The sequence below is a fragment of the Amblyomma maculatum genome, chromosome 11 (genome assembly GCF_055883805.1).
Source record: "Amblyomma maculatum isolate TAMU_Amacu chromosome 11, ASM5588380v1, whole genome shotgun sequence".
NCBI classification, from domain to species: domain Eukaryota; kingdom Metazoa; phylum Arthropoda; class Arachnida; order Ixodida; family Ixodidae; genus Amblyomma; species Amblyomma maculatum.
In genome coordinates, this window is record NC_139354.1 from 29,081,509 (window position 1) to 29,218,477 (window position 136,969).

General features: G+C 45.2%; 2 protein-coding genes across 6 annotated transcripts; both read right to left on the bottom strand.

Moving 5' to 3' along the window:
- Positions 1–55,488: 55,488 nt before the first annotated feature.
- LOC146173274 (uncharacterized) lies at positions 55,489–88,504 on the bottom strand. Of its 2 annotated transcripts, none has more exons than XM_084584786.1 (3): positions 87,703–87,900; positions 80,991–81,062; positions 55,489–59,510 (listed from the first exon to the last, which is right to left on the bottom strand). In XM_084584786.1, exon 3 carries the CDS (start codon positions 57,954–57,956, stop codon positions 56,547–56,549), a length of 1,410 nt encoding a protein of 469 aa, XP_084440912.1. In that variant the 5' UTR covers positions 57,957–59,510; positions 80,991–81,062; positions 87,703–87,900; the 3' UTR covers positions 55,489–56,546. The 2 variants fall into 2 exon arrangements, with proteins under 2 accessions (XP_084440912.1, XP_084440913.1); XM_084584787.1 differs by having other exon boundaries at positions 57,770–59,510; positions 87,757–88,504.
- Positions 88,505–92,723: 4,219 nt separating this feature from the next.
- LOC146173275 (uncharacterized) lies at positions 92,724–120,897 on the bottom strand. 4 transcript variants are annotated; one of them, XM_084583885.1, is made up of 6 exons: positions 120,785–120,888; positions 120,654–120,669; positions 113,919–114,003; positions 107,472–107,554; positions 105,690–105,821; positions 92,724–96,996 (listed from the first exon to the last, which is right to left on the bottom strand). In XM_084583885.1, exon 6 carries the CDS (start codon positions 96,925–96,927, stop codon positions 93,313–93,315), a length of 3,615 nt encoding a protein of 1,204 aa, XP_084440011.1. In that variant the 5' UTR covers positions 96,928–96,996; positions 105,690–105,821; positions 107,472–107,554; positions 113,919–114,003; positions 120,654–120,669; positions 120,785–120,888; the 3' UTR covers positions 92,724–93,312. The 4 variants fall into 4 exon arrangements, with proteins under 4 accessions (XP_084440011.1, XP_084440010.1, XP_084440013.1 ...); XM_084583884.1 differs by lacking the exon at positions 120,654–120,669 and having other exon boundaries at positions 120,785–120,897; XM_084583887.1 differs by lacking the exon at positions 120,654–120,669 and having other exon boundaries at positions 113,919–114,020; positions 120,785–120,880.
- Between the last annotated feature and the right edge of the window lie 16,072 nt (positions 120,898–136,969).

Sequence of the window (136,969 nt, forward strand, 5' to 3'; positions counted from 1 at the left end):
CACTGAAGTTCATCTAACAGTGCAGGAGAATCCCTAACCTTCTCAAAGGCCTCTGCTGCGCTCTTCACATGGGTGCCTGTGACGAAGTGAGTGGCACGTTTTGTCAAGGCTCGATTCCTATTCACGATATCTTGGATGTCCCGGCGTTCTCTCTTACAAGGCCCACACGTGTAAAAAGTTACGCGCTGCAATGTGTAATTCTCCAGGAGCTGTGGCTTTGATAGGTCTGCGATGAAGCGTTCAAAAATTTCACAATTGTAAAGTCCTAAGCCAAACTTACGCAGGGTTCGGCTTTGGTGTACAAGGCTTACCACTGGTTCAGTGTCACTTGTGCCCCAGTCCTCCCCTTGAAACAAGATGGTTAAATTCTTGATGTTTGCATTTTGGAGCACTGCACCACATATATCGCCTCCACACACATTCCAGACCTCATCATAGCGGCCGTATAATATCAATGTCAGGCCTTCGATGCACGTCGCCTCCCTGATCAGCTCAACAAGCGGTGTTGCGGCCGGATCCGTATCACCGGCAGAGCACACAATAGAGATCACTCGGAGCGTGACGTGCGCCTGCTTAAGAGAGCTGAGAAAATTATGTACGATGTTTTGACGCTGGCGAAAGGGCACGGGGAACCGGAGGTTGCTCAGTGGGTGCGTGTCGGGGTCTGGGTAGTACACCGTGCATTTTTTGACAGTGACTCTGTCTTGTATGCCATATTCAGCCAAGAAGCTGTATACCTCTAATGCATTGGCAAAGAGGTCTGTAAGGGTGACCTTTAGAAACTTCTTTAAGCTGACCGCTCTGCAAAATTCCTTGCACTCTGAGAGACTAAACCCATACATTGAGAATGTCAGTTCTGCGATTGAGGTATCATTCCCTAGCAGAGCGGATATCCAGGGCTCAACGTGGCTGGTGTTTTCATCGGTTTCATCGCTATGGCTTATTCCACACCTTTTGCAATGCAAAGCGTAAACGTCGACTTTGCTGCATGTCAAGCTGAAGTTTCTGAGCGTATTGTTGGTGCACAGAAGCAATTTTATTGCTTCAGCATGCTCCAATCTGAGCGACAGAACATCTAGCTCAAGTTTTGTGAGTATCTTGTTCGTCATCAGGGAGTTGCACACTGTCCGAATGTCGATTTCTGGATCAACGCCGGTGGCTGTTATCTTCAGCGAACTCAGCGACAGATTGTTTTTCAAATATACCCCAAGGGCGATATGAGGTTTGTACGGGCCATAGGGTGGCCAGTTCTGGTTTGTATTCTCGGGGCTGCCGCCATTTAATACCTTCGTTGAGATCGATAAGTTTTTGATGCTTCTGTTTTGGAATAGCCCTGCGACGAAGATCTTGGCAGCCGCGTGTGTGACGTCCAGATCATAATCAGCAGCTGCAAGGTTGGTTAAAGAGGCACTTTTCACAAGCAGAGGAGCGAGGTCGTCGAGAAAAGGCCCGTTTATGCGCTGTTTCAGCTCCAGATATTCCAGATTCACCAGGGAAACTACAGCCAAGGCCAGAGCTCGAGGAGCGGCCTTGTTCCATGACCAAAACTGCAGAAAGAGCTTTTTAAGCCCCAGGTTATTGCGAACTGCCAGGCACACCATTTCTTCATCGCCGTTGAGCATTTCGGTGTTGATGGTAGCTCCCACAACACACCGGTGCTTGGTGAGCAAATGGTACAGGAGAATTGCGGCCCTGTCCCCTGCATACGTGTAAGGCGCTATTACCTTTTTAGGGCTACCTGACGGAAGTAGCATGAGCTGTGAGTTGCCGTCTTCCTGGAGTTCAAGCCTGACATCCCAAAAAAAGTGGTTCCATGCTTTCAGGTTATCTGCTATGTGGCACAAATGACCATCCCGGTATGTACATGGCCGGAAATTGTCGACACCTGAACCATTGTATCGAGAAAATATTTTGGCCAACTTTTTTAGTACCAGAGCCTCTCTTGCATCTGCCTGATCATCGGGCAACTGTGCGGCTTGGGGAAAATCTTCATTAGGCACATGAGCATCCTCGAGCGCCTGTTGAATTTCAGACGCCCGTAGATTTTCGGCCGTCTGCGGGAGGCTAAGCATCTTTGGGCGGCCGAGCACCTTTTTTCGGCCTAGTACCTTTGTTCGGCCTTGCACCTTTGTTCGGCCGAGCACATTTCGGCGGATGAGCACCTTTGGGCGGCTGACCATCTTTGGGCGACCGACCATCTTTGGGCGACCGAGCATCTTTGGGCGACCGAGCATCTTCGGCAGGCTATGCTCCTCGCACATCCGAGCATCCACGGGAGACTGAGCACACTGGAGAGTCTGAGCATACTGTGCATCCTCGGGCGCCTGATCCTTTTGCGGTGCATGGTCGTCTTGGGGCGCATGGTTAACTTCTGGCGCCTGATCGACTTCGGGCGCGTGAGCTAAGCCGGTGTCCCCTGCGTGCCTCGCGCTTGTGCATCGTGGTTGAACAGGCATGTCGATAGCTTCACCACTGCAAGGAAACAAACACGTGACGGATGTGAGGCCATTGCTGCAATTAACATTTCTTACAAACATTTATCACATGCGCACTTGACAGCGATGCATCCGCATTGCGTTTTTAGAAGACCCCAAAGTACCGCCCGCATCCCCCTCAAAGGGGTGGGCTGTTTATGGTCCACTTTAAAGAACCCCATGTGATAAATATTTCCTGAGCCCTCCACTAGGGCGTCCCTCACACCCTGATTTGCTTTGACATATTAAACCATACGAATTAAACCGAATCAACTTTTGAAATATAAACTGTCTATTGCACCTTATTCTGGGCGCGTCAAGCTACAAATCACTAAATGAGATATCCTAGTTTATTCGCAAATAGATTTGTGGTGTTACAACCGGCTCAGCCGCTGACAACGTATCCCCGGTGTCTACGATATGTTGAGCAGAAGCGTCAGCTGCGGTTAAGCAAGGCAGTGGTAGTTGTAAGTTGCACCACAATGTGACAGACTATACCACGTTAGCCGCTAACGAAATAAAAACCCAAGATAACAGACGAACTTTTCAAAATTCTGCGAATTCCTGTGCCTATCAAAAAGTTACGGTGGCGCCATCTCATGGTGTCAGTTAGAAAATGGCTCGCCTGCGTCTAGCCGCTCGCGCCACTAGAGAGCATTCTAGTACACTATATGCGGATCCTCGTTCCCGTGCATGCGCTTCCTTTTAAAGAGAGCAGCACTAAGCCGTGGTATCACGTCTACAAGGCGAAGCTTAAGCCTCCTCTCAATTTTACAGAAATAATTTATGCTATACAATCAAGGAAGCATAGGTTTAAATATTTTATGTTAGTTCAGATTTTAAATTGGAGTTTGATTGGCATAACGCATCTGCTTTTTTCTTGTTACACTTTTAAACAAGTAAAGAAAGGCGTTTGTACGCTTCTACAGTTTTCGAGCCTTTCGTTGGAGAGTTTCTTGATGAGATCAACTTTGACCCGTCGGAGAATCTTCCTCTCCGCTATCAGCAGCGACAAATTGCTTAGACGGCTGTCAGCTATATATGAGCGGACATAACCTCTAACTAATAAATTATTGCGTTTGTCACGGTTTTCACTGCATACGCTCAGATTAATAAAACACACAATTGAACTCAACAGCAGTAACGAGAGAGGTCATTTGGTTTGCCAGGTGGTTCGAGCTGACTCCCAACTGAAAGCCAGCTAGAAACCGTCGATTCCACTTGACCTTAACTGGGACCTGCTAGCTTCAAGCTGGTAGGCATGTGTAACAAGTTAATGAAAGCAGAGTACCAGTTTGGATCAGTCGAAACACGATAGAACCAGCTAAATCCATTAGGACTTTTTTTTTTCTCGTTTGGAGGAGTATCAAGTTTTGTATACGTTATTAGCGAGATATACGACAAACAACTTTTGAAGCATTGGACGTCGCAATTCATAAGCGCTAATTTTATTCATGGGAATTATTGGACAAAACAAGAAATCCGACATTTTCTTTAAGCACTATGGTGAGTACCCTGAGTGCGGATGGCCCGGCTCATTTGAACCCTTTGAACCCAGGATAATCCGGCTCTGCCCTCACGCCTTCAACAGATCACCGTCGCCGAGGACGTGAAATTCTTCACACTGGCCGCCTCAAAACCTACCACGGCCCTACCATCTGGCTTCCGCTTAATTCCAGGATGGCGTCTTCCACGCGGCGGTGCTGTAATTACAGAAATACTTGACCTCTGAAAAAGCAGCAAAAGCCAAATGGAGACGTGCCGAAGAAGACAAAGTTGCAACGACTACAAAGCCGACGAAGCTCGAGCTCTCTCTGAAGAACGCCGGCCTTTGTTACAGCAACGATAAGATAAAGGTATTGCCGTACAAAATACCTAATCCGCCTCATTACATTACCAATAGTATATTAGAATATCTTGAGGTTTGCCTGCAAGAAATCAATGCAATATAAAGACGCGGGACATAGATGACACCTACTGGCAGCCAGTAAAAAGATTCAGCGAGTTTACAAGGCGATCCGTGAATTACGACCCCAAATTCTACACTCAATAAAATATACAAAGTGCAAAAAAAGCAAAGTTCGCTGGCTAGCGAGCGATATAACCGCCTTAACCATTGGAAGTCGAAGCGTCGAAGCCTCCGAGTCCGAACTATGACCATTACATGGGTGCAGAAGAAATAGAAGCTGAGCTCTAAAACAAGGCTCCAAATCTGAGCAGAAACTCGGCAACACCGTGGAATCCACAGAAAGTGCGAAACTCCGGCAAGCAACACAGAGGAATCTTACACCGATAGCATCCGATGTCGGCGCTCGCCACTTTTGGAGGAGGCCGAGGCCAGTGCCCTACCCCCTCCACCGACAGCGGAAGGTAGCGAGCTTGTTGAACAGCTACAGTCTCAAGAGAACTTGGCGACAGCAGCCGAAGTAGCCCCCTCCCCACCAACCACGGATAACCCAAGGGCAGACCAGGGCACTAAGGAAATCAATATTGCCACATTCAGAGCTCTAAACCTCGTGGCATCCAAAAGAAAACAATGTCTTTCTGACTTCCTAAGAGAAAACAAAATTGGCATTGCATTCTTAAAGGAAACCAAAGTTGCGTTCAATGAGAATGCCAGGAATTTTGATGGTAGTTTTGGAAACGATTTATGCTGTTTTCGTGCACTCACGACAATTCGAGCATGTGGTGGTACCGAGATCCTAATTCAGAAACGACATTCAATCACTACTTTTGACTGTGAGCGGGCAGACTGGGCGCTTCTGTATGTGGACGCCCACGTAGGGAGGGAGCTTGCGCGTTTCATCTGCATTGTTAGGAGCGGGCTTCTAGCCGCGGTTTACACGGCTCCAGCAGCGGCTGACGTCTGGAATCGAGTGGGTGTGAGCGAGCGGCCTTTACATGCCCTGGTGCTGCTCCGCATCACAATTGTGCATTGAGAAGAAGCCTAACAACAGGCTTTTCTGGATACGGATACCAGCGCGCTACAGCTATTGGTCCTCTTGGTCCGAAGCGAAACACTGCGTGCGGATTAGGCAGTTCAATGCCAAACGCTTTCTGGCCCATAAAAGAAGGTGCTTGGCCAGTGGTGCAGAGAGACTGCCGTGAGAGTTCATCGTGTGTTGCGCAACTCGGCCGGAAGGGACGTGTCAGATTCTCCCTGACCGGCATAACAAAAAATAACATGAAACCATAACATGCCATGACTGCTGGAACAGCAACCTACGATGAACGTGCAAGAACCACAAGCTGTACAGCGCATGTTACAGTAATTTAGATTTGTTGAAGAGAAGCGAGGGGATGAAATACAAGGTTATAAAGACGCCAAACCCTACAAACCACACCAAACTAATTTTAAATATATTGTTTATTACATCTTATTACTGATGTGCCAAGATACTAAACCTCGATGTTTCAGCTCTTTCGGAGCTATCGCAGTTTATTCGTGAATAGCATGCTGTTGGGGAAAGGAGGCAAATTCGATGACGACAAAACAATTCACTCGTACAACCCGCTGTGTGCTGCAAGTTAGGCGAACTGCGGTTAAGCAAACGGGAGTTGACGTTGGATATAAGCTCCACCGCATAGGCAGAACCTATCTGACGGACCAAAACAAGGTAGGCGAGCTTACCGCGCATTTCGACCGTCAGCGCTTTGAACTGGGAACAAAGCGGCGGCTGTTTACGGGACGAACGCACCAGCGTCCGAATACAAAAAGATGGACGAGCCGGCCCGCTCCAACAACGTGCACGTTGTCAAAAACACGCCTCGAGAGCAGTATATTAAACAGGCAGCGTATACTGTGGTATCCGACGGGGGACGATCTTTGAGCAGCAGCTAGAATACTCCCGTACGGCGCTACGTCAAGACTCGCAGTACTGCAGTCCCGTCCCGGCTAGCTTCGTTTGCGCTCATCGTGAGGCCCAGATGTGGCTCCAGCCGCATCGCGAAATTAGGAGACGCGTTCATAAGCCTCACAGCATCTGATGTCCCGTGCTTTCTTCAACGGCGCCGCCCGCGACCGCGCCGGTCGATGGCGTGCATCTCTCCCTTCTAGTCACTATACCTAGATTACATTCACACCGAAGTCACAGGAGCCGGCACATTGAAAGAGATCAGCGAAGCGTTATCGCAAATGGTGTACTGATTAAATATAACTTGGGCGACGGGCTTGTAGTAACGCACAAACACTTTATAAACGGGAGCCACACCGGCGGAAGCTTTGCGATTTTGGGTACAGAAACTCGCCCTATGGATCAGCAATCCTCAAGAAGCATTGGTTTGGAATGGTTTATGGGGTTTAACGTCTGAATGTGACTCAGGCTGTGAGATACGCTAATGTGGAGGGATCTGGAAATTTCGACCACCTGGGGTTCTCACATTCAAATCGCTAGTATACACGGGCGCCTTGCTTTTCGTCTCCATACAAAAGCTACAGCCGCGGCAGCGATGAGATCAAGAAGCAATCAGTTTGTTTTAAATTCAGTTTCTAAGGCATATTGAAGCCTTCTGCGCATTCCTAACAGGGGCAGTGAGTAAATTTTGCTTTAGGGAAATGCTCGAATGTTTGAGAAAGATCTTCCCAGTCCAGACTGTTACATTAAATATACATAATACGTTTAGATCAATGTACTTCACTGGTAGCCCATTAAAATCTGTTTTCGTCTAAGTGCTGCTGCTGCCTTCCCAGCAATCTCGTTTCTGACAAGTGGAGTAAAATGGCTTCATATGTGTTTATGTATATATCGGTGTTTTTTTCGGGAATTAATACATATCCTTGAGTCACTGCTCAATGATTAGAGTTATAAAGAACTCTTCAACCTCTCAAAATTCATCATCATCATCACCAATTATTGAACCCTTAAAGACCCTTTACCGGGTACCAAAAACATTCGTAGCTTGCACTTCAACGTTGCTGAAAATTAATCATCGCTGATAGTCCTAATTTCTTTCACACGGTGAAACTTATCGGCCATTGTAAAAAATCATTACACTGCTAATTTACCATTTGTTTATCACCATCACACAAGTGAGAAATTTCTTATACTTTCTTTAGAGTTATTCATTTAGAGTTATTCTCTTACATTGACCGCGAGAAGCATATACCTTGTCGTGAGCTTGGCGGACTCTACCCACTCAGCTCTCTACATGTGAACAGTTAGCTTTCTTGGGCGGCGAGATTTCCCCAGTTTTGGAGAATACTTCTGTCTAGCACTCTCACCAGAATAAATCTGCACTCAATCTCCGGCAACCCGCCCATCAGTACACTGTAGGTTCTACATTTAACCAGCTTAATCCTCGAGTCAAGTACGGTATAGTTAACCAGGCTATGTTTCGACTCATTTCTGCAGTCAGCACCAACCTTATATCTGCGTGGGCTTAACACTAAAACTGCCTGTCAGATACTCGTGTAAGATACGCACACACTGTTAAAACAGCGATAAGAAAAAGAAAGCTCTCATTAGGCAAGATACATTGCATGGACTAATGGCCTTATCATCGCTCTCTGTTGAACTTTATTAGAAGAGCTAACCTTATCTCTCATTTAATACCCCCTTTAATTTTTTACATATTCCACTATGCCCTGAGGCAAAAACTAACGTTAATAAAAAAAAAAGCCCATACATGCGGTACAGCGCAAAATGCGTGCAAAACGACGCCAGTAAATCTGAATGACCGGTGGTTGCGTGCTTTGTTTTCATAAAATCCGCACTTCATTCCAGCAGCATTGGTCATATCCTTTTTTTTTTCTGCAGTATTTGGCCACACTAAGCAGAAAATCGCTGATGCATTGCAGAAGCCACGTTTTCTTCTCGAAATCCCGCCGTAATCTTGGAATCAGGCCCCTGCCGCGTGCGTTTCTGCGAGCGCCGCCTGCTGCCGATCCACGATATGGAAGAGACGGTGGCGCCACCTCTAGGTCGACATCGCGGCGAATAGGCAGTGAAACACGCAACTATCGCTTCTATGCTTGGCAGTAACTGCAAATTTACCGGCACTAAATTCGTCATGACGAGTTTTGAGGTCACATGCTTTTCATTCCCACAAATGCAGCATAAACGCATCATAAATGCATCACGGTTACAATAACAAAAACGTAACACCACCGTTGTTTACCGCGCCACTCAAACGACTCAATAACAAAAAAAAAACGCCTTTTCATTCAGCTTAACGCGAGATCTACCTAAAGTTGGCGCCACCGTCACTCTCATATTGTGGATCAGCAGCCGACGGCACTCACAGAAATGCACGCATCGTAGATTTGCTTTACGCGGGTTTGTTGCTATGAAAACGTGTTTTCTGCATTGCAATAGCGATGACTGTTAGAGTGTTCCAATATTTCATAACAAATTCGTTGATATCGCCAATGCGGCAAAAGAGGCGCGGATTTTAGGAAAACAAGGCACGAACCACCCGTATTTTGGATTTAACGGCATCGCTTTGCACGATTTTGGCGCTGTACCGCGATCACGGGCGTGATACGTTTGGGCCTGAAGCGTGCCACTCGCCTAACGGCAGCTTTGTTTTTGCGTGTCTTTATAACGTTCGAGCATTTCTCTAAAGCAAACTGTGCTTGCTACCACTGTTACAGATACGCCGATCGCCTTCAACAGCAAAAAGAAAAAAAAGGAAAGAAATGCCCATGGTCCGAGGTTTAACGTACCAAAGAGATATCGGCTATGACAGACGATGTAGTGGTGGGCTACGATGTCGTTGACCACGTGGGATTCTTTAACGTGCAGTCAAATCCCACAGCAGAGCAGCGCCTTTCGAAACGGCCGTGACTGCACCACCCTCCTCGAAATCAGCAGTCGAGCTCCCTACCACTGAGACACCACGACGGAATTTTAACAGCAATAAAGAAGAATGTACCCAGACAACTCTATTGTACACGCATACAGAAAGCGCAGAGTGGCCTGTTCAAACTGCATTCTGCTATACAGCAATCTGCAGAAGCATATGTCAGTAGCTGCTATATTCCAAACTGAAACGGGACTAAACGATTTCTGAACGTTTCCATTAAGTTGTATTGACGGAATTTACTGGTTTTGCTTTGACACGGCGCCTAACGACAGCACCAATTCATTTGAGATGCCACCTGTCAAAGCATTTTAAGCGCCGAATACCGCGACTGATGATGTCCTCATCTGGCATGACATACTCGATATGGACAAGTATATTTTCCTTTTAATGGAGCGTGGGATGGGTAGCCTTTTGATATATCTTTTGCAAGATGCATATAGCTAAATGAAAAAAAAACCGCTCTTGTACACGCCGCACGCGCGTACGTAAATCACTGCGGGCTAGCACGCGACCCGACCACGCATCCACACCCAGTAGGGTTCGCCGCTGCGCCGCAAGGTGGCGACTCTTCTCGTTCTAGAGTCCAATAAATCCCTACCCGCACGGCAGAAATATTACGCAGTCTTGAAAGAATACGACAACTCAACTGCTCAATCTGAAGATTTTTTATACCACTTTACCTTCTATGCTGCAAAATAACCAGAATGGCTTTAAGAATACATTAACACAAATCAAATAAATCAGATTTCGCTTTTAACAACCTGAAACTTTCTATACCGGAGAACGAGGTCGCAGACGTTCGAAACAAAACATTTAGTTCAGTTTTCACTAAAAAACCGCTTACACTTTTCCTGATAAACCATACTGTATGCATCCACTCATGCAAGCTGTCCCATTTCATCCCATAGTCATCGTTAAAGTCATCCAATCATTGAAGAACTCGTTAACCACTGGTATAGACGGTGTTAACGCCAAAGTTTAGAAAAATACTAAACATGCGTATAGCCTGTTTTTGTCACTAATTATTCAGGATTCACTCAACACCGCTTCAATCCCACCTGAGTGATAGCTGGGCAAGGTCGTCCCAGTCTTCAAAAAAGGAAGCCGTTCATCACCGAGTAATTACCGTCCAATTTCAATAACAAGCATCTCTCGAAGCGTCCGTAAATTTCTTATATCCAAATCAACATGGTTTCCACAAAAATCATTCTTGTGACACTCAGCTTGCTCTTTTCCTGCACTACCTACATTTAAACCTAGATAGCAACATCTCGACTGACGCAGTATTTTTTTTTATTTTGAAAAAGCATTTGATAAATAAAATCAATCAAATGAAATGAAATTTATTTTACAAGTGGGGGTCACCCGGGCTAAAAGCTGTACAAACAGCTTGACAAAGGCCCAGGAAACGTGGACAGAACGTAGCAGGAGCAAACAGCAAATCTAGAAGTTCTTTAGCAATACATTTACCATGACATCAGAAAATGTTATACAATGCATACGTCACTGCAGCACGATATGAAAACAAAACAAAAAAAGCTGATCAATAATAAAATCAATGGAAAAAGCTCAACAAGGCAGAAAGTTCGTAAAGGTGAGTATATATTTAAAGTAAGAACACATGTATGGATAGATTCAGCGGTGGCAGCGGTGGCGTAGCGGTAGAACATCCGCCTCGCATGCAAGAGGACCGGGGTTGAAGTCCCGGTGCCGCGCAATTCTCCACCGGATGAAAAAAAAAAATCCCCGTGTCGATGGAATTGCATAAACAGGTTTGGGGTGCGACCTGATGCCGGTGAACACCTCCGGCAACGCACTCCCTCACCAGAACAGGAGTTGGCCACCCTGGTGCAGTAATTGGCCACAACCTCCTATGATAAGCTCCATAAAACCCCGGCCCTCAGTCACCAGCGGCTGCGGAACAACTAACCACGGCGGCGGCCAGACCTGTGACGCAGCAGGGGGTGCTAAGAAAGCCTGGCTCCGCTGGACAGGCCGCCATTGGAAACTGACCTTGGCAACGTTTAATGCTAGAACCCTAGCTAGTGAAGCTAGTTTAGCAGTGCTGTTAGAGGAACTAGAGGGCATGAAATGGGATGTCATAGGGCTTATAGTGAGGTTAGGAGGCCGAATGAGGCATATACTGTACTGAAGGATGGGCATGTACGGTGTTTACGAGGTTTACCAGAGAGGCGACAACTAGGAGTAGGTTTCCTTGTCAATAAGTATATAGCAGGTAATATAGACGAATTCTATAGTATTAATGAGAGGGTTGCAGACATCGTAATTAGGCTTAATAAGCGGTATAAACTGAAGGTTGTACAGGCCTATGCACCTACATGTAGTGATGATGACCAGGCTGTTGAAAGCTTCTATGAAGATGTAGAATCGGCAATGCGGAAAGTAAAGACGCAGTATACTGTACTAATGGGCGATTTCAATGCCAAGGTAGGGAAAAAACAGGCAGGAGACAAGGCAGTAGGTGACTATGGCATTGGTTCTAGGAATAGCAGGGGGGAGTTACTAGTTGAGTTTGCAGAGCGCAATAACTTACGAATCATGAATACCTTCTTCAGCAAACGGAAGAACCGGAAATGGACATGGAAAAGTCCTAACGGAGAGACTAAAAATGAAATCGACTTCATAATGTGTCCAACCCCCGCCATTGTGCAGGATGTAGTGGTAATCGGAAAGGTGCGATGCAGTGACCACAGGATGGTGAGGTCCCGAATTAGTCTAAATCTGAAGAAGGAACGCAACAGATTAGTAAGAAAGTAACCCATCAACGAATTAGCGGTGAGAGGGAGGGCAGAAGAGTTCAGGATCTCGCTACGGAATAGGTATTCAGCTCTAACTGAGGATGGCGACATTACCCTAAAGGCAAGGAACAATAATTTCAGAGATATCATTACTGAGTGCGCGGTAGAAGTAGGCGGTAGGATAGTTAGAGAGGATACCGGTAAGCTGTCTAAGGAGACGAAAGATTTGATTAAGAAACGCCAGAGTATGAAAGCTTCCAATCCAACAGACGTACAGATCGAATTGGCCGAGATATCAAAGCTAATCAATAAGCGCAAGGTGGCCGATATAAGGAAGTATAACATGGCGAAAATAGAGCATGCTGTAAAGAACGGGGGAAGCCTTAAAGCGGTAAAGAAGAAATTGGGCATAGGCAAAAACCAGATGTATGCGATAAGAGACAAAGCAGGAAACGTCATCACTAATATGGACAAGATGGTCAAAATAGCCGAAGAGTTCTATACTACAGTAGCCACAGTATCTCTACAGTAGCCAAAGTAGTCAGGACCGTAATGAGATTGGCGGTAGGGAAAAACAGTCAGACGTTCCACCAGTGACGAAGGACGAAGTCAAGAAAGCACTAGAAACTATGAAAAGGGGGAAATCAGCTGGAGAGGATCAGATAACTACAGATTTGCTGAAGGACGGGGGGGATATCGTGCTAGAAAAACTGGCCACCCTGTATACGCAGTGCCTGGTGTCATCGACGGTACCGGAACCATGGAAGAATGCAAACATCCTCATTCATAAGAAAGGGGACTCTAAGGACTTTAAAAATTACAGACCAATCAGCTTACTGTCTGTTACGTGTAAGGTATTTACTAAGGTAATCGCTAATAGAATCAGGACAACCTTAGACTGCAATCAAGCAAAGGATCAAGCAGGGTTTCGGAAACGGTACTCTACTATCGATCATATCCATACCATCAATCAGGTGATAGAAAAATGCTCGGAATATAACCAGCCCTTATACATATAGCATTCATTGATTAAGAAAAAGCATTTGACTCAGTGGAAACCTCGGCGGTGATGCAGGCATTGCGAAATCAGGGGGTAGACGAGCCGTACGTGAAAGTGCTGGAAGATATATATATATATATATATATTTAGTGGCTGCACAGCAACCATAGTTATGCATAAAGAAAGTAACAAAATTCCCATAAAGAAAGGTGTTAGACAAGGAGACACAATCTCTCCAGTACTATTCACAGCTTGTTTAGAGGAAGTATATATATGCATAACTATGGTTGCTGTGCAGCCACTAAATATATATATATATATATATTTAGTGGCTGCACAGCAACCATAGTTATGCATAAAGAAAGTAACAAAATTCCCATAAAGAAAGGTGTTAGACAAGGAGACACAATCTCTCCAGTACTATTCACAGCTTGTTTAGAGGAAGTATTCAGAGACTTGGAATGGGAGCAGTTAGGGATAAGGGTAGATGGAGAATACCTCAGTAATCTGCGATTTGCTGATGACATTGCCTTGCTAAGCAACTCGGGGGATGAACTGCAAATAATGATTGATGACCTAGACAGAAAAAGTAGAAAGGTAGGCTTGAAAATCAATATGCAGAAGACTAAGGTAATGTTCAACAGCCTCGGGAAGGAACAGCAGTTTACATTAGGTAGCGAAATACTGGAAGTAGTAGGCGAATATGTCTACTTAGGACAGGTAGTAACGGCAGATCCGGACCATGAAAAGGAAATAAGAAGAATAAGATTGGAATGGAGCGCATTTGGCAAGCACTCGCAGATTATGACTAGCAGCTTACCGGTATCGCTCAAGAGGAAAGTATACAACAGTTGCATCTTGCCTGTACTCACCTATGGGGCTGAAACGTGGAGGCTAACCAAGAGAGTTCTACTTAAGTTGAGGACAACCCAGAGGGCTATGGAACGAAAAATGGTAGGGGTAACATTAAGAGATAGAAAGCGTGCAGTGTGGGTCAGAGAAATAACTCAAGTTACCGACATTCTAGTGGAAATTAAGAAGAAGAAATGAACATGGGCAGGATATGTAGTGCGAAGAGAGGATAACCGATGGTCGCTGAGGATAACAAACTGAATTCCAAGGGAAGGAAAGCGTAGCCGGGGACGGCAGAAAGTTAGGTGGGGGATGAGATTAAGAAGTTCGCAGGGGTCAAGTGGATGCAGCTAGCACAGAACCGGGTTAAGTGGAGAAATATGGGAGAGGCCTTCGCCCTGCAGTGGCTCTAATCAGGCTGATGATGATGATGGATAGATTATATTTCCACGTAGTGGTGACAAGACCGTTGACACCAAAAGAAGACACAGGCTTGATGGTACTGAAATTAACTCTTTATTGGGCTGACCTGCGCCCACAAAAGAACTAAGCAACTCGGCGGCGGCGATAGCAACAAACGTGCTCGTCGAACAAAGAATGTCCGTCGCACTCGTCAACGCTCAATTGAAAGGCTCCTCAGAACAATCCAGATAACGTCGCAAACTGCTAGTAGCACAACCTGGAACATTGTAGAAACATACGCGAGTGATCGGAATGTGCGAGACATCTCGGCGCATCGTCCGCGACAAAAAAAAAAGAAAAATGATAACGCGTCGTATCGCGACAACGAGCACGAAAAAACACGGGATACAGAATTGATAAGTGCGCCAGTGTAACAGTGATAAGGCCGCATGCCAGCGGCTGTCGAACAGGAACAAATAAAGGTTTAAACAGTTCGCGGCAATATTTGCACGAAGTAGGTTCTCAACTGCTTAGGATTAAAACCAACAGTGTCTTTATATTTTTTGAGAAGAACTGGAAGATTATGAGCCAAGGATTGTAATTTGAAGTCTGTTCTAAAATGTGGTAGAGACCACGTGTCAGTACATGTAGTGGTTACTATTGCATTATGGTGTTCAAGAGATGCAAGTTTTACCAAGGAATTACCCATACCGTTTGAACCAAAATAAGTTAATTGTAACAAACGATATTCATAAATAATATCCACATGGATCATATTAAGTGATGTTATTATGGGTTGAATATTTGACGTTAGTTCTAAGTTTAGGATGAGATGAAGAATTTTTCTTTGCAAGACAAGAAGCTTGTTCATATTTGTTTTAGTTGTTGTTGCCCATACTAGAGTACGGTAGTTAACGTGAGAAAGGAAGACAGCATAGTAAATTTGCAGTTTATCACTTATGGGGAGCAATGTGCGACAGCGTGAGATTACACCAGTAACAGTAGAGAGCTTTCTAGAAATATGGTTTATATAAGCGTCCCATTGAAAATGCGAAGAAAATTATGCACCTAGAACCTTATGCTCATGAACTATCTCTATGTGCTGGTCTTGGAAAATGAGTGTATCTAGGGGAGGAACTTGTTCATTATAAGCTCGAAATATAATGGCTATGGATTGAAATGGGTTGACCTTGATTTTATTTGCTTTGGTCCAGGCTGAGAGTATAGTGAGGACATTATTAGATCCTAATACTAGTTGCCTGATATTATGCGCAGAAATAAGTAGGCTACTATAATCAGCATAGATGAAAAATCGAACTGATGTGTCAATGTTGACAATATCATTTACATACTATTGATAAGAGAGATGACCTTTTGTTACTGATGCGTACATGCTGGTGCCTATTTTTCAGTTAAGATTGCAGTAGAGCCAAAGCTGTTTCATGAATTCCATAAGATAAAAGTTTATTAATGAGATTACTGTGATTGATGGAGTTGAACACTTTGCTGAAATCAATAAATATTCCGGCTGTCAGCAAATTATTATCAATATTTTTCAAAATTATTTCCTTCAGGCTAAGCAAAGCAGCCTCAGTCGAGCGACCCTTCCTAAAACCACACTGTGAGTCTGTTAAAATTCTTTTCTTGTGAAAAAAGTTTGCATTTACGAGACAAAAATTAGCTATACTAATTCTTTGATAACACTCGGAGTGCAGAAATTGGTCTGTAATTGGATACAAGATTGTGATTACCTCCTTTATATAATACAGACACCCTTGCACATTTCATAGCAGTGGGAAATATACTTGACTCAAGTACCAGATTGAAAATATGAGCTAAAGGAGATGTTAGCAATTCTAATGCGTATTTAAAATATCGTCAGCAGCTAATGACCTACTGGTATTCAGACCCATGATGTGTTGTATATTTCGTTTTCATTACTAGGAAAAAGAAATAGGCTTTCAACACTGTTATAAGCTAGGGCAACTGTGTCGGATGGAGTACTAATTGGTGTTGCAGTGTTTGCGAAGTAGCGATTAGAATGTTCTGTCAAGTCATGATCTTTCAGATCACATAATATGCATTCTTTGCCCACTTCAGCTGCGCGTTTACTTGATTTCTTTTTTTTTTTTTACTCCTTTAGCGCAGCTTCGAAGCGCGATTGGAGAAATGAATGAAGAGGCGGTTTTTATTTCTGACCAATTTTAAATGTACCGGTTAACCCATGGTTTTCTTGGTTTATTTAACGGTTTTACTGATAGTAACGGAAAATGTCTTGCATATGTTTTCACAAAAAGTTTAATAAATCCGCTGTACGCCTCATTCACATCTGTTTTGATGAAGACCGTAGACCAATCACATCTTGCTTGAACGATTCCAGACTATCCTCGGTGGTGGACTGAACTATTAGCCACTGTTTGCGTTCCCTTGTTCCTTTGGAATTAGTCTGATAGGTCATAAATGCAGGGCAATGGTCACTTTTGTCAGATGTTAGAGTACCAGAGCTGTAAACTACAGTATCATATATATATATTTTTTTACCCCGCCGGGGTGGCGCAGTGGTTACGGCGCTCGACTACTGTTCCCAAGGACGCGGGATCGAATCCCGGCCTCCGCGGCAGCTTTTCGATGGAGGCGAAAAGCAAGGAGCCCATGTGCTGTGCGATGTCGTGCACGTTAAAGAACTCCAGGTGGTCGAAATTTTCGGAGTCCTCCACTACGGCGTCTCTCGTAGCCTGAGTTGCTTTGGGACGTTAAACCCCACAAACCAAACCAGTATTATATTTGTCAAAATGAAGTCGAGCAACGAGACAGTGAATCGTGTAGATGTGGTTAATAAGTTCGGAAAACAAGAATAATGCAACCATTGTTAAAGTTTCCAGTAGCTTTGGTATCATCAAGCAAATTTATGTTAAAATAGCCACTGCAGACAAGGCGGAAGTTGTTGTTGCACACGCGTTCGAGCAAGAGCCCAAAAAACTGCATGAAAGAGTTCATGTTACCTCCTGGTGGACGATATACATCTGAAATGGTTTTATTTTTGCTCTGTGAGGTTATTATATAGTAGTCGGACGTTACTTTATTAAATTCAGGTACAATTTCACAGCTCTTATGCACTGTAATATAAACCGAGACACCTAGAAAGAAATTATTATAATCTTTTCATTTTAACCGTTTGCATCCAACATAGTACCATGTTTGTGATAACATCACAATGCTGAATTTAAAACTGAAATAATCGAGAAATGAAGTAAGAATGTCCTCATTGCCAGTCACCCACCGTGCATTGATATGCAAAACTGATTCAAAAGAGGCTTCTGGAGTTTCAACATTTTTAGGAAAAATGCATGCTTGATATTGATAGCAGAATTCATGATATTATTGTCAATTATGCATTTATCAGCACAATGGGCCTTACTCCTGTTGAAAAAATTTCTCTTCTAGACTACTTTCGTTGGTATCAACACGGCTGAGCTGCCATCTGCTTGCTTTACATAGATTTTGCCATTGTATATGACAAGACAGATTTCCATTTATGCTCGTGTTTCTTTTTGGCAGGCATCGCAAGCAATTCCTTGAGTGCTGGACAGAGGTGCTCATTTGTGTAAACAGGTGCTGTATCATCAAGGCCGAGGTCATCATTTGTCACGCGTGCTTTCTTTGCTTTCCTTAAAACAGCCTCCCGTTTCGTGTTCGTCTTAAACTGCACGACAATGCTTTTTTTCTTATCAGTCTTATCGAAAACCTCTAAAGACGTTTTCGGTCGTTGTCTCTCGATCACTGACTAATTTTCAGTCAGTTGTTCAGTAGCTTAATTTTAGGGTCCTTGAGTACTCCAGGAACACAATAGCGCTTTTCAGTTAGAAGATAATGACGCACTTATTTATATATTTAATACTTTAGCTCCTGAGCATCAAAAATGCCGCAAAACTGCCTCCGCTGTCACCTTCCGCTATCTTTCGCCAGAGTGGGGACGATGGATAGTTCTTCAGAGTGAGAGTCCAGATACACTTTCCTTTCTTCCATGACTGTACCTTCCTTCTGGCAGTTTTCGTTTCATTGTAGGCAGCTTCGATAGCTTATTTTGAAACGAATTCAAGCGCACAAGAACACGCACACAAGAGAGGAAACGCACAGGCCAGGCGTTAACTTCATCTGACTTATTCGCAGGTAAGAAAGCAAAATATATACATAAAAGGAGACATGCGGAGACATGCAAATAAGCTATGCACGATCTAGACCAAACAGAAGTTTTGTTAAAGCTTCGATATAGGTATGAAGGCAGGTTAGGGAAAACTTTAGGCAGCCTTCAACGAAGCGCCATTTACCCCTCTCAATTCTTTACCATTGATAACATGACAGTATCTCTTCAGCATCATCTTCATGAAAATGAAGGGTCAAAAACACGTGGTTTGACAGAAAGCTTTCTGTCAACATGAGGAATCGCGCGATCGCATGCTGCACGGAGGCCCATGTAATGCGGAGCCGAGAACAAGTGCCACGCCGATTTGTTGCTTCTGTAAAGACTCGCACCGCCCGGCACGCAGCTCGTCGGCATGACCATGATAAACTCTGTATGCAAGCATAGGCAGCACAAACAACGATCAATACAGCAACCGCGTCACGAGCGCACTGTACTCTATGCTGCGCGCACTGTACGAGTCCAGCGTCCAGCCAGGGGGTAATGGCAGTAATGGTCCAGCCACCGATCGGACCGGCTGGATCCTAGTTTGACGGCAGCGCAACTCAAAGCAGCCAGTGACGGCGACGCCGCGAAACAACTCTCAGTTTGGCAACTGACCCTATTTCTATTAACGTTGCGCCGCAGTGCATGGAGCATCGTTCTTGCTACTATCCAGTCGTCAAATGTTCGCCAGTTGAAGTCTTATCCGCTGTAAAGAACCACACGTGTGTGGCCTCTCGAGAAAAGTCAAATATTTGATACAACATGCATGTTACGACCGGTGGTAATAGCATCGCCATAAATCAACAACTCCGGGAAGCAAGCTAAACAAGGCACTTAAAAAACGTTGCTGGACCACTTTAAGCGCGAGCTGTAGAGGTTACTACAATAGCCTACAAAATGCGCCTACTGATAAATGCTGATTATGTGACCAAGCTTGCAGACAGCTTTATGCGGCTCTGTACTAAAGGCTGGAATAGATGACACATTCCCAGAAATGGACATTTTTCAAGTAGCACTGCCGCGCATTTTCGCCAGGAGTCACGCGATAATAGCATAATAGGGCCGAGACATCGCGGCACGTGGTTTTCCAGGAAACGACTCCCCTCGCTTCATCCACACAACGAACCGCAGCACAAAAATAACGTGCAGTACTACCATCATCTAGGCCCTTGACTTGAACGCATTATATTGTCCCCCTCCCACAGCTTGCCTCAAGAGAGAAGACAAGGCCAAGTTCGCCAGCTTCCTGTTGTCATTGTCCAACAGAAGGGGAGGGGGAGGGGGTAGTGTGTCAAGGTATGTTCACAGATGACTCACAGGACTCTGTAGATGCTAAGCAAGACCATCCTTGAACTCAACTACTGTTTGGAAAATAAGCCCCCCCCCCCCCCCCCCCCCCCCCCTGCTAAGAAGGAATTTCTACACGAATTCTTGGTAGCCCATCTAGACAATCCTACTTCTCCTGGCAGCCCAACTGAAGAAGGATCCATTCATCTACCCCTCACTCACTCAACAAAAGACAGGGACCCAGTGAATCACCCCTCGCAAGTTAGGATTAGGCAATGGGGGTACTATGGCTGTCAACCCATACCAGCAAACTGAACCTGCATCCTTAGAAATAAAGAGGAGAAGAGGAGGAGAGACACATAATGCGCCAGACCACTGGTCATATTGTTAGCTAGGAACCGGTGTGCATGCAGAGAATGCTAGGCTGAAAGAAGGAAGGGTATGACTAGGTTCGGAGCGTCCGCCTAGAGGCTCTGGCAATATCCAATGGATTTTTTTTCAGTAGCGCACACCTTTTGCGGCCGCCAGGCGAAGTATGATTGGGGGGACGAGTTACCGAGAATTTGTGCAGAAATTCATTCCCAGTACCAGGGTGGGGTTATTTATCATACAGAACCTGAGTGCAGGGCTGGTCTTCCTAGTCTCTGCAGAGATGCTGGAGTCATCTGTGAACATACCTTGACGCACTGTTAAACCATGACAATGACAACAGGAAGCTGGCGAACCTGACCCTTTCTTCCCCATTGAGGCAACTGGGGGAGGTGGGGACAATATATAATGCGTCCATTCCAAAGGCTTACAAGATGCTAGCACTGCACGTAATTATTGTGCGGCAGTCGGTCTCGTTGTTGAAGCGATGGGTATCGTTTCCTGGAACAGCACGAGCAAAGAAGTCCTCCTCCTATTTCCGCATGGCATCCGGGCGAAAATGGCGGCCCAGGAGGCTTCGCGTATGCGCAGTGGCGCTACTAGAAAAAGATCCATTGTCGACAACAATAGATTGAGAATACCGGGACGCACTATTGCAGATGTATGCTTGGTGACTGGAATGCAGTGGCAGGAAGGACGCAACGCATGCATAAACGTCCTGCAAAACGTCTAACAGGAGGAGCAGGACCGTTTGTTTTCGGCGACGTGCATTCGAATCCCGGTTTCTCTCTTTCACGGTCACACAAAAGGGAAAACGAACTGGCAAATGCACCTGAAACGTTTAACACAACGAGGTATCTCAAGAACACATGCTTGTTCTATGCGACGAAAGAACGAATGAACTGAATAAGTACACTTCAACCGCCGGGAACAAGCCTATGCGCCGCCACGAACAAGCATGAAAATGTTCAATAATCAAACCTATCGTCAAAGAAAATGTCGCCAAGGCAGAAAAACGTGAAAAACGAAGCAGCAAGTAAGGTTATGGGCTTTAGAGCATATCCCGCTTTACATAGAAAAGCGTTAGACTTAGACCATGTTTTCAACGCACAGCATTTTGCGCTGGTATCCCGCGTTTACGTTCTACCACGAAAGCCCAATGGATTTTCATAGAACCACGAAGAAACCAGGATATCCCCTATTTTTATAGGACACACACATCCGTTGTCCTTGAGATACCTATCATGGCTACCACAAACAAATCTCTCAAAAAGTCGGCGAAACAAAGATTCTAATAGGAAATTTTTCTCACCATAGGCGTCTGGCAGGCGGGGTGTAAACTCGCAGTGCAACACCAAACACAAAAGTAGTCTTAGGTGACTTTGGCGAAAATTGTCGTGCTGCGTCGATGCGCCGATGTGTCGATGCGATAACTTTTAGATCACTGCAGGCGACAACGATCTCTGACGGTCTGACCCACTGCTGGAAATAAACTGCCCAAACTACCAGCCGAAGATATGTAGGGACCTCTTAAGGACACACCAGGGCCGAGGGGGAGAACCCTCGAGGGAGAGAGAAGTGCGGAGAGTGCAACAACCAGCAGTGCCACCTAGGTGACTTTAAACGTCCACATGCCAGCCAGCCTATCATACAAGGCTTGTGGAATCTCTTTCCAAGAAGAAAAAGGGAGAGGGACAGAAATGCACAAAAGACCCTCTCTTACTTCCAAAGCTGTCAGCACATGAAAGGAACTGCTTTGTGCACATTCGGAGAAGGCAGCTAGCCAGAATTACTAGATTGGGTGCCTTCTGTTCCCATTCCCGTGAAAAAAATATATATATTTTTGGCCCAGAATTAGCCTAGGGGGGATACTAGTGTTAAGAATGTATTGATATTAGAACTGCCTTGACATCCTGTCATGACCTGCACAATGATCGCCATTTCCTGCCTCTCAAGTTGAAACTACAAAAGGGTACTCTACTGTGAACTTTTCAAACTTTTTTTCATTGCCTTTATGAGAATGGGTGGGTTAAACGCGGGAGTTGTCACCTGGCGTACAGAGTACAGCTTACAGGAGAAAGTGGGGGCGACAGCTGGGTACCCATTGTTAAAATACATTTTCATCACTCTCTCCCCATGCCTTTTTTTTTTTTTTTTTGCGCGCGTGCTTACCGGGGAAGAGGTTTCAGAGGTATTGTGCGCACACTGAGCTCACTCCCCGTTGTTCTTGATTGCACATCCTTATTTCACTGATTTGCGCGAAATTAGCACACTGCGCTGGCTATCCTCCCGCTCACCTTTACGCGTGCGGCTCAGCACGTACACATTGAATAACTCGAACTTGTTCATACTACGCAAGGTAAAACGGCGCAAAGACGAGGACTCAGCAGGTGCCTTTACAGGGCAAAAGTTTATTCCGCTATTCTGCTTGCTCGAGATGGAAACTTGGCAGCGAAAAGAAAAAAAAAAAATAAATATATATATATATATATATATATATATATATATATATATATATATATATATATATATATATATATATGTACAGAAGCGATGAATGCGTTAATTAGCATTATGCTTCTTATACTCTATTCATATTTCCTTGTAGGCTTTCATGCATACCATTTCTCATTATTGTTTATTTGCTCAAATTTGCTAAAAAGGCACCGAGGAATTTGATTTTCTCTTCGCTGAGTCGCTGTTATTTTCATACGTTCTTTCTATGGCATCCACCGCATGGCCCAACGTTACTAGTGGTTCTAGTAACGTTGGCATGGTCTGCCGCTCCTTGAGTGAGCGTGTACGAAGTACCACGCGCGGAGAACAGTGTCAGAAATCGAGCAGCGATCGCAGCTCGAGGAGGTGGCACACCTACGCGCTTAAAAAGGTTCGAAAACAAATATCGTGTGTTGAGAGGGTAAGGAGGACCAAATTGGCAATACGTAGCCGTGACGCAGATTACACCTCAACCTTGTTGCCACGTGATCGTCCCCAGTTGACGTGAAATAATTGAGCTCCGACGTAATGATGATGATGACAATGCTAGGGTCATACCCTTTGAAACGAGTCAGCACCAGAACTGGTGGGCAGGACGGAGCAACGCAGCCTAGGCAGAGTGTATTTAGCTTAGGAGTACACTTTAGCCTAGGAGAAAATTCTTGGTGGCGTTGGACAGAGTTATTCAGAAGGCAATAGAAATACATTGAGAAACATGGGAACTAGTCGTAAAGAGAACATGTGTTTGCATTTTTCTTTTTGTGCAAATCTTTTAACGTTTACTTTTGCCTATTCTTGAGCCACAGGGCAATTTTACATTTCGGCTACTTTTTGAACCTGTTATGTATAGAGTACCCGAACCGATCAAATAACCCTGCTTCCTGTTTCATTACACAGATGTTAGCAAGAGACCTGGCTGCGAGGCCGTCGCATACATAAAAGCGATTTTGGTACAAGGACTCCGCTCGCGCTGAGCGCGTTACCCGGACGGGAGAGGAACGTAAAAAGCGATCAACTAAAACTCTGTAATAAAGCAAGTCGTGTTAAGTCTCCCCCTCCCCGCTTACCTCCTTATTAGACTATGCAATTACCTTCACCGTAAAAAATCATGCCTTCATTGAGTGTATGTTGCCTTTAGGTTGCGCTCAGAGATACGTCTCAGCAACAATCGCCGTTTAGCTCCCTGAGAGGCAAGGAGTGAGGGGAAAGAAGTAATCCAGAAAACTCATTTATTAGTAGTGCATTTCAGTTTGTGTACTGTGCTGTATCCTCACATTCTATGAAGGTGATAGATGTAATCACATTTTTGAGGATGCTTCACCGTACACGTTAGAAGCACTGAGGCGAAGCACGCAATGCGGGTGAAACTGAGCGTGACTTCGCAGAAGCAGAGAGTGGATGCGCGCGAGGGACATATGCGTTTGTGTTAGAACAGCGCGACGACATCGCAAAACGAAAATAAAATCTTATTAAAAAAATTTGGCGGGCATACTATCCCAAAGCAGGAGAGGTCGATACAGAAAGTCTATTAGGACAAAAAGAATGTATCATATGATACTATAGATTTGCAAAAAAAAAAAAAAAATAAAAAGAAAGAACTGCTTATGAAAATGCAACGAGGAGTTTGTCAATAGGGAAGTCTGGATGGTCAAGTTGGAAAAGTATCACTGAAGACAGGCTAGTCTGACTCCCCCCCCCCCCCCCCCCCCCCCCCCCTGCTACGCGCCTGCATCGACAGTGTGCGCATTGTCCCTACCTGCCCTTGCACAAGCGTGAAGATGAGGTCAGGTTAGCCAACGCCCTTTTGCATGAGTTAAGTAGATCAAGTGTAGGCAAAAGGTCTATCAGGGTGTGTCCACTGATGACTCGAACTTCTCAGCATGGCTAGACGAACCACGCAAGTTCTGCAAAGCTGTCGGCAATGCACTCTTTACTGTGTATTTCGTTATTTATTTTCAGTGCTGCTTCATAAATTTTCTTACAAAAATATTATTCTTTATGTTGCTTATCGAAATCTATTACCATGGGAGGTCCCACCTGCGGTCTTGTACCATGGGACCTCTCGCTGTATATTCTTGTAAGTTGTTTTTTGATTCAAAAATAAACTTTCAACTTCAACTTCAACATAACTACTGGTTTGAAATGAACCAACTCCTCTACTGTAAAAAGTGAGAGAGGGAAACAAAAGAACAGAAAGTCAGGGAGGATAAGACTATGGTATTGGATGCCCAGGGCGCTACTCTGCATTTGAGGAGGGGAGAAAAAGGAAAGAAGGATTTCTACAAAAAAATATGAACCATCTCGTCTAACCTGGTGACAGCAAGCGAGTGGCGCTACCGAAAAAATGCCAGTTGCAAAACTTGAACGAATGGCTCACTTTGAGGATTATACGGCATGCACACCCAGTGCAATTAGCGAAGCATGATTCGTTCATTGGCAGCGTCTTTCTGAACCGCAATTCTGAGGCCCACGAAAGAGAAAAAATTAAATGGAAGTGCAGACACTGCATAACATAGCTTGTTTAGTTTCCAAGAAGAAACCGGAAACGTTTCAGCGCAATTGATTAAGTTTAGAAGTGGTCGATCAATCCGCCAGGATGGGAATGCCGAGCTTCCAGAAGCCTTGGTGTGGCAAAACGGAATTTCGAACAGGTCCCGACCGACAAAAAGGCGAGGCTGCTGGTAGGAAATGCGACGAATTTTGTTGCCATTATCTCATTGACAATGATTGGCGCGCGACACCCCCCGGAAATCATAAGGCCACCTAATCACCCATCTATCTTGTTAAGCCATTTATTCCCCCAAAACTGGGGTATATTGGGTAACACTTTTCAGCACCGCTATAGTTAAAGCTGAGCTACTTTGGTCATCTGATGAGAAGAGAGAAGTCGCTGGAGAAAGATTTGATGTTGGGAAAGGTTGAGGGTCACCGGAGAAAGGGTAGGCAGCGAACGCGGTGGTTAGATGGCATCCTCGAGGCGCTGCAGATGGTTATGTGATGTTAAGAAGATAGTGAGAGACCTGAAAGCGCGGCGTGATATGGTCCATAGGGCCACGAAGTGTCGGCCACGACTGAACGACTGAACTGAACTGATAGATTTGATATTTGAAGGTAGGCTGCAGCATAAATGCAATACCCCGTGTTCTCCACCGCATAGGCAGCGCTTCGTGCCTCTCTTTGCTGCTGAATACCTAATATCTGGAAGGTTAATCAGCATGGCGTGGCATGCTGCCAGCTTCTAACTTCCGGTAGTTAACGAAAGCGCGTATTCGTCGTTGTAAGAAAAACCTTACTGAATGCGCTTTCTGGTAATCTCGAATATCATAACAACAGAGTTAAGATACCAGAATCCTCGATGCCTAATCTTAAACAGACTCAGTTATTTCTGTGAGTCACCGCGCATAATGAGTTATCTCGAGAACTCGATGCCTGATATTAACCAGACTCTGTTATTTCTGTGAGTCACCGGGCATAATGAGTCATCTCGAGAACTCGATGCCTGATCTTAACCAGACTCTGTTATTTCTGTGAGTCACCGGGCATAATGAGTCATCTCGAGAACTCGATGCCTGATCTTAACCGGACTCTGTTATTTCTGTGAGTCACCGGGCATAATGAGTCATCTCGAGAACTCGATGCCTGATCTTAACCAGACTCTGTTATTTCTGTGAGTCACCGCGCATACTGAGTCAGCTCGAGAACTCGATGCCTGATCTTAACCAGACTCTGTTATGTCTGTGAGTCACCGCGCATACTGAGTCAGCTCGAGGACTCGATGTCTGATCTTAACCATGACTCTCTTATTTCTGTGAATCACCGCGCATAATGAGTCAGCTCGAGGAAACACGACTGGACCCTTTACTAAGACCTATTAAAGCTGACAATCGCTGTCGTTCGTCAGCGGACGTGCAACACGTGGCCCGACACCATCGACTACATCTCGTCTACGGACGATGCAGGCTTCGTAAGCCAAAAGCAGGGGCGAAGGTTTCCCTTTCATGGCAGTCTACTGCGTCGAACACTTTAATTAAAATGTGCGCTCTCTCTAGTAAAATACCCCAGTTATTTCGAGAAATTTCTCTTTCGCTATTCCTCGCCGTTCAGCTTCTACCTGCGAGCTGTTGAGACCCGCTGGCAAGGAGCAACTGGTAACATCGGACTTCCTCTTGAATTAGCCACAACTAGCGTTAGTTACACGACTCTAGCACAACAGATGAGCTCAAATGATCGTCACTGTAGAATACTTCGCAGTTCAATCGCGCCGACTTTTATGGAAACGCATGCATTTCTCTGACAGATTAAAAAAAAAACTGCCGAAAATAACTTTAAAGAGCTATTACGCCCATCATACTGCTGCATGCAGCTAGCCATGTCCGACACAAATAAACAGGCGCTTATTGCTCCTCAAATGCGTTCCTTCAGACAATGGCGCCGACCAACATACATGTCGTCAATGCTATTACGTTTTCATCCTACCCGGATTCCAGAACCATTTCCAGTCTTTCTTTCCGAGTTTTATCTGGCTATAGCGCTTACAATCAAATAAAGAAAGAACGGTAAAAAAAAAATTAAAAAAAAAAACGCCACCCGTTGCCAGCAAGTCTACACTGCAGACCTAACCCAGCATGGTCATTTTGACGTAATAAAACCACGAACCAATTAGTCCGTGCATACATTACTGCAATACAAAGGAAATCTAGCATGGCTTCGGATTGCGAAGACTTCGACGCTTCGGTATTTGGCAGATAGCCACGGGCTTGTTTACGTCCGAACCCCAAGAACTTATATCTTGAGAATAACGCAGACACGGACATATCTGTTTGTCAAGTACAAAGACATCCTTTGTCCCTCACACGCTGGCCGTTACAAGGAATGTACTTAGACGCTTTGCGCAACGAAGACTATTCTGATACAAAATTTGCGTCAACTTACCGTGAAGGCCTGGAGGGCGCGACGGAGTCCGAACTCGCTGGAGTACGGTGGCCCGCTGTTAGCGCGACGACTTCTCGACACTAGATGAGACTTGCCACCGAGCAAACTATTCACGGAGACATTCCAAGACACCTCCGAGGATCAAACCAGGAGAAGAGGGGGGAAATCTTGCAGAAGCGAGAAGCGACTCTCGGAGAAGTAATGCACCAACGTCGTCACTGCTGCCTGCACTTGCACGGCTTTGTCAACTAAGGGCCTGCATTGGCAGACGTCACGCATGTCTTGCATCTCCTCATATCTCGGAAGAAGAAAGAGAGGAAGAAGACAACGGCCACAGTGGCGGCGATATTTTCATCTTAGATGCCGCCACATTTCCATCAAACCCGGGCGAACTCGACACACAGGGACCAATGAGGGTTTGCGATACGACGGCGTGTAGAAGGAGGAGGCGTCAGTTGTAAGCGGTAGCGATAGATAAAAATATACACACTATCTTGTGCGAAAAGATAAGCAAACTGACATCTACAGTGGCCTGTGCTTCATTTCTGCCCATTCGTTGAAGAGGGCATTTTACATGGTGCTTGCTTTTTGTGTTCGCAATCCTCGTTTTTACATGTTCAGTAACATAAATACCCGGTAAATTTATTTATTTATTTCCATACCTTTAAGGCCCACGAGAGCGGAGGGGGTTACATGAGGGAGTGGAAAAATTCGAGGACACTTTGGCGACTAAAGTGATGCAATGCGAAAGCCTGAGTGCTGCGTACTACTACGCGACTGTTGAGCATGTAGCGATGACTGCTGCTACGAGTAGAGCGATCGACTACTCTTTCATATTCGGCGAATGCATTTATTCAGTGAATTCTGCTTAGCAGCGACGAGATCGCGCTTCTTGTATCTATGACGCACACATAATCATGTTTGATTTTACCGGGTGCGCGGCATTAATTAGTAACTATTTAGGTAATTACGCAACTGTCACTAATTAGTAACAATAATTAAACATTAAAATTTATTAGTAAGTATCAATGTTTAATATGTAATTAATTAGTTATACAAGATTAGTTATTAGGAATGCTTTCTAGCCAGTAATTAGCAATTAATGATTTAATAAATAATTAGTCATTATTAGAGATTGATCATTGATTACCATATAACCATATAAAGCACGCATTCGGGCATTCTATGGTGGTGCTCTGTGATTGGCCGAGACGGGATGACGTCATGGAGGTCTCGACCAATCAGATCCGCCGCAAGAGCGTGACACTTTTGCTGACGACAACGATGAGGCAATAAAGGCTTTCGTCTTAAAAAAGTATATTCATTCTCTGGCATCCCCCTAGACGATAAAATCACTATGTGTAAAGCTACTGCAGTGAAAAGGGCAGATTTTCCCAACAGTCAGTGTCTGAAAAGAGTGTTATACAGTATAGTTGAAGAAAAGATCTCGTAAGATTTATCAGCACTATTTTATTTTTATCATAAAATGATGAGCACCACAGGAGCAAAGTCATCGATTTCTTTTGCAACAGAGAGCCATTCGTAAATGCATAAGTAATTATAAAACCGACAGGCCAACACAGTGGAAAAATGCAAATGAATGAAACTAAGTAAACGAGGTATGGAAATGTGCGTTCTAGCATATACTACACCAAAACGGGGCTGAATGTGAAGGCAACTACATATTGGTCATGCTTACTCAGGACTCTGAACAGAGTACGTCACGATTCAACTCCGACAGTAGCTGAGCACATCACCCAGGTGCGCCTTCGAGTACAGGTGTATAGGCAATATTTATGCGCATCACAGGAAAATCAGTACCACAGGTCGGAAGCCGCCAAGTTTTTTCTTGTAAATGAAGCTACGAGGAATTCCCCTGTATGGTCTGAGCAGGCTGCTTTCAGGACATGGTCGACATCATGTATGTTTTAGAGATCGATGATTAAATGATCGATTAAAAACAAATAAATCACCGACTTTTTAAATGTCTCATTGAAAATACTATATTCACGGCTTTCATTTCCACAGCAAACTATTGATCCCCAAAGCAAACCTAAAAAATTGAGAGCACTGTGGAATCTACACTGCAGAAATGCGAAAGCTGGAGTTTTAGTGCTGCATACGGTGCATTACGTTCGCTCTCATCATTATTATCAACTAAATGCACTAAATGCACCGCCATTATCAATGCTACTGTCATACAGCTGTATAACGTCACAACACCTGTGGCGTTCCTGGCGGAGAGAGGGGGAGTTAGGCCGCCGTTCATGCGCACCGCCGTATCTCACGGACGGCGCGAGTTGGTCGCCCAGCTTTGAGGCGTGACGTCACACAGAGATCATGCGAAAGGTCATTTCATGTGCACCGCCGTCGCACCGCAAAGGCTTGAAAGTCAAAGTAGTATTGCTTTCCCAATAAAAAGCTGACTCATTGTTTTATTAACTCAAAAGTCCTCATCCACGAAAAATCTGACTGCAGCTGCAGCGTGCTCACTGCGGTGAATCGATAACATCGTTCAAGCTTAAAAACTTCCGTATTTGACGCAGGCAAGGTTCGGGTAAGTCACTCAGCTGAACCTTCCCGTCTTCCCTGGGGCTGCATTGCAGGCAGTCGCGAATCACGCCTACGAGGCACATGAAAAAGGTGAAGTCTTTCAGTTGGTGCATCAAGTTCGGGATTCGCAGGCCCAGCAAACGTCTATCACTAAAATTGCTGCTTGCCTCTCAGACGACAAACCGTCCCATTCAGCTGATCTGGACACCAGCACATTCCTGCCTTCCGGGAAATGAGGCTGCCCACAATTTCGCCCGAGAACTCTCGAAGGCGCAGGAAGTCACCTGGCGAAAATTACAGACACATTCCTTCCCAAATCCTGTCACCTACGCCCATGCATATCCTGCATTATATATATATACACCCCATATTGTAAATTATGCCAACAGAGGGCCAACCTACACCACATACTGTGGGCCTGTCCACAAGATAGCCTTCCGCGGGATCTGCAGCTCTCCACATGCGAGCAGTGGGAGGCCGCAATGCTCAGCTCTGACCCGCAAATCCAACTCCGGGCCATCGAGCGTGCAACCCAGGTCGCCAGAGCCCAAGGACTCCTGGCCACCTAAAGCGGTAGCCCCTGCTGCCTAACTTCTTCCTCGTCAAATAAATGTTTATCCTCCTCCTTCAGTTGGTGCACGGATTGAGAAATCAATTTATTTGCCTGAGCTTTCTGGAAGCATGACCACCACTGAAGTCTATATCTACCAATGCTGGAGAGTCCCGAACATTATCAAAGGCCTCTGCCGCGGGCTTCACGTGTGTGCCGGTGACGAAGCGAGTAGCGCGCTTTGTTAAGGCTCGGTTTCTGTGCATGATGTCTTGGATATACAGGTGATCATCCATACACTCTCGGCTGCCAAAAAAAAAAGATCAGGCGCTGCAACGTGTAGTTGTCCCGAAGTTCTGGCCTTGACAGCTGCGGGATGAACTGGACGAAAGCTGCACAGTTGGGAGGTTTAAAGCCGAACTCAGTCAGGGTTCTGCTTCGGTGGAGAAGGCTAACAAGTGGTTCAGTGTCAAAAGTCTCAAACCGCCTCGAAAACACGACGGTTAGTCTCTTGATGCTCGGATTTTGGCGCACGGCATCGCATATTGCGGGTCCGCACAAATTCCAGCATAGGTTACAACAGCGGGATTCCACTAACAATACTAGGGATTCAATGCATGTCGTCTCGCGGATGAACTGAACAATGGCAGTGTTAGCAGGGTCCGTTTCACCGGTAACGCACAAAATAAGTTCACTTGGAGCACGATGTGCGTACAGTTGAGACAAGTGGGAACTTTTTCAGCAGTGCTTTGGAGCAGGTGAAAGGGCGCGACGAGCTCGGGGCAAATCTATGGCCGGATGACTGTCTGGGTAGTACACCACACAGCAGCCGTTGACAGTGGCTCTGTCTTGTAGGCCATAGTCAACGAGAATGCTGCAGACGTCTAACGCCTCGTTACCTAGGTGTTCAAGGGCTACCTTTAGCAACTTGTTCGAGTTGATCGCTCGGCAAAATTTCTGGCACTCTGAGATGCTAAAGCCCCACATTGAGACCGTCAGCTCCGTGATTGAGACATCGTTATCTAGGAGAGCGGATATCCAGGGCTTCACGTGGTTGGCGCCATTATTGAAATGCCTAATTTGACACCTTGGGCACATCATTCCTTGAAAGGCTGCGACCCTCCCTTCACTGTCGATGCCGAGGGACATCAAGCTGAAACTTCTGAGTATTGTTGCTGCGCAGAAGACATTTTATTGATTTAGCATACTCCAACTTGAGCGTCATCACTTCTCTACCTAGGCTAGTCAGCGCCTTGTGTGTGGCCAAGGCGTTGCAGATAGTCAAGACATCGATCGATCTCTGGACCCTCTCTGGGTGCCTTTATCGCGATCGATTTCAGGGACGGACTGTGTTTCAAATATGCGACAAGGGCGATATGAGGGTTGCCTCGGCCGTAGGTTTTGTCGCTGCTTAAAATTTTTGTTGATATCGACAAGTCAGTTATGCTCCTGTTCTGAAACAGCGAAACCATGAAGATTTTTGAAGCCGATTGTGTCACTTGGACATCAATAGCTACGGGTTTTTTCAAGGAAGCAGTTTCCACGAGCAGAGGCGCTAGATCGTCGAGAAAGTTCCCGCATACGTCCAGTGTCAGTTCCAGGGATTCCAGGTGCCTCAGGGAAACTACAGTCAAGGCCAGGGCTCGAGGAATGACCTTCGTTGACGTCAACTGCAGAGAGAGTTGCTTCAGACTCAGGCTATCGCGAATTGCAAGACACACGATTTCTTCTTGCCCGCTGAAGATTTCGTCATTGATGGTAGCTCTCACAACACACCAGTGCTTCGTGAGTAAATGGAACAGAAGCATCGAAGCCCGCCGCCTGTCTTTCATGGAGGCCATTTGTTTCCTATTCTCGTTGTCACTCGACGGGTGCAAAGTGAGCTGCGAGGTGTAGTCTTCTTGCAGTTCAAGCCCGATGACCCAGAAAAAGCCATTCCATGCTTTCAATTCAGTTTGCGATGTGGCACAAATGACCCTTCCAGTGCTTGCATTGCCTGAGGTGGTCAACATCTAGTCCAGCGTATTTGGGAAATGCCGCGGAGCTCCTTCGATACCAGAGACTCTACCTCAGATGTCTCATTGTCGGACAACTGCGCGACTTGTAGATAATCTCCGGCAATAGGCAGGGGAGCATCTTCGGGCACCTGTGCATCATCGGGAGCCTGTGCATCTTCGGGAGCCTGCGCCTCTTCAGGAGCCTGCGCCTCTCCAGGAGCCTGCGCCTCTCCAGGAGCCTGTGCTTCTTCGAGTGCCTGATCGACGGCGGGCATGTGATCTTCAGGAACCGGACCCTTTTTGTGCACGTGATCATCTCCTGGAACCTGAACCTCTTCGGACCTCGAAACCTTTTTGGACACTGAAATTGAAACCGGGCCATCTTTAACGATGACGGCGCCCCCTGCGTGCCTTCGCTTGGGCATTGAGATGGCACAGGCACGTCGGTATCTTCACCACTGCGAGAAAACCAAATGACGGTTGTGAGGCCATTGCTGCAATTAAGTCAACACGTTTCCTACCTACATTTATCATTATGCATTCTTGACAGCAAAGCGTCCGCATCGCCATTTAGCAAATCGGAAAGTAACGATTACATATTCACCTCAAAGGGGATTACTTTGCGATGTCATTGCACGATAAAGAATCCCAGGTTGTCGAAAATATCAGAGCCCTTCACTCTGGCGACCCACGCAGCCTGAGTCAATTTATTTATTTATTTATTTCAAAGTGCATTTTATATATACTTCAGGAAGGAGGCCAAAGGGCATAACGCCAGACGTGGGCCTTCCTCCCTGGGGAAATCAAATTGCATATGGCACATGCATACAAAAGAAGCAAATACAATGAGTGTAGCGATCATCATGACACCAGTTACCACAAGCACGAGAAACAAAATCCATTACAAAAATAACAATACCTGAACCTAGACGTTGTGCATAACAAAACAAATCATGACGTCATGACATGCCACGACTGCTGAAACAAGAACCTACGATGAACATACAAGAACGAAAAGGTGTACAGCGCATGTTACAGTAAATTCAGCATTTCACAGCTCGTGATGCTTATTTCTTCAAGAGTACGTGTTTTAACGCGACAACATTAATCTCTTTGCTCTGAAGCAAATGTGGCGTCGGCGCTGTGTCTGAAAAATCGCGGGCATGTCTTGGGCAAGACGCAGCTGCATAGGCAACGTAACCGTGCACTGACTAGTCGTCAGGTTGATGAATGTCATGACTTTCACGAGGAATGTCATCACTGCATGTGCTCATTTTTATGCATCCTGATGCATGAGATCATCAGCGGCAACCGTGATGATTGGATTTCGAAAAACGTTATGTATTGAAATATATTATAGCTGGAATGCCGGACTATAATTGCATGTTTTAGTGTTAACTACCGTCCATTTCAACTTCCGCTCTCAATGCTGCAACGACATAGGCATCATACTCGTATAACAGCGTTTCATCTCTAAAAGCAGGATCCGGTTTTTCAACATTTTCATGTCGATGTCGCATTTCCAGCCTTTACTGTATCATAAGTTTTTTTTTTTTTTTCATCTCTTAATCAAGCACCCTACATGACAGCAGAAGCACGCATATCTTCCGAACAGCCACAGACTGGGACGGCTTTCCCCACGAAATCGCTGCTACTACTTGCACACCTTCGTTTTTTCAATTTGTATCTGGCCATTTTTTTTTCTATAATTGTTTACCACTATACTTACCGTTTGTATAAGAACCCACCCCTTATGTAATTCCCCTACATGGGAATTTCAAGGTAATAAACTGAACGGAACCCGCCCCCCCCCCCCCCCCCACCAGATATAATGCTTATTCCGACCATGGGCCCCGTTTAATCCAAGAAATTCATGGTCTACGTAATGAAGGTTTTTCCTCTTATAATGGGCGTTCACATTGAGTATCAAAAACCGCTTTGGCGCCGTCTTGTGAAAAGAAAAACGCTAAGAGTGCACCACAGGAACATTTGGAGAACTCAATCTGTAATGGTTAAGTCAATACCTTTCCATCACTACTATAACCTAACAACACGTTTTGGTCAATGGTCAGGCGAGGAGCGAAATGCCGAGGAGTGAACAATGAAGAATGATAAAAACTAGTGGACAGAATCTGGCCGAGAATTCGAGGGTAATAGTAGAACAGAAGACGAATTGGAAATGAGCACACGAGGGCTGGGGTGAACCCCAGATGCATTATAATTAGCCTTCATGCGTTCCCTTTGTTGTTAACGTCTTGTCCCCCCCCCCCCCCCCCCCCCCCCCTCTGCGATGTGTATGGAAAACGACGACGCTTTCACGATACGCCGCTTGGGCCTGCTCAATCATCCGCTGCCTGTGTAAATGCGCCGTTCTTTTATTCGTTAGTTACAATTTCTAAACTGTTATCTAGAGCGCATGAGGAGCTTTCTAATTAGAATAATCTGCAGAGCAAAAGCAGTCACAGTTCTCATTTCTGTGTAGGAAACCAGCCAAAAGCAGCGCGAAAGTACTATTGCATCAGGAGCAAACGTTATATTTTTCAATATATTATCAAAAAAAGTTTCCCAAACGACGCTTGTTTCTATTCGCAGTATTGCATCAATGGCATTGAAAGATACCCTCATGCAGCTTCTATTATACTAAGACCATGTTCAGCAGCTTTCAACCGACTGGGAATGGATAAGTGCTTGTCAGTAGACTAGCTATTAATGCAGATAAGTAGTACTTGGTTATCGCTCATAGAAAAAAAAATAAACTTCAATAATGTCAGCTTCATTTAAATAACGTATTCTTAATTGCTTATGCACACTCGACTGAAGCTGAACTTGAAGCACTTATTATAATGCAAGCTTAAATGCGTGCAACTGCATTAATGCTCCTTTTCCGTTTTTCTTGCAGCAGCTTTCTTTTTCGTGCCTTGTAAGCAGAGCTAACAAGGCATGCCTGCATGTCGAGAAACAATGACTTTCCCAAATGGCCTGATCTAGAAGTTCTGGTGGCATAGTATTAGGAACATAAGAAAGTGACGAGTTTCGCTCATTCAGGGGGCCTCATGCGGCCCGCAGACCTGTGTGACGCAGCCCGCCGCCTCCAAATATTTCAGCCTTCGTTCCGAAAGCGTATGCCATCACCATAAATTTACTTTACAGACAGATTCGTCTACGGACTAAAATAAAGATCCGCGTCCCCAGATGGCACGCCTTCTTTGTGAAAGTGAGAAAAAAAATTATTGACTTCTTAGTCAGAGAAATCTGGACAGACGTAACTATTTTACGGAATGGAGGCGCCAGACAATCTGCCGTTTCTTTATTTCATCTTCATGTATAGATATTGTTTTCTTTAAGCGATCAACTCCGGCAATTTGTCGATCGTACTCGATTAATCATTGATTTATATTGCTGAAGGCTTGGTCATCAAAGTATACCATTGCATTTTTTTAAAATACGAAGGCAATAATCTTAAATAAGCAAAAAACTTGAATAGAAATTGAAACTTCCGCACGGGGCCCGAAGAGCATTGCCTTTGGTGACGTCACATGATGACGACACAGACGTGCAGCCGCGCCGCGCGCACCATCTGCCATTCTCCCGAGATGGGCGAATGTCAATCGCTGTCCCGTACGGCCCCACGTAAACATATTGTGATGTCGGTTAGTCGCCCTCGATGTCATCGGATAGGGACAGCTAGGACTATCTTCATTCAAATGCTATCAAAAAAATAAAGCAAAAATTAAAGATCACTGCAGAAAGCACGGCTGCTACTGTTGGTTGCTTCTGGTTGCTTCTAGTAGCTTAATTCACTTCTTGTTTGCCCATTTTAGTCTTTGGTACTTTCAAATTGCGCGCCAATCCCTTCCTATGCCCTTTTTTCGGCTCTACTTCCGGTTGTGTGACGTCACATCCTTCACGTCATATCCGCTACGGCACCCGTTTCTTTCTTTCTGCTTTCACTCCCACCTTCCTCCCTTCCCTTGCGCACGGTTCAGGTGTCCACAGAACAAGTGTTGTTTTTGTGGCTATAGGAAGAAGGAAAAGAAAATGCACGGGCCTGGTACTGGTTCTGTAGCTGTGTGTTGTGTTGTGACTGTTAGGAAGAAGGCGAAAAAAATGCATGGGCCTGCTACTGGCTCTGTAGCTGAGCCACCTCCACTGCCTCGTGCGGACAGGAGAAAGTAGAGAAGAAAGAAAAAGATGAGGGAAAGAAAGACGCGCGCCTGAACGGCCGTCGTCCACCACCTAAGCGGTGGCGGCGTGCAATGACAGCCTACAACAGATAAAAATTCGGTGGCTGGCTCACCCCCGCCGCAAGCGGCCGGCGTTGACCTACCGTACCAGCCCCGTAAGGCCAGGAACAGCCACCCTTAGCCACCTCCACTGCCTCTGATTTATTTATAGGAAGGGAAAGGCATGGTAACTGTCTCACTTGTCTTCTGTGGACACCGCAACCGCGCCGTAAGGGAAGGGAGGAAGATGGAAGTGAAAGTGGAAAGAGAGAAAGAGGAGCCGTAGTGGAGGGCTACGGAGTAATTTCGACCACCTGGGGATCTTTAACGTGCGCTGACATCGCACAGCTATAGTGCTTAGAATATACTGACAGTATATTCTAGGCACTGTAGCACAGCACACGGACGCCTCTTCGTTTCGCCTCCACTGCCTCGTGCGGACAGAAGAGAGAAGGTAGAGAAGAAAGAAAAAGAAGACGGAGAGAAAGACGCGCGCTGCTACAGCCGTCATCCACCACCCAAGCGGTGGCGGGTGCAATGAAGGAATACAACAGATAAAAGTAGGTCAGCGCCGCTTGCCCCTGCCCCGCCGGGGTGGTGCAGTGGTAAGACGCCCGACTACTGTGCCGGAGCTCCCGGGATCGAATCCCGGCCTCGGCGGCTGCGTTTCGATGGAGGCGAAACGAAGTGGCGTCCGTGTGCTGTGCGATGTCAGCGCACGTTAAAGATCCCCAGGTGGTCGAAATTACTCCGGAGCCCTCCACTACGGCCCCCCTTTCTCTCTATCCACTTTCACTCCCACCTTCATCCCTTCCCTTACGGCGCGGTTCAGGTGTCCACAGAGCAAGTGTGACAGATACTGCGCCTTTCCCTTCCTATGAACCAACCAACCAACCGCTTGCCCCAGCCCCATCAGGACTGCAGGATCAGCCACCCTTCACCACCTCCGAACAAGTGTGGCAGATACTGCACCTTTCCTTTGCTGTGAACCAGTTATTCTAATTAATTAGCTAATTAACTTATTGGCGTAATTATTATTTCTGTAGCAACATTACGTCAGCCTCTATCGATTGACACCACTCATTAACCTCTACCACTTCTCAATTACCCGCAACTATTGCGGACACGATTTTGTGGACGCGGTCTGCGGACACGGTCTGCAGACAGAAATCTAAGACCTATTTTTGGAATCGTGAAGAACCCGAAGTCTACCTGCCCCATCGCGCCAGCATCGTCTGCAGGCACTCGCGACCATGGACGAGGCTGAGTGGCAGTGCCGTGCTGCGTCGTCTGCTGCCAATGACAATTAACATCATGGCGAATTACCCAGCATGCATCCCTTCATGCAAGGATCAGACGAAATGAGCGTCTGCAGGTTCTTCGCTCATACCGGACTAGGAAAGCAAACTTCGCACGCAAAAAAAGAAGAGAACGGAAGGTGAGTACCCCAAATCCCTTTGCGATTGGCTGCCTCGCGAGCTGATTCCGGGCGACACGCGAAATTTTCTAAAAACCCAGAACCTGGGCGACAGCGACGCGCGGCAATGCTTTGGCGGCCCTCAGCCCACCGCGCATCGTGCCGCCGCGCGACTCATATGCGGTTAGCGCTTACCAGGGCTGCATCTCCGCCTTCACAAAAGTTGCATGAGTTCGGGATCGAGGTGTCCGGCCCAGCCCGACCAACACGAGAAAAAAATTAAGAGAGACTTAGCGACTCAAAAATGAAAGGCGAAAGCCTGAGGTCTCATCTTGTCTAGCGTTCCTGTCATTTGCAATCCCACACTTGAACGCGCGCCAAGGAACGCCACGTGACAGGAGCGATGGCGTACAATCCAAACGCCCACTTGTCGGAGAAAGTGTGACAAATACTGCGCCAGAAGTCTCATGTTGTCTAGCGTTCCTGCCGTCTGCTACAACTGAACGTGCGCCAAGGAACGCCATGCGACAGCCGCCGCAAAAGCGGGACGCACTTTGTCCACAACAGTATGAGCCCTTAAAGGCTTTCGCCCTAATGTAATTGGTTTACAGGAAAGGAAAGGCGCAGTATCTATCACACTTTCTCCGGGAAGTGTGAGTTTGGACGGTACACCATCGCTCCTGTCGTGTGGCGTTCCTTGGCGCGCGTTCAAGTGTGGTTTTGCAAATGGCAGAGGCGCATCCCGCCTCGGCCAATCAGAACGCCGCAAAAGCGGGGCACACTTTGTCCACGACAGCATGAGCCATTAAAGAATTTCGCCTTAATATTCTTTTGCCTGGGCTCCACCCGAGTGTAGAACAGCGCGAAAAAAAAAAAAAAACGACAGGGACGAAGGAAGACAACAAGACAGCGCTCGTCTTGTTGTCTTCCTTCGTCCCTGTCGTTTTTTTCGCGCTGTTCTACACAATGGAATACCAGCATGCCCAAGCTTCTGTTTTAACGTCGTTCACTCCACCCAAGCACGAGGGATTCCGAGCGGCCGAGCCACGCGACGGTTCTGTGCCGCTCCGTGCGCCTTTTCGAATACCTATCCGAAGTTGGCTTTCAGGGCTACGCTGCCAGGCAGATGTTTACCTTAGAAAATTAGTAACAACTCAACAAAACACTAACGGTTTAATTTGAAATAATTAGCTTCAAAATTATCGGAATCAAGTTGCGGACACTTCAGAATTATTTTTGAAAAGTTAACAAGGTAATGACGATACTAAAAGAAGACAAATATCTCTAGCGCGTGGCTTGCGCAGCCTGCAGAAACAATGAAATGTAAGAGAACGCTCGCAATTTAAAAATTGCTCGATTTAAGAGGCTAGTATTTTGCTCCAATATACACAAAAACTTTATAAAATCGGAATGAAGAAATTTGAAAACTTATATGAAATATGTCGAAGTATTTTCCGTGCGCGGTGCTGCCGAACGCCGAGCCGAACTATAGCGCCTAGCATATATTGGCTAGTGTGCCGACCGAGGCCTCCCGGGTGGCACCATGAGCGATGAATGCCGGCGGCCGCCGCCAGGAGCGCTGCAAACTGGGTGGGTACCAGCCGCGCTGTCTGCTGTCTTCCGCGCTCTCACATCTTCGGCAAGAGGGCTGCTTGCACTGCATTTCAGCTCTCATTAGGTCGCAACAGACCTCAACTATAACTGAAGCCGCTGACTACAAGTTTCAGGGTGTGCGTTTTGTCTTGGACTGGAAGCGGCGCACGTATTTAACGCTTCTTGCTTGCGAAGGCTTCTGCGAAGTTTGAGTATCTTAGTCCCGGACATCCCGTGCTCACAAAGGGAAACCCAGAATTTCTATTCTAACAACAATTAAAGCATAGGCATTTATTGATATAAAATATATTTGTAATCTCTGGAACAAAGTGAAATGCTTCATTTTTATTGACATATGGTTCTTTCTGCGCACTGTACACTTGCTGACAAACACGTACGCGCGGTTTTATCTATATATTGCATATGCGAACAACACAGGAAACAAAGTCACGCAACACTCCTCTTATGTATATGTAATAACAAACACACGCACGTGGCATAATTGCATGAACAGCAGAGCACAAACGAGGAACCTTTACTTACAGCGGCTAAGGTACATCGCACCCTGTGATTGCACACAAAGTTTTGCCGAAGTCACCATCTTTTGAATGAAGAAGCTGACGAAGTTTTTTTTTCTTTCTCAGATACAAATATGCACGAGACGTGGCCGGTTCATCGCGAGGAAGCTTGTTGGTAATGCCGCGCGTACGGTGAAACATGCGCCTAATATATAACCGCATCCATATGACATATGTGTAGCGCAATAGGACAATCGAGGGACACAGCAAAGGTACAAAACACAGGTGCTGTCTGTAGCGCCTGATTGTGTACACTGTTTGTGCTACACACTGTCATGGAGCACCGTTACCGACTCGCCCAAGTTTCCATCCTTGTGAATATAACTGCATGCTCTAAAAATGTTTCTCGCCGACAAAAGCAGTTGCCGTTTATCTTCCGTCATTTCTATCGATGCTTCGTTCTAATTGTACAGAATGCGTACTTACGTAGCATCAGATAGCGCAGTAATACGTACGCTCCTTGTTCTAGCGGTAGCCCCGTTTGCCAAAAAAGCAAGTCTTCTCTGTGCACCACCGCTTTCTCTTTGGCATTTTTCTCTACAGTTTAGTGAGCGACACTGGGGAAACAACAATCGGGAACCGCGCTTCACCACTGGCGACACAGTAAAAAAAAGAAGGGATACAGGCGAGCACACAACGCGCGCACAAAACGCGAAAAAAAAAACCGATGCAATCGTCGCCGAGCAGGTAGAAGTGCGGAACGACTCGCATGAGCAAACACCTACACCGTAAATAAACTGCTGCACCTTCGTGAAAGCAAACGACGCGCAGAAGCAGGTTTAACACGCACGCACAACACCAACAGATTGCCATATTCTGAAGCGAGAAAACTGCGTCGTCTGCTCAGGTGGTACCCTCCCAACAAGCAGCGCTACCTGCCGCTAACGATTGGTTTTCATTGCAAATAGCGCCATCCTCGCCCATAGGGAAGCGCGGGCGCTCGTCACACTAGCCAGTATATTCCATGGCCGGTCTCGAGGGAGAGAGCGCGCGCTCTCCTCAATCGCCGCGGGAACAATGGGAACTTTTCTCCTTGAGTTACGCTCTCCGCCACCGCAAGGGGCGCGACCTGCTCACTGTTCGCTCCGCGTCTGCTTCAGCGGCGGCGGGTGGCTTTTGCCTGGTTTCGCGCTGTCGCTCGGGAGTTTCGTGGTGAGTGCAGCCCCGAAATTAAAGAGCACAGAATGTAGATGCTGCAGCGGCATGTCGTCAACGTACCACACGTGAACGGATATAAAAAACACTGTCGTTCAGCAAACGTTCGACAAGCATGGCATACATTGCGGCACGGTAGCTACTTTTGTCCATTTTAATCCGAATTTTCCCCAAGCCTGTACAAGAATAGGAACAAAAAGAAAACTGAATGAGCAGTGATAACATCGAAGCTTCTTCAAGGCTAACATAACAGCAACTTGTCTGCAACAGCAAAACCGTCTTTCAGCGCTAGATGCGAAACCATTCATGTAGCACCGAAGATGAAAATAATTTCATAAAAATGTAATGTAAATTGCAAAATGCTTGCATGATATAAAGTATTAGTATAACAGTCAAAGTAAACATTGTAGGGTTGGGTTTTAAATGTTATTACAATTCATATACTATGCAATGTGTCACGTGTGGTATTATAAACATTATTTTAATTTTGCAAATAAACATTGTTTTAATGAAATTTTTACATTATATTATGCTTATTATGAAAACAAAAAATGGTTTGATATTCATGACACCACTTGTGCTCGAAGTGGTAAAAAAGGCCAATAAATGATGAAAGTGAAACTTGATGCAGTGACTTACAAATGAGCTCACCTGCTATATCGAAAGTATGCAAGAAACTTCTAAAGCGTTAAAGAAGGACACTCTCACTGAAGACTCATTTAAAGCCTTATATAGCGACCCATTGAGGCTCTCTTCGGGAAAGTAAGGTTAAGGTGCGGAAGGGAATGACATATGCTAGATGCGAGGGCAGTAACAGCTAGCGGCACATGACTACATTGTCAAGACGGACGTTTGATCTGAGAGCAAAATCGAGGCACTGAAGGAAGTGATGGCATCTCCTATCATCCCATTTCCCACTGTCACATATTCCGGTTCACCTTACGTCGCTGGATATATCGTTTACTTAATCAACTTCGGGTGTGACGCTTGCGCTATTCTTGAAACTAGCGAAAGAAGCAGCCCCATGTAGTACGCTCTTCTACGAGGACAATGTTCTCGTGGACTGCATTATTCGAAACCAGAGCTTGTTGCCCTATTGGACAAACTTTTTTTTTTTCGAAAAAGCTGCCGTGCACCTACTACACACAAATGTTCTCGATATACTTAAGATCCTGATTCAGTCAGCATTTCAGCACTCAACACTGAGTTGCCCGAAAGGAATTGACAACAGTTATGTTATTAGGTCCGCTTCTTTGATATTTGAAAAATTTCTCAGAATTCTTCTTCTCAATAATTATACCAGGAAAGCGACAGAGAAGACCAAGAGGCCAACTCCTTATGTGCACAAGCCGTGCAGGAAGATTTTGAGTCTGAATTTTCTAGACGCAGGTCGCACTTTGATGAATATATAGTGCAATGTGTAACTTTGAAGGACAATTTTTTTATTGTTTGCTGCTCTTTTCGATTCTGCTTAACTGTTTATGCCCATTTCCTTGATTAAAAGTAGTCGCGAGACTACATATACATTTTCGGTCTTTCAACCGACTGATATGTTTTGAACGAAGCTAGAACAGCCCACTCCACTAGACAAGTGAAATTTTTACTATATCAGTAAATTTTTGTTATTTGCTCTGAATCTGAGACGCGCCATGAATTTTTACCGGTGCCTCTTCTGATCTAAACGAAAACGGTAGCGGTTGACAGAATCTCCACCCAACAGTTCACCATGCACTCACGTCAGGTCGCACTACACCTACTTAAAGCATTCAAAGGCAGATTGCATAGCCTGGTAAATTTGTTTTTGTACAAAACTTAGGGGTAAAAAATGTTGAAGTGTACCCGAAGCTTCATTCGACCGTGCACGGCCGCACTGACAAAGGAGCGCGCGCGTGAGCGGATTATTGACTGCATTTTATTCCTCGTACACGATAAATGTTCGATGTTGATGACGGACTTTGTATAAACCATAAGGGGCGAAATGTCAGGACCTGCCGGTTGCAACTGACGCGGGCGAAGCTAAAAGCGAGCGCGCGTTTCCCTTGCGCGTGAACGGCTGTAGCGGAGGAGCAGCAGTGGGGCGGTGGCGACCCCACCGAGGCGCGGCGGGCGGTGGAAACAGACCCCATTGGACACGGCCGGTCTCGAGGGAGAGAGCGCGCGCTCTTTCTTACGGCCTTCTCAATCGCCGCGGGAACAATGGGAACTTTGCTCCTTGAGTTACGCTCTCCGCCACCGCAAGGGGCGCGACCTGCTCACTGTTCGCTCCGCGTCTGCTTCAGCGGCGGCGGGTTGCTTTTGCCTGGTTTCGCGCTGTCGCTCGCGAGTTTCGTGGTGAGTGCAGCCCCGAAATTAAAGAGCACAGAAGGTAGATGCTGCAGCGGCATGTCGTCAACGTACCACACGTGAACGGATATAAAAACACTGTCGTTCAGCAAACGTTCGGCAAGCATGGTATCCATTGCGGCACGGTAGCTACGTTTGTCCATTTTAATCCAAATTTTCCCCAAGCCTGTACAAGAATAGGAACAAAAAGAAAACTGATTGAGCAGTGATCACATCGAAGCTTCTTCAAGGCTAACGTAACAGCAACTCGTTTGCAACAGCAAAACCGTCTTTCAGCGCTAGATGCGAAACCATTGATGTAGCAGCGAAGATGAAAATAATTTCACAAAAATGTAATGTAAATTGCAAAATGCTTGCATGATATAAAGTATTAGTATAACAGTCAAAGAAAACGTTGTAGGGTTGAGTTTTAAATGTTATTACAATGCATATATTACGCAATGTGTGGTATTATAAACATTATTTTAATTTTGGAAATAAACAGTTTTAATGAAATTTTTACATGATATTATGCTTATTATGAAAACAAAACATGGTTTGATATTCATGACACCACTAGTGCTCGAGTGGTAAAAAGAGGCCAGTAAATGATGAAGGTGATACTCGATGCAGTGACTTACAAATGAGTTCACCTGCTGTATCGAAAGTATGCAAGAAACTTCTAAAGCGTTAAAGAAGGACACTCTCACTGAAGACTCATTTCAAGCCTTATATAGCGACCCATTGAGGCTGTCTTCGGGAAAGTAAGGTTAATGTGCGGAAGGGAATGACATATGCTAGATGCGAGGGCCGTAACAGCTAGCGGCACATGACTACATTGTCAAGACGGACGTTTCATCTGAGAGCAAAATCAAGGCACTGAAGGAAGTGATGGCATCTCCTACCATCCCATTTCCCACTGTCACATATTCACTGCGCCTTTCTTTTGCTATGAACCCATTCACATTTATATACATTGTTAGTATTTTGGTGGTGGACGTGGTGCGCTTGTCTTGGCCCGGTTTCAAGGTCACTGGGTCGGAGCCAGGTGAAACTTATTCCGGCTCACCTTACGTCGCTGGATATATCGTTTAGTTATTCAACTTCGGGTGTGACGCTTGCGCTATTCTTCTTGAAACTAGTGAAAGAAGCAGCCCCATGTAGTACGCTCTTCTACGAGGACAATGTTCTAGTGGACTGCATTATCCGAAATCAGAGCTTGTTGCCCTATTGGACAAGCTTTTTTTTTTTTTTTGAAAAGCTGCCGTGCACCTACTACACACGAATGTTCTCGAAGTACTGAAGATCTTGATTCAGTCAGCATTTCAGAACTCAACACTGAGTTTCCCGAAAGAAATTGACAACAGCTATGTTATCAGGTCCGCTGTGATATTTGAAAAAATTTCTCAGAATTCTTCTTCTCACTTAATTATACCAAGAAAGTGACAGAGAAGACAGAGAGGCCAACTCCTTATGTGCACAAGCCGTGCAGGAAGATTTTGAGACTGAATTTTCTAGACGCAGGTCGCATTTTGATGTATTTATGAATATATAGTGCAATGTGTAACTTTGAAGGATAATTTTTTTTTATTGTTTGCCGCTCTTTTCGATTCTGCTTAACTGTTTATGCCCATTTCCTTGATTAAAAGTAGTCGCGAGACTACATGTACATCTTCGGTGTTTCAACCGACTGATATGCTTTGAACAAAGCTAGAACAGCCTACTCCACAAGACAAGTGAAATTTTTATTATATACGTAAATTTTTGTTCTTTACTCTGAATCTGAGACGCGCCATGAATTTTTGCCGGTGCCTCTTCTGATCTAAACGAAAACGGTAGCGGTTGACAGAATCTCCACCCTACAGTTCACCATGCACACACGTCAGGTCGCGCTACACCTGCTTAAAACATTCAAAGGCAGATTGCATAGACTGGTAAATTTATTTTTGTACAGAACTTAGGGGTAAAAAATGTTGAAGTGTACCCGAAGCTTCATTCGACCGTGCACGGCCGCACTGACGAAGGAGCGCGCGCGTGAGCGGATTGTTGACTGTGTTTGATTCCTCGTGCACGATGAATGTTCGATGATGATGACGGACTTTGTATAAACCATAAGGGGTGAAATGTCAGGACCTGCCGGTTGCAACTGACGCGGGCGAAGCTAAGAGCGAGCGCGCGTTTCCCTTGCACGTGAACGGCTCTAGCGGAGGAGCAGCAGTGGGGCGGTGGCGACCCCACCGAGGCGCGGCGGGCGGTGGAAACAGACCCCATTGGAGAGGCCGTAAGAGAAGAGAAGCGCTCTCTCCCTCGAGACCGGCCGTGCATTGGAAAGGCCGTAAGAGAAGAGAAGTACTCTCTCCCTCGAGACCGGCCGTGTATATTCTAGGCACTGTGGTCGAACAGCCGTTGGATGGACGAAACGGAGCGCCCTCTTTGAAACAAAGTGGCGACGGTCGCCGATGCCGGCTAAGCGATTGTCGTGGCTTCCCTCGGGCTTCGTAGTAATTGCTTTTTAAGCAGAACTGGAGTCTGACGCCTTCAACCTCACCTAACCTACCCTCTTCCCCTCTAGGCCTCAGGTCATCCTCATAAATAAAGGTTCTTGAATGAATGAATGAATGAATGAATGAATGAATGAATGAATGAATGAATGAATGAATGAATGAATGAATGAATGGTAACGGATCCAAAACCCCTTCCAACCAACACCAAAGGACCAGGAAGAGATCACCGACAACGCCAGATAATTGATACACAAGACCAGCACATCGGTCACCGCCCTATTCGCGATTCCAGCAATCCATGCGGCACCTGGCGGCAAAACCATGCAAACGCACCAAGGAAGTCCAGTTACAGTGGCTACTGTAGTCCAGTAGCAGACGCCCCTTACTCGCGCTATGGAAACCCGCTAGCAAAGCGCTCGTAGCACCGCGAAAAAGGACAAAAACCAACGACAAAACGATTCTGCAGCCGTTCCGCGGCACAGTGGCACATTGTTTCATGTATTTACTTCGTGCTCCTGTGATCGGCACCAGAGAATCGATGCATTTCCAATCTCCGCGGAACGCATTGAAAGTGCCGTCTATATATAGTCTCGTCAGTTTTTGTCGTACGATTTCTGTCGTGGTATCAACTGCCTTCTACTAACCTTCTCAAAGGACGGAACACCTACGGATAAATACGAGTGAACAATACGTACTTCGCAGCTCGGCTTCTGGTCACGTACAAAATTCGATCGGCGCACACGTATAAACAAACCCTAGTTTGTGACAGCTTGATCATAGTGCTTTTTAAGCTAGTTCTGCTAAGAACATCATCAAATGCGCGTAAGGGAGCACTCTACGAGGATCGGCTTAATTATTCGCCGCGTCAGGCAGGCATCTCGAGATCTGCAGGCCACGCAGCGCGCGTGACACTGCCGTCGATCTTGTACCACACGTGTTAAGAAAATTGGGTCCGTTGTATGATCTCGCTCGCCTATGCGGCCGCTCACTTTTCGCGTTGCAGCTTATCACCCTTGAATGAGATCCCAGAATCGGTATAGTTTTGTCGGCGACAGGTCTGACAACCGCGCGGTGATCTGATCAATCCGGCACCCCTTTTTTTTAAGTATATTCTTAAATAAAGCTGCAATTTCCTGGCAACAAAGCTCACTTGCAGGGTGCTCATTGGTGAAGGGCTTGCGTGCGTATCACACCTCGCCAATTATCAGAGCAGCATGCAGTGATCAAAAGTCCTGAAGCGAAAGGATTTTCGTCTCAGCCACAAAATGAACCCGTCACGCCATCATTAAAGGCCGAAGGTATTTAAAATGCCTCGAAATGATTTATTACCACAGCCAGAAACTATCTGATAGCATTTCGCGGCAATTCATTTTTTTAATGACACCGTACGGCTTCATTTTTTGTGGCTCAGGACTTCTGACCACGACTGTACATAACACGTCAAATCCAAAATTAGCTTAATTACTATATTAACCAAAGAATTAAGGGTTCATTGAATTAACTCAAAAGTATACTGAAATCAATGCTTATTTATGCCAGTGCTCGAAATGAAACTCAGATGAGTTCGCACAGTCTTTTGAACTCAAGTTCTTGATGGCCCTACACACGTGCCTTTCATCCGTCTTGTCCCATCCGTTCATCCGTCTTGTACTTTACCTAGGAGGAAAGTACACTTTAGCCTAAGAAGAAAATATTGGTGGCGTTGAACGGAGTTATTCAGAAGGCAATGGAAATACATTGAAAATTCATGGGAACTAGTTGTAAAGAGCACATGTTCGCATTCTTTTTTGTGTGTGTGTGCAAATTTTTTAGCTTTTACTTGGCCTATTTTTCAGCTACACGGCAATTTTACACTTGGACTACACTTTTTCAATCTGTTATGCCTTGAGCACCCGAACCCATCAAATAACCCTGCTTCCAGTTTCATTCCAGAGGTTAGCACGAGACCTCGCTACGCTGGGAAAGTCGTCGTACACATAAAAGCGATTTTGGTACAAATTAAGCGCTCCACTCACGCTGAGCGCTTTACTGTGAGGGGAGCGGAACGTAAAAAACGATAAACTAAAACTCTCTAATAAAACCAGTCGTGTACCAGTACCAGTTTATTGGTGACATGCACCAGAAATATATCACAGAAGGACGTGTTGTGGATATCTACCAAAAGTACAACTTCATGTAAGCGCATATGAATCCTGAAAGAAAATGAAACTGCATCATTATAGTAATATCTGAGCCGAGGTTGAGATGAAGCTGCAGTGCAATTCACATACCTGAACACAATAGAAATTTTAGAGATTGAAGGCTTTGATTTGTTAACGTCGTGATAAAGAAACGCCGTCATGCCGGTGATTGAACACCAATAAACGGAACAGCTCTACAGGAATGAATACTACCCGCAAAACCAACCAATCGCCTAGAACCCTTCGTCCACTTGCTGGACTACTTTCTGCGGTAATATGTCACCTTGGAGAAATGCATCTTTTTACCTGTAGTTGCAGAGAATTATGAACTGTGCACATTGTTTTTTTTTTTTCGTTTTTTTTTTTCACATTCTATGGAGGTGATAGATCCAATCACACATTTTAAGGATGCTTTACCGCAAAAGCATTGAAGTATTGAGGCGAAGAGTGCAGTGTGGTGAAACTGTGCCTGACCAGCTGGAAGCAGAGTGTGGATGCACGCGAGGGACCTATGCGTCTTTGTTAGAACAGGGCAATGACATCGTAAACCAAAAATAAAAGAACAATGGAGCGATAAAGTGTGTCCAATGTTCGCGCCCAATTGCGCGAACATTGAAGTAAAAGCGTGTCCAAAACTACGTGCTTGAGCTTCATTTCAGAAATGTTGAACATTTGATCGTTGTTATACCTCCCATAGCGCATTGTTCGTGGGCACGACGGTTACAAGCCATTCGAGTTCACTGAGGCCTATCTCGGTGATTTCTGGAAGCGCGTGTCGTACATCAATGTGATCCCTCTTCCAAAACAACGAGAGCGAGCCCACCGATACCCAAATTAACGAGCAACGACGCCGTAGACTTACATGGGCATTGACTTGAACCGCGCTTCTAGTTGAAATTATTAAATGTGCCGAATTAACGGTGTTGAAATAAATACATTACTTTGGTCCGAAAACTGTATGATAATTGAATTTGCATCCAACTGGTCGGAATTATTTAGGGCCAAAATGGTTCGAGATTTTTGTTGGATGGTTTCGTTTGCCGGATTTGACGTCTGAAAGTGACTCAGGCTTTCAGCGACGCCGTAGTGAAGGGTTTCGGAAATTTGAACCACCTGGGGTCCTATAACGTGCACTGAGTACACGAATAAAATATATACAAATATGGACCACTACTTCAAACAGTAATGAAATCGATTATCTCCTAATACCTTCAAATCAGAAAGGCTCGTGCCTCCAGCCTTTCGTGGAAGCCGTGGCGATAAGAGCTTTCATGCCAACAGCACGACTGAACTAAACCATCTTGACTGTGGATACAACTGAACATTTGGCAGCGTGCGTCCAATGTGCACAACTGAAATAATACTCGGCTGCATTTTGCTTTACACTTGGGATGGTCAATTGTTTAGGCACAGTTAGCGAAAAAGGTGAGATTGGCACAAAATGGCACCATTGGCGAAGCATTTACACCCCTGCAAGCACGACCAATACATTAGTGCTCACTAAGCCAACAATGCTGTCCGTTCTATAGTCCCCTACAATCCCGCCGGGGTGGCGCAGTGGTTACGGCGCTCGACTACTGTTCCCAAGGACGCGGGATCGAATCCCGGCCTCGGCGGCAGCTTTTCAATGGAGGCAAAAAGCAAGGCGCCCGTGTGCTGTGCGATGTCAGTGCACGTTAAAGAACCCCAGGTGGTCGAAATTTCCGGAGTCCTCCACTACGGCGTCTCTCATAGCCTGAGTTGCTTTGGGACGTTAAACCCCACAAACCAACCAACCAGTCCCCTACAGGTGAAAAGTGGCCCCAAATTATTCCCCCCCCCCCCGTATTTCAGTCCCCTCTTCCCAATTTTCACTACTGCTCAATTACATTACTACCTAATTAGACAGCAGGGCTTCATAACGATGCTGCCTGTATAGTTACGTTCGTATGGAAGGTGCTTACGCCAAGGAAATCCGCTCCACTGCCTGTCTATTCTGGTAGAACAGCCTTCCCGATAGCTCACCCACCCTCCCCCATTACTGCAAGCCACTACTTTGTCATTTTTGTTTCTCTGTTTCTTTTGATTAGCTATTAGCGCTTTAGCTTTGACATCCGAGCAGCATATACAGTCTTCATATCCTTTCTTCGAAATTTTCGTCCGTGCTTGGCAGGCACGTGTACCGTTCTTGCTAAAGGTAACTCAGTAGTGAATCATGCTTCTCAGTCCTATTGTGCCAACAAAAGCTCCCGAGATAAGTACGAAGATTCAGCACTCTTTATACATTTTTTTGCAACAGTATGAGACATGTCAAAAGTGTTCCACTCCCTAGCTATGTTAGAAATCTTGCATCCTGCTTACTTTTTCTCAGAGATGGCACTCGATACTTACGTTGCCACCTATCGCATCTTCAGAGCGCCCAGACGAACATAGAATCATATTACTCACACCATCTCCCTCCGCAGCAGTTTCTTGGGTAAATTTCGCCCAGGCTCCCTGCACTAATCGTGCCACTGCTCCCTTCGGTAGAAGAATCGGTTCTTTCCGTGTTTAGCGCTCTGCAAACGAATTGAAGAAACCTGAAAGTCAGCTGCCCTCCGACCCAAAAGCCGCTCACCATTCATACAAGGTCATTGGTTGAAGGGACTGATTTGAGAGGCATTCGCAGCTTCTCTAATCAATATACGAGTACCAACACCATTCAAGTATACACCAAGGCACAAACAAGGTAATGTCCATCATGTCTTGCATCATGCATGCAGGATGCATAATGCATTCTAATTTTCCTATCGACTCAAACATGCCATATATCACCCACGTTATCACAGGTGTCTCCAACCATAATTATATATTCGAGGAAAATAAGAACACTACTCATTACAAACACACTATTCCTCCGTATAGAGGCATGCCGTTTACGATCTCATCGGCTTCAATAAAACACAACACAACTTAGTGTACTTATCATGTGTCAAGGTAACCTTACCTCGCTAATGACGCGAAACTGCTAGCGATGGAAATTGAATAACAATAAAGAAATAAACGCCCTCGCTATTCCAGTCAGCACTCAATCTGCGTTACCACATCCTTTGCCCCTTGCTCGAAACCTCTCTTCTGGTCCCACGCGCCGGAAATCAGCTCAAGCTAACTGGCATTTGCAGACTGGAGGAACAGGCAGGAAAGTTCTTGGACTCTTGAAGGGTTCTTCAAATGCTTTCCAAGTTTGCTTTTAAATCCAGTTACCTCATCACTTTATTTCAAGTGGAAAACAAATCACCAATTCTTCTTGACTATGTTATAATCTTCAGCCTTACAACGCGCACTGCAAGACTGCAGGCTCTCCAATATCTTAATAATGTTTATAATATATCTGTTTAGAAAATTTAACTCACTTATTGAAACTGCTACCACTGTATCTTTGCAAAATTCCCAATTTCATCGTACTACTGGCCTTTCTGCAGCCCTTTCCTACACGCTTGCGTTTTCTGAGATTCCATTCCTATGCCTTTAACTACCAATCGTTTCCTTGCCTTCCCTCTACATGGATTATGGATTTTTTTATTTCGACTAGAATATCATTACTTTCCTTTTGTTCCCCGAACTATCGTCTTACCCTCTCTTTGCCCTTTTGCCCCACCTTCTCACCCATTTCTGCGCAGCTCGATGTGTTGTCCTCAAGTTCTGTTGAAGTTCCGCCCTTTAAAGGGTCAGCCACCCACACCATTTCGAATTTTCTCCTACAACAGCGAAATAATTTTGGCCGCCTGGGGGCCGTAACGTGCGCTAACATCCTACAAAGTTAAAGGGTCTCTTAAATTTCTCTCAAAGGGCAACTCCTGTGGATTCTTTTCATCAGTCTCAGTTTTTATTTACATTGCATTGCTCGTTGTGTCCAGACGCTAATATAAAAAACGCGTTTTTTAAACTTCCGAGAGATAATTCAGCTAGAATTTCATGGCAGGAAACGATCTTCCAGCTGAAGAAACAGTGACATCACATACAGTATTAAAAAAAAAAAAAATTGCAAGCGGGTTGGGTGATAGAAATAAAGTATGCCAATCATGACGCTGTACTAAAATGTTCGACATAGCCTAATACAGGCATCGTAATTTCATGACAAGGTGGACAGTGGGCAGTAACGCGATTACAATGTTGTGACGTCACAAATGCAGTATTGTTTATAGAAATCGTCACGACCGAAGCCACATAAACAGAACATGTCAAAGTCGTGTTGCGCGTGTATAAATTATCACATGGCGCCAAATTTGGTAGAATGCGTCAGGGCGAAGAGGAAAACCTAGTTTTACCAAAATATTCTAATGTCGAAAAAACCCCGGAATTGGAATTGCCCTTTAAGAGAGGGGTGAAAGCCTACCCTTTCTCTCCTACTATTTGCCTCTTTCTCTAGTTTCCAGTCAGTTGCAGTCAATAAAGTCGTCGTTTGACATATTGGCTGTTTCGTAGCACTTGCTGTGCATCTGAGTCTTTCCTGAACCTGCCGCACTGTGAAGTTTCCAAGGTAGCAGCAGCTATTTGTGCACTAACACACAAAAAAAGCTGCGGCGCAGACGAAATTGCAATGTACTCACGCCTGTCCTAACACACGTTTTTAACCTGTCTTTGCGCACGAAAATGTTTATGTCCTGCTGAAAATTATTCAAGATAGTACCAGTACACAAAAAAGGTGCCAAGAATGATGTCAGCAACTATAGACCTATCTCGCTACTATCATGCCTAACGCAAATTTTTGAACGTGTGTTGCACGTCAATGTTCTCTTTTGTTTAAAAAATAAAATTCCCGCTGAACAGTATGGCTTCCTTCCTGGGCATTGTGTCGAAGCAAACTTTGCTATCTTTTTGAACTCTGTCGCCTCAAGGGTCGCAGGAAGAAGACAGGCGGATGTGATATATTTTGACTTAAGCAAAGCTTTCGACCTTGTCAGTCATGATCTGCTCTAGTGCAAAATGCGACAATGCGGGTTCTCACCTTCTCTGTGTGAATGATTCGCAGGTTACCTTTGTGACCGCATAAATATTGCCAAATACAGCGGATGCTTCTCATCTGCATATCCTGCTAAAACTGGTGTACCGCAAGGGCCTAATCTATAGCTTTTACTTTTCAATCTGTTTATTAATGACATTCTGGACAGCGTCCAATACTGTGACATTCTACAGTTTGCTGATGACCTGAAGATTTTTCGCTTTTTGGACGCAACAATTGACTAACTACTGTAACGAGTAACAGAAAGACGTTAACTCAATATGCGAATGGTGTGCACGAAACCCATTATGCTCAACTGCAACAAAAAAGTAGCTATTTGCTTCACCTGAAGGAAGACGCCAATATCGTATAACTAAAATGTAGATGGCAATCTTGTACGTCGTGTTGTTGTTCGCGATTTGGGTGTATACCTGGATTCCCAGCTGACATTTAATGCCCAGGTTAACAATGTAACATGCTCGGGCTTCTGGTCTTTAGGCATCATTACCCGTGCTACACGGAATTTCAGGTGGAAAGACTGCCTTATGCTTCTGTGAAAATTGCCTGTCTTGTCAAGATTGAATTGTTGCAGTGTAGTCTGGAACTCTGACAATCACGCAGTGTGCCGCACATACTTTGACTACAGTCGCCTGTTGCCGTCTCTAAAGCTTGTCTCACTCTATACATGACGCGAGTTACGTGACGCTATCTTCTTGCAGCAATGTTAGCATGGTGTAACACGCTGACAACCGCGTTACTTTTGAACGTGCCCTGACCAAACGCCCGAAGCATTCAGCCATTTACATAGCCGGTGCAAACAGTATATGCCCGATGATATGCATTCATCACATGTTTAATAAGTCTGCAATGTGTGAACCGCTGTGTACATTTTTATGAAAAAGAGTTCTACACTGTGCAACCTAGCTATTATGCCAGCTTCTTTTAGCCGATTATCAATTCTCTCCTCCCTGAACAGTGAAACAAGCTCATTTACGCATATCCCCATGCACCCTCTATTTTCACATGTGTGCAGAATGTGTAAGCTGATGTACACTTGACTCATTTATGTTTCATGCATATATAATGCACCACTGTTCAGGCACATAGGCTCCATAGGCTCCCTATCAATGTCATTTTAAAATCGAAATGCCGCCATTCAAAGTGAATAAAATTGAGAAGACCCTCAAAATGCAGTTCTTGGCTTTTTATGCAATACACAGCCTCCACTAGTATTTTAAAACTAGATATTCTCTGCCATGGTAGTCAGCATGTGTGACATGTAACCATATGAAAAGGAAATAAGGAATGTATCTTTCTGCTCATGCGCTTTTGATGTCAAGTGCTGTGTTTTCATTTCTTGATCTTTACAAGTCCCAATAGCTGACTGGAGGATAGCAGTAACAATTTCAGAACAAAATAAAAGTAAATACCATGCAATGAATTAGACCAGATGTTTTTACAGTAGAGTACTACACAAGTAGCTAGCAGCCTTCTATGTTTTTTCTCAAGATGAAGCCACACTGTACTTTTTTAGCAGACAACAAATGGTCACAAAAAGAGGATAAGCTGCTGGCTGTATATCAGAAGCAATATAAGCACTTTCCCGGCCAGCATAGCCCATTGGTTTAATACTGGCTTGTGTTGGCAATTCATTGGGGCTATTGTCACGATATGTGAGAGAGGAACGAAAGGCCGCTGCCAATGTCTCCCCGCACTCTCAGTATTACCAGTTCTGGTGGGAAGAGGGACAAACACCTCTACCCGTGTGTTAAATCTAATGCAGGACCAGGTGGCTAACAGGCGATAGGTCCACACCTAATTAGCGGCCGACCGGAGGCATGACACAGGAGTCAGAAATGAAAGGAAAGGATTTAATTTCTAAACAAAAATCAGCACATTTAAAACTGTTAAATCCTAATCCAAAAAAGCAGGTGGCACAGAATAAACAGAACAGAATAACAGCATCCAAATATACAGATGAAACAATATACAACACCGAACAATTTGGAAGGGAAGAATTAAAGAAAGAGTTCCCAAGATGACAGTGTAGCGAGTGCTTAGCTGTTCGGGGTGGTAGGGTCCGATCCGAGGTGAGCGTCATGCTGTCGACGTCGGCTCGCCTGAGACATTCCTCGCTGGGCCGGACACCTTGCGACGAGCAGACGCTCCCTGGCTGACGCACCACACACACGCGCGGTTAGCGAGCACACCACCACCACTTTCAGAGTCTCAATCCCGACTGAAGTCTGGCCAGACGCATTACACCGTACGCCCGTAGCATCCCCCTCCCCCGCCGCCGTCTGCAGACAGCCCGGGGCCCCGGACAGACGAATCAGCGGCTGCGGTAAAACGTAAACTCTCCGGCCGAAACGTCTCGGCCCGAGCCGCCGGCTGCCCTCGCAGACGCTCGCATTCCGGGAAACACCGCTCTCCCGGAGTCGGGAGCCAGACAGTGGGGGTTGGGGGACGGAACTTTCGAGACGGCGTCCCCGGCGCTGGGTTCAACAACCGCGTCTGGCGGTCGCAACACGGGCGAATTCTGCTTCACCACCCCGGCGTTAAGAATGTTATTCACAATAACATTTCACACAAAAAAAAAAACACAGTAGAATTCGCTCACGCTCGCAGAAAGCCACACAAGAATATTGCACTGAAATCATATCACTTATAAAACAAGGCGCAACACATACGCATAGAACAATATAACACTGCACAACGCATTGAATATTGAGAACAAAGAAAAAAACACGGTGACCGGTTACTCTGGAGAAAAACACGGTTACTCTGGAGAAGTGCAGCTCCCAGCCCCTCGTCAGAGGCATCCGTGCGAAGCACGAAAGGTTGATCAAAATCGGCCACCTGAAGTATGGGTGGCTCCGAGAGGAGTCTTTTCAATTCTTTGAAGGCGCGTTCCTTTCGGTCCCTCCACTTTACCCTGTTGGGCGCTAGCTTCTTAGTTAGGTTGGTCAAGAAAGCTGCCACAGTGGCGTAGTTTGGAAGTCGGTAGTTTGAGGGGTCCCAATATATTGACAGCGACCTTGCTGAATGGGGTGTCGACGAGAGGCACTCGTTCCAAGGGACCCTTCCGCAATGTGCCGCGCGGCGTAGTCTTCTGGCATATGTCATACGAGGCCACATATCTGTTCACGTCTTCATGCAATCCTTGCCAGAAGTCCGCTAAAATGCGATCCGTTGTTTTCTTTTTACCTAAGTGCCCTGCCATCAGCCCATAATGTGCAAATTGGAGAACTTTATCCCGGTGTTTCTGGGGCACTACCAGCTGGTTTGTCTTTGTTCCAAGTTCGGGAACATACTGCCTGTATAGCTGGCCGTCACGAAGAAGGAACGTGAATGAACCGCCTCCCTTGCACTTCGTCCTCCTCCCTTGTTTTTGCGCTTCGAAACAAGTGAGGAGGCTGCTGTCTTCCTGCTTGTCCTGCCTCATTTGGTCGGGGCTCACATCAGGTAATTCCGTAGCAGTCCGCAGCTTGCGGAATCCACCTTTGGATTTTCGGGCAGCTTGCTGGCGGGTTGTGACAGCCGCAGTGGGCATGACGCCCTGGTCGGGACCCTTGTCGCGGGGAACTTCGTGCTGATTGGGAGTTTCCCTCGTCTCTAAGTCCTCAGGCTTCCACACAGCATCTGGTGCATTTGGAGGTCGTACCCCTTCAATGTTTCCGAGGACAAGGTCAAATATTGGGCCCTCCATGCAGCCCGCTATAACTTCGCCCCGGTAGTATGGGGTGTCAATTCCAATGCGGGCCTCCGGGAGCAACTTAGCCGAACGGTCTACTAAGCAGACAGCCCGGTAGTCTCCAGTCATCTCCTCGTCTCTTACAAAGCTGCGCTTGACTATTACGATGTTGCAGCCTGTATATCGCAGCACCTTCCCTTTCCTTCCGCCGATGACGCCCTCTAGGACGGGCAAGCTTGCCGTTTCTCCCGACGCAGTAGCATTTACTATCAGAACGCGCTGCCCGTTTTTAAGTTCCAGATAACCATCCTGTATGCAGGCCGACACGTTTCTCGAGATGGACGAGTCACGGTTTCTTTGTAGAGGTGAGTCGCGGTTCGCCCTGCAATGCGCCGCAGTGTGTCCTGGTCTTGAGCATATAAAGCACCTGGAGGACGATGCCGGCGCACGCAGATGTTCGACTACCTTGCCCGCAGTCATACCCTCTCTCTTTGACTCCCTTCGGCCGAAGTTGACGGCCCCTCGTGCCATCACGTACTCGTCGGCTCGCTGCACCAAATCGTTCAGGTCCGTGGACTTGTTCTCTCTTATGAATGTGACCATGGCTGGTGCACAGTTCTCTAACAGCATTCTGCACAGAAGATGTGTCCTGAGACTGCAGGAACACATCTGCTCTGGATAGGTGACATGACCACTGCCCAAAACTATTTCTATAAATACAGAAATACAGCCGTCATATACTAGGGTTTTCGCCGTGCAGGAAAGCACTGTTCATGTAAAGCACGCAATGAGTTCAAGTAGACATATCTTATTGAAATGCATTCTACAGGAACTGCCATTAAAGTTCATTATGTGGCAGTGTATGAATGACACTAAGTACGAGTGTGCGTTTTTGAAAAGCATCTCAAATTTGCCTATGTGACCAGAGCACTGCTTGCTCGAGAGCAGAGTAAACACAGCCCATCTCATCATATCGCAATGATGAAATGATGAAAAAGGTATCTGACATATTACACTGATAAATAAGAAATATGGTGGCCATGAACTTTGAGACCCTGAAATACTAATTGTGGTAATAATATGATGCAAGAAATCCACAGGGGCAGTTGTAGTTTTATGATAATTCAAATGAAATCTAGAAGCTCTGCGTGGAGCTTCCAACTAATTTTTAAAAAGTGCTCCTGGCAAACTGCTCACAACCGGTTAAGGCAAACCTCCCCAAGCACTCCCGTCCCAATGACGTCATCGGTCTTTCTGGGTGCGCCCACTCATTGGACGCTTGCAAGTGGCAACATTCTTAGTCTATGCTGGCATTTAAACACTTCTGGAAACTTCTTGACAACTGTTCATGTAGTAATTCACATAGAATGAGCACAGAAGGTACAAAGGTGCTAATGGAAAAAATGCCTGACAGTTTGACTGCTCACATAACAACGAAGCTGCTGATTGGTCTTACGAGCCACACAACATTTTTTGCCCCTTTAACAACAGCGATGTAATATGACAAATATAATCTCATTTTTACAGGGATTAGAAACTTTTCATGACCTCATTATCACAGCTCGAACCACAAAGCAAACCAGTGTTTATTTAACTCGTTAGCTGCATTTCCCCCTTTTTGAAGTCCAGACATACGTTGTGGCCCACTGATGGGTGCCTGTTGCTTCACTTGGGTGTGGTGTGGCACACTGGTGGGACACACATCCAAGACTGCTTCATCAACCAGCCGAAAGATGGTGATTTCATAGCCTGCGTGGCTTGTCTGAAGCTTGCATTTATCGCAAAAGTTATCACTTGAATAACTTGGCCTCCTGCATTGCTGGTGAAGGATCCACCATCCATTTTAATTTCTTCTGGCATGTCGTCAGTGAGACAGAAGCAAACGGGAAAGCAGCGAGGGACAAAATCACACATATGAGAAGATGACGGGTACCCCATTGATGATAGCTTTCGCCACTCGCCGTGTGCGCTAGCTCACATTTGGCTACGAGATTCATCCTGTGAAGAACCGTGCAAACACACATTAGACAAGAAGAGCAACAAACACAGCGCTGTTCTTCACAAGATGCGAGATTCAGTCTGGTGATGTCTGGTAGCTGTAAGCCAAGTCTTTTCTTCTAGATACCTGAGCACCATGGCTACGAAGTAAATTCCAAGATGTTTGGGCTGCCGCGTGTCCCAGGAAATCCTCTTCCTCCACTCGCTCTATTCGTCAGGTTTGTTCTGCACGATAAAACATTTGACAGTACAAGATTTTTGCAAGTGCATGGAAAAAGGCAAACACAATGATGATGGAACAAGCCTTGATTACAGCAAAAGCCAAGTTACTCAGTTAATTTCTCAGCTCAGCTCTTCCATACATTGTGTGCGTCGATCAAATGTCTGTTGCTGTTCTGCATGTACGTACAGTCGGCACCACCATTGTGTAGAGCGCTCGAGGAAGACTCATCGGGCTAGAAAAGCTGAAAATAAACTCCAGTTCCAGACTTCTGGGCTAGGTGATAGTGTCTACCTTGGTTGTGGCTATCTGTCGCACAACTTTCACTCGAGTGTTGCCGCAAGAACTTACCAGCTCCGGAGATATCTGGCCTTATTTGCAGGGGCGTGTGTCTCCCGAGCGCTCTACAAAAGGGTGACGTCGACTGTACATATAAAGGCCTCACCACAGAAGGGTCAGTGCATAGCTTTAGCACCTGCGACACAACAACCTGATGGCAGCTAACTATGTCGCCAAGTGCATATCAGCCGTGAATGTTCTTCTTGGCCGCAACAACTGCTGCTATGCCTCTCATGCATTGCAGAATAAATTGTATTGCTGAATAATTCTGTGCTGTCATTTAATGAATCAAAATGAAAACAACATATGGATATTTATTGCTGAAGCATACTGTGTCCTCACAGTGCGAAACACACTGATATCTGTTCCAGCACAGCTGAGTCACCTGTGAGTCACGACGCAGCGAACAAGTTTCCGCACGATCCATGCAACTGACAGCCTGAGAGCAAGCTTTTCAGTTGGATTTTGATATCACGCTAAGGTGGCATGGTGCCCCGAATCAGAAAATTGAAAATACATCAACTGCGCACACTCCTGGTTATGGCTTACTTCGTAAAAAGTAGTCTTAAACACACAGATATGTCCACTGATCTCAACCTGCTCGAACTTACTTAGGAACGCAGCAACCAGTACGAAATCAACCAGTATATTCAGTGCTCACTTCTTGGACAAGAAAAAGACAGCTAAAACGAACAAGATTTCATACCTTTTCATAAATAAAAAGATGCCACAACAATTTGAATAGATCACATGTGCTAATTACTCACAATGATGTCAAAATTAATTGCAGACCATTGTAGTAATTTCAAACAACCCTGTTCCCTGAATGGAGAAATTTTTTGACAGCATCCCTGATTTTTCCAGGTAAATAAAATTTCCCTGACAATTCCAAGCTTTCCCAGTTTTACCGTGTTGCTAGACGCCATCATTTCAAGCAGCCATTTTTATGAGGTCTAGTGCTAGAAACTATTAACAGTGAGCGTGATGACAATTACACGCAGGGAGAAATAATGTAGAGAAAAATATTATGTCGCCTGCCAACGAGTAATTTATACTCGTTGGAGTAATTTATACTTTTCATAAGAATTTTAATTAAGAGTAGCATTCATTTTAGTTTCAACACTCAAGGTCATTATGATCCAGAAACGTAAGCCTCGGTAATAAAAGATCTGGTGGACAGTGGTTACTGCTTCCACCAGAAACAACCGACTAGCGGCATCCCTCAGTCAAATGAGGCCCCTCTCTCAATAATGTCGACTGATTTTCATAATGCTGCAGTTAATCCAACATTCACTTGCCACACCAAGCTAGCAGGTCCAAGGGATATACCTGACATCATGAGAACTGGTTGACACCATTGCTTACAGGGGGTCCTTTGAAGGGGGTGGGCAGAAGCCAGGTTTTTCTTGAGTTGCATCCAAGTATATTAACAAATACTAAAAGCACATCATCAGCGATCCAAAGGGGTTGTTGCCTTTTACTGACGGGTACAATTACCAGAGTGCAAAAGTAAAAATGAGGGGGGCTTCCCGGCTGTGGATCCATCAGAAACCAATGACACTAGGAGGAGCAGCTTCTTAATGATCCGGAGAACTTTAAACAGACTATATACAAGAGGTGATACAAGAGTCAAGCTGGATTTGCTTCCCCAAGGGAGTAACACTCAGAGACAAATAGTAACTGGCCGCGGTCGACCGCGCCGACCGCTAAGGCAGAGAAGCAAGGGACTCACGTCCCCCCCGCAGTCGAGCTGGCGCCTCTTCTATCAGCTCCAAAGTTCACTTGCTTAATATTCGAGTCAATTACGATATAATGAACCAGACTGCCTCGATTCATTCTAAAGCACTGCAGGTCAGAGCATGAACCTTGTATCTCGTCGGTGCTTGACACTCAGTTTGCCTGTCTCCGTTTTGACATGCGCACGCTGTTGAAAAGGTGATATGTCATGTTCAGGCCCAAGTATCAGGCCTGTGAGCACTGTACAAAGCAAAAAGCGTGCAAAGCGATGCCAGTAAATCTAAAAGACGGGTGGTTGCATGCCTTGTTTTCCCAAGATCCGCGCATTTTTTTTTTTTTTTTTTGCTGCAATGGCAAAATTCCCAGATTTTTTCTGCAATATTGGAACACTCTAAACAGTCAATCGCTAAAGCATTGCATAAGGCATGTTTTCATCGCCAACAAACCTGCCGTAAACTCAGAAGCAGACATACGCCGCGTGCTGTTGATCCACACTATCGGAGCGACGGTGGCGCCACTTCTAGGTCGATCTCGCGGCAAATAGCAACAGAAGTAACCACGCTAATCCACTGTGAAAGATGTGGCAAACACGTGATCAATGGGACAATGTGATTCCGAGCCAAAGAGAAAAAAACGCAACGTTTTGACTTTGAATGGATTGGGATTTGGCTGATTTGGCTTCCCTGGTACCCATGTTGGCAACATAATATCATAAAACCGTGGAAACCAAAACTGAGTAGTGGCAGATTCAATATGGCTGCATCCCGGCACTGCTTTAGCCGACCAAATCCCAGTATTTGATTATAATGCGGGCGTAGACTTTGAGACCCAAAAATCATGAAAAAAAAATTAGTGTTACATTCAAGTAAATACGGTACTCTATCAGCTAATTCATAACACGATAAACATTGATACTTCAAGATATATCTCAAAATCAGAAACCAGAGTGACATGACATAAAAATATTGTTTCAATACCGATTGTTTTGAATATTCAATTTTTCCGTTAGCAATATGAGAATGGAACAACTCACTGCGAGGCGTTACTACCTCAACCTCTGAAACTTCCTTGCAGTCGTATGAATCAAAGCTACTGGGTTTACAATGAAAAGTATAGCATCATTTTGTACTTATTCAGTTCTTTATCCTTAGTCATGAAAAGCATTGTCTTCAAATGTATCACACATCATGTCTTGTTGTTAAGATTGCTTTTGTAGTTTTTCTTATGCTATTTGTTAACCCATTATATGAACACTATCAACTGAATAACTTATACTGCATCCCTTTGCACTGCTGTATGCTCTGTACTTTTGTTGTAGGTTTTAGATGTTCGTGCCCTTCCTGTAATAATCCTGAATGGGATCGGCAGTATTTCTAAATAAATAATTAAACAACTCGTAGCATTAGAAGTCAGCTAAACAAATCAACTATTCAAGACAGTTAACAAAGGTATCGGAAAACAACTAAACTAGATTTGAAAGAATGACAAGATCAAATATTCAATACACCGGAAAATAATGTCTTCAAGACGTTATAAGATATATTTATAGAGGGGCGTCCAGTAAGCCGTTAACCCTATTGTGCTCTCCCTAAGCAAGAAAACTGAGCCTGTCCGTGCAGGTTGAGATATGTCAGGACATAAAGCACACTAACAGTTCAGCCTGCGTAAAGCACTGGAAGTGACTGGATGGTAAATGCAGTGAAGTTTGGGATAGAAAGAAAGGAAAAAGATTTTCAACTACCTTCAATGAATAAATGTTTTCCATGTGAAAAAAGGACCTTGGAAGAAATCCATGACACGTTGATCGCTTCACATATTCAGGATGCACATTCTCATCATGTAGTAATATTTTGAGGAGGGCATTTAAGCGTGAGAAGGAATTAACTGAAGATGACCTTCATTCAAGACAACGCACTGAAGCATATTCAAAGAAACTGTGCCGTAATGTGGAGGACTTGATTCTGAAAAATCATTGGTGTCATAGCCAAGTAACTAGGCATTTTAGTATCACTCATGATGCGTTGACAGAGTCAAAGGTCAGTTCCTGACGGCTGCCATGTTTGTTGACACCTGAGCAGAAAGCATGTCACCAGTGATATAGCCAAAATAGTTAGACACGATTAGAAAAATATCCAGGAGTCTCCTATTCAGGTGACGAAACATGGCTCCACAACCATGACCAGGAGTCTGAACAAGAGTTTGTGTAATGCAAGCAGTACGGTCAAGAATTAAAAAGTGTTATCCAAATTCGAGCTGGAAATATTACAAGTTTTTAGTACACTGAAGGTGCTGTATTATTGAAATTACCGGCACAGAAGATGACGACCGTAGGTATTAGGTGCTAGTACTCCCAGAATGATGCTACTAGCTTCGATGCCTGGCTAATTTTCTTCTTTGGCCAAGTAAAGTTCTTAGCCAATAGCTAATTGCAGCATGTATGTCAGTGACAGGGAGGTTGCTTAGTTAAAACCAAATTTTGAAAATTGAACTTGATGTGCTTTATTTAAAATCCCTACTTACAAATGAATGCAAACTTTTTAAATAAAAATGACAAGTTGGTCTTCATTTCTCACAGTTAGAAGTTGACTGCATTACTCTGGGACATTTAGGCGTGCGAATAATAAAAGGGTCAGGCAACATTTAAATAAACAGGGCATACAGTGCAACTATAGCAATACATTGATGGCTGGTCTAAAGGCCAGTTCACGTGCAAGCGATTGAGCAAACAGAGTGGCGAGCGAAAGAATGCAAAATTTCCAACCTGTTGAAACTGCGTCGCTCGAGCTGCTCAAGCTGCTCAAGCTGCTCAAGCTGCTCAAGCTGCCATGACATCCCAAAACAGATTTTTGAATCGCTGCGGCAGAAATCGCTAGCGTTTTCGCTAGTATGTGAAACAGGCTTAAATTTTAGGACATGGTTTTTGATCAAGTTCTGATCACAGCAACTCGTGTACTGCGCATCACATTCAGAAGCAAAAAAAGAAAAGTTTACCAAGCAGTAGCTATTGATACAAAGTGGGATGGCACAGGATGACTACCTGGAGGCCACATGACTTGGCCAGACCAGAGTCACACGGAATTTGCAGAAAGCTGTACACGTTACTAAGCCATGTAATCACAGCCATGACCTCAAATTACTTAATCAGTCATTGTTGGGAAGAATTTAAGGTTGAAGGATTAACCTCAATAAATTGTGATTTTCTCAAAGAAAAAAAAAATTTTTTTTTTTCAATGCTCTGATAAAGCCAATTATTTTCTCTTCTGACCTTTCTCTTTCGATAATATCCTGGTGTGCGTGTGCATGCATGCGGGGAGGGGGGGGCATGCTTTTCTTGTTTCTGTTTTGTTTGTACAGTTTTACGAGAATTTTTATATCAGGTCATGCGCCTCTTTTTATGTAGCCCGATGCTACAAAACCAAGATTCCGAAAGGCAAGAGTAACTGTACGGTAGCGAAAATCACATACCAGACAAATATAGATCTTACCTGCCAGATAATAATTACACATTTTTGCTATAGAACAGCGTCAATATCCCTTTCCATACTCAAAGGTTTTGAGGTACAGAAGTATACAGCTTGTTGATTAAAAGATTTAGTGAACTACGGCTACTGCTTCATCAAAGAATTTGGTGCCATCAAAGTAATAAAAGCTAAAAGCATGCCACTGGCAAAATGAAGGGTGCACTGCTTTTTTTAAAGGCCCGCTGTCCACCCTCCGGTCGAAAATATTTTCTTCCGCGGTAACTGTGAGACTTCGCCCCTAGAACGCAAGGCCGCAAAATGTTTTTGAAAAGAGTAACTAATAACGCAGTTACAGCCACCGCAATCACCCGATTCTGTCATGCTTCTCTCCTTCCGTTCCCTCGCAAAGGTTTTTCACTCTCCTGCCCGAGGTCGTCTAGCCTCTGCAAGACAAATTCCCCTTCCTCCTTCGCGTTTGGCGGGAGGTGGGGCGTGGCACTCCGCGGGCGCTGGCAAAAAAAAAAAAAAAAAAAAGACGGCCGAGGCAGCGCGCGCCGCTGGATTCAGTCTGGCCGTGGCGAGGAAAAAGCGCGCAGCGAGCGGTAGACACCCATCCTTCTCCCGTCAGTCAGCGAGATGGACCAATTGACGTCGTTCGCGGTACGTACGTCATTATCATGGCCCGTCGGGCCAGCGCAGGAAGCGGGGAAGCTGGTTTCCCAAAGGAGAGCATGAGAGAGCTTTGAATTGTATTTTCGATGCTTTGCGGCGCGCATGTGACTGTAGGATTTTGCACAGACTATCTCCGGTACCTGATCGAAACACTGGGCGCCTTTGCTTAAAAGGGCCTTCCCTGGACAGTGGCCCTTTAAGGGTGCACTGGAGAGAACCCTTTTTAGTACAGTCACTCGGACCAACAAATATCTTTACTATGCCAGGGTCTTTACTATATCAGCTGGCGATGACATGGCCCTAAAGATGATGTTTGGTAATTAAGTGAGTGCTAACTAAACATATCTGCTTGGTTTATGAAAACAAAAATGGTCTAAAACATCTTCCGTCCCTCACTTATCACCTGTTTGTGCAATTCTCTTTTTTTTCGTCACTTATAAAACTTTCTGTTTACATGTTATGGAAGTACCTATAGTATGAACACACTGTGGCTATGAATACAACCGAGATTGATTTCATGAAAAAACCAAAGCCTTGCACGAACATGACATAGTCTTCCGCTGTTTCATCATTTAAGAGGCAATATATGAGAAATGGTTGCGACAGTCAAGCACAGCAAAGCCGCACACGCCGTGCCTCCACTTCTTTCCATTGCTGCCTTGTGTTTCGCGCTGCAAAGTGCTGCGAATGCTTGGCTGTTTCTTTCCTGCCCGAATTCTCACTGCACTTTTACTCTCTTTTACTTTCCAAACGGACTGCGCCACCTTCTTTCCATGTTCATAGGCAGCTTTGATTTCTTTTTTCCCTACACGCTGCATGCTTTGCCTCACGGCTTTAAGGCCCATGTAAAGTTCGCTTCTCCTCAAGCTACTGAGCCTGGTGGTAAAGCCATTAAAAAAAATAATAACAACAAACAATCGGGGTAATTATTTCGTTTTTTGAGAAGAAAAATTTGCCTCGCAATCCTTGGTAGTCAGCGTGTGGCAATGTCACTTTGTGAGAAGTACTACATCGGCGCGGCCAGACGCACTTTACTATAACCGACTTTTATCCAAAATTCCTTTATATAACGGGGAAAAAATGTAAAGTCATACATGCTAGACGAACTGGAACTTTAATTTCACTTTACTATATCCGAATTCACTATAGCAGGGTTCTACTGTATAATGAAACACGCCAAGCACTCCTGAAGGAAAAGAAAGTTCCTGCTATTTTACTGAGACGTGGTCATGAGGTAGGATACACAGATATAGGAGAGCTTCATACAATGTAGCAGGTTGGTTTGGTTTAAACAGTATTCAAAGCCAAATTAAAATTATAACAGCTCATTTCCAGGCTACAAAAGTTCCCAATCTGTAAAATATAAGGCATGTTCTATTTTTCTATGCTATAACCTTAGGACATGCTTTGATGAGTGGTAGGTAGCATCCAAAGTTAAAGGTTTTTAACTCAGTGGACTATCTATACTAGAAACTGTATAGCATTTTCTTTTTCAATGTCACCTACTACACATAAAATGCCTAATGTGATTCTAAGTGGCATGTGCAGACTATGTACTCAGTACAAATAATCTAGTAAAAAAAAAATTTTTCAGCCAAAATTGAGCTCTACAAAGTATACACTGCTGAGTGTGAACTAAATAACAGATGCTGAAGTATTGTCACGCGCCTTCGTAGAACGTCGATGGACGATCGGTGAAGAAGAAAGAAGAGCAAGGGCAGGGGGACGTTTGTACGCTTTGCCGCAGTCCTGTTTGGACCGATCCCTGTCAATAAACCCCTTGTGCATACAAAGCCCATAACATCTTGGTGAGAGGTGCTTGGGTAGCGACCACGGAGCGTTTCATCTACCGAAGAAGCCGTAGACTTGCTGGCCTACCACCAATGCCATCAAACATGACTGAAGACGGCAGTACCAAGCAGCTAGGATCCTCCACGGCGAACAACTGGCCCCATTATCGAGAGCCGCGTACGTTTTCCGGAAAACCTGAGGAGGACGTTGATGAGTGGCTGAAACACTACGAAAGAGTGAGTAAATACAATCACTGGAACGCCGCTACTAAGCTGGCTAATGTGGTATTCTTCCTTGCCGCCACTGCCTTTGACTGGTTCGATAATCACGAGGATTCATTAGTTACATGGACTATCTTTACAAGCGAAATCAAGAAACATTTTGGGGATGAACCTGCAAAGAAGAAGCGCGCTGAACAAACTTTGTTTCACCGGGCGCAAGTACCTGGAGAAACGTGTACTACACATATCGAAGCCATCTTAAAGCTATGCAAACTCGTCAACCCCACTATGCTTGAAGAAGACAAAGTCGGTCACCTCCTGAAAGGAATAGCAGAAGACGTTTATAATTTTCTTATTAGCAAAGAGAACCTGAGCACCACCGCTGATGTTATAAAGCATTGTAGAACATTTGAGGCTCTCAAGCTGCGACGAATTACACCTAAATTCGGAAGACTGGCCAATGTCACCTCTGTAGCCAGTGTTGAAGCCTGTCCTTCAGTTTCCATGGCTGATATGATATGAGAGATTGTACGCGAGGAATTGTCAAGATCTAGGAACACCATCTGTAGTGAAGAATATGTGCAGCAGAGTTGTGCACTGCAGGCAAATGTTGCCGCCCTGTCCACTCTGTGGGTTCAACCTAGCGGCGCTTCGCATATGGACGATCAGCACAGCTGTACTCAACGTTATGACCACCAGCCGATGGAAAAGAGGCCCGCCTACTCTGAAAACGTGGTTCGTCAGCAGCGAGGGCCTCGCTACAACCAACGTCGCGACTTTGTTGGTGAGGACTCTTATGCTGATCGCTGGCGCCCTCAACCTGTGTGCTACAGGTGTGGCATTGCGGTATCCGCCGCCGTTTTCCAACTGTCCAAGATTACCGACCCCACGCGAACATTCACGGACGACTGCACACCGAACAACAGCGATTCCCGACTATGCCTACTGGGGACTCATACCATTCGACATATTTGCGGAATTCATCTCCTGCATCTGATCGTAGTGTGACGCCGCCACCTCAGCGCCCGCGCAGGTCACCTTCCCCTCGACGTCATTCTTCCCCTCCGCCTCAGGGAAACTAGGAAGCGCGGCCGATGGAGGTGAGGCCGCCGGCGAGTCGATGACGTCCATACCTCTGCCCATGTTTATGTTAAAGAACAAATTGGAAATGTTTGTTGATGGTGTGAAAACAATGGCTCTTGTGGACACTGGTGCTACAGTATCTATTATGAGTTTGAGTTTTAAGAACCGTTTAGGTAGAAAAGTAATGTTCAGTGGTGACCGTGCAGTGTTATTCCGCGGTGTCGGTGGTGAACCTTTAGTTCCTCTTGGTGTGTGTGCTTCGGATGTTGTTATTGGCGGCCTCAAGTATAGAGTAGAATTTGCAGTACTGCCTCGGTCAACGCATGATGTGATTCTTGGGATTGATTTTCTGCAAGAGTTTGGTGCAACTTTAGACTGTGGTACTGGAGAGATTGCTTTGAATCCTTCACTACTTTCGGTTCATGTGGATGACTCGACACCTGAATTTGGAGCATATGCTGTGGAAGAAGACACAATTGTGGCAGCGTTATCTGCAGTATTCGTGCAGGTTTTCTCTATTCGGAACCAGTGCGAATCTTTTGAGGCTATAGTAGAACCTACGAGATTCACTTTAAGAAGAGTATCCTTGTGCCTCGTTGCGTCATTCCCGTGACTAGAGGCCGCACTGAGCTGTGGACAGTGAACCACTCCGAAGAGCCAACTGTGTTGCCTCGGGGCCTGAAACTCGCCTGTTCCGAGGAAGGCATATCCGGTTCCGTCGCAGCGTTAAACAGCTCTGTCACTGAGCAGCAGGTGCAACCAGGCATGGAGACCCAAATTACGGCTATGATTAGTAAGTCTCTTTCTACAACTGAGCGTCATATTCTAGTGGAACTACTACTAAAACACGTGACAGTGTTCGACTTTGCCAAGGATGACGCAATGCCACTGCCTACCAGTCGTATTCATCACACGATCAACACTGGGTCCGCATCTCCAATAAGTCAGAAGCCTTATCGAGTCTCAGCAACTGAACGTAAGGTAATAGATGAGCAAGTTCAAGACATGCTAAAGCGCGGCATTATTCGAGAGTCTTGTAGCCCTTGGGCAGCTCCAGTTATCCTTGTTAAAAAGAAAGATGGCACATGGAGGTTTTGTGTTGACTACCATCGTTTAAATTCAGTCACGAAGAAAGATGTCTACCCGCTTCCACGTATAGATGACGCAATTGACTGTCTGCACTCAGCTTCATACTTTTCTTCTATCGACTTGAGATCCGGTTACTGGCAAATCCCCATGCACATTGCAGGTAAAGAAAAATGGCATTCGTAACACCAAACGGAGTTTATGAATTTAACGTTATGCCTTTTGGATTATGTAATGCACCTGCCACATTCGAGCGGTTCATGGATACAATTCTATGTGGACTAAAGTGGCAAATTTGTTTATGTTATTTGGACGACGTTGTAATTTTTGGCAAAACATTTAGTGAGCACAACAGCCGTCTGGATATCGTACTTAATTGCATGGAACGAGCTGGTCTTGTACTGAATGCAAAGAAATGTCATTTTGGCGATCGTGAAACAATTGTCCTCAGTCACTTAGTTGACAAAGAAGGTGTTCGACCAGATCCCAAGAAAACTGAAGTCGTCAAAAGTTTTACCGTGCCCAAACCAGTAAAAGAGCTGCAGAGCTTTTTGGGGCTATGCTCGTATTTTCGACGCTTTATACCAAGGTTTGCAGACATCGCTTACCCACTTACGAGTCTACTGCATAAAAATGCACCATTCAATTGGACCAGCGAATGTGACTCAGCTTTCTGTCATCTGAAGTTTCTTTTGACCTCGGGCCCAATCCTCCGCCACTTCTGCCCATCAGCTCCAATTGAAGTACACACTGACGCAAGTGGTATCGGTATCGGCGCTGTACTTATACAACGCCATGGACGCGATCAGCACGTGATAGCGTATGCCAGCCGCTCGTTGAGTAAATGTGAAAGAAATTACACGGTTACGGAGCAAGAATGTCTAGCCGTTGTTTTCGCTGTACAGCGCTTTTGTTCCTATCTGTACGGGAATGCTTTCACGATTGTGACCGACCACCATTCCCTTGCTGACTCGTGAGTCTTCGTGACCCCTGTGGGCAGCTCGCTCGATGGGCTTTACGCCTACAAGAGTTTAATTTTACTGTGGTGCATAAAAGCGGCCATAAACACTCAGATGCTGACTGTCTTTCGCATTTGCCGCTTCAAACGACTGATAACGACTCAGACAATTTCGATGAATATTTGGCTCCAATTTCACAAACCTTCCCCGATCTCAGAGTTTTCCGAACCGAGCAACGCAAAGACAAAACAATAACTTCACTGTTTGATTCCGCCAATGATCCGCGAAGAATGCTTTACAAGAAAAATTTCGCCTCTGGGGGAGCACGTATGCTTCTTGTCATTCCGGAAAGCCTACGTGTCACAGTTCTAGAAATGACGCATGATGACGCCACGTCTGGTCACCTGGGAGTGGCCCGAACACTCCACCGCACACAGCAGCGATTTTACTGGCCGAAGATGCGTTCAACGATCAAGCGATATGTAGCTAGCTGTGTGCAATGCCAGCGCTTTAAGCTGTCGACTTCAAGCCCACATGGAAAACTGCAGCCAGTCACACCTCCAACAGCCCTGTTTAAGCAAGTTTGCATTGACCTTCTTGGACCTTTCCGACGGTCCTCTAAAGGAAACCGATGGATTCTTGTGTGCGTTGATTATTTAACCCACTACTGTGAGACAGCCGCGATACCATCCGCTACTGCGTCTGAAGTATCAAATTTCTTACTTCGACTCATCATTCTTCGGCACGGCCCTCCTGCAGTCATCATTAGTGACCGTGGACGCCAATTCACAGCGGACATTGTCGAAGAACTTCTTCGCCTCAGCGCCTGCAGTTTTCGCCACTCCACGCCATATCATACCCAAACGAACGGTGTGGTAGAACGAACTAATAGGACGCTTACCACCATGTTGGCTATGTGCGTCGCTGCAGACCATAAGGACTGGGATGGCATTCTACCGTTCATCACTCATGCATATAACACAGCGCAACATGAGACAACAGGCTACAGTCCCTTCTACCTTCTCTATGCTCGCACGCCTCGCTGTGCCCTCGACACCATTCTGCCATTTTTCATTCATGACGAACCTTCTCTTGCTACCACACTCTGCAGAGCTGAAGAAGCCCGCCAGCTAGCCAGAGTTCGAATTTTATCTTCACAAGAACGTTCTAAGAACCGCTACGACGCCCGACACCAACAAGTTTGTTATGCTCCTGGTGACTATGTGTGGTTGTGGACACCTCTCCGTAAGCGTGGTCTTTGTCAAAAATTACTGTCACAATACACCGGACCGTTTGTTGTGTTAGAACGCATCAGTGACCTGAATTACGTCATAGCACGCATAACGGCGAATGGTCGACGGTCACGGCAGTCTCAGGTGGTGCATGTAGCCTGCCTCAAGCGATTTCATTCCAGAGGATCTCTGTAACTCGCCCGACGGGCTTCATCTGCGAGGAGAGAAATGTCACGCGCCTTCGTAGAACGTCGACGGAAGATGAAAAACGGTCGAGTAGATCGGTGAAGAAGAAAGAAGAGCAAGGGCAGAGGGACGTTTGTACGCTTCGCCGCAGACCTGTTTGGACCGATCCCTGTCAATAAACCCCCCGTGCGTACAAAGCACGTAACAGTATGTTTCATAAGTTGCTCTGGCTACCCAACCATTTCCCCTCACCCTTTGCTTTATCAACTTCCAATGAAGGATTTTTTGGGGTAAAGTGAGCAATAGCAAAATCAAAGAACCTTGTGTTTAAAATGACAATGTGTGTAACAGCTTCAAAGCAGCATGCAGTCACTGTTCTGCAACACGCCATGAGCTCCAGTGATACGAGCAGTACAACAAACATTAAATTTTTAGATGCTGCAAAAAAAAAAAAAAGAAATTGGCTCCACGAAAATGGACGACAAAGGTCCAGATGAACACCGCAAACTTGACCAGTCATATACAATGTTCATCAATAAACAAAAGCACGATTGACTTCATTAGGCAGACTTTGCATTTCATTTCATATATTTTGGTTTAGAACTACAGTAGAAGATCGTTAATTCGAACTTCACGGGACCGGGAAAAAAGTTCGAATTATCCGATGTTCGAATTATCGAATGGCCTCGAAAAAACTGTCAAGAACCATTTGTATTGCAGTAAAGGTACCGTATTTAGTCGCGTAACGAACTCGCTCCATAATGACCCACCCAGCCCCGATTTGTGGCTACGAATCTGAAAAAAATAAATAAATAAAAGCGTCAGTCGTTAGCGCCCTCCGTTTCGTGCCGTCACGGTCCACAACACATTTCTTGGCAGTGAGCTAAGATGCTGCGCAGCGATAAGGGCGTGTTTATCTTTTGACTTTAGTCCAACGGGGGGGGGGGGGGGGGGGGGGGGGAAGCGAACGCCTCGTTTTCAGTACGTTTGCTTTATCATGCTATGAGCGACTGGGGCAAGCGCTATCTACTGCCACTCCAATCATCGGAACGCGCGATAGCAGCAAGCGGCTTTTGACGCGAACGTTGCTAAAAGCCGGCGTCACTAAAAGCCGGCGTCATGATCGCGGCTGACTCTCGTGCTTCCGTTGACAACTGATAGGTGGAAGGATGGATGGCTATCGCAAAAAAAAAAAAAAAGTTTAACCCATAGTGCCCGTCCGAGATCATAGCCTTTCATGAGCGTTGGCTGGGACCGCGCCGACAGTACTTATCCCTATTTCCAAATTAACAGGGTTGGAATTAACGAGTATTTAGTTACGAGCTACGGAGGTTGCGCAGGAGAGAGAGCAGGCAGCCGCCGCCGCGGCCATGCACTGATCTTGCCGCGGCCGCCGTCCCCTCCGTCCAACGCCGCCGGTCGCCGCGCCGGTCATGGCGCCATTTGTGTTTTGCCCACTCTTCCATGGTTTTACCTGGTTCCATCTACTGTCCCCGTTTTGGACGTGCGCAGCCTCTAATTATGCCTTCCAATCGCGGAAATGTTTATTTTTTTTTTTTTTTCGCGTGATGTGCGCCAATCAAGCCGCCTAGATGCGGCGGCGCGTAGTTCGAATTATCCGTAGCGGAACCGACTCGCGTTCGAATTAACGGGCTTTTTATACACAGATCTCTATGGAGTTTGGCAGGACCAAGTAGTGTAGTTCGAATTATCCGAAAATTCGAATTATCGGGGTTCGAATTAACGAGCTTTCACTAATATGTTTCAGGCTGTACCCATATGGCCTGCATATAGCATACTCTTGTAAACACACCTGCCAACTCGCCCAACAACACAATCTGGGTCATGGAAATTTTGGATATTGCAACTATTTCCTTGACCAGGCAGCTTGTATCCAGTTCACTGTACCATATCCAACAAAATTTGGAACAGAAATGCTAAATATGTACCATCATTACACTTCCAACAACAGAATAACATTCATGAGCCAGTTGTTTTTTGTGCAAAGACCATTATGCAGCATAAAATTTTCACTGAGGATGCTGTGGTGCAGAAACCATTAAAACATCTTAACTTAGTGCTGTTAAGCCAACAATGTCCTGCTTAGTGTATGTATGCAATGTTTGTTTACTTTGTGAGCTTGTATATTTGAGCTATTTCCACCTGCTACGATATGATAGCAAGGTAGCAGCATGTATAAAAACATTTTAAAAATTAAAAAGATAATCACAAGAGTTTCTCAAGGTAGCCAAAACAAGACTCCAGGAATAGATCTCACGCCATCTCAAATGCTTGCTCCCTTTGCCCATGTATCGATCCTGCTTTCTTTTTCACTATAACCACCACCTATGCCAACAATCTAAACAAGAAATGAGCACAGCTGTACAAACCTCACAATATCCAACCACTACCCAGTAGTCCTATCTTTCTTTTAAAAACTGCTGGCCTACAATTTATATTCTCTCTGATATAATTTAAGTCCGCCTTCCACAAAAAATAATAAGGAACTGAGTACATGTCAGATATTACCTCTAAATGTATACCAATCTACTATTAGCACGCAACCTATCACTAAGAGAAAACACACATTTTGTGAAACTAGACTCCTCACGAATAGCCGTTCCCTCAAGACAGAGCAAAGATGAAGTTGTCACTAAGCATCTTAGGATTTAGACGTCAAAAAAGAACTTTAATGCCAATTCTCTTAGTTAAAGGTAACTTGATTGCTATTTGTACAGTTAATTTTTTTTGTCTTCCTTGTTTTATTTTCACCTTAATTTTAGTTGTTTCTTTATCCTCCCGGAAGTAATGTAAAAGACCCTGTTTCCCTTGCCATAGCATTAGCCTGTAGCATGGCTATAAAAAAATGCAATTTTAAAAATTAACCTGGTGATTGGCTCAACACAGTTGGGCTCCATGGCAATAACGTTAATATTCAGAAATAAATGTGCCTGGTACACAGTGCGGTATCTGAAAAGTTTTGCAGTGTTTGCACACCCAATAACGTCATGGTGTGCAATATTCTTTGTACAGTAGAAGCCAAAAGTTGTTGCAATGAATTAAGTAGCCATTTATTTATACTGTTAAGCGGGGATCCAGGCACTGGTAGCGAGCACTGGTGGCGAGCAGGACCGAAGCGGGGGTGGCCTAGCTTGCAGTCAGCTGGTACGCAAAATCACTTCCTCTTCCTCTTTCTCGGCGATATGCCCACCTAATCTGAACTTCTTTACAATCAGGCCCCCGCAGAAAAGAGGAGCCATCCTGGCGACTCAAGGAGACGAAAGGAATGCGGGATCGTAGTAAGGCTTCAAACGGTCGACGTGAACAATCTCCCGCCCACGGCGGCGAAGGTCGGAGGATGCGGCTAGCGGTTCAACTAGGTAATTGACGGGAGAAGTCTGTTGGAGCACTAGATAGGGTCCGTGGTATTTGGAAATAAACTTGCTGGTTAGACCGGGTGGTGTCGATGGGACCCAGAGCCACACGTGAGCACCGGGAGAAAATTGGTGGACAGAGTGGCTGCTGTCGCTGTGCGCTTGTTTCTGGGCTTGCTCATCCGAAGTGAGTGAGCGAGCCAGTTTGCGACATTCTTCAGCGTGCCTGGCAGCTGCTGAAAGCGATGTATACTCTGAGATATCAGGACGGTAGGGAAGGATGGTGTCGAGTGGAGACGAAGGTTCACGCCCGTACAGCAGAAAAAATGGCGAGAAACCGGTAGTTGCTTGAACGGTGGTGTTGTAGGCGTAGGTTATAAATGGGAGAATCTTGTCCCAATCGGAGTGATCGGAGGCGATGTACTTGGACATCATGTCACCTAGTGTGCGATTGAAGCGCTCTGTCAGTCCGTTGGTTTGAGGGTGGTACGCGCTGGCTGTCCGATGGATGGTTTGACATTCGCGTAGGAGCGCTTTGACAACCTCGGATAGGAAAGATTTGCCTCGATCACTTAGAAGTTCACGGGGGGCCCCGTGCCACAGAATGAAATTATGAAGAAGAAAGGACGCGATAGTGGGTCCGATGGCATCCTGAAGTGCTGCTGTCTCCGCGTAGCGAGTGAGGTGATCGACGGCCACAATTATCCAACGATTTCCTGCAGGTGTGTACGGCAGAGGTCCATACAAATCGATGCCAACACGATCGAATGGTCGATATGGGCACGGAAGGTGCTGTAGTGGAGCCGGCTGATGGGGAGGAGGCGGCTTGCGACGTTGGCAATCGATGCACGAACGCACATACTTACTGACGAAGGTATACATACCGCGCCAGTAAAAGCGCTGTCGCAACCGTTCGTAAGTCTTAAATACACCCACATGGCCACACTGCGGATCGTTATGGTAAGATGCGCAGATATCACTTCGGAGGTGGCGAGGTACAACAAGCAGCCACTTACGGCCATCTGGCATATAGTTGCGTCAATAGAGAAGACGGTCACGAAGGGCGAAATGCTGCGCTTGACGACGAAGGGCGCGAAGAGCCGGTGAAAGTGACGAGTTCATTAGAAGATCGATTAGTGATGTAAGCCACGGATCCTTGCGCTGTTCTGATGGCATGTCGTCGATGGACAAGGAAGACAAGGCGGAGCTGGAGGAAGGGACAACGGAGCGTCAGGCGACACTGGCGAGCGAGATAAAGCGTCTGCGTCGGAATGCTTATGCCCTGTACGATAGATGACTCGGATATCATACTAAGCGACCAGCGGGCGAGACGGCCGGTGGGGTCTTTTAGTGAAGACAACCAAAATAAAGCGTGGTGGTCCGTAACAACATCAAATGCGCGCCCATACAAGTATTACCGAAATTTCTGAAGCGCCCAAACAATTGCCAAGCATTCCTTTTCTGCCACCGAGTAGTTGGTCTCGGCCTTGGTTAGCATTCGACTTGCGTACGCCACAACGTATTCATCAACACCAGGTTTTAGTTGGGCAAGAACAGCGCTGAGGCCGGCGTCGCTGGCACCGGTGTGCACTTCGGTAGGAGCAGCCGGATCAAAATGGCGCAGTACGGGGGGTGAGGTAAGTATCGTGCGCAATTTCGTAAAAGCAGTATCGCAAGCCGGCAACCAGGCAGAAAGATCTTTGTGGGAGCTGAGAAGTCGCGTCAGAGGAGCAATGATGGTCGCAAAGTTCCGAACGAAACGCCTAAAATAGGAGCATAAGCCTATGAAGCTGCGCAGTTGCTTGATAGATGTTGGCTTCGGGAACTCAGAGACAGCGCGGAGTTTAGATGGATCAGGAAGGATGCCATCCTTGGACACTGAATGCCCTAAAATAGTAAGTTGGCGAGCGGCGAAATGGCACTTTTTCAGATTGAGCTGCAGACCAGCATCGCTAAGACATTGCAAGACAGTTTCAAGGCGAGTTAGGTGGGTCGCAAAGTCGGGTGAAAATACGACGATGTCATCCAAGTAGCAGAGACCTGTGTGCCACTTCAAACTGCGGAGAATATTGTCCATCATGCGTTCAAAGGTGGCGGGAGCATTACACAGGCCGAACGGCATGACGTTGAACTCATAGAGCCTGTCGGGAGTGACAAAAGCTGTCTTGGGGCGATCGTCTTCAGCCATTGGAACTTGCCAGTAGCCAGATCGTAAATCGATTGAAGAGAAAAATTCCGCTCCATGCAAAGTGTCCAGCGCGTCAGCGGATAGACGTCCTTTCGTGTGATCGCATTAAGTCGGCGGTAGTACACACAGAATCAAATAGACCCGTCTTTCTCCTTGACTAAAACGACCGGGGACGCCCAAGGGCTACTGGAAGGCTTAATAACACCTCTACGGAGCATCTCATCGACATGTTCATCAATAATGCGTCGCTCTGAGGCTGGTACACGATAAGGAAGTTGGCGTAACGGGGCGTGCGTACCAGTATAGATGTGGTGGGCAACAGTTGATGTCCGACCCAAGGATGGCTGCTGGATGTCGAAGGAAGTTCGCAATCGGTTCAGCAAGTCGAAGAGCTTGGCGCGTTGATCTGGAGTGAGAGCACTGTCGATGGCTTTGTCAAAGGCAGCAAAAGGCGATGGAGGAGACGAGGAACGAGGTGGGCTAAGGGCACTTATGCTGTCGGAGATTGTGTCGGCACAGGCGGAGAGAAGCGGCGGGACGGTAACAAAATTTTCTGATCGAACAGGGTCGGCATGCCCAATGCACTCGTCACATTGCAACGTGAGTGGGTAGAACGAATCATCAGTAATGGCTAGTTCAATGCGGCCGCTTCGTACACTAAGGACGGCGAAGGGGAGGGGAAGACAGCGTCGTGAGACAAAAAGGGAAGATGGGGTGAAGAGCACTGTACAGTCATGAAGAGAGGCACAGTTTATAGGCACAATAGCGGCAGATAAAGCCGGGATATCAGTAGCATCCGCAATGTGGCATTTGGCTTCCCCAAGAACGTTAACGGTGGTCGGTGCGGTGAACAGCGGAGAAAGCTCTACTTCGGCACGAGCGCAATAAATTACGGCGCGATTGCGACACAAGAAGTCCCACCCTAAAATAATGTCATGAGAGCAGTCACAAAGAACGATAAAACTGATGACGTAGAGAACGTCCTGAATGGTGACTCGAGCTGTGCAGGTACCGAGCGGTTTGATGTGCTCAGCAGTGGCGGTGCGCAAAGAAACCCCAGAATACGGCAGAACAACTTTTCGTAACAAGTGGCACAGTCTAACGTCAATAACCGACACAGCAGCACCAGTATCTACAAGCGCAAGAGTACAAAGATTTTCAATGGTAACTTCTATTAAATTGTTCAGTGGCGAAGCAGGACTTTCACTGTTCGACGAAAGCGCAGTTCTTGCCTGCAGAACTGCGTCTAGTGGTTTTCCTGCTTTGGCGAGGTAGAACGGCGGCGCATCGGCGATGGAGAGCGACGGCGCGGAGAGGTTGAGCGGTTGTCATGTGAGAAGTGGTCAAAGTGGGACGAGGGCTGAGGGGGCGCACGGAGAGGGGACGGCGGCTGCGCGTAGTTGACCGGACTCTGACCGAAAGCGTACGGTGCCGAGCGACGGCGGCACAGGCGTGCAACATGGCCAGGGAGGCCACATGAAAAGCAAATCGGCCGATTGTCAGCTGTGCACCAAGGGCGTAGAATAGGTGGCGCACGACGCCGAGTGAAAAATGCCCGCTGAGGCGAACCGTACGATGGAAAAGGCGCAGGAGGGGGTGGTCTTGCGGCAACCTCAGCATAAGACAGTGGACTGGGTCCGGGCGTCGGGACAGCATCCGCATGAATGAGCGGGGCTGTGAGTGGAGCGGCATGAAGAGGTGGTTGTAGTGGGAGCGGAAGTGCTTCGGCAACTTGTTCCTGAATAACCTGGCGTATGTTCGAAGCGAGGTGTGAGCTGGATTGCGGAACGTTTGAAATTAATGATAACTGCCAGGCAACTTCTTCCCGTACGAAGTCTTTGATTTCCTGGATAAGTGCAGAGCTGACAGTGCCATCAGACATAGCCGCGATCGTGCCTTCAGGTTGTCGAGGGATGATGCGTTGGCGACGAAGTTCGTCGTAGCTTTGACACACCGTGACAACATCACTTACAGTGTGGGGCTCTTTGGCCATGAGGATGTTGAATACGCCTTCATGGATGCCCATCATGATGTGGCGAATCTTCTGAGCTTCAGTCATCGATGCACTTACATGATGGCACAAATCTAAAACGTCTTCGATGTAGCTTGTGAAGGTTTCGCCTGTCTGCCGCACCCGCTCGCGCAAACGGTGTTCGGCACGAAGCTTGCGGACCGCAGGGCTGCCGAAGACATCCAGAAAGCGAGATCTGAAGTTGGAATGTCAGCCTCGTGATTTGTGAACCACAACTTTGCGACTTGCGTGAGGTAGAATATCACGTTGTTAAGCTTCAAGATGTCATCCCACTTATTGTGGGTGCTTACGCGTTCATACGACGAAAGCCAGTCCTCGACGTCCGGGTCGTCGGTACCGGTGAAAACCGGCGGGTCCCGCTGGCGAAGCACCCCGGAGCATGGAATAGAAGGGGCCAAGGTAGCGGGGCCGGTGGTGTTAGTGCTGGAGTCTGTCATTGAGGTAGGAATTCGGCGGCTGCGGAGCTCCAGGGCGAGGAAATGGAAGAGAAATCCCGCGACCTCCACCAAGTGTTAAGCGGGGATCCAGGCACTGGTAGCAGCGGGCACTGGTAGCGAGCAGGACCGGAGCGGGGGTGGCCTAGCTTGCAGTCAGCTGGTACGCAAAATCTCTTCCTCTTCCTCATTCTCGGCGATATGCCCACCTAATCTGAACTTCTTCTTTACAATACAATGCAGTGGAACATTTAAAGTTATATGACATAATCAGAGGGTCCACAATTTCTTATAAAACAAAAAAGATAAAACAGTGAGGCATCTTGGAAAGCTTGGTTATGTGCCAGCTGGTATAGCATAGTGAAAACGACGCATTGGTAAATCACTGCAAGTTGAAGGCTGAGCAAAACAATGAAAAATAGCACGCATGACCAAACGAGAACTGCAGAGATAAACATAGGAAAAAATCCATCAGGTGAACAATAAATGTGTACAGGTTTCCATTATCGTGTGGTAATATGCGGACCAAACCTGGATGCTGCATGTGCACAGAAACACATGCCTGGACACTGTGGCATCAAGATATTTGGGTCCGTGCTGTGTTGGAGAGTAAATGTGAACCCAGGTTCAAGAGCACGTGAATTGTTGATCACTTGTGAGGTCACAGAGTGGGAAATAACACAAACATACCACGTGGCATTGGGTAGGGAAGCAGCCAGACGCTTGTATCAGGGTAGGCATGAGTCCATTGTGGCATCGTTCCTGATTGAAGGGAAATAAATAGAATGAACAAAAATTATAAGGGACACTTAAGCTCCGCCTGGGTATGACACGATAGCGCAGCCTACCAGCCCACATATAAAGGCGCACTTTAACCAAGCCATATGAACATGGTTGCATGGCCCAGGGGTAACGCGAATACAAGGGCTTTGGCAGGCTGATTCCGATACCACCCTCCCACTTGAAAGGAGACGACAGAGTTAGCAACTCCTGCCAAATGTAACATCAGGCAACTCTACGTCTAGTTAGTGCTTAGCCATGTCAGCCTGCAAGCGTTATGTTCATGATTTTTTCCTCACAATGCTATAGCTAGCGGATGGCCGCCAATGCCGTATTTTAGGTGAACAGGGCATATAACACTATGCCATTAGAATTCACACAATCACTAGCCAGTGAGAGGTCCTAATCAGAATATCCTGCTGAAATTGAACTGAAAGTGTTGGGGTCCCCATCCCTACCAAGGCAAATGTGCAGGTGTGTCAAATACTTTCCTTAGTGATAGAATACTATACTGAAATATGGGAAAAATGCTGACTTAATATAACACCCGCTTCTGTGCACATAGCCAACTTGTAAACACTGCCTTGCTATTGCCGAATATCTGTTCTCACACGTGTTTTGTTCTAACATTTATTTTCTTGACCTGGATACAGAACGTTCATGCAACTACGCCATTTTTAAAACATTTAAAGTCATGGAGATTATGGAGATCATGTTAGCCGCGTCTTTTCTTCGTGAATGTTTCTGTCCTTGTAGTTATTTGCCGGAATGCTCTTTTTCCTGAGCCACATCAAAAATCTACCAACCACTTTTTTATATAGAAGCCTTACTATTCGCATTCTTGAATTTTGCCAGGGTGACTCTGAAGCCTCTTCCAAACAACCAAATCTCACTATCAACCGCTTTTTAACACAGAAGCATTACTATTCGCATTCCTGAATTTTGCCGGGGTGACTCTGAAGCCTCCTCCAAGCAACCAAATGAAATCTCACTATCAACCACTTTTTAATACAGAAGCATTACTATTCGCATTCTTGAATTTTGCCGGGATGACTCTAAAGCCTCCTCCAAGCAACCAAATAAAATCTCACTATCAACCGCTTTTTAATACAGAAGCATTACTATTCGCATTCCTGAATTTTGCCGGGGTGACTCTGAAGCCTCCTCCAAGCAACCAAATGAAATCTCACTATCAACCACTTTTTAATACAGAAGCATTACTATTTGCATTCTTGAATTTTGCCGGGGTGACCCTGAAGCCTCCTCCAAGCAACCAAATAAAATCTCACTATCAACCGCTTTTTAATACAGAAGCATTACTATTTGCATTCTTGAATTTTGCCGGGGTGACTCTGAAGCTTCCTCCAAGCAACCAAATAAAATCTCACTATCAACCGCTTTTTAATACAGAAGCATTACTACTCGCATTCTTGAATTTTGCCGGGGTGACTCTGGAGCCTCCTCCAAGCAACCAAATAAAATCTCACTATCAACCGCTTTTTAATACAGAAGCATTACTATTTGCATTCTTGAATTTTGCCGGGGTGACTCTGAAGCCTCCTCCAAGCAACCAAATAAAATCTCACTATCAACCGCTTTTTAATACAGAAGCATTACTACTCGCATTCTTGAATTTTGCCGGGGTGACTCTGAAGCCTCCTCCAAGCAACCAAATGAAATCTCACTATCAACCGCTTTTTAATACAGAAGCATTACTATTCGCATTCTTGAATTTTGCCGGGGTGACTCTGAAGCCTTCTCCAAGCAACGAAATAAAATCTCACTATCAACCGCATTTTAATACAGAAGCATTACTATTCGCATTCTTGAATTCTACCGGGGTGACTCTGAAGCTTCCTCCAAGCAACCAAATAAAATCTCACTATCAACCGCTTTTTAATACAGAAGCATTACTACTCGAATTCTTGAATTTTGCCGGGGTGGCTCTGAAGCCTCCTCCAAGCAACCAAATAAAATCTCACTATCAGCCGCTTTTTAATACAGAAGCATTACTGTTCGCAATCTTGAATTTTGCCGGGGTGACTCTGAAGCCTCCTCCAAGCAACCAAATAAAATCTCACTATCAACCGCTTTTTAATACAGAAGCATTACTATTCGCATTCTTGAATTTTGCCGGGGTGACTCTGAAGCCTCCTTCAAGCAACCAAATAAAATCTCACTATCAACCGCTTTTTAATACAGAAGCATCACTATTCGAATTCTTGAATTTTGCCGGAATGCTCTTTTTTCTGAGCCCCATCAAAAATCTACCAACCACATTTTAATACAGAAGCATTACTATTCGCATTCTTGAATTTTGCCGGGATGACTCTGAAGCCTCCTCCAAGCAACCAAATAAAATCTATCAATCGCTTTTTAATACAGAAGCTTTACTATTCGCATTTTTGAATTTTGTCGGGGTGACTCTGAAGCCTCCTCCAAGCAACCAAATATAATCGCACTGCCAGTGGGTTTCGAATCCAATCCAAGACAAAGTGATCAGCTGCAGTGGCCACTGTGTTAGGTCACAGTGCCATTCCAGTAGCCAGCTTCTTGCTAGGCTGCCAGTCTTTTGCGCTGTGCTTCAGATGTTGCCATCTTCATCTCCTCTGACCAAGTTGCACTAGAGACCTCAATTAGGTTTCTTTCACTCTAATAATAGCCTATTTGTTAAACCCTCCTCGAAGCATGGCAAGATATGGTAAAGAAAAGCAAAACAATGCAAAAATTTGCCAAATGAATGCCATATATTGATTCTGCATCTGTATTCACGTGCTAATCCACTGCCTATATATTTTTCTTCACAATATGACAAGGAAGGCATTTTGAAGTAAAGCAGCCTATGTTATCTCTACTCACTAGGAAGGAGGTACAGTACAGCACAGTAGACATAACGCCTATCCGAAATTTACACTTATTCCTCATGCCATCCCTTAACCAATATCCTGGTGACATCCGTGTCTGTATGCCGCTAGTCACTAGACCAACTAACTTTAAATGTTGTTTTGTCATGCATCCCAGGTTTTCAACACCATTTTCCAGGTTATAAATGCGTGTTCTGCTGCTCAACAAATGGCAACATAGCCAGAAAGGCCAGAGAATCAATTTTTGCTAAGGCAATAAGTGAATTAAGCTTTGTGCCCTTATGAGACATAGAGTACAAGGGTAAATTTGAATAAAATACATTTTAGTTAAAATTAAAAAGAATAAAAGGCATGAGCAGGGCATTTAAAGCAGAGAAAGGACATCAAGAAGCAAGGAGTTTGCTTTGTGGGGCTTAGTGTCCTAATGGGACGCAGGCTATAAAAGGATGCTATAGTGGAGGGCTATAGATAACTTTGACCACCTGGAATTCTTTAACATGTATGAACACCGCACAGCACACGAGCACCTTGCTGTTCACATCCGTTGAAAAATGACCTCTGTGGCCAGGATCAAACCTGTGCCATCGGGATCAGCAGGCAGGCCACCGTGGCAGTGCAAGCAGCAATTGAAAGTGGCCTGCATTGACGGATTACTTTCCACTGGGGTGTTGCGACTGAAAGCAGGTGTTTTACAAACTACACAGACCCCCCCACAAAAAGCTACATGCATCATCACCGTTGCCCATTTTCACAAGAAAACTGCAGGTAATGTCACAGTCTATTTTCTGCTGTGGATCTCTGAAGCTGGGCAGCCCCATCACTCCCTTTCCAAACAGTCATCACAGGGTCCTTTCCACCCTTGGCATCACAAATTTGAATCAAGTGAGACTAAAGAAAAACATCATTTTTAGATCAGTTTTTCGGGATGCAAATGAATCACCAAAAGTGGCCAAACTGAAGCATGAGAGCTGAATGCATATGTAGCTCTTCACAAGTCTTAATGCGGTTCCCAGCCATCTTGCATCTGAACCCCCTTCCCCATTGATTCAACCTGCCCTAGACAAGGATAAGCTTGGTGAATATTACCCGAGCTTAAGGAACTTCGGAGATACTTTTAATCTCAGTTTAAAAATATCAGATAACTCAAGCCATGTTTCGAGCTTCCCATTAATCCTTTCATGGTTGATGTGTTAGAGGCTTTCTAACAAAGAAAAGCTTTGGCGGTGATGTCGGAGTGCTTGAAGTGGGGCTCCATAAAGAGTAGTGACTGAAGAGGATCGCGTGAACTGCAGAGAGCGCTGACTACTGTTAGTAAGCGCCAGATAACGTCATGTGAAGATTGCGAGACAGAAACTACCAATTGCTGTGAAACAATCTTCCCAACTATGAATGTAGTGCAGTCAAAACAGCGCACAACACATATAGATGAATGTCTAACTGAGCTGCTCTGGACTGAAACCATGCTAATTCTAGCTAAAGCTCAAGGTACTTGCTTAAAGAATCAGGCAAAAAAAAAATTTAGAGGAATACTGAGAAATCTTTGCTGGTGTGGAATTCCCTCTGTGCACTGGCTTTGCTAGAGGAAACAAAAAAAAAAAACAAAAAAAAAGCTGGGGTTTAGCTTTAAACTTGTAGGTTGCGTAAGCAAAGCCGACATAGCTTCTCTTTCTTTTCCTTCTTCTTCTGCGGCGCGGCTACCGAATGGGTTTACCCGACGGCTTGAAGAAGGGCCCCATCTACGGTCGCTCTAAAGGTCAAACGTAGCTACAGGCCAGGTTTATGAGACAGGCTGAAACCTGGCGTAGTATTGCTTACGCAATAAAAAAATATCTTCCATGCTTCCTTATTTGCAGTGGCTCTGGATAAAGAGATATACATAATTATGGCTCCCTATATATGCTTGTCTAGCCCCCTGTGGCACAAATGAAGAGCCATATATTCAGTTTTTGCTAACAGTAAAAAGTAGATAACAGTTGTTTGCACTCTCCCTAAAAGATATAGGTGGTGAATTGGAGTGACAGAATGCCTGTCAAGAAATGAAAAAGTTGATCCAAATCGTTAAATCATCCATCAAAGTAATTAGCTCAAGAGCTCATGAAATGTGATTTATTAAGTATGGCATCACAGATGCAGCACATTAATAACTCAATGACAATCTGAAGCATTTTTTTGCTTGCAGGAATCAAATATTTATGCAAGAATGAGGAAAGTTCTACTGGGTCATTGCATGAGCCCACGAGCAGATATGAGCAACACAAAACAAAACGCAAAATTAAAGAATGCTAAGAAGACTGTACAAGCATGAAGATGAACACTTGTCTGCTCACTTGTCCCGTCTTCCTAGCAGTGTTTCATTGTACCAACCAGCCTGTATTTGCCCTCTTCTGGTCTCCTACTACAAAGCATGCATGCCTCTTTCAGCAAACTGGGGTAGACTTCTATGTTGATACACTAATGGAGTGTTCCATACTTCTGCCAGAGGGGATTCGAGTAAGGATAGAAAAAATTAGTGACATGAATTGAATTTGCAGCATTACATAGTTTTTCATTGATCATCGTGTGCCTAACTGTGCTTTCATGCCTGACATCACGTGAAAGATGGGCTGTCTCTTGGGCTGTTTTCTTCCACAGGCTTCCCCATGAACGTGTGAAAGAATCCCTTTTTTTTTTTTCTTTTTTTTAGGGTCTCGTGAAGGTGAAGCCTCAGAGGAGGGGCAAGGGAGATAATGATTAGGGTTCCGGGAATTGCATTTCTTTGTGTCGATACAAAGTTTATGCCACGAGGAATGTTACTTCTGAGGGCTCCAGGTCAATTGCGATCCCGTAGCTTTTAGTAATTACAGTTTCATGAGCAAGCCTGGACAAGATGGTTACTATTTGTGTTTAAAGCAGCTCAAAGCACACAAAAGATGGCAGAAACGACATACGCAAGAGCTACACACACAGTGCTCATGTGTAAATTTCAATTTTCCTCCATCATCTGGTTGGCATGTTTTAAGCACGTAGTTTTGTGTTTTGCTTCCACCAAAGTGTAGCTGTTGTGCCTAGAACTTGAGAACGATTTGTACTCAGTATTTGACTGCATAGCCATAGCTGCTGGACAATACTGGACGTAGAAAAGCTGGAATTTACCGCCACTGGGTCTGCTCGCTATTTAATTTACCCAGAAACAACTGTGTACTAGCTCATGCTTCAGTTCTCCTGATGACAACAGAAGAAAATAAACAGTCAATGAGAAAAAGGAAAAATTTAGACATGCACATCATCCAAGAATATTCACTTGCAAGTCCTTATGCACATCATCCAAAAATATTCACTTGCAAGTCCTTAGGCAAGCTTTTCGGCTAAATTTTCTGCACTGAACAACCAAAAAAGCAGTTTCATATTTGTTATTGAAACCTTCACAAGAGGTGTAGGTGGGCTCAAGAAGCACACCACTGTGTTAAACTTGCGAAAACGTATTAGCAGCACGACGGAAGACCGAAAATGAACAATTTCATTGGCACTTTGATGCTCAAAATATAACTTTTAATGAGCGCGGCTACAAGACCGAATGTACCCTTCTGAGCACAGCCATAATACTCGGCAGTGCCACTAAACTAACCACGGTATTCACTTGGCAAGACTACAGGAGCGATCAGTAAAGCTAACTTTTGTTGTAGAGAAAAAATACGGTGCCCTTCTGAAAGCACTAGCAATGTGACAGCGCTAGCTTCGCAAAATGAACAGCATAAACCCAAACCGCGTTATCCACATACGAAAACGGGCCTTCAGGTATCGGAGCGCCGCAGTGGTCCAGGCCTGCGACCCACCAGGGCAGTTTCGACGGCAAGCCGAATGTGCTGTTCGTTAACTTGGCAGTAACTGCGGTTGGCGTAAGACAGCACCTGCGCCAACACAGTCCGCGCTGCACAGCGCGCCCATCTCTCCTTAGTGTCAATCAAGCAGTGGCGATACGCAACAACCTGCAACCGCCGAAAGCGCACTTCTTCATTGAGGTCGCTGACGCACGCGACAGACTTGAGCGCCAACCTAAACCCGGCCCGGGTCCATCGAAGCTCGCCGCTGACGCGCACTCGGTTTCCGGCTTCAGGCGGCGTCATCCCGCCTTCTTTGGCTACACGGGATTCCAGGTACGCTTCTATATCATCCGTGTCGTCGTCCAGGCGAAGCAGCCACGAGTCGGTGTGTGCAAGATATCTGTGAGACCTTACTGTCGCCATAGAAACGACATCGGTGACTGGGAGGCCGCAGTAGTAGGCCGTGCTGCTTGCTCCGTTTTGCCGGCACGATCGCCCGCACTCCTTCAGGTCCCTGAAACTCAACAGGCTTCGGCACCTGCGGCAATCTGTGTCCGTCGGTGTCGCGGGGTCACATGAGGTTGTCTCAGTGCTCCTCGACGTCATATTGGCGAAAGTCATTGCTTGGGTCGGCTTAATTTAGGAGCTGCACATGTTTTGTCTTGGAGGAAGAAAACAACTTGTTTTGTCATGTTTCAGTCGCGTCGGAAAGCTACAATGCAGAAAGCCCGCCAACTTTGTTTGTACTACTGTGGCGGCGCCTTTCGACATATAATGAAAATAACGTAAACTGAAAAAAATACTTATTTTGTACTGTACGCAGATAATAAAGTGTTAAAAAAATGTTCATTATTGCTTACGATTACATAGTTTAAACAGTTTAAAATATATTTTTAAAGCCATGTGTTCAAACGAGCAAACAAAAATAAAACGGACTCTCCTGAATCTGAAGCGCGGAATTCTAATGTTCGAGACGTCGGCGTAGGCCTTGATATGATCAATCTTCGGTCTGGATCCCCCGGTCGCGATCCCGTTCAATATCAGGCGTGTCAGGCCATCGCTTATCAACTGTCCCGGCATAGTGCCTCAAACCACTAAGTCATGTTAAGTTATTTTTTTTTTCTTTTTCCTTTTTTTTAATTTGTGCATAGCATGGAGTCTAGCAGCGGACGAGCACCACGCGACTCGATGCCCCTGGATTCGCCTCCTTCGCGCACGGTGAAGACATCGATGACTAAAAATTACCCCGCCGTTTCTCAAGTTCTGACGACAGTGCACTGGGTTTAATTAACCTGGTTCGATTCTTGATGATACGCACCCATCACTGAGCGCATTCTGTCCTGTGACTGATGTCAATTATTGCTTTTTTTTTTTTTTTTTTATCATTGAAGCGACCTACTAGCGTAGTCGTGTACCAGTATGGTACACGTGGTGGCTGTTAGGTCTTGGGATTATAAAAATGAACTTTATTTAATCTGGGTGCATGTGCGCACCTTGTTGATGCCGAGAGTCCGAGTTAGGTTACACGTAGGCGGCACTGGTAATTGTAACGCATGTAACACGCTCTTTTATTTTTTGCTAGGACTGTGCAGTACAGTTTTTGCATAAGCACCTAGTCTGCAGCGATATCTTGCTGAAAGGATGTAGGAATGACAATTTTGTCTTCCACGAAAAAGAAGGCCATCTGATTTATGCAGCTCGTCGTGGCAACGAGCATATATGGTCTAGCAGATGCATCAACACTTTGATACCTTGGTCACCCATTCTGAACATACCGGGCAACTTTTTAAAGAATGGAAACTTTTTCAGTCCCGACATGAAACTCTAGATGCTTTGTAGTTGAAGCAGTAATCAAACTCGCCACTCTTCCAAACCTAATGTGTCAGCGTGGAGAGATGTCTGGGGCACACGAAAGGCTGTCTGCGACAGTGCTTGGCACAAGATGAACGTTGTACCTCTGAAGACGCAAAAGTAGACGTTGCAGTTTTGGAATGATAGCATCGTCTTTCTTGTAGAGACCAATCAGTGGTTTGTGGTCAGTATACGCACAGTCACGGGTCAGCCATATGTATAAAAAGTGAGTGTTCACAAGCAAACACTATTGCAAGTTCTTTCTCTGTCTGTGCATAGTTGTTCGGATGTCAGTGATGCAACTGGCTGTTGGCTTTGTAGCAGCACTGCATCTAGTCCATATGCACTAGCATAAGCAGAGACGGTGACTCTCTTGACTGGTGCCTCCATGAGAACTCTCTTGAGGTAGTTAAAACTTCTGCCCATGTTTGCATCCCAATACCATGCTGTATCATTCTTGAGAAGGGCTCTGAGCTGTGCAGTTTCCGTGAATGCAGAAGGAAAAAACTTTGCTAAAAATGTGGCCACACCTAGAAACCAGAGTAGGTGCTTTCATAGAAGCAATAACCTGGAGTTTAGCTGGATCTGGTTTTAAGCCATCTGACGTTAGGCAATGCTTGGAACTGCAACCTTTGTCTTTGATGCATTCAGTTTCAAGTTATGATAATCTAGTACTTCACAAAGCTTTACACTGTGTTCTTCAATGTTCCTGGACGCATTAAGTGTGCCATCAAAGTAGGGTCACACATTCTCAATTCCCGGGATGTCCACGGCTCACTGAAATAACTATGGCACACTCGGAGAGACCTGTACTGTCCCCAAGGTGTGATGAATGTACACAACTTACAGCTGTGCCCACAGACTGTTAGCTGCCAGAAGGCTCAATTAGTGTAAAGCACTGTAAACATGGTGCAATTGCTCAGGTTAGCAAGCAGCTCATCTTGCATTGGTATGCAGTAGTGCTTGCATATGATTACATCATTTAACTGCCTTGGGTCTAAACACAATCGCAAGGTGCCATGCTTTTTCATGACAATGACAAGTGGAGGAACCCAATCTGTTGGTTCTGTCACTTTTTTTTACGCCGCCTTTGTTTCCATGTCATCAAGCTCATGCTTTACTTTGTCTTGGATGGCAAGGGGAATATTCCTGGGAGCTACGATGACAGGTACTATGTTGTCGTTGAGGGTAATGCTGACCACACCTGGTAGTTGGACAATGCCCCCAAAAACATCAGAGTATGTGCCAAATAGCTCGCGTGCTGCACGGCGGTGAGCCTTTCTTGTAGAGAGCATCCAGCTTGCTACTGCACACCACTCAGATGAGCAATCAGTTGCAAGTCTAGATGCCCCTAGGACTGGGAAAAATTTTGTCGGCGACATGGTATGTCAATATGGACCTTGCCTTTTATTAGTGATTTCAGTTCGCCATCATAAGTCGAGACCTTCACATTGGAAGAGGTAAGCTTTGGTTGCTGCTGGCATCTCTTGAGCGTACTCCAAGGAATGATGCTTAAACAGCTCCCATGTCGAGCTTGAAAACAACATTCAACCCATTGATTGCTTCTGCCCATTCTGCTGCATGAAGTCTGTGCACTGTCAACATGCCAAGGCATACTGGATGGATGTCCAAAGAGGAATCTGGTTGGATATCCATTGACGACACTGCATTTCTTCTCATTGCATTCTCAGCAAAGCTTTCTTCAAACAGGCCAGCTAAAAAGAAACCTAGGTGTTCACTGCCTAAAATGTCCCTCTCAGCCCTGTGAGCCATCCCTTCATAATTGCACTGTCATTGCGAGAAATGCACATCAGTTCACACGCGAAATCATAGAAGCCGCTCACATTCTAAAGCTAGGTCAAAATTGTGTTAGCACACCCTCAATAGCCCCGACTAAACGAGTTAGAATATTTGAACCAGACGCACAGTAGTTTTAATGTTTAGATTCCGGGTACACTCCTCAGCCTCTAGTGGCCTGGTCTTTTTTGTTTTAGGTATTCTGTTTTTAATGCCCTTTTGGTCTTGTAATGCTCTTAATTGTCCTTTTGATTCTTTTCTCGCTCTTAATGCCCCCGTTTGCTTTTATTGCTCTTAATGCCCCTTTTGGCTTTTATCGCACTTAATGCTCCTTTTTGGCCTTTTTTCGATTTTAGTTTATGTATCTTCGGATCGTGTCATCTTTAACTGTTTTTACCTACATGCCTCCTCGTTTTTCGCGTGTATATATTTTTTTATAGCCCTGCCGTTCTGGCTTGCTTTGACCTACATTGTTATTGTGCGCCTTTTAACTTTGCGTTCGGTGTTTTACGCCACGGGCAAACTCAGCTGTTATCAATTCTTTCACGCCCACTTTTCGCACATATATATTGTGTCACTAATAAAAACCAGTTGAAGTCAGCGCTGTGTTGTCGTTCTCTTCCTGTGTCTTTGTTTTGAAGTGCGCTAGTTTGATTTCCGAGATGATTTACCAACTAGCCCGTTCTTCCACCCTTGCCAGCTAAAAAGCATGTTCGAATATACAAAAACTATGCTGTCAGCATTAGAAGGTAAAGCTGAAAAAGGGTTTAAAATATTTAGCAATATTATAAGAATGGCACATCTTCAAAATGGACTTCAGCACATAATATATAAGTTTCTCCATAATTTGGTTTTGCTCTCTTTTGTGCACAGGTAATAGTATAAGATTGCTGATCCAAATGCAAGAGTGCATTAAAAGTGCATTAAGAGTGCAGTCACCACTTAATTCTTGACTGCGAGTTCCCCTCAACAAACAGGGATACATTAGCTGAACCTTGGCCTCCACGATATCCCTGTTCCATTGCTAGAAGGCAATATAGAGGAACACTCCTGATTGTAATTTTGACCACCTGAGGTCATTAAAATGCAGCGGCAACCTTTACAAAAGCAAGCAAGACCATGATGACCATGTATGCAACATAAATAAGGCTTTTTTGTAAGCAGAAGCTGTCTTTACATATTTCAAATGGCTACACAAGCTGAAAACTTGGTGTTGCAAAAGAGTTTGTAAAATAACATTTGAATCCATGGAACACTCACAAAAGCTGTTGAAAGTTTAACACACCTCCACCAAGCAAGATGTTGGTTGGCAAAACAATAAGAGGCCAAAATACAGTAGCTGCATTAACAGAACAAATGCAACTGAATGCTTTATTTACAGTTTTCAACCAAATGAAAAATATGTACACCAAATCGTTCTGCAGTTAGCGGTAGCGGTGGTTAAAAACAACATACATCTTAAGAACTGCACATAGTGGCTTCAGCATATGTATACAAGCTGAAGACTTGCCGTTACAAAAGAGCTTGTAAAATAACTTATTTGAATGAATGGAGCAGTCACAAAAGCAGTTGAAAGTTTAACACATACCAAGCAAGATGTTGGTTCTCAAAAAAAATAACAGGCCAAAATACAGTAGCCAGATTTACGGAACAAATGCAACAGAATACTTCGTTTACAACATTCAACAAAACTAAAATTATGCACACCAAGTCATTTCGTAATTAACATTAGTTAAAACAGCATAAATAATAAAAACTGCATCCAGTGGTTTCAGAAGGCGGCTCACGTTCTATGAAGAAAACTCAACAAGCAGTGGGCTCAAGCAGGCAGCTGAGCCTTTGTTTTTGCTATGACTTAGAGGAGAACAAAACACAAATACACCATCCTGTACACCTGTCACATTAGTGCTGTAAATTGAACTAAGGGCCCAACCGGTATCTCTTACGCAACTGGACTAAACGCTTTTTCTGCTCTGTGAGTAAGCACTCCAGGCTATCTACATCCTTGTCTTGTGGCACAGTTTCTGAGGATGTTAAGGCTAATTTGTTAGTTTCTGCAATCTGGTCCGAGTTAAGTTTGACCACCGAGACCATCTTGTTGGGCGCCAGCCTAACCTCCGGTGATTCAACCAACACAAAGAGTTCCTTGCTCTTTACGGAGGTCAGGTTCACACCACCTTTTGACATGAGACTGTCATTGAGATGATACATGCTCACGACACAAGGTCTGTCGATGCAGTTCGAGGAAAACATGGCACCGTTAACTGCATCACGTGATGCTTCCGATGGCTTGGCCTTTTTATTTTTAAGTGGTGCAGGGGGGTTCCGTTTCGTGCTCTGCCGCCGGCGTTTCCGTGACCTGTAATCCCGCTGTACCGAAGATCTCGGGGGAGCACGTTTGCGGCCTTGTCCCAGCTTCTTTTGTACCTCGGCTGCGGCAGAAAAGTCTTCACTACAACAGCTAGAACTCGATGAGGAAGAGGAGGAGCTGTAGTTCAAATGAGTCTTGTCAAGCTGTTGGACTTGGATAACTTTGTTGGACACCTTGAGAAGCACCTCAGGTTCCAACATCCTTGCCGCGTCGTCACTGACGGCAGGATACGCAGGTTTCTGCCGTGGAGCTCGGGCCACTTTGACCGAGCTGCCCATACGTTCTGGAAAGCTGCCACCTGAGCTCTGAGACTGAGGTCTTGGGGCCTCGGCATTCACACGCACTATGCGCGAAGCTGTCACAGGCACGGACGGTGCCACTGCTAGCACGGGCTTTGCAGGCTGTGGTCGGACAGGCATGATCGTAGGTGTTGTTTGAACACCAGACAGAAGTTGCCTTGCCAACCCTGAGGACAACGCAGGAATGGGGGCAGATGTTAAGCAGATGGCTGACTTCTGATGAAGAGACGCCGCCTTTGTTCCAATGGGTGCCAAAACAGGTACAGCTTGTTGGCCTGGTTTCAAAGGTTTTTCAATCACCTCCCCATTTTTGACATAGCGTATTGCTCGTGGCATAAAGCAGAGCTGCTTCGCTGCCGAAGCGCCATCTCCGATGGTTGCTGAGGGTTCTAACGGTGTCAGAACGACCTGGTTACCACCTGCTACACATTTTACCCTGACTGCCTTGTATCCAGCCGGCAGTGTTTGCTTACTGCTGGAAACCTTGGGCTGCCCTTGAGGCGTGTCAGTGTTCACAGGTCTGGCGCTGGAGCCAGTTTGCCCACCTGCAAAGACACTGGTAGTGGCAGTGCTGGAAACTTCACGGCCAGAAACGGTGGTAGATGCAGCTGGTTTGCCACAGCGGAGAATGTTAGGCTTGATTTTGCGAGGAACAGGCACATCAGGCGGTGGGAGTTGAGATGGCAATCGACCTTTGTCAGCATCTTTGAAATGAAACGTGCTTACTTCCTTTCCATTCCAATGCAGTTTGATGACCTCGTCTTCGGAAAAATCGTTCGAGATGTTGTTCTGATTAAGGAACGTTGTAATCCCAGCCTTCACTTCTTCGGAACTTAGCACCGGAACTTCGTCTGAAGTTATGACAATGCGACGAAGCGGTTTGTGATGTGCAGTTGCACCCTGATCTTTTTTTACAGCTTCTTTGCATAATTTTTCTTTTTGGCAAGCGTTAGGCACACAGTCACCAGCAGGTATTTCTGCAGAACCAGGGCCTTCCTTACTGGAAATCTTTCTATGGGATGGTAATGTCTTGCTCTGAAGTTGACTACCTGATTTTTCCAGCCTTGCTTCTGGTTGGGCACTGAACACTGTGTCGCCCATTGGTTCTTCAGGAGAAGTGGGCTCTACCTTAATGGCAACCATTTCAGGGAGCTGCGATGTCTTGTTTTGGCTGGCAAAATTTTCTGGCCTTTTGTCTTGCTGAGCACTGAACACAGGGTCACATGTTTCTTTGTCTGAAGAAATAGGCTCCAATTTTATAGCAGGCTTGTTAGCAGTCTTATCTCCGGCTTCTGATTCTGCAGTCAATGTGTCATTTTTGACGCGGTGAAACAACGACGTTAATACATTTTTTTCTCCTTCAGAGAATAATCCATCGTCCTGCATCATAGACTCCTCAAACAACTTTATGGCTGTCTTGAGCTTGTCAGGCTTGGCACAAGGCAATGTGGCATTTCTGCTCAAATGGCTTGGAGAGGGCAGTGGTTCAGAAACAATCTGTGATCCAAACACAGACATTCCTTCTTTCGTCTGAAATGAACAGGCCTGGGTATCTTTGAATCCTAGTGCCTTCTCAGGGCTTCCATTTTGGCATGCCTCGTGAGACTTGTTGCTAGCTGCTGCACTGTTCCCTGCTGCAACTTGCAGTGACTGATTAGAAAGGGCCTGGCCAGCATCTTTTTTTGCAAGACTGCAAATATTGACGATCTTAAAGCCATAGCCATCATCTTCCTTCTCCTGTGACACCTGTGGTTGTGTCACACTTGGCGCCAAGCTACGACATTCCTTTTGCAATATCGATGCACCAGTGTCGCTCTGTTTCACTGAGACCGAGACTTGACTCTGCTTCATAGACGGAATATTTCTTGCCTCTGGCTGTGTTTCAGAAGACAGGTTTTGCAAAAGTTCTCTGACAGTAGCACGTTTAGGAGCAGAGCTGACGTGGACCACTGCGGGCAGGTATTTGCCCGGCAGCAACTGGCTGTTCGTGTTACCCCTTTCCGTAGCCACCAGACTGCCACCAATTTTAGTGCAGTTCTGAACCCTAGGGACAGCCACATCTAACTGCTTTGGAACAATATTATGGGCTTCCCTCAAGCCTAGCAAAGAAGGGTTTGCAGCAACTGATCCTTTATCAGGCAACGTAGAAATCTTCTTTTGATCAGATGGTCCAATGCTGGCCGTAGCAGGTGCCTGAGTTGACAACCCCCCGGCGCAAGTGAGAGGATTCTGCAGAGGCATAGTGCTATTGTTTGGCACTCTTCGAGTTGAGTAGAATGTTGTACCATCTTTCAGCTTCCTGACAACTAAAATGGCATCTGATGAGGGCACCCTGACGGCACTTCCACCACCCTGTGATGGTGCAGCTGATTTCGTGGAAACCTCAACCACGCTCTTCAATTCTGGCAGCCGTGCAGCACTTTGCGTAGAAGAGCTAGGAGGCGGGACAGCCACGGGTAATGCAGGCATGGCCGACTTCATGGGAACCTCGATCATGCCGGGCAGTCGTGCACCACTTTGTGTAGAACGGCTGGGAGTCGCAACAGTTACGGGTAATGGGGGTGCATTGTCAGGTACCGCGTATGGACTGCGCCACAGTCTCACAGGAACCACTAGGTTGGATGGCAAAGGACTTCTTGGGCATGCCTCTTCAAAGTTTCGAGCCAAGCTGCCAGCTCTTGCCATTTTGTTGGACACTATAGGAGAAACAGTACATGCCATGGGTGGTCGTGGAAGCACTGGTGCCATTTTCGGAGCTGGCCAAACGATTATCTTTGCATCAAGTTCTTTTCCTCCCAGTCTCGAGGTATGCATAATTTGTGGCATGCTCACTATTTGAGGTGTTCTCTTCACTGAGTTTGACATTATGAGCCAATTTACTGCAGTGTCTACCGAGTTGAAGAGCTGTCCGCTTCTCTTATGGTGGTCACTTGCCTGCAATACAAATGTACTCGTTTAGCAAAAACCACCAGGAAGTATATTTTAACTAGACACACAAAAAAAACAAAAGGCATCAAGTCAGATTCATGGTGAAAACAGTATGTGACTGACAGACTTCATGGATGGGAAACAAAAGGTACCGAACCATTAGTCTTTTTTCTGTAAGCATTTTCCTTACTGCTGTGAATTTTGTGAGATGGTTTGACAACATATCATAGCACCTTCTCAAGATAGTATTCACTGGATAATAGTATAGACTGACAATAAAGAGACTCTCGAAGGGTACTGGTTTGGATATTTTAAGCATCCTTCTACTGTGAGCAATTGTTAGTTCCACTGCCCCAGCACCATCAACAGGATGAGGCCAGTGAGCTTCAACCCAGCTACCACTATATAGCAATATTGCCAAAAGTGCACCCGAGTATACTGTAGCTACTAGGTGTTCAATTTCCAGGCCAAGAATATGTGGAATGCCATCACTCATTCTAAGTAAAGCACCAAGTACATAACCAAGAGCCAACTATAATGCTGCAAGTAGCCCAGCCCAGCCCCTAACGCTGTTTCATTACTGTGCAGTCTATATAATGCAACACAATGAATGGCAATGGTCGTTGTGAAGGCCAAACTGAAAGGAGCCAATGAACATGCTCCTGTGCCACAAGTAATTGAAGAATGTCAGGAATCCTGTTTTTAGACTTCAAGAATTTGCTACCTGCCTGTTTTGCCCCGCCGGGGTGGTGCAGTGGTAAGACGCCCGATCGACTACTGTGCCGGAGTTCCCGGGATCGAATCCCGGCCTCGGCGGCTGCGTTTCGATGGAGGCGAAACGAAGTGGCGTCCGTGTGCTGTGCGATGTCAGCGCACGTTAAAGATCCCCAGGTGCTCGAAATTACTCCGTAGCCCTCCACTACGGCCCCACTTTCTCTCTATCCACTTTCACTCCCACCTTCATCCCTTCCCTTACGGCACGGTTCAGGTGTCCACAGAGCAAGTGTGACAGATACTGCGCCTTTCCCTTCCTATGAACCAACCAACCAACCTGTTTGCTTCAGGCATAATATCCCCTGAAATCTTTATCTTGGGGTAAGACAGCACTAGTGACCAAAGCAATTAGATGTGGGTAAAAATGTTTTTTTTTTTTTTCTCTCTCTTTTTGCAAAGAAGTCACTGGCTCTTTGGTATGATCGAAACCCCACCATTGGTTACGAGCAAGACAGAAGTGAGCCTTGGAGAGGAAACACAGAAAGAGACAAGCAGCTCAAAATGGCTTGATGGGACAGCAGTCATGACACCACTGCTAAATGATGTTTTTAAAAAGATTTCGTACCAGTAGGTTCCGGATTGATTCACCACATCACATGAGTGTAAAATATTTTCAAACAAAGGGTGGTTGGGGATCTCATCAATACCAACCTTTCAGAGCCGCTCCCCCCTCCATACAAGACCAACAGTGTGGTGCCTATTGAAGACTGCGGCTTATTGGTGTATGTGAGAGAGAGAGAAGGGGAGAAATAAATTTGGAAATCATATAGACCTTTTCTAGATAGCACATCTATCATCCCAAGCATATCTGACGAATTGGGCAAGGTAAGACATGAGCGCGTCCAATTTAAACTGAGCCTTCTAAACCCCCCTCACGTCCTTACTGGGAGTATTCTTTTATAACGATAGGATTGGCTAGTTTTGTGAGTGGAATCTGTGTCACCTGACCACAGTAAGTGGGCGTGAGTCATTTGTGGACCTACCTCCAGTACTGCACTGCGTCTGTTCAATCCGCAATGAAAAGATGCTGATGAACTCTGCTGCATGTTTTTGCTTGATGCTATTTATTATTATTATTAAGTGGCTCATCCCCAAAAGTGCCTCCTCAGCAAATCATCATGCTGGAGAGCTTAGAGCTAGCTGCTTTATACAGTTGAACCTCGATATATCGAACACGGATATATCGAATTATTGATTATATCGAACACTTTCTGTATCACGCGGAAAATCGCATGCATTTTTAATTTTTTATTTCGAACGGCGTCGGTTGCCAAATCGATAAATCGAACTCCGCCACCCCAAACCATGTGCACTCTGTTGCCAGGAGGTGAGCTTTCCCTCAACGCCCTCGAAGATAGCGGCGGCGCGATGGGCGTTCCCGACTGCTGCGCACGATCGCTGCATACATCGGTCGCGCCGAGGGCGCCATTTGAACGTAGCGGCGTATGCAAGCGGCGGCTTGGCCGGGCTAGGTTGGCTAGCCTGATTTAGTTTGTCAACGACTAACCGCGTCTCGGCGCCGCCACTTGTGCTGCGCCAGTCGTTATCGTGTGTGGCCTAGGCAGCCTAGGTGGCCTAGGCCTGTCACGGCGTGGTCGGTGTAGTGATGGCTGCAAACGCGAAGAAGCGGACGACCCTGACATTTGCTGCGAAATTGGAAGTGATCCGCCGCGTTGAAAATGGTGAAAAAAAGTCAAGCGTCGCCGAAGCTTTCAGCATACCGAGGAGCACTTTGAGCACTCTGCTGAAAAACAAGAGTGACATAAAGGCCAAGGCGGAACAAAACCAGCACTCAGGCGCGCGGCGGGTGCGCAAAGCTGCCTTTGAAGACGTTGAGAAGGCGCTGCACAAATGGTTCATCGACGCAAGGGCCCGGAATATTCCTGTATCGGGACCGATGATACAACAGAAGGCCAAGAACTTTGCGTTCATTCTCGGTGCCGAGAACTTCAATGCCAGCAGCGGTTGGCTGCAACGTTTTAAGGCCCGCTTTAACATTGTCGGGAAGACAGTCTCGGGGGAAAGTGAGGACGCCAATGAATGCGAGATCAAGAAGTGGCTTGAAGAAAAGTGGCCTAAGATTCTCGTCAAGTATGAGCCCAATCAGATATTCAATGCTGACGAGACGGGCCTGTTCTGGCAAATGCTTACGCGACAAACGCTCGACACGCGCGGAGACAAGTGCCACGGCGGCAAGCAAGGCAAGGCTCGTATTACAGTTCTGTTGGCTGCGAATATGGACGGCAGCACAAAGCTGCGGCCACTTGTCATAGGCAAGTTCCAAACCCCGAGATGCATGCGCAACTGCCCCAGTGTTCCGGTGACATACGCATGGAACAAGAAATCGTGGATGACTCGGGAGATATTCCAAAAATGGTTGAAGGCATGGGACTCGGAGCTGGCGCGTCAAGGCCGGATGGTTTGCCTCATCGTTGACAATTGCACAGCACACCACACTGATGCCCAGCTGAGCAACGTTGAAATTAAGTTTTTGCCGCCGAACACGACGTCGAAGCTGCAACCATTGGACCAGGGCATTATTCGCGCTTTCAAATCCATTTATAAACGTCGACTGATCTACATTTTGCTTCTCAAGCTGCGGATGGGCCAAGAGCTAAAGATAGACCTTTTGGGTGCCATTCAAATGCTGAAAGCCTCGTGGGACAGCGTCAAGCAGTCGACAGTAGTTCACTGCTTTCGGCATGCGGGCTTTGTAAGCCGCATTGAAGAAGCTTCCGAGCAAGCAACTGAAGAATCAGCGTTGGACGACGGCACAGAGGAAGAATGCCAGCTCGAAGAAACCTGGAGCCAGTTGGAGCGCTTTGTCGGTGCTGAGCCACACAGCATGTGCACTGATGACTTCGTTGGCGGTGATGACAGCACCGGAACAGTGGCGGAGTTGACAGATGTAGAGATTGCGGCGGAAGTTACTGCTGAGCAGCCAAACGAAGACGCTGTCGAGGTTGATCCCGTAAGTGCTGCCCCGCTCCCGACTGCAACTGAGGCTGTAGCTGCTTTGGACCTTGTACGCCGCTACTGCGGCGCAATAGAAGGCGCTGGACTATCGCTTGTGGACCGTTTAGACTACGTTGAGGACGCCGTGGTTAAGCACGCGGTTGCCAATTTGAAGCAAGCTACGCTGCTACAGTACTTTAAGCCAAAGGAATAAATACTTTGTTTGAAACTTCAAGTGAGTATTTATTGCGCCACTGTGCCACGATTGGTTCATTGATTGATTTGTACTAGTTTTTGACGCGTTTTCTACGTGATTTTGTATATCGAATTCCGGCTATATCGAACTATTTTGCAATCACCGCGCTGTTCGATATATCGAGGTTCGACTGTAGTATCTGCTAATAAAGAAAAAATTACAAGTGATTTTTTAAAGAAAGAAATGCCACATTTGTCGAATTTTATGTTGGGGGAGGGAGGGTAACTAGGGGCAAGCTACCAGCTTCAGATACAATGAATGAAATTCACATGACAATCAAGGTCGTTATAAGTAGGCGCTCGTCTGTGGTTTTATTCTTACAAAACAAAAGAGACCGACACGTGAACTGTGTGGAGCAGAGGTAACGATGACTCACATTTTATGTTTGTTAGGCTTGCTCACCAAACAATAACATTCCTTCCATCTTAGCTTAGCCTTGGGATAAAATGTATTTGCAGAAATTTCCAGCATTGTTTCATTCATAAAAAAATGCAAAGTTCCTAGGCTATTTCTAAATGAATAGAATGTTGATGCAGTAAAATTGAATGCAGTAAAATTTGGACATAGTAAAAGGAAAAACAGCAGGCCCATTTTTACTTCCTATCCAGATTGTAAATTTTTTTTTTTTTTCATTTGCAGTAAAGACATTGTTAGTAAAAAAAAAGAGAAAGAGTGGCTATAATAAAGAACATACTAATAAAGAACATACTACTAAGGCGTACTACCCGTGGAAAGATGATATAGTGGCCAACATTCAGTCTAGGGTCGGGAGACCAACATTCGCAAGCAGTGCTTTTTAAGTTGGCTTGGCCACTGCGCTACACAGCTGTAGACTAAGCCAGCTTTACAAAGACCTAGGGATCGTGAGGTAATGCATGCAGCAGGCACGAAAAAAATGTAGGGGGGAGGGGGGGGGGGGGTCATACTATGTTCCATAGACCCAACATTGCATAACTCGGTACCCTTGATAATGAGCTTTCTTAGGGTCAATGTTTTGCTTGCTAGGCTAGGGCACAAATTTATGGAGATACTGTGTCGTGTCTACAAGTTCTGGCATTCCATTTTGGTGCCAAGATACTCGGAGCCGGTCAACAATGTGGTTATTTTTCCTTGGTCAGTCTCGAGTAACTCTGCAGTTATGCACTAAGAAGTTGACTTCTGGTTTTTGAAAGCCCTTTTTTTTTTTTTTTTTTTGACACTTGCATCCTGCAGTCTCTCTTTGACCCTTTCAGAGTATTACTGAATTTGTTTGCGGGTTTCTGTGCACACAAGAATGCCATCCACTGAGTTGACAGCACTCAACATGCCTTCAAAGTATTCTTGCGACAACTTGTCGGACCTCCTCATGTGCAGTGGCAATTCCAAGTGGCACTCTCTTGTAGCAGCACATGCCTGGCATACTGAGCGAAGGGTAGAAATATCTGAGTTTCCATTGTCTTTAGCAAATACTTTATTCGTGCAAGCACCTTATTCGGTTCCAGTACATTGATCCGGACCGGATTCTCGGCTTTTCTTGCTGCTGGACCAAAATGGTTTTATTATATTATAAGTTGACTCTGTGAATTTTCTGATGTATCTTTCTTTCGTATGCTTGTTCGCTCTTCCTTGATTTCATCCATGAGTGCATGTAGGGTCCTTCCAGGCAGTTTGTTTTATAAGCTTTTGCAGGCTGCTCGCTTGATGTCCGCATCACACTCAAACTTTCCGATGAATCCAGTGCCTCGGAAGTTATCTTCCCTTTCGTTTTCCCCAGACTGCATGCACTCTTTCACCAGGCTGTGTAATTTAATGGCGTTCTGTCCTATCACCGACGCGAGAACAGCCTCGATGGCTACAAATTTCAGCTTTTCAGGTTGCTGTGCAGGTTTCTGTGGCTTCATTCATCACTTCTGCTTCTTCCGAAAACAGACAGACGTATGTGAAGGGGCACTGTTTGCAATTTACTTAGTGGTAATGCATTGCACCGTGCTCCTGTGCCCCACTTCGTAATGAGTGTGGCGTCCCCTCTGAAGTGAATTTCTTCTTGCCACATTGCCTTGCTTTTTCTTTTGTCTCTTGATCATGAAGTGGGCGCACTTGACGTGCATTTTTTGTGCTCTTTCGGCACACCGTCACAAAGTACCCCATCTGCTGACGCTTAATTCTCTATGCTTCTGGTTGACTGCATAGAATTTGCAAGCACACTTGGTCGTCCTGACTTCCTTTTCTGTGACACTTTTGCCTCTGTGACAGTCCCTTTTTTTGCCAGCATTTTTATTCTTAATTGATAAACAGGCTTCTTGTCCTTGCCCGCAATTTACTTCAGTTGCATTGATGCTTGTCACTTGGCCCGCATAAACTGATGGCATTCTGAAATCTACGGCAGGTTCATTCAGTGACCTCTGTCACACATGGCAATTGATTATGCCAACTACGATACGATCTGTGAGCAGGTCATCAGCCAGATTGCCAATTTGGCACTACAGTCTCACTGCCGTCAGTATTCGATAAAGGGCCCGCCATACTTTTGCTCCATCTTGTTGAACATGTATAATTTATCGTTGGAGTGATGTTCTCTCTAAATCTATGCTTAACAACTCCGCGCTTATCTCGCCATCTTCGCTCAGCAATGTGTTCGAAATAATACTTGCACATCCAGACCTATGACCATGAAATTTTTCAGTTTACACTTCCAGCACTCTTTTGCGCAGTTGTATCACTATGGTGCACCACTCGTAGCTTTTTAGCCATCCTCCCAAGCATTTTGCGACACTGATAGCATGCCAAGTGGTTTTCGAGCCTTTAGACCGCAGCCCACTAAAGTTTCAAAATTCACACCGGCCTACTTCATGTTTATTGGCTATCCAGTTCCTCCTCCGCCATTTTGTCCACCACTTTTTCTATGCCTGTTTTTTCCTACATTTCTTTCTTATTCACCTTAGAAGATGCCATTTCTGACACTATGTAAACAAAGATTATTTCAATATACACAGGTTACACAAGTGTGTTCTTCACTGACTTGATATTGTCATCACTTGATGAACTGCCATCAAGCTTGTCTCGGCTTTAGCCAGCTGCGGCTACCCTGGAATTCTAATCCAGAACTATCAATCCAGAGGGGAGTTTACAACGTATGGCTGAGCACCTAGATACACAAAGTGCAAAGGTAAGTCTAAAGTTAAGAACGTGCAAATAGTACTTTTTTTCGAAACTATAACGACCACTCGTGTATTTATTAGATACTTTGTGAACATTGGTACAAAACAGTTCACGCAAAACAATGAAGCGCTATTTGTGGCTCTACAACTCGAAGGTAAGCCTGTGACTGCTGAAAAATGCAACAGTGACCTCCCAAGGTACACACAGTCAGTGTAGCAACTCTACAATCGTCACATCAAGTACAATGGGAAATTACCATGAGCGCAGCTAAAAATACAGCAAGCAAACTAGCACAACAAGTAAGTTGATGAGAGGAATGAGAGTTATAAACCATGGCCTTCAATACCAGGTATGAAGGCAGGACTTGTCAAACCTAGATAAATCCAACCATGTCGTTCAGCCTTGCACGCCTTATCTCCGAGCACCATGAATGGTGCCACTAGACTGCTCTGTGTCGGGGCGCAGCACGTGTGGACCAATTGGTGCAGCATACTGTGTAGCGTAGGTCGCATTCAATTTGTTTCAGATAATCTTGAATGTACATTTGTTCAGCCAAAAACACGGTCGTGTTGGCATTTGTGCGAAAGCATTTTCACTGCAGTATTCGTATTGAGAAAAATGTTTTGCTGACGTAAGCACTATTGAAGTTCCCACGAAGAAGCAAAAATTAGCTCACGGAAAAAATTTTTCAAACATGCGTGACACGAGTGAATCCTTTGGTATGTCGGAGTTTAAATCCTCTGATGCATGGTATTATTTCTGTTTTGAATTGGGAGGGAAATGCTTTCGCCACGCTGAAGTAAGGAAAGCAGACCACTGAGTGTCACAGCAAAATGCTCCCTCCACCGATATTATTGAGACTTGGCCGGGTGTCCCAAGCCCTCGAAATGACAAAAACATGTCTCTTCTGAAATATTACACTATATCAAGCAAGACAGCCACGCATTTACTTCGTAAAGAGCACAAGTGCATATACAAGCCATAATGTTAGGTGGCAACGTGTATGCGTTCGGCAGTGAAGTCACACTTCAGCAATGCCAGCCACTGAGACTTCAAAAAATTGTCACCCACTGAGCAAATTTTACTTGATAAAAGCTTCCAATACAGGCCTGAATATCGAGAAAAGCAACAGGAGGAGCAGGTTAGATGTAGAAAGCAAGTGCCAGGCAGAATGTAGCTAGCATGCCTAGATCATGGAGTGCACATAACAGACAACCAGTGCTCCACTGGAGCGTCGGTGTGGATACCAAGCTAGGGAAACACAATAGACAGCTGTTGATTGCTGCATAAAAGCCGAGCTTGGAAAATCTCGTAAATAAATGGATTACTTGGAGTTGGCACAGGCCATCTTCTATGGCGCATTTAACACGGCTGGTGGCAACCAAGATGGTTTCAAAGCTTGTCTGATATCTTGAACACAAGTGTGACTGTCAAGCGCATGACAGTTACACAGCAAATGCTGCATTTTCGAGAAAATGCATTGCATGACATCATGGCAAGCAAAGCTATCACAGATGGTGACGGGCATACAAGAGCTCTTGATAACATAAAATGGCTGTTCATGGACTTATCTTACCCCTCACAAGCATGGCTCTACTTCTCGTTACAAAAGAGGATAGAATTCCTCTTTGTTGGCTTGTTTCCAATCTGAGTTCCTTTCCCGGCCCACTGCGGCGGTGGAATAGATGGACCACGTACTGCAGTACACCTGGGAGAAGGAAAAACTGCCATTTGAAGCATGTTTGGAGCAGTCCAAATGAAGTTATGGAGCTGAAAAAATGGAGCTTTGAAGCAGTTTGGGAGCACTTGAAATGTGTGTTTGTAAAGCTTAAATTAACACAAAATGCATTTTTGAGCAGTACAGACCCCTTTATAGATAAAACTTGCAAAGTATGTTGCCATTCCTAGCTACTTCCTCAAAGCACATTTTACACTTGTAATACTCGATTAACTCTAAATTATTCCCAGCATTTCTGTCAAACACACTGCAACGAACGATAATGGCAGCACTGACAGCACACAGAAAAAAAAAAAAAAAAAGGGGACAGGACGTAGCTCCCAACTTGTCTTCTCATTTTGTGTATGCTGTCTCAACGCTAGTTTCATCATTCAAACATTAAATCTGGACTCCTCGGCATGCATAACACAGCCGCTGCCTGGAATTAATGCTACCATGTGGAAACACCTGCCTGCAAAGTGCAGCCACAGGTCTCAAGTATAGAACAGTAAAAACTCGTTAATTAGAACTTCACGGGGTCACAAAAGGTTGGAACTATCCAAAGTTGCAATTATAAAGTGGTCCCAAAACAAACCGAGAAGAATAACTTGCATACTGGGCAATGGTCTTTGCTTTTTAGATAAGAACAGTGTGACAATGGCTATATTCAGCATTTCCATCAATGCTTTTGCTTCTTGTACCCTGTTGGGATAGTCAATGCAAACCTCCGCACCCTTCCGGCGTCCTTCACAGTGTGACGCCGGGCCCTCACAAGCAGCCTGTGTTGCGTGTGAAGTGGCTTCACTGCACAACGCTATGAACAGCACTTGACGAGTGCACATTTCTGGACCAGAGCAAGGGCCATGAGGACGGAAGCATGGAAAAACGCACAATGTCACCAACGAGTGTCCGAAATGCCGCGCAACTGGCCAATAGCTGATGTCGCCGCAGGCTTGCGTGAATGGCGCGAAGCTTTGCGTGCACATCAGAGGTGCATGGTCAACCCTGCAGCACGCAGCTCAGGTTTTAGGAGTGGTCTTTTAGGAGTGCAATCACCATCACAGTCATATCTGGATGCGGCCGAACTAGTGCAGCCTTTATCCCTCGCGCATCAGTTCCGCCAAACTGCAGAGCCCCGTGATGGTCCCCAAAGCCACCCAAGCACGATCATGGACTACAAAACGAAAATGCGCTATTTAGTGCCCCAGCCTGTGCCCTGCACGCTATGCGGTGCAATTTCTGTCTTGATCTCTGCGACTATGCAGTTTCTAGACTCGGACAGCAACGGAATGATAAAAGCATGCATAGGCACAGACACACCACAGGCCAATGATGCAAGCCTGCGGACTGCGTTCAGACAAGCCACGGCCAAGCAAAACGCACATAGGCAAACAGAAACCGAAACTGTCACTTGCCATTTCTTCTTGTGCACACATTTTTCTGCGTGGCATTGAATGCTGCTAGAAATTTTGCTCTCCATGGAGCAGGATGGCGCAACAAAATCGTTAAGGCATGGCAAGACGCAAATGGTACAGCAATCCCACTTCTGCGCTGTGCAGTTATTTGTGCTACAGAAACAAAATACCGAACTATCCAATTCACCTCTGTACTGGCGGGCAAAGAATAAAGAGTGGGGCTCACCTTTACATCTTGATGTGGTCACATGCTTGATGACACTGCAGCCTGTTTTCCGCAGATGCCACAGGTTTCTAGTCTTGCAGGGTCTGAAGCGAAGCGAATGCAAGAATGCCCCATGTAAACACAAGAGAAAAAAAATACTGCTCTGCATGTTCGCAGCCTACAATTTTGCATACACAGCACTTTGCCTTCTACCATGCCACCCAAAGAAATCATACATTGCACTTCCTTAACTATGTGCATCTATAGTTGCTAGACTTGCCTGGGACCAAACCTAACATATTTTGTGTCGGCCCCACAGAAAGGTTACCCTGAAAGGATAGATGGCCTTGGGTCGCTATTAGCGATCATGATATCTATATATCCAGGGGCAATTTGTCTGACTATGGTTTGTGGGGAACACACCAAAGTAACTCAGGATATAAGGGATGCTGCAGTGTAGAACTCCGGATAATTCTGAACGCTTGGGGTTCTTTGACATGAACTGGAATCACATAGTGCAGGGCCTCCTGTGTTTCACCTCCATCAAAACACAGCCATCATGACCATGGTTCGAGCCTGGGTACTCCAACACAATAGTAGGTTGCCCTGACTACTGAGGCACAGCAGCAGGTAGGCAATCTGATTTAGTTTCCCTTCAGGTGCTTCCCCCCTTCTGGCATGTGCACAGAAGTTTGCTTGAAGTTGCTGCCACTCAGTGAAAGGATGTACCATTAACCTGTGGTCGGTGTTGAAACAAAAAAATCATTTTATTTTGCCTTTAAAGGAAAAACTGTTGATTTGTGTTAGTGCTCGACATTATATAGCATAAAAGAGCACAATACAAGCTGAAATATGTCAAATGATTCTTAATTAAGCTTTTTGCAAAAAAATAAAAATAATTTTATTGGTGTATACAGCGACAGGGCTTGAGATGTGTATTAAAATTAAAAAAGAATGATTGCAGCACAAAAAAGAAGACATATTTATAGCTACACTAAATTGTGTGGCAATTATTCACAATTTAAAATTGACCAAATACGTGCTACACCCATGGTTATAATTTGGTCACACCAGTGCACAAAAGTGTACCCTTTTCACAAGATATATATTCTTAGCTTGCCAGCTAAAAATATATATCATATACACAAAACACTGGACTACATTGGAGTATGCAAAAACTGAGGTGGAAGATGGCTCTGGAAAAGGCTCTCTGATCGTTGCTGCCAAGCTGTTATTATGATGCCATGCTCGGCCACCTTTTTTCTGCATGCTAGTTAGTAAGCATCTGCTATTGGCTATAGCAGGTGTAATGCATCTTAATTTATTGTGCTTGCTTGCAGGAAAACAATTGTCAAAGGGGAAAAAAACATAATAGGGTAAAAATGCTACACAAAATACATGATTCATGGTAGAAGAAGATATAGCAAGCCAATCCCATACCAACATAAGCATCATGAACAAGAGCAATGATTAAACCCAGTCCAGGACAAAGGCCTTTTCCATCTCCCTCCATACTGACCCGGCCATGTGTCAGCTGCGGTCATTTAACTTACACAATTTTCCTAATCTTGTCTGGCCATCTAACTTTTCATCGCCTCCACCTATGCCTCCTATTCCTTGGAATGCAGCCTGTTAAACTTCGACAACCATCGGCTATCTTGCCATTGAACCACAAGCCCCACCCATTTCTTTTCTATTTTAACAGTCTTATATCATCTATAAAAACTGGGGAAAAAAGAAAATTAAAGTAAAATAAAATAATTTCTTGACAATTTGGATTGAGCCTGGGTTTGCTAGGATCTGCAGTACATAACTAATTTCTATGTAACTGCCCATCTTTCAAAATTGCAACATGTGTGACAGTAAAATATTACCGGCAATATTACGTGCCTCAGATAATATTTAAAATCAATGCATGCAGTACAGAGACAATAGGCTATATCTACTCAGGCACTTCAACAGCTTGTGCGAGATGTCATCACAGATTTTTTTGACATGTTTAGGATCAAGACAGCTTAGGGGTACCTAATTTGGTTCCAGAAACCAGATATAAGTAAAAGAAAATTAAAGAACTGACGCCATGCAGAGATAAAATACTTCAGACAGAAAAGGAAGGAAACTAGAATCGCAACAAAGATGTTGCTTCTACACACTTTTATATCTATGGGGCACTGCCACCATAAAGTGCCCCCCCCCCCCCCCCCCTCCTCCTCCTCCTCTCTTTATCACCATATTCAGTGATGCAGTCTAGTGAAAACAAAGCTGAAACAAATCTAGTGCTTACATTGCTCACATTATATATCACTAGGTACCTTTAAACAACATGTACACTATACCCATAAACACAAAACAGAAGCATTAGATCAGCATCACAGCTAGCTTTTATCCCCTAAATCACCCTTCAATCATTTTATTGCATCCACACAACATAGTAGCCGATCAGAGTATATCATATATGACTACACTGACAGCTCTCGAAGACCAATCCTTTCCCTGCTCATCTAAGACTCTCTCTACACGCCTAAAATGTATTAGGGTGTCTAGCAAACCACTATTCTCAAAATTCTTGACTTTTTCAGATTTTTCCCGATTATTTCAGTTCAAATTCCCTGACAAGTGAAGAGGTTAAAAAAATTTAAAAAAAAAAATGTGATGTAAAACTCTAATCATCAAATAGCAGTTTTATTGCCGAAAACCTTCCATGCATAAAAAAGTTTTTTTATTGCAATTAAGGATAGGCATGGTGAAAAGAAAATTGAAATAGCACAATGATGAGGCAGCTGTTGAAGGCCTCGAATATATGTATAGTACAGGTAGAATAAAAACAATTTCCAGGAACTGCTTACATACAAACATGGAACCTGCCTCAATTTCTACAGCTTTGTTCTCTCCAGCATTTTTCTTTTTTTTTCGCAGTGAATTCCGCATCTTCAGATAGAAGTGTAGTCTGCTAAGAACACAGAACTTGATCACTCTATCACAGAATTACTATGTTCATGACAACCAATGAGCTGAAGTTAATTGGTCATTTGAAGGAAGAATACCAAGTCTAAAAAGCTCTCTCTTCAGATTTTCCGGGCACTAAAACGGCGAGTAAAGATGTTTTCAAGGGATGTCACAAGGGCGTTTAGATTGCTTGATGGGAATACAAGGCCACCGCTGTCAACTGCACTGATAAGACATGCTGCATCCGGAGCAGTTCCATCTTTGAGACTGAGGAGTTGTTTGCAGCACTCTTCCCATTCTGTGCCTGCGATGCATTTCTTCACCACATAGCCAGCAATATAAAGTATGAGCCTTGGATCACTGGCCTGAGTGATATGAAAGAGCACAGGAACTAGGTTAGAGGGGAGAAAGGAAGCTTCAGTTGTACAGCTAATTCACAGCACTTGTTTCTCCAACACGTTTCCTTCTTATCACTGCCTGCTTTGGTTGGCCCTTGAACCTTTTTTTTTTTTTTTTATTTGGATGTGGCAGGTGTGGTTCACTGATCTGTTATTATTCTGTTTTTTTGTCCTACTTCCCTCCCTGCGGAAAGCTCTTGAGAACTGTTCCCCTGCAGACGTATTCTTTATCGGCGCCCTTTGGAATGCCTATCCCTTTTCAAGAAAGGTGTTTGGTTTGGTTGGCGAGGTTTAACGTCCCAAAGCGGCTCGGCTACAAGAGACGCCATAGTGGAGGTCTCCGGAAATTTCACCCACCTGGGGTTCTTTACCATGCACTTGACATCGCATAGCACACGGGCGCCTTGCTTTTCGCCTCCATCGAAAAGCGGCCACCGAGGCCAGGATTCGATCCCGCATCCTTGGGAACAGTAGTCTAGTGCCGTAACCACTGCGCCACCCCGGCAGGGCTCAAAAAAGGTGTGTCTGCAACGAACCTGCCTTAGGTGCCGACTATAATCATCTACCCCACATTGTAATGTTTCCTGCTGCTGCCGCTTTTTATTTTTTCAGGCCACAGGATAACCGGTTCCAGAGAAATACATAAGGAAGAAACCTTTTTTTCCCTCCTCCCTCCACCTGCTTTTTTCTCACCCACCCTCCTCCCTCCCCCTCCCTAGCTTTTCTTAGGAAGCAAAACCGCATTTAAACCCCTGCCAGTGATGATTGCACTGTCCAGACGAAGACAAGTCCACTTGTCGAAATGTTGATGCAACTTGCAAACTGAGGCTGCCCCCCTCCCCCATCTACCCTTGTTCAGTGCTCTTTCATACTGTGTAGCCATCTTCTTCCTCTCGTTCTACCCGGCCTGAGTGATGAGAGATGCATGTTCGATGCCACAAGCAAAAAGATTAAACATGCCGGCGCGTGCCAGGGAAAGCATTGGAGTAGGGCCAACATCGAGGCACCCTACATAGGAAAGCAGACAGCAGCGCCACAATGGCGACCAGTAGCAGCAGCATGAACCGAAGGAGCGGAATGAGTGATCACGCCACCATAGCACAGCTGCCGATTGCTTTCGCGCCGGCTGCTACCAGCACAGTTATTCCTGCGTTTTGTCGCATACTGTTCTCACGCAGCGTTTCCGTATATTTTGTTGAGTACCCAACTCGCGTGCATATTGCTTCTTCTGTTGCAGCAGCTCAGCCATGCGCAGATGTCAATTTATTATATCGCACCTCACCTTGCAGCGCGGCCGCCTATGAATAGCATACTTGTTGTGTGCCAGCTTAAAATGAAAATGCACTGCAGGCACTGCAAAATATATCGTGCAATTTTCCCTCGAATTGGCAAAATTTTTTATGGTTTCCCTGACATTTCCCGGTGCATAAAATTTCCCCGAGATTCCCAGTTTTCCTGGCTGCTAGACACCCCGAGTTTGAGGTACTTACAATAATGCACATGCAGTACTTCAAGCCAAGGTCACACTTTCTAATTAACCTGCAAGCACGAACTCCACCTTGCCATGGAAACTAGCATCCACAAATAAACAAGTTGTTACACAAACATAAAAGCATTGGTGGCGTCGGTAGTAGTGAGAATTTTATTCTGGTCACTCAGAAGACGATGGGCATGCTGAAGCCATCAATGCCCAGCAGCTGTGGAAGTACAGGCAGACATTCGCAACCGTGATAGTGTTGAAACATGAACAGGATACCAGCTACCTACCGTAACAGAATTATCTGTGATGAAGCTGTACAGGTACCACATATACAGAGTTGACACTTTGGAGATCACATAAGATAAAACCAATTAACATAAGAAAGGGTGGCCAAAACAAAAGTTCAAAATGCTAATTTCTGGGAACGTGCAAATAATCAAAATTTTGAATAAAATAGAATTGTTATATTCATATTTCTATACTTGAAAACTGATATTAGAAATTTGTCGAAAGTTTGAAAAATACTGAATATGCCGAAAATTAATTCATTGCAGTTTCACAGCACTGCACGCTTCACCGCAATACTTGACAGCGTGGACTATGCAGTGAAGCATCCTCAAGACGTCACGGGGTCGTTTTGTGAAGAGGAACTTTTCCTTTTGTGAAGAGGGCTCTGCTGCCATTGTGCACACAGCCAAGCACAGGACGAAACCAAGAAAAAAAATGTCTGCGTCACTTCAGTTTCACCTCAAATGCAGAAACCCATAGCGTGGGTGTTCATCAGATACAATTACAGTGATGGAAACAGTTTGTAGCAATTTTTTTTCTGGCTCATTCAATAATTCATGCTTTTGGTAATACGGACATGTTTTTCCCGTTCCTTGAAGACCGAATTAATGAGGTTTTACTGTATCCAGCAGCAATATGATAGCTCCACCTGGTTTCTTGCAAGAAGCTTTCAGTACAAAAAACTGGTACATGGAATCCTGTACAAAATTTACACTAAATTCTTCAGCAGGGTGCAAACTTCTGTGCAATTATTTCTAGTTTATCTTATTTCCAAATATTATGCGAGTTCTGAAATAAAGATGATGAACAATGCTATTCTTCAATTTTCTGTATATTTTACTGCCAATTGGATATTAGACATTTTGAAGGCATTTTTTTTCCAATCCATATTCGACTCATATACAAATTTCATTATTAGCCCACCCCCAAAAATTTTCTATCTCCAATTTCTGTCTTTTATACTAATTTTCTTCCTATAATTTCTGCTTCCCATAAGAAATAAATCCTATAAAATAAATAATTAACAATTTCTGTTGTACAATCATGAAAGTTAAAGGTCTACCCATGCTACAATGCAGCTATGCACATATCCATTTTAAATGCCCTTGAGGAATGAGTAACAGCCATCCAATACGTGGAAAGCAGAGTGACAGCTTATCAAACATGAAAGTACAGTGCCGGGAACAAGGAGATTCACGACAACAACTAGATTATTATGATGCAAGGGTAGCCTTGGTCGAAGATTATCATAATTCACTTCTATGATCTGCTCAAGGCAGTGTCAAACACCCTTTCCAAAGAACTTCGCCCAAAGAGGCAGCCCAGCGCCAGACTGGAAAAAAAGACTATACTCACTTCACTCGAAAGCTGGCGAATAGTTGGTGAGCCCAAGGCTTGACACCAGCACCTCACACTTTTGAGGAAGAGGCAGAAACCGCACCTGCAATCAGATCACATCTGAAAATGACATTTAAAAAAAACTGGGGAATACATTCCTGAAACTCCACAGACAGCCCAACATGTACAGAGCAAAAGCTTTCTACAGTCTGGCAATATAGCCATTGACTACTGCTTTACTAAAGAGGCCATCCCGCTTGTCCTTAAAGCAACGAGAACATAAAATCTTGGTCAAGATATTCATGTGGCTCAACTTAATTGTCATTATTAAGTAATTACTATACTAACAGTAAATAAGTAAATCACATTTAACAGCTAACACAGCTAATGAGGTCAGTGACCATTATAAACAAATGTTAATAACATATGTCCAAAGGGGAACGAAAGCAAGCTTGAATTAAGCAGTCTTCGAGTTATGATGTGTTTCAACAGATAAAATAACTTAGGAATTACTTCCAGTCAACGAGAAACTAAAATAAGCTCAAAGTTGCAAGCTTTGGTCGTAATATGAAAGTCACACATGCAGCCATGTCAACTGTGCAATGTTACGCAGCATGGATGTCAGGCATCCTCAACATAACAAAGAGGGCGACAGACACGCCATACAGAGAGCAAGTTTTCTCCATGTCGAAGGCATGTTCAGAGACATGTTTGAAGTCCTTAGTTCTACCGAATGTGCAGCTGTGCTTTCCTTTGCACCTATACACACTAAATGCTCTTTGCAATATAGCCAAACTGCTAAACTATGATGTTAATAACTGGTCAAGCACTTGAACTAACCCTCTGTCAGCTATGAAAAATGAAGAAAATCGTGCCAAATTGACTGGAACTTTTTTTTTTATCAAAGTTCATAGAACTTCTGTTGAATAAAATGGCACTATTTTTTCAATTCAGTAGGGTTCCTTTACTTGAGGAATTGTCTAATAAAGAAAACTGTAGATGGCTTTATAGCTTCGAACTTCTGTCTTGCTAGAAAATATCTTGCAGGGTTCAGTACACTATAAAGCACAAGAAAAAAAAATAAATGGTGCAAAAAGCATGCATACGAATAAAGGCTACTTTAGCTCATAAAGCATACTTAATTGGACACTTTCAAATCGCAGAAATCGAAGCGAGTTGCAGCGCAGAGGCCAAATTCACACCAGAACTGAGTTTCTTTCCTTTTTTTCTGTGAAGAATCTCTATTGTCAGATTGATAGCAAACTATGCATCTCAGTGTGGAGGCTGCCGTCTTCACTGCGGGGGGTTCTTCTGGAAAAATTTCCTCCTTGGAAACAACTCCTTTCACATGCGGATGACAGAAGCAGGACAAATGGTCCAATACACACAGCTGTGCCCACCTCATGACAGAAATAGCAACTAAGTGCAATAGGACAAGTATAGCCATCATCAGTTCACTGTGTGAAAATTTTGTTCATAGTGATTGTACTCGTCATTGTTTGATTGGTACAAACTCTCACGATGACTATAATTGTCAACGGGAGGAAAAGATGTTAAACTGAAGGGTAGATACTTGGGCTTGTTGGTACATGATCAAAGGGAACAAAATGTAGCGCACCAAGACAAGGACAGAGAATGAAGACACACACAGCGCTGTCTGTGTGTCTGTGTCTTCTTTCTCTGTCCTTGTCTTGGTGCGCTACATTTTGTTCCCTTTGTCAAACTGAGTCTGCGAGCTGCTGTTATCAATCAAAATATAGCCATGGGAGTAGACTAAATAGTAGGACATTAACGACATATAAGATGGCTGAAGAAAAAAAAAAAAACGCTGCTGATCTTGCCGGCATACTACCTTACCTTGACCTTCATTTCCACTCCCAAAAAGAAAAAAAAAAATCCAGCAGATGTTTCCATTAACCAAATAAATCAACTATGCAACGATATACGCAACACCAGAAAGCATTCCACTGAGGGGCATTGCACTGCAGTGTGTGTGTGTGCAGCCAGAAGCAAACAATAAGACTAATGAATATTAAATAGCGATTCCTGCGCCGACAAATGGCATAACGACAAGTGTCATTGCTTTCAAACTTGGCCATAAGTGTATATATGCATCCAGCATCACAGGTGAAATGAGTGTCAAATGTGCCTGCAAGCAATGAGTTCCCTGTAGCTGCAGTGAAATCAGAACAGGAAATTCGGGCCAACCTTTGCCCTGGGCTGTACAAACTTTGGAGTAACCAAATGAACAGCACAGCCAATAGGATAAATGATACATAGTATCATAAACAATGTTAAACCCTGCAAATAACAAATGAATAGCATGGAATTAGCACAACTAGACAGATTGTTTTCAATCTGAAAAAAATCTAAAGCATTCATGAGAGATTGAGGAGGTTTTATAATTTGAATGCATGAAAGCTTCAGGTAAAGCAAGCAGTCTTTATGTGGTAGTGCATAAAATGATGGCCTAAACACTGAATAAAAGTGTGAAAGCGTTCAGGCTTCACAGTTTACAGCAGCAGGGGAGGCAAGCCCAATGATCAGGTCATCACAGCAGCTGCAAAATTTTGCAACACAGAAAAAGTTTGCTTAGAGGAAGAAAACCAATGCCACTGAAGCTAAAGGCCACAAAGAGCTGTTAAAAATATGGCAGGATGCGAGGCAAAGGCAGCATAAATCTCATAAGCCACAAACATTGACATCATTGTCTACTTTTTTCCATGTTACTTTGGTGCTGCAAGGAGAAGCCTGAAGAAAATTGCAATTTTAATTCCTGACTATGCCATCACTTTAAACACTAGTGCAAAACAAAGTAGTATGCTTAATCTACAAGCATCATATATTTGTATCTGTGAGCCTCAAGAAATTCTAAAAAAAAAAAAAATAAAATAAAATCAGCTTCTCTATCCCATAGAGAAGGTTAATACTTCTCTTAATATGGATGCAAACTGAAACCTAAAGCAGAAAACAATTCTTTACTATCACAGTTGAGCTGCATTACGGACAACATAGAACAAGACATACTAAATGAATGCTAATATTCCTTGCAATGTGGATGGAAAGCTTCCTCCTGGTAACATCCTGTTCAACGAAGAATTGGGCAAAGCAGCCAACAGAGGTCTACAACCTTATAAATAAGAGTGGACTTTCTTCACAAATGCTGATCCATACCGAATGGCTAAATGATATGCTAATGAAGAAAAACGACCCTTTTGTAGCCGGCCAACACATTACCCTTTCTTCATACCACTCAATGTCACAGGTCTCAACAACCAAACTAACTTCTTTAACACCTGGAAAATGTTTACCACTACCTTTGGCTCAACACAGTGTTCACAAATAGCTTATGATTGTGTTAATAACAAGTAAACACTCTATACTGTGTCAACTCCGTCACAGTGGGAACAGTGCAGCATATTCTGTTAGAATGCCCAGTGGATGCCAAAGGACATGTGCATTATGAACGTCTAGGGCCACGAACAGCGGATTCTATATTCGGTCCCTTAGTCTGCCATAGGCTGCAGAGACATGCATGAACTTTTTATTTTCCTATCTAGATGATTTTGGACTCTTAGATATACTTTAAACACTTCATTTCTGAACACTGAATAATCTGTTAGCAAAGGACATTGTCACCCTACATGTGGGACAATGCACGTCACCTCCAATTATTTTCAAGCATTCCATTTTAATGCATCTCATTCTGCATTACAAGGTCTCAACTTTTTCTTCTTTATTTTACTACTCCCTACACTTCCGTCTTCTTCCTCCCTTCAATCCCCTTTATGTGCACAGTAGCAAGTCAGAAGGTTTGAAATGCTGGCTAAATTCCCAGAATTTTCATTAAAAAGTTTCTCTTTTTTCCATACCAATGTTTCTTTTGCATTAAAACGGCACACAGCACTACAAGTAATTTCACCGCTCTACACAATATAGAGAAAGTTAGGCTATTCTGGCTTTCTTTTGGTTCCTAGTTCACAAAGTACTGCCACTTAGATAATGCAGAGTTGTCAGTAGTTATGCCACTATTCAAAATTTACTCCTCATTCACTGCATGAGTGAATAAGGTACCACACCGGTACCACACAGGTACCACACAAACTCACGCTAATAGTTTTTCTCCAGACCATAAATGCTTCGTACATGTTCTACATTAATCAATGTCACTGCAGCAGGTGATAAGTAAAAAAAAAAAAAAACACACTCAGAGAAGAATCTCGAACAATTAAGTTACATGTGCGGCATTAAACTTCATTGTTTATTCACTTTTTTTGTAGTTGCAGTGAAGGTACGCAATACATTTACAAAAGGCAACAAAAATGACAAAAAAACCTAAACACTCCATCCATAACAAACGGTAGTGAATACATCAAGAAGCGGTAAAAAGTGATAGAGTAAGCTTAGAAAATTATATAAATTTTAATAAAATTCGAATATGATACATATGAAGAATATAGCCACATGCGAGCATCGGGAACTCGTTCACTATTTGTATTTTGTAAATGATGTAAAAAGCTCTCTCTGTCCTTGCTATCGCTCCCCTCTGTACTTCACCTTGCTATCCTCTCCCTATCGATCCCTTTTCTTTCCCCCAGGCCACAGCTCCGGTGCTTCAGATATTAGCAGTTGCCACAGGCCGGCAACACTCCTTCCCTTCATTTTTTGATTATTATTTCAATAAACCGCTACCACCACCACCACCATTTCTTGTCCAATTATCCTGCCCTTTCCAATTGATTCTGCAGGACGAAGGAACTGGTCCAATAAGGAAGGTCAGCGCAAGCCAACAGGCTCAATTTACACATTTTAATGCAATAGATGACTAAGAAAACTTGCCTTGAAATGATAAGAAATCCAAGGCTCAGACAATCATGGCTTTTGCCTTGAAGAAGGAAACATTGCAGACAAATTTAATGGATTAGCACAGTAAACTACTTGAAGAAAAGTATGTCAGTGGAACTGCCAGTTACCAAAGAATATTAGGTGCAAATTAGAGTCTGACTACGCAAACTCAGCCCTACTATAACTTCCAATCACTGAATCTATCCTACATAACTGCCAATCACTGAACCAATGCCAGACAGAAAACATCAAAACATACTGTAGAATCATACCAGGACAGCGTAAAAAAGAAATAAGGTGCACTTAACTTGATAATAAGCATGCCGCATCACACCAAAAATGGTTCAACACTTGAGAATTTTCTTTTTCCTCTCAAGAAACATGAACTACTGCTACTTCTGCAGCCGGAACTCCAGTTAAAATAGACGACGCCATGAATAATTTTAATATTTAGGTTTACTGGCCATTTGCACGGCAGAAGAAGGCAGGTTTTCTCATCTATCATGCAGGATGCTTGAAAACATGCACTGATAAAGGACATTGTATCACAGGAAAACACTCAATTCAAATGCTGTGAACACATCAGGATAATACATGAGTTTTGCTCAGTACTGGCACATACCATTCAACTTATAAAGTCATTCCACACTGAGTAATGGTGGTTACAAAACAATGGCATCCCAAATAAATCATTCTTACACTTTCTGAAATAGGCTTAGAACAAGTTCTCATCCAAACCTGAAGTTCCCAGCATGAAAAGTAATGTTAGCATGATGCAAACTTTGAACAGAATTTCAGCCTGTCCCAATCGGTTTGAAAGTTACAGCTTTACAGCAGGTAATGATTTAGAAACTCAAGTATGCACTGATGGAATAACAAGGTGCTTAAACTAAAAAAATTTATAGGCATGCCGCATCAGCTTTGAGGCCAATACGTTGCAAGGGCATTGCTCGGAAAAAAGACAAGTCCCCTTAAAACTGCACAAGACAAAAAGCCAGGAATGCCTTCATTTCTGTGGAAAGGGGGAGCTTGAGCCAAATTGGTTGTTGCTTGGTATAAAAAGCTCGTAGCAAGAAGTAGCCACGTGTGCAGAATTGCTACTAAGTCTCTGAACAGCTTCCAGTTCAATGTGTTTGCTGGACTTCGCAATGCGATTTCAATGGCTGCCGAGTCAACCGCTAAAAAGCTTATAGCAAGAAGTAGCCACGTGTGCAGAATTGCTACTAAGTCTTTGAGCAGCTTCTAGTTCAATGTGTTCGCTGGACTTCACAATGCGATTTCAATGGCTGTCGGGTCAACCGGTCAACCGACAGCAGGAGGGCGCTACTGCGGCTGAGCGTCGATTGGCCAGCGATACGAGTCTCCACTTCCGGTCGAAAAAATGTCTGCCATTACGGTTACGGCGGCGTAATAGTCTTGCAGCTGCAATGCAGCACTTTTTACATCAGACCCCTTGCAAAGCCAGCATCTGTCGCCGAGACCTGTCTCACTACGAAGAAAAAAAAAATGAAAATTTCTAGTGTCCAGCGCAGTGAAATGAACAATATGACATTCAGCAAAAAGATCCCTGCAATATGTCCGGTGATATCAGTAAGATATTTATAACAAAAAGAGCAGAAAGAAGCAAATGCACGGAAACAAGGTCCGGGGTCACCAGTCCGCCTTACCACGGAAGTCATCCCGCCATATGACCACCATGTTGTGATTCACCTCCATAAGACCACGGTCAACTGAAAACTGCGCTAGACGAAAAGGCGCTACCCATCTGCACACACAGACCGGATCAAACAAAAGCTCTATGCCTAAAAACACGGCACACCCGAAAGTGCGTACTATATTTGGCTTGGCGAAATTTCAACCGCAAACAAAGACTTCGCGCAATGTTGCAAGCCTTGATGTGCGACTTACCGATTCTGCGGAGCAGCTTTGGAGCAGCCCATGAAAGCAAACGCACACGTGACAAACCAGAGAAAGCTAGTACCCAAAAACCTTCATTCGCACAAAGCAATCACGCAAATAAGTACATAAACTTTACTTACAATTTGGAAGCTTTTAGTCGTGACCAACCACTTGCCCTGCCAGTCGTTAGGGCTAAAGTCCCTAGATCCGTTTTTTTAGTAGGACTGTAGTAAGGCTAAACAATCATCATACCTTTGGCGCCCTCTGGCGTCTGTTGGTTGGTTGCTGCTGTTGGTGTCACAAAGGCTCATTAGGCTAAAAAATAGAATTTTCCAATCAATTATGTTGTGATTATTACAGCGCTCCAAATATTAACACACATAAAAACAACACGGCCACTTCAAAATGTTTACCTGTTTTTAATATAGCAGATGTACATATGCATGCGCTCAAATTTTATGCTGTTAAACGAATGCGTTGAATATAATATAAAGCCATTTCGCTCGTTCACAACGTTCTTTTGCTTTCTCTATTGACATTTGAGGGACATAGACATCTGCACTTGCATCTGCATCTCGTATTAACTACACGTGAACTATTTATGTGTTCAGGTCACCCTGAAATCTTAACCAGTAGAAAAAAAATGCGAATTTGCGTAATAAACTGAGTGGATGTACATTTCTAACTTTATAATTTATATAAAAAACAACTTTTTCCTAAATTTGTAGGTAAAGTCAGAAGTAGTCAAGCCACAATGATCTACAGCCATTGTTGCCTGTGTTTCAAACACGTCGGTCACTCTGCAAGATGTTTCGCGGTATCGCCAGTACAACTGCCTTGATATTCCCCTAAAGATATCCTCCTGAGCTGTTGTTGAGTTCTCTAAGCCATTTAGAAGGTCTACTGTAGATAAAGTTAGCATTGCTTTGCTGAAGGTTCAAAAAAGCGTTTAAAATCGTTTCTCCTCTATTTAATATTACGCGAGACATTGTATTTCGTTCAAGTATAGCTGAAAGCAGGCAGTGCTTTGTACATTGCGTTCGAATTTACATCGCCACGTTGCTGGATCATGCGGTTTTTAGCGCTGATGAGTTTTGAAGGGAGCGTGGGCTTGCGAAGAATGGACGGTAGTTCATCTTTTCTACGCAGGCGTCTATATTTGTATAGTTTAGTCAGCATTCTAATGGTCAACGTAGACGGCGATTTGAAGAACACTTCGGCTCGCACTCTTGCGAGGAAACGAAAAAGATGGGCGTTTACTGCGCACTTTAAGACGAGTAATCTGTGCTATCTGATTACTGAAGTGATTGATGAAAAGATGGCGCAGTACGAGCTTGTGTCTGTTTTGATAGGTGCAGATTCTTCGATATAACATTCAGGGGAGTGAAAAGTGGGGCGAATTTGTTTAACTGCATTTGTCAGTGATGTAACATTAAAGTAATAGGTGTAATGTTAATAGAGAAGCGTGCTGAGTGAGCCAAGTTTAAATCAAGAAATGGACATAAATAGGACATCTAATGCAACCGCAAGATAACTGGTGGTCACTATCAGGGTATAGGCCCATTCACACTTGGGAGTCGCAAAGGGCGGGCGACCGGCTGTCTCATGCTACAAGGGAGCCGCTCAGCTTGACCGATGTTCACACTTGCAAAAGCGGCCAGCGGGTCTCTTTTTTGCGAATCGTTCTCGTTTGAACGAGGGTTAATCGGCGATCTTGACTAAAATTAACTTCCGCTCAATGCAACTGTGCCGATGGTTGGTTATCCATATGCTACTTTCATCATATCTTTACAGGCGGTTCCTACACGACCCGTCCTGCAGGCGCTGTCTATGCTGCATTGCCATCGTCTGGTGCGCTGCGGAACGTAGCCCGGCTTCCGTCTTGAGGGAGCCTGCTGCACCTTCTGTGCAGATGTGTTTCATGAGGATTGTTATGTGCGATCATACCGTCGCAAAGATGGAAAATCGGACAGTACTCGAATGGCCTGTTACACGCAGCCATGTCGCTTTTCGACCAAACTGTCGCACCACCTCTGCGAGTAGCAGGTGTGAATGGGCCTAAACAATCGGATTCCCGAGGGAAAGCAGGCCTAGCAGGGGCGGCACAAAGTTAAGCAGGTGGATTAGATTGGAAATTTGCGGGGCTTAGTTGGATGTAGCTGACACAAGACCGGGTAAATTGAAGGGATACGAGAAATGCTTTTGTCTTGCAGTGGGAGTAGTCAGGCTGATATAGTGATGATATGCTTGCCCATACTCTTCGATGTTCCATATATTGCATTCCTATAATATGCCTGTTTTGAGGTCAAGGAAACGGTTGCTTTCGGAACTGCACCATGTGAACCCCAGATCCCATCACATTTTATGACGTCGATTGGAATGGATAGGTCTCGAGATGCTTTACCGGAGGCGAATTGCTTGCATTTCATGGAGTCTACATTGAAGTATGCGAAAACACTTCTGGTGGCGTGCGACACCAACCAGCGATGATGCACTTTAACTTCTTGATGACTCCTCAGGGGCATTCTGAGGTGGTAACTGACTTCTTGTTACAACTGCGTGTCTCAATCGATGACAGCTCTAGGGCACTATTTTATTTATAGCATCGAATGCGTGCACGTGGAAGGGCCATGTGCACGCACTTCATAAGTGAGTGCTTTCCACCTGACGACGGTAAAAAGTTGGTGGGCTGGAAATCAGTGCTACGAAAGATACAGCAGAGAAGCTAGGTAAAGTAGACAGCACTATAAAACAACTGTGAGCTATGGAGCAGAAATCTCGAGCACGTGTATCAGAAGCCTACCCAAGCGAAATTGGCTGGCTACCGACCATTGGCACAGGCTCGGCTAAGGGTGGAATGCCGATTTTTCGACTCGCCGAGCTTAGCAATTGCACGGACTGTCATGAGGAGCCATGCGTTGGAATCAACTTGCCCATGAAGTCCTGACCGGCTGTGTGCGCCAATGAGACGCCGTTGTTGAGTGGCCTGAGAGGTCGGCTGTGTGTTAGCCTTCACTGCTACTAGACCGCTGCCATAAATTTCGAACAGTTTGCAACCAACGCGCTGGTGCTCATTTGCCGGCACTTGCCAGTTATTGATTTCGGTATTTGAAAGTGGTGTGACCTTTAACAATATGAAATCTTGAATGGTGACATTTTCCGGATTACGTTCTCCCAAGGAAAAACGGGGCCACAAGAAAATGCATAGCACGATAACTTATACTCAGGATTGACATCAGCGATCATGTGTCTAGTCACGCAACTGTTCATGCTTTAAAGGGACAGAACACTGGCCAAAATATGTCATGAGATTATGGTGGAGATGAAAAGATCTTGCCTCATATAATACAGATCGAGCACTACAATATCAAAGAGGCTTTACAATTTTAATTTGCCATTGAAAATCGCATAAAAACAACCGAGGTGCTACCTAGCGGAGAAACCCTAGCACTTTCAGTGTAGCCCCCCACGTTAGTACATGTTAGCAAAATATCGTTGATCTTCGTAGCTGCACATTGTTCTTTTTTATTCTAGGAGTGCTTGCCATAATTTATTATATTTTGCGCTCTCTCCAATGCGTCCTTAAATAAAAACCACCCCTGCTTTCGCACCACAAGAGGTATGCTTTCAGGTTTTGCCACTAGATGGCGCCACAGTGTTTGCAATTTCGTGAATGAAGCAATGACAGTGCCCACTAAAACTTTCGTCTACGAGGGCGTGCGTTATTGTGTCGTAACAGCATTGAGTGTGAAACTGAAAAGGATGTTGCTCTACGCAAAAAGTGTCGAATTAATACCTGGCGAGTGAAATGTATATTTGTTTTCAGTACGTCTTTTTTGTCGACCACCAGTTGTCATCATGGTCGCTGCTCATGATTTCCAGCATCGGACTACATAAAAACGGGCGCACGCATTGATCGAAAAATTCCCGGTAAAACTTTTCTACAGCGTTTCTAACAAAACTATTATGGAATCGAACATTTTAGACATCAATCTTTCCACTGCGGCGAAAAAAATTGTCCCTTTAAGCTACTTCGCACGTAAGTTTACCTTTGACATTTAACATTACTTTGACCTTGACCTTTAGTGGGAACATAGCTACCCAAAGTGGTTGTGGTTTAAGTTGGAACTTGACCTCGAAGCTCATTTGAAGGTCATCGGAAGCACTTTACCTCGCTATCGCTTCAAAACCTTTCTTTCAGAAAAACAAACTATCAACAGCATTCCACTATGTTGGTAATCAATCTTGAAAGCAGCCACTCAGGAATCACATGCTCAAATGGTAGAAATCAACATCCACACAGTAGTAGGTCAAGTGTGACAACCATGTGAAATATTTTCCCTCAACAATGCTTTTAAAGCAAACATGTGAAAAGGTGCAAGCAATTTTGTGATCAATGCTCCAATCTATGCACGCTAGCAATGTTTCATTCATTCAGCAACAAGGATGCCATTCCGACGAACAGTATGAGTGCATGGCCTTAGGATGAGGCCACGTAACTACTAGTGTTAGCACTGAGGTTGCAGGTATACACTGCTATAGCAAGATCTAGCTGATAATAAGAGGAACACGCTTTCATTTTGTCTGGGGTCGTGCTCGAGACACATCTATAGACCCTATGCAAAAGTGCTGCCATCTAGCGACCGGCGCGCGCGTCTCCGCCATGTTTAAGGGTAGTTGAACCAAGAATGGCAAGCGGAACAGCACAGGGGGTTGCTTGGCCGCTAGGTCGACGCTCGTTATCACCGATAATGCCAACATGTGTGCCTTGCTGTACGCAAAACTAAATAAGGTCGTCGAAGAAAGAAGAAGCAACAAGTAATCACCACTGAGCTTTATTGCGATAGCAATACTGCGCCAGGTTTCGAGCCGTCACGTATCCCCGGCGGAAGCCGTGTTTAAACTTGAACAGCAACCGCTTCAGCCGAGCTCCGCCAGTTGGCGGCACCGTCGGCGCGCCGCGCGCTGCAGCGGCGCCGCTACCGCGCCGAACAGATGGTTCGCCGCTGCTTCGGCCTCGCCGTGTTTGCTTTCTTATACAGGCTGCTAAAGAAAGGTGTCAGCGACAAGCTGCGGCAAGGAAGCGACAACATGCACTAGAGACAGTGGAAGAAGGTGAAGAACGTCGTGCTGCGTCATGCGCAAGATGAAGCTCGGCGACTACGTTCTAGCTCTCCGAGTGCTTCCACTTTGTCGGCTACTGATGAACCCATGACTACTCAGGAACGCCGCAATGCTACCAAGCGAAGACAGCGCGCTGAAGAATCGCCAGAAGAACAGTCGTAACCATTTTGTGTCATGTATTACTCTATAGCCAAATTATCGAAACACACAAGCTACGCCACAAGCGAATACACAAGCGTAGCCATGCGGCCATTGATAACATAATTTACCAGGCTTAACCAGAGCTATTCTAGCTCACTTTACCAGAGCTAAGCCACTGCTATTTTTTTTTCTCTTTCTTGTGGCTTTGTGACATGCTCCTCGCGCTGTAGGAGCACTTTCGTTCAACGGCACACCTAAATTGTAAAATAGTGTCTCAGTTGCCTGCTTTGAAATATTTCAAATTCGTGCTCGGTGCCAAGGCAGACGCCCCCAGTTACGTTACGTAATGTTACGTTTTCTGTAGAAGGATTTCGCATAGCCTTTTCGCGTAAAATATCTGCAAGAGTGTGCTCTTGATTTTCCTTACTCATCCCAGAATTTACTGCTTCATGCTTGCAAGCTCTCCAGAGATTTTCTACATATGTATATGTCCAGATATTCAAATAGAAAATGTTGGCGCACTTCAAAGGCGCCAGACTGCGCTCTTTAATGCTAGCGCGAAATTTTAATTCTACAAACATTACTCGAATACGCGTAAACGCTTCACATTGCGTATAAGGGACCTCCGCGATTTGACTACGAAGGCTGAGCTGTGAATTTTGTATTGATGATGTATGTACCTGCTAATGTATTGACTTTCACGAAATGGAACCATGATGTGACGGCGACAGGGACTATCTGAGGAGAATCAGCCGCGCGGTATCAGGTCATTAACCTGTTGCGTTTTGTTGGCAAATTCATCTTTTTACACAGATACATCTGCCACTTAAGGTCCAGAGAGGACATGGGAACAGTAGTGCGCGTGCTATATTGTGAATGCTTTCACGTCTATCGCAGCGCATGCAGTGTTCATTAGGAACCGATCCTACATTTAAAAGAGCAATATTAAGCTCCTTCGTTTACGCATATTCGTACTATGTACAATGAAACGCCAACGATCGAGGCCGAGCACCGGGCGCAGCAACATATGTTGAACTTGGCCAGCGCTGGACTCGAAAGCCTCCTGCGGCGGCTGACGCAGCGCAGTCACATCGCAGACATGTTTTACGCCAAGAAGCTATATTAAACTCATTCATGGACGCGTATTATTTAAAGTATATGCAGGAGCAGAGAGGGAAATTAAAAGCGGCAGCGCTGGTTTAGTCTTCTGTAGCTACACTTATGTCGTTCGCAAGAAGTATTGGCAGCGTAGTACCGTTTTATGAAGTAAACTGGAATCATGTGAATATAAGCAGCGTGTACAAGTCTATTGTGTTCCGTCTTTTGCCCTGGGTGCGAGCCAATAGCATGAAAACTAAGACACTAAACAGATGCAGCTAGCTCCAACGATGGCTAGTGCGACGGCAGCACCCGCAACAGCGCGGCCGACGCACTCAACCCTTCACATAGCGCCACGTGGCGGGGTTCGCTGAAGGTTCGATAGATGGCAGCAATTTTGCATAAGTTCTATAGTTCTATATCGTCAGCAAGTCTGAGGATGAGGTTAAGAAGTTGGCAGGGGTCAAGTGGATGCAGCCAGCACAGGACCGAGCATCCGCCCTACAGTGGGTATAGTCAGGCTGATAATGATGATGGTGTTGTGATGCGAGATAGTGGCGACGGCCTTTGACAAAAAGAGCCCAATACACTATAATGTAACTATGTCACGCAAGAACGCGGAGGTAAAGGGGGCCGAGCAGCGGCTTGCCCACACACATGAGACTGCTGTGGAGCAGACGCGTCACGAGCTGGACGACCAGTGGGCCAAAAACAGCAGCCTACACGTCAATACCTGGGAAGTGGCAGAGGCCATAGGGCATGCGAACGCAAAGCTGAAGCCCAAGCCAAGGAGTTGAGTACGGAGCTTGAGACACTCAAGATCGGTCATGCGAAGGAAATCCAGAGCCTGGCAAGGTTGTTGGCTGAGTGTGAGCGGAAAGAAAGTGATCTGTTGAGGATGATGGTCTGACCCGCTCGGAGTGGCTGGCGTGCTTTGAGCAGGAGCTTCGGCAATAGCTCCAGAAGCAGCAGCTGCCGCATTGCACGGGCGACCACCTTGCACAAAAGACGAACGGTTCCAGACACCCTACCGGACAAAGTGGTGTCTAGCGAGTAAAGCTTCGAACGAATCGAGGTGCTTATGTTGAAGGCTGGGATCGCGGTTTTCGTTAACGTTTTCGTGGTTGCAAGGAACGTTTCATGCGGCGACATAGCACAGGCACTTGATGGAGAGGCCTAACAGAAAGGACGAATTCTGAACGTGCATAAGGCCCAGCTTGGGCCTGAGCGATATGAGACCGCGAGAAAGGAAGGAGTCGATGCAGAGATCAAGAGCGAGACCAAGACTGCGGAGGGCAGCAGCGACGAGGGGGAGCAGGGAGATTAGTCCGCAAAGGTGGAAACCAAGGCTGATTATTCCTCGTCGAGCAAGACGGATGAAAAGGAGGATGAGGACGTGCCCAAAGAGCCAAAGTTCGAGCCAAATACTATGCCCACGCTGACCGAAGTTGAAATAGCGGACATGGCGGTCATCATCCAGCTGAACGTTTTCAAGCTCAATCCGCCCAACTTAGCCAGGTGGTCAACAGCACAGACTACATGCTCATCAACTTCTACGCGGCCTTGTGTGACAACTTTGTAAAACTGGAATCTGAGCACGCCTGCGCGGCCAACTTGTTGAAGCGGTGGAACCCGCCGTGTTGCTAGGCAAGCTTGACGCCACCGACGAGAAATGGCGCCCTGCGTGCAATGTCTACGGCCCGCAGAACTGGAGTGAGCGGCCATTGCCGGCCGGCCCCCGCGGACTTTGACGGGACAAAGGACTTTCCATCCACCCTCTTCCTGGTGGAAAGATGTTACGGCGCACGTTGAAGACAAGAAAGCGTGACGCGAGCGTGCGGTACGTGCGAGCTCAAGGATGTGTGAAAAAAAGGCAAGGATGGTTGGTCGGCGGTTTGCTTGTGTCTGTGTCCAAGTCTTGAGGGCCATCCCACTCTACTACATTATATACAAAGTGTCCCAGCTAACTTGGAGCAACGGTTAAAAAAATCAAATATTAAGGCGAAAGCCTTTTGTGACTCATAAATGGGTGGTGTGTCCGTGCGTACGTCTGCGGCAGCTGTCTACCTCCAGAAGGATTTGGATGGTTTCAGTACAGTTAGTTAATGAATGATGTAGTTGTCGGAGAATGAACACTAGTTAACAATAATTATTATTTAGGTAAAAATAATAATTATTATATTTACAATTATGAATTCATGGCGATTAGTCAATAATTAGTAATTTGTAGATGTTATTTAATGAGACAATGATAATGAATAAATTACTAAGCTTTGAGACACCTTAAACGCACACACAGCGCAGTGTCCTCGTGTGCGAGCCTCAACCGACATCTAGTAGCCACCACAACTGCTCTCGCGCTATGACGTCACAATTGATAGTCAGCAGCAGGAGTCACCAAACGAAACCAAGCAGTGGCCAAACAGATGGCAGTGACAGTGGTGGTTAAAGGCTTTCGCCTCTGCGCACTTTAGCTCATCAAGATTTGCCCTTAATTTTTTTAGATATCCCAAGCAAATTAGTTATATGCAGCTGCCAGCCGCCTTGAATACCACTGTTATTGTTTTGGTTCGAAAGTAATTAAAGGGCTATACACACCAAATTTTGGTGGTGGTTTTTTACTCGTTAATGATGAGTAAGTCATTGCTTTATAGCAATCCGCACGCAGTTTTCGCTTACGACCGCTAAATAATGTATAAACAAATTTTCCTTTCTCACCAGTTTCGGTTTCGTTATCCGAGAGATGGCTGATACGTCACAATCATGCCTTGATGCGGGCATGAAAAAACAGCGAATAAACGCTCATTCTTTCCTTGTAATGACTCCTGTTTTTGAGGCAAGCTGGATTTGTCATTATAGTTAATTCAAATAACACAGCAGTGATTAAATTATTGTATTTTCATCCTTCGCGTGACCTGGACTTGACCATGACGTCACAGCTATCGCTCGGCTGTAGAAACTGAAACCGAAACTGCTGAGAAACTAAATTCGATTATCAATTATTCAGCAGTCGTAGGTGAATGTGACGTGGTAATCCGTGTACAGTAATGTCCGAGGCATCGTTACAAAGGATAAAACATGAACAAAAAAATGAGGTGTTTATATTCTTGATTGCTGAATTAGGTTATTTTTTCTAATTTGCTTAATTTGGACTTTAGACAATAAATGTGATTTACAAAAGTTGGAAAGAACCTTCAGAAACCCCAATTCCATTTATGTGCGATAAAGGAATCCTCGTGTGTATTTTTTTTCCGAGCTCCAAAGACAGCCCGCGAATTTCAAAAACGATCACGTAATAGCGCATTCATGCGCCATGATTGCCCACCTCTCAGCGGCGGCTTGAGAGAACAAAATCAGTTGCGGCCTCGGCTTGTAGCGACAGGCTGATATGTCTGCGACGTGGTTTCTTCGCACTCGTGAGCCGGTTGGTGCAGCAAGTTACAGCAAGCGCGCTAAGCTCGCCGAGCGGGCTGACCCATCGCCAACTTGAGAGCCTAACGCTGGAACTAGGCCATCGATACAAGACCGCAGGTAATTTGGTTCGTTCAATCCCCGGTTGAGAGCAGGGCTATCATGGCGCGTCACGGGATTGTTTCTGTAATTCGCGGCCTTCTTTGGAGCTCGGAAAAAGATACACGAGAGGCTTTCTTTATCGCAAATAAAATGGAATGGGGATTTCTGAAGGTGCTCTGCAACTTTGCATGTAATAAAGTCAGTATAAGCAAATTAGAAAATTAACCTGATTACGTGGTTAATCATTTCCGTAACAAAAATTGCTGGTGGTGCGCGAGACGGCTGGTAGTTGTATGCGACTGATTTCCCCAGCCTATCTCAAATGCTGAATTTTTTAGCTCTTGGTCCGAGTTGTCTGGGACACCTAGTATATTGTTACGGGGCGACAAGCCGATGAACACAGAACAAGAAGATGATGCACGCAAGCTTAAGGCCACACTCTCTCACGCAACGTGCGCTCTGAATGCTTATGCTTCGACACATTCACTGCTACCACCGCCACTGCCAGTTCTTCCTCCTTGGCGTTTTGTACAGCTGAGCGATAACAAGCCAACTGATTTACGCCGACCGAGAACACAGGAAACGGCGTCGTCACTTCGCGACCGAATTATGGAACAAGACGCCCGCTTGCCACATGGTTTCATTATAATTTACGTCGACGCAAGCATCAAAGCCTGTGAAGTGATAACAGCAGTTTACTGTCCTAGCAAATCTTCACTGAACAAGACGTCAACATTTCAATTACCGGAACCTCCATCTTCTTTTTGTGCGGAACTGCTTGCAGTGCAAGAGGCTCTTTGCTCTTTGACCGCCATTCCCATGCTTCCCACGGCCCGTATTATCACACGTACAGATGCCCTCCAGGTGACAAAGTTACTTAGACGAGTTAGTAGTAGCCCGGAAATCTGCCAGAACATACACAGTCTAGCGGCTCGCATACCAAATCCAATTCATATATTGAATGGACCCCGCGTGACCTTTTAAGTGCTCAAAGCCAAGTGGATTCTGCGACCCGCCTTTCAAGCTCAACATCAACATCGCCAAACCTCATAAAATTGGATAATGCCACCCTGCTTTTAACAAGAAAGGAGCACCTCCGGCGCCGTACACGTGCTCTTATACCTCCGTGTACGGTAAGCCTCCCCCGCGGTCTAACCCTTGCAGAGGAGGTGGCGCTTCGGAGGATTAGAGTTGGGGTGGCCCTAACACCAGCAGTGATCCGAAAGTGGCCACAATTTCGCTATTTATATACACACCCTGGGTGCCCCATCTGCAAGTCTAAAAATATAGAAGCTGACATCCATCACCTACTGTGGGATTGCCCAGCGTTGAAGCCAACGCGGATCCGGCACCTGGTGGCAGCTGGCCTCTCCCCGCATAATCCGCAGTCATATGCTGTTTGGACACTGAGACTGCATCATCGTTCACACCTCGATTTCACTGCATCAGCCAACCTTTTTTCATTTATTTGATCACACCCGTCATCCATCATAACATTCCTTTTATGCCCTGAGGCAATAAACTTCGCAAAAAAAAGAAGATGGCCGATCACTGATATGCCTTAATGATTTGCGACGTGACTAGCACGAGCGCTCCTGCCCGCCCCACTGCTCGTCCGTAACGTTATATCCGGGACCACGGACGGAGCGATCGTCCCGATCGTGGACGAGGACGTTTGCCGATGTCTGATATTATGAAATATGATGAATGACGTGACTGGATGGAGAACAGGAAGAAGGAAGAAGACAACGGCTTGCTGTCACGATGATTCTCGGATGAAGCATGACTGAAGACGCTTTCTGACCACAAATCGCCCAGATCTGATGGCCGAGGCCCGGACACTCAGCGCATAGCATGGGCGAGGGAATGTCCTCACATGTGGTGTCGTCTTGGGACGGTTGGGTCTTCTGGTCAGCGTCTCGACAGTGGAGTAATCAGGTCAGTTGGGTCTCTGGTAGTGTCCTGTGGTCGTATGGGTGTCGCCTAGATCTCTCCTTGGTCGTGTCTTGTGATCATGGCGGGGGACGAGGCAGGGGAACGGCAAGGTCGCATTGGGTCCGGCAGGCTGGGGAAGTGCCAGGCGCGCTCCAAGGAACCCGCTGCCGACGACGCAAGCTGAAACAGGGCGCCGAAGCTCCAGGCCAGGATGACGAGTGATGACGTACCCAGCACTTCCAACCAAAAGTTACGGGGCGATCAGTCGATGAACACAGAATAGAGAAGACGGCCGATGACTGTGAGATGATGATTAAATGAATCGCGAAGTGCCTAGCGCGGGCGCGCCCGACCGCGCCAGTGCCCGCTTTATTCCTCGCCTGTAACAATATATATATATATATATATATATATATATATATATATATATATATATATCAGAGCTTTGCATAAATTATATGTGGTGCGTAATTGCGGCACTAGCCTGCTGGGTCCTGAAACAATCTGGGTTATGCGCATGGTGCAAATCGCGATCAAGATGTAGATGGAAATAAAGTGTACAGATGGGAATGAACGAGCTTTTCAACCCGCGGCCTCTATTCCTCTCTCCCTGAATGCCCGGACTTTCCAGCGCCAAAAATTATTCGAGATCACTGCAGAATCTGCGGCTTTGCTGTATTGTCCGCGACGTGTGTCAGCGGGATACCTAGCAAGCTATACAAGCCCACCACCTCCTAGGCGGCGACAATAACGTTTTTCCAATTCAATGCGAGAATGACAGATACTGCGCCTTTTCTTTCTTGTGAACTAATTATAAAACAATGGCGATGAGCTCAACGGAACGCTGGTTGTGTCCGACAAGGGGCATGCGATATACCGTTAGCAGTACCAACTGTCAGGCCTTCGCATTTATGCGCTGCAGATTTTGCAGTTCTCTTGGAAGAATTGGCGGCAGAGAAAGTCATAACACAAAACAGAATAGCATAAGATTCTGCAGTGCTATCAGAATTTTTCGGACTGCAGTTGGTTGATTACCTTTCTTCACACACTTCCTAACCATTCCCACCATTTGCGCACTGAAATCGCGCCATCTCCCGTTCGTTCACGTTCAAACATTTCAAAGTTTCCGCCTCCGAAAATTAGGCCTACGTCACCGGAACCGCATACCACGTGCCCCCTTTGGACATCAACATTACCACGTGCTATGATCTCGATGTCTGATTGACTTAATTGGCTTTAGTTATCTAATTAACCCAGATCAACCATTTTGTCACTTGCACACCTTTCCTTGATGCTCTATCCTATGGTAGCATTCTTTTTCCGACATACCAACTATAGTTCCGCATTTACAACTCCGGACGACAAGGTCATGCCCATTCGAGAGACCGGTCTACATATTGCCATAGAATGCTTACGCATAAACAACGAATATTTAACATTTTGCAGCCCTATTATGGTGGGATATAACTCAAATCTGCAGTAACCGCCAAACGCAATGTATCTGTGACCAAAAGGAGTCTTCTTGTCAGTTCAATAAAAACCTAACCATGAATCTAAATTGGAAGCTCAAGACTTTCGATGCTTCCGGCTTGTCTGTAGAGTCAAACATTAAAAGCTGATTTTCTTTTCTGTTCGGTGGAGTAATACACACGCCGCGTATTACTGCCCATGGTTATCAGCTGTAAGCTTTTATAGAAGTTGTTTAAATTTTATTGGCCATTAAAATATAGGTGGGGGCCAGAGCCTCCCTTACGGCCTATGGGAGGAGCCTGTGCAACGGGTCTTCCCTTAAAAATGATGTGCCAGCCCCTGGAGGGCTAGGCTGTTAGTGGCACTGGTGATCGTGAGCACTTGCGCTATCGCGTCACAAATTCTGGGGACCAGCTACGGGGTCGCAGTAATAAAAAAAAAACATTTACGGCGACCAGAAACTCTCCTTTGATAATCCTTATGCTGTAAAAGTTAAAGTAAAAAAAGGTGGAATTGGCTCACTTGATTTGTTTGTGAGATTTAACATCTCAAATAAGTGGCTCGGGATATGCTCGAGGAACGTAAGGGCTGCGAAAACTTCGACCACCGGGGGTTGTTTAACATGCAATGATATAGCACAGCCGCGGCCGGTCTCGACGCGCTCTCCCTCGAGACCGGCCGTGGCACAGCACACGGCCGCGGGCACCTTGCTTTTCGCCTTCATCGAAAAGCGGCCGCCGCGGCCTGATTCGATCTCGCGCATCTTTGGGCACAGCAGTCGAGCGTTAACTAATGCGTCATCGCGACGGGACAAAGAGAGGAAATATAAATACGGCCGAAAATGAAAATTGGTTTATAGGAAAGCAACGGTGCAATGTCACACTTCTCGGTGCACGGGCACCTGACCCATGTCGTAAGGGAAAAAGCAAGGCCGGATTGATAGATGAGGTGCCATAGAAGATGGCTCCAGAATAATTTCAACCACCTGTGGATCTTTGGCAACCAACCTAAAACTTCTTTTAAAATCCAGAAAGTTAAAGCCGGCCTCTCCGTCAGAAGGAAAGGCATGTCATATCCTGCATCTTCAATAATTATGGGGGAAAAAAACCTGTATTTCTTATGTTCCTTACTACTCTAAAATGCGAGCAGTCCCGACCAAACGGAACAAAACTGAGCAAATTTCTTCTATCCTGGTTGAATAACAATATGATCCAATATGCTTTCATGTCTTTGATGTTTTTATCCCCTCTGTGAAAGTGCGTAATGCTGAAGATTTTTCTTGTATTGCAAATTTTTGTTGGCTTGTTCCTGTACGACAAGCAAGTTTAAAGTCTGAATGTCATTTGAGTTTCTTTTTTCCATCTATTATTTTTCGGTGTTAACTCATGTACTCATACTTCGGCTGCCCAGTCCCACACACATGCCTGGAGCATATATTTGATGAACTGAGGTTAATAAATGATATTATTATTCCATCAGTCCTCCCCATAATGCAGAAAGATTAAGTTGGCTGATTATAATCATCATCACCTGGACTATATCCACTGCAGGGCGAAGGCATCTCCCATATTACTTCAACTAACCCGGTCCTCTGCTAGCTACATCCATTAGATCCTTACGAACTTCTTAACCTCAACCGCCCACCTAATATTCGGCCGCGGCCTGCTACGCTATCCTTTCCTTGGAATCCAAGCGACCATCGCGGTTGCCCTCTCTACACTTTACATGCCCTGCCCATTATGTTACCCCAACTGTCTCTCGCTCCATAGCTCTCTGTGTTGTCCTCAGCTTAACTAGAACCTTTTTGTTAGCCTCCATGTTTCAGCCCCATAGGTGAGTACAGTTGATACCGGCAAGCTGCTAGTCATAATCTGCCAATACTTGCCAAATACACTCCATCCCAATCTTATTCCCCTAGTTATTTCCCTTTCATGGTATGGATCTGTGCTTACTACCTGTCCTAAGTAGACATAACTGCCTATCACTTCCAGCACTTCACTACCTATTGTGAACTGCTGTTCCTTCCCGAGGCTGATTATACCACCCAATATATTGGCGATTTGCTCCTCTACTTCCCTGCAACTAAAAGCACACGACGCACAAAAAAAAAAAAAAAATGCAGGGAACACGTCGCGTTGGCATTCCACCACACCCTGTATAGTTCATGCCAATTGAGAGGATGCAAGAAATGGCCCACCCAGCAAGCTCCAATGACATCATCAGGGAGGTTTTGCAGAATAATCCAAATTATGAGTAAAACAGGCTCCACGCTGAGCTTTTAAATTTGTCTCGAACACCTACAAAGACCACCTCAATGTTTTTTTTGCATTACAGTATTATCGCAAGTAATGCTTCAGCCTACCTTTCAAAGCATCATCATCATCATCAGCCTGACTATACCCACTGCAGGCCGAAGGCCTTTCCCATGTTCCTCCAACTAACCTAGTCGTGTGCTAGCTGCATCCCCTTGACTCTTGCGAACTTTATGACCTCATCCGCCCACCTAACTTTCTGCCACACCCTGCTATGCTTTCCTTCCCTTGGAATCCAGTATGTTACCCTAAGCAACCGTCGGTTATCCTCTCTTCGCACTACATGTTCTGCTCATGCCCAATTCTTCTTGATTTCCACTAGAATGTCAGTAACTTGAGTTATTTCTCTAACCAACTCTGCATGCTTCCTACCTTTTAACGTTACCCCTACGATTTTTCCTCTCATAGCCCTCTGCATTGTCCTCAACTTAAGTAGAACCCTCTTAGTGAGCCTCCACGTTTCACCCCACAGGTGAGTACAGGTAATTAGTCCTTTCAAAACAACTGCAATGCTAAGCAATACTTCTTCGAGTAGAGCCCAAGTTGAATCTAGCATACCCTGTGATCTGTTTCAGGAGCACTTTCATTTTTACTATTTATAAACAACACTATGGCAGGATTTTGTCTGTACGAAGTTTTATGCAGATGATTGCATATTGCTTTTAGTACAAAGAGGTCCTTTTAGTTGATGATTAGGTATACGTAAATAATTATCTCACAAAGGCATCACCA

Coding starts and splice junctions, on each gene's coding strand:
- LOC146173275 (XM_084583884.1), bottom strand. CDS start 96,927: ATGTCAAACTCAGTGAAGAGAACACCTCAAATAGTGAGCATGCCACAA.
- LOC146173274 (XM_084584786.1), bottom strand. CDS start 57,956: ATGTGTTCCTGCAGTCTCAGGACACATCTTCTGTGCAGAATGCTGTTA.